The sequence below is a fragment of the Monodelphis domestica genome, chromosome 2 (genome assembly GCF_027887165.1).
Source record: "Monodelphis domestica isolate mMonDom1 chromosome 2, mMonDom1.pri, whole genome shotgun sequence".
Lineage (NCBI taxonomy): Eukaryota > Metazoa > Chordata > Mammalia > Didelphimorphia > Didelphidae > Monodelphis > Monodelphis domestica.
In genome coordinates, this window is record NC_077228.1 from 266,113,621 (window position 1) to 266,257,799 (window position 144,179).

Consider the following 144,179-nt stretch of genomic DNA (forward strand, 5'->3'; position numbering starts at 1 on the left):
TGTGCCTGATATTGCTTCTAGGATGCAAAAAGGAAATTCTTGATGTAAGAGAGCTACTGTTAGTAATCTTTAAGAAATAACATTTAATAGGAAAAGTGCTAAAAAAACTTGATGGGTGTCTGTTTTTTTAGAAAAGGATTTTCTCCAACTATTTGGTGGATTTTTGGAAACTGGATTTTGGAAATAAGGGTAACATCATAAAATTACAAACTATTAGAATTTTTATATAGTTGTAGTTATAGACATTGTTTTCCTGGCTCTGCTTACTCCACTTGACATCTATTCATATAGGTCTATTTTATCTCTTTTGATGTCATTTGCCTCACAGGTAGTGTTGTTGTGAGGATCAATTGAGATAATACATGTAAAATGCTTTGTAAATCTTAAAGTGCTATATATAATTGGTAATTTACTAAACAGATTTCTAGACAAATCGACCTGAGCAATGATGTAGGTACAATGTATCTTGATTTTAGGAAGACATTTGGTAAATTCTATCATGATACCATTGTGGAGAAGATAGAAAAATGTAGGTAGGATGTTAGCATGGAAGGGCACCTAAAGGAAGAAAAGAAGGAAATAAATATTATGCCAGATATTATGCTAAGTGCTTTAAAAATGTTACCTCTGGTTCACTCAACAACCCTTCCAGTTAAGTGCTGTCATTATCCCCTTTTTATAGTTGAAGAGACTAAGGCAGACAAAGGACAATGATTAATTTAATTTTCCCAGTAATGTGCTTCAAGGCAGTGTCCTTGGATCTGTCTGTGTCTGTCTCTCTCCAATAATTTGTTTTTAGTAGAAGACATTTTCATTGAATTTTCATATGGTACAAAGTTGGGAGAAGGGAGCTGACCGATATGATAGATGACACAATCAAAAATTTTAAATTATCCTTTTTCTAGGAGGCAGCTAGGTAGTTCAGTGGATTGAGAGCTAGGCCCAGAGACAGGAGGTCTCAAATCTGGCCTCAGACACTTCCTCACTGTATAACCCTGGGCAGGGCACTTAACCCCCATTGTCTAGCCCTTACCACTTATCTGCCTGGGAACCAATACACAGTATTGATTCCAAGATGGGAGGTAAGGATTTTTTAAAAAATTATCCTTTTTTTTTTTTTAAAGTGAAGGAATGAGCTAGTTTATTTTATTTTATTGTTGTTGTGGAGTATATTAATTTGTTGTTTTTAAAAATTTTTCTTTCTTTTATTTCAGTAACAAATCTATACATATGTTTTCCAAGGTTACATGATTCATGTTGTCTCCCTCCCCTCTCCGGTAGTTGACAAGCAATTCCAAAACCAAAAAATTGGGTTTTACATGTATATTACTCAAATTCTATTTCTATATTTTCATTTTTGTAATTGAGTAATCTTTTAAATCCAAAACTCCAAAACATACACCTAAATAAACAAGTGATTAATTGTATGTTTTCTTTTGCATTTCTATTCTAGATATGGATAGCATTCTTTTCGTAAGTCCCTCAGAATTGTCTTGGATTGTTATATTGCTATTAGTAGCAAAGTCTTATTACATTTGATCATCCCACAATGTTTTAATTACTGTGTACGATGTTCTCCTGGTTCCACTTATTTCACTCCACATCAGTTCATGTAGGTGCTTCCAGTTCTTACAGAAATAAAGCATTTCATCATTTCTTATGGCATAATAGTATCACTGTCATATACCACTGTTCAATTGGAAAAAACACAGAACTATTAAAGTCAGAAAAACCACATCTTTAATTAGGAGAGGAGTGCAACACAATTTTCTTTAGACCTCCACACAGAGTCCCAAAGCTCTGGCTACTTTAAGTACAGAGCCCTGAGAGTGCCACCTGGATAGATGACAGCTTTAAGGAACAAAAGAATTTGGGAAATTTATATACCTCTTGGGGAACTGAGGATTGGAGTATAGCTTTACAATGGCTACAAAGACATGAGGAATCCTAGGCAAGATTATCAGGTTGATGCTGATGCTTCACAAGTGGACACAAAATGAAAAGATCAAGTCAAGGGCTGGACTACCTGAGAAAAGACCTTGAAACAAAGGGGAAAACTACCAGGACAAAAAAGTGGTACTAAACACTGGATTGAGTCTGCTAGCTCCATCTAAAATACTTTTTAAGGTTTGTTGTTAGTTGGAAACTTGTGAAGTTGGGTCTTCCCTCCGGGAGAAATTCTCATGTGGCAAGGTCAATCGTGAGGTCTGACCTCACGCCGCTACAAACTTGGGGTTCTCAAGACTAGGGTTTCTACATTCCAAGTTGACAGGATAAATGTGAATTTAATTTCGATTCCAAAAATCAGTGTCACAAGTACAAGGTAGAGGGGGAATGACCAGCTAAAAAAGTAAAGAAGGATAGTGAATTGCAAACGTAAGTGTGATAAAATAATAAAGAAAGCTTAGGCTATATTGGGATATATTAAAAGAGCTTCCAAGATTAAGGAATCCTGTGTTATATCCCAACAAAGTCAGACCACAGCTGGGGGGGTACTGTATATTCTGAACCCCGTAGCTTACAAAGGCCACAGACAAACTGAAGAGCACCCAATGAAGAACAACTAGGACCGCCAAGGATCTCGAGGTCTTGGGAGGATCTGCTGAAGGAACAGAACGTATTTACCCTGGAGAAGAAAAGAGTGAGGGTTTGGGGAATGGAAACATAATAGCCATTAAGTATTTGAAAGGATTGTTATTTTTGGCTCCAAAATGGTTCGGATCAGGGTGAAAACTATAGAAAAATAGTTTTAATGTTGATATCAGAAAAAACTCCTAAGAATTGGGACAGGACAAAAGTGAAAGCAATCGCATAAGGTTAAACTAAAAAGACAAGGCGAGCTACGGAACCAAAGTAACCATCCTTCGGTGTTCTACCCGGCCCTCCCAAAGTACGGTCACCCTATTGTCCCCACCCTATGCCGCCGCGGGGTCCTCTGGGAGTTATGGTCTGAGACGCCCTCGACTTCCTTTCATGAAGGGGCGGGCAAGACTTGGACTACGCTTCCCAGCTTGCTTTGCGGCCAATTTTCCCTCCCTCTTCCTGACGCTCCTCCTCCCAACATCACCTCCCTGGATGAGCTCTGTAGCCTTTCAGTCAGCGCTGGAATCCTGACTCCCATTTCCTCCTTTACCCTCCTCCAGCCCCTCCAAGCCGGAGCTCCAGGGCGGGCGGCCAGGGTGGGCGTCGGGGGCGACGCAAAGCCGAGGCCGGGGTGAGTGCGCTCAACTAGGATGGCGACAGGAGGGGAGAGAGGGATAGACACGGAGAGACCTGAAGTGTGCGTGTGTGTGAGATAGTGTAGTGATGTGTAATGCATAAATATAATGCATGTATAATGTGTGTAGTTTGTATAATTGTGTTGTGATTTGTCTAATGTGTGTGGTGTGTATAATTGTGTAGTGATATGCCTAATGTGTGTGGTGTATATGTATAGCCATGTATGGTGTGTATGTATGTAGTGTAATGTGTGCTCTCTATCGTGTATAGTGATATAGGGTAATAAATAGTCATGTAGTGATATGTGTAGTGTGTTTTGTGTCATGTTTAATTTGTGAAGTGTGTATAGTGACACGTATATTGTGTAGTTGTCTGGTGATAATGTGTATTGTGTGTATAGTGTAAGTCTGAAGTGCTTTCAGGTTTGTGAAGTGCAAAACTCACTTCATCCCCCTTTTCTGAGTATTAGTGAAAAGGGAAAAAAACTTGGTCAGTCAAACAGCTAGCAAGCATCCAGTCGGTATTTGAAGTCAAGGCTAGTGCTGATTCCACTCTACTCTGATGCTTTTTCACAGAAAAGATATAACTGTCTGTATTTTACAAATGAAACAACTGAGCTTCTGTGAATGAGAAAATTGGAGAAAACCTGCAACAGAGCTGAAGAAGTAAGATTTGCAGAAGCCATAACCCTTAAATCAATTACCTAATACAATTCAGAGAGGATCAAAATTTTGTGGCTAGAATAGGTGAAATGGAATCTGAAACCAAGATTTTAATCCAATTAATGGAGAGTGGGACCCCTTGTGAAGAAGACTAAGAGAAATTTGATTTTTAGGAATGAGGTGAATGGTTCAATAGAATCATAGGTTTTAGACCTGAAAGTAATAGAAATAATTTTGTCTAAACCCCTCATTTATAGTCAATTCTATAATAATCATTTGTTAAGGGCTTATGTACCAGCTAAGTACTAGGCATACCAAAAAAGGCAAAAATCCCATTCCCAAACAGAATCCATTCCCTACTTAAAAAAAAAAAAATTAACCCATACCTTCTGTCTTGGAGTCAATACTGTGCTCCAAGGCAGAAGAGTGGTAAGGGCTAGGCAATGGGGGTTAAGTGATTTACCCAGGGTCACACAGCTAGGAAGTGTCTGAGGCCATATTTGAACTATGGACCTCCCATCTCTAGGCCTGGCTCTTACTCCACTGAGTGACCCAGTTGTGCCCCCCCCCCCATTCCCTACTTTCAAGGAGCTCACTGTGTAATAGGGGAGAGACATGAAAATAATTAGGTATAAACAAGATATACTAGATAAATTTGAGGGAATCCCAGAAAGAATAAAGTTTTATTGACTAGAAGTGATTCCATCAAGGTCACATAGGAAGTAGGTGACAAAACTGGAATTCAAACACAAGTCAAAGGATCAGGATAATTGGTTCAATTTCCTCATGTTAAACATGAGGAAAAAGGTGGAGTAACTTGTCAGATGCCTTACAGAGTGTAACAGAGCTGCGAATTCTGAGTCCTTTGACTTTAAATCTAGCACTCTTCTGCAGGACTTTCTAAAGTAAGACCATAGTGCAGTGGGGAGGTAATGACTTGGAAAAGAAGGAACCTTGATAATATATCTGCCAATAGGTAGCTGGGCAACTTTGGGCAAGTTACTTCCTGGATGTCAGTTTCCTCATCATTGAAATTAAGGGGTTAGACAATGAATGGTCTTTGGGTCTAAGAATTAAAAGGAAAAAAAATTCTCAGATTCTAGTTTGGAAAGTATATACATGAGAAGATAGGTAAGAGTAGGGATAGAATTCTATCATAAAAGTAGCAATGGAATAATAGAAAGTTATAACTAGAAGGGAACCTAGAGGCCTTCTAGTCTAATTTTCTCATTTTTAGATGAGGAAACTCAGATCCAGAGAGGAAATGTATGTTTGTTTTACCTCAATAATAGGGTATTTGATTCTAGAGTAAAGATTATAAAGACTGTTTTACATGTCTGTGGGGGCAGTTAAGTGGTGCAGTGGATAGAGTGCTAGGCCTAGAGTCAGGAGTACTCAACTTCTTGAGTTCAAATCTAGCCTCAAACTCTTACTAGCTCTGTGACCCTAGGCAATTCACTTAACCCTATTTGCTTCAGTTTTCTTATCTGTGAATAAGCTGTGGAAAGAAATGGCAAACCACTCCTTTGTCTTTGCCAAGAAAACCTGAAAATGGGGGTTGTGAAAATTTGGACATGACTGAAACAACTGAACAACAAAAACATGTATGTCCTGTGTTTAACAAATATTTCACATGATCATGAAAACCTTCCTGAGAAATTTATACAGCAGGTGTCCTTGCCCTTATTTTATAGATGATGAAATTAAAGTGGTTTGCCCAAGGTCATAGAGCTAATTTGGCATTTATTCAAACCCATTGTATATCAATTTCTCTTCATGTTACAGTATAGTCTAGCATGCCATTTTAAATTTTTTGTCCCAGAACAGGCAGAATAGTACAGATACAGAAATAAGGGATGTCTGGCAGCTTTCCAGATGAAATTAAAAAAAGGAAGAGTAGAAAAGAAGACAAACTCACAAAGGAAGACAATAGATGCAAATCAGGTTTAGTAGAAATATGGGATGTTATGGAAAAGAAAAATAACAGGATTGAGTTGCTATTTGAATGCTGGGCTGACAAAACTAATCTGTTGGTTATTGAAATTAATGGTGTTTGCAAAGATTAATCACATATCTCTTCTCAGATGATGGAGGGCACCCCACCTCGAACCGGGCTGCACCGGGGTCAGCTTCAGTGCCGTAATCTGCAAGAGTTCTTAGGGGGTTTGAGTCCTGGAGTACTAGACCGACTTTATGGCCACCCAGCCACCTGCCTGGCTGTTTTTAGGTAGGATAGACCTTCTTAGTGGCAGGGACCTAGAAACTACTAATTTCTGAAGGCTCAGAGACTGTTCCTGAACCATCATAAGAGAGATTGAAATGCCAGTCAGCCTTGTTTGATGGGTTAGGTTGGGGGGAAGGGCCTTCTCCAAAGGGCCAGGATATTATCAGAGATGGTGTTTCAGAGGTGGCCAATTGATAGCATGATAGCAGAGAAAGAGTTGGAAGATGAATTCTCATATTAATGCCTCATATTTTCATCCTAGGGAGCTTCCATCTTTGGCTAAGAACTGGGTAATGCGAATGTTGTTTCTGGAGCAGCCATTGCCCCAAGCAGCTGTAGCCCTGTGGGTGAAGAAGGAATTTAGCAAGTGCGTCTCCCTACCCTTTTCTCATTCCTCTAGGGCTTTCCGTGTTCTCTCTTTTCCTTAGAACCCCAAAAGCTCACATGTCTTCCTTGTCCCCTTCGATGCTGCTTTTTTAGAGCCCAAGAGGAAAGCACAGGACTATTGAGTGGTCTCCGTATCTGGCACACCCAGTTGCTCCCTGGTGGCCTCCAGGGCCTTATTCTCAACCCTGTCTTCAGACAGAATCTTCGAGTTGCTCTCCTGGGCGGGTACATCATCTTTCTTTTTATACAATATACTATTCATTGGAATGAAGATAGAGTAAGGACTCCTAAAAGTACTTTTTGTGACTCCCACGGTTTTTGTATATTCTCTTTCCTACTTCAGGGGATAGGTTAGCTTGGAGTATCTTATTCTAGAGTGATGCATGTCATGCTTATGGCTGATGGGAAAGAATGAGGAGGAATGTGGGACAATGTAGGGAAAAGGGGAAGAAGAGGAAGCATATTCTTACTGTAGACCATCTGGCCATAGGGGGAAGGCTTGGTCAGATGACACAAGTCAACTTGGGCCGGACAAACATGCCCGGGATGTTCCATCACTGGACAAGTATGCAGAGGAAAGATGGGAGGTAAGATCCCAAGGGCATAATCCTTTTCTTCATGGACATTCCCCCAAACTGGTTTATCTCAAGGTCTGTATGTTCCCCTTAAATGCTTCTTAGCCTTCTTTAGAAACTCCTCTGTCCCCTGCTCCACCTGGATGAGACTCAGGCTTCCCAATCCCTCAGGTGATCCTGCACTTCATGGTTGGCTCTCCCAGTGCGGCTGTCAGCCAGGACCTGGCCCAGCTACTCAGCCAGGCTGGGCTCATGAAGAGGTAAGAAGGATAGGAGCCTGTGGGACTCTCTACCTTCTCTTCCCTTTGGGTCCTTGCTGATGTGGGGGCAGATAGGAGAGAGGATTTTCAAGGAGAAAACCATCGGAAAAGGGGGAAGCAAGGCTAAAGAAAGTCAGAAGTGTTTGAGGAAGCTGTAAGGAAAAGGCCCAGAGGGGAAAGATAAGTGAGATTGATGCTCTTTTTTTCCTTCTCCCCACCCCATGTTCCCAGTTCTGAGCCTGGAGAGCCACCTTGCATTACCTCTGCTGGCTTCCAGTTCTTGCTGCTAGATACACCTGCCCAGCTTTGGTATTTTATGTTGCAGTATTTGCAGACTGCCCAGGTAAGGAGGCTGATCAGATACTGAGGCCCCTCTTCCAGTATGGGCACTTGCCTCTGACATGGGGAACTTCCTCTGATGATACTTTTGTCTTTATTCCCTGATTTTTTACCCCATGTACTCTTTTGACCTCTACCCTTGGGTCTCTATTTTTCCTTCCTAAGAGCCGGGGTATGGACCTGGTTGAGATCCTGTCCTTCCTCTTCCAGCTCAGCTTCTCTACTCTTGGCAAGGTTAGTAGGAAGCTGGAAGGTGGTACTGTGGATAGAAGGGGTTGAAGGGGCAGTATGGAAGGAGAAGTTGGAGGTTGTAGAGGCAAAACAGGGCATGGAGAGATAAATGATTTGCATAATTAAGTGGAAGAGGGTGAAATTGGGAAGGAGAAAGACATTTAGCATCTTAGTCAGCTCTGGTCACCTCTTTCTCCTAGGATTATTCTGTAGAGGGCATGAGTGATTCCCTTCTTAACTTTCTGCAACATCTACGAGAGTTTGGACTGGTGTTCCAAAGAAAGGTATGAGCTCTCAGATACATTTATTAAGTGCCTACTATGTGCCAAGGCACTATGCTAAATTCTTTATAATAAAGTCTCATTTGGTCCTCACAACAACCTTGGGAGGTAGGTGTTATTATTATCCCCATTTTACAGTTAAAATTGAACCAGAACATAGATTAAGTGACTTGCCCAGAATAGTAAATGTCTGAAGTTGGATTTGACTTGTGTCTTCCTGAATTGATAATTTAATTTATGAAATTGTGAGGTTATGATCTTCAGGCAGGTACACCTGGTTCTTTGGGTGCTCACCAGAAAAGCCCACAATAGCAGTGGGATATGGGATGGCAGTCACCCTTTAATTACCACAAAGGCTGTGAGGGCAAACAGCACAGAAAATAAAGAAATTTACTGAAAAGTGGGGAGAGATAATAGAGACAACAGGTAGTATGGGAGCAGGGGATGGAATGATGAAGTAAGGCAGATAGCTCAGGGAAGAGGATGGGGAGAGGAAGAAACAATACATTTCAGATGACCATGGATTAGCATTTGGGAACCTTCAGGACCATGGACCCAATGGAGATGGAAGAATTGCTAGGGGGTGTACAGGAGTTTGAGGTCTCATTTTAATAGGGTTTTGGGGAGAACAGAACAACTCCTATCTGTGCCATCTTGGAGTTCATTAACATATCCAAATAATTTCAAAGTTAATGGTAAAACTAGCATTAACATGTCCATGTCTTCCCAATCTGAAATTGTGGAAGACTGGAATTTGTTTCTATTTACATATCTTAGGACCACAAGCCTGATAGCAGTGCCTTTCCATGATTCAGCACATATTACCAGATTGTGAATTTTGGTTAACATATGATACAATTTGCAAATTATGCTCCTTTGATCTATGTGATGACTTCCAAGTTCCCCTTTGCAATCAATCTCATTTCCTACTATAGCTTCTTTAGAGTGGCTGCTCTTAAACTTACTATACTGTCTAGAATTGGGAGTGGTGGTCACAGGAATAAGAACAAGGCACAATTTTAACATATTTTCTGACTCCAGTTCTAGCACTCTATCTACTATACCACTTTGGTGCCTCAACTAAAAAGGAATGGGACTTTTTATCAGTGAAGAGCAAGGGACTGAGGCTAGAGTGGGGTACTTACACCCCAGAATGGAAGACGATAAAATACTATCTGATGGCGCTCTCCCAAACTTCCTAGAGAAAGTCTCGACGATACTATCCAACCCGTCTGGCCATCAACTTGTCATCAGGTGTTACTGGTGCTGGAGGGACTGCTCATCAGCCAGGCTTCATTGTTGTAGAAACCAACTACCGGCTCTATGCCTACACTGGTGAGGTTGGAGGGATGAGGATGGGAATAGGTAGTTAGAGAGGGTTTTAGAAGAAGGAAGGAGATATGGGGTAGTAGTGCTGGAGGGAAGGAACTGTGGCTTCTTTGGTATTATTTTGTTTTTTTCTTTGGCAACAGAATCAGAACTTCAGATTGCGCTCATTGCCCTCTTCTCTGAGATGCTCTACCGATTTCCCAATATGGTGGTAGCCCAGATCACTCGGGAGAGTGTGCAGCAAGCAATTGCTAATGGAATCACAGCCCAGCAGGTATTGACAACAGTGGATAAACAGGGAGGACTGCAGGTGGTGGGGGATTGGGGATTATGGAGAGATAGGAGTAATGGATCTGTCAACAAACAGGGTTGTGTTTCATCTGGGTAAGGTGGAGATGGGAACATGGCAGGTGATTCAGTAAGGTAATGGGGAAGGTGAATGGTGAAAATATGGGGGAGCACAGAATAGAATATAAATACTGGAGAATGTAGATAACAGGGAAGAAGTGAAAAATATCATATAGAAGTCAACAGAAGTAGTAGCTCAGCAGCAGCAGTAGGATGGAAACAGTGTGACAGTCAGAAGTGACAATAGGCATGGATATTAAGTTGCCTATAATGTTCAGGGAGAAACAGGACAAATTAATGTTCCAATAGAAGCACATTATAGATTTTAGAGTGGCCAAAATTTTCTTACTCTCCTGCTGTGGCCTTAAAACTATTCTTAATGTCTTTCTCTAGATCATCCACTTCCTGAAGACAAGAGCACATCCAGTGATGCTGAAACAGGTCCTGGGTTAGGGAGGGCATTTAGATAGTGGGAAGGGAGCAGAGGAATGGGAAGAGGGATTTGTCTTGGGCAAAAAAACAAAAGGCAAACTTCAGCCCCAACTGAAGGTTCTCATAGCTACTCCAATCCCTTACAGATCCCTGTACTGCCCCCCACCATTACAGATCAGATCCGACTCTGGGAGTTGGAGAGAGACCGGCTTCGATTCTCTGAGGGTGAGTCAATTGGCAGCTGACCTTTATCATAACAGTTTTGTTCTGTTAGGTTCTACCTCCCCCTCATCTGGGGATGAGGGAGAATAGGCTGGCAAAGCAATTGGGGGCAATTCTTTGGTGCTTATTTCCAAAGTCCTGAAAGTTAGTACAAATCAAGTTGGTCTGAATACCACTATTGAATTATTTGTACCATTAGGAAGAAGTGGCATAGATAACTCACAGACAAGATCACAAGAACATGAAGAGCTGGAAGGGAGTTTTTATTTGACCAGAAATTGTCCCCAAATGGGGCAGAGCCAGGGCTAGAATTCAGGTTCCCTAATTCCAGAGGCCATTGCTCTTTATATTTTGTCAGTGTCCCTTTTATTGGTTTCTTTTTATTGTAGAGATTTTCTTGATTGCATTTGAGTCATACTGGTGTTAAAGTACTTTAGTAGAGAATCAGTAGGGGCTTTGTGAAGAAGGTTTCAAGCATGGTTCTTAGTGATGCTTTTTAAAAAAATTAATTTAGAATATTTTCCCATGGTTACATGATTCATGTTCTTTCACTCCCCTTCCCCCACCCCCTCCCATAGCCAATGTGCAATTCCACTGGGTTTTACATGTGTCTTTGGAGTGATGCTATTTTTTAAATGCTTATCTTCTGTTTTAAGAGTCAATACTAAGTGTTGGTTCCAAGGCAGAAGACCGATAAGGGCTAGACAATGGAGGTTAAGTGACTGGCCCAGGTTCATACTGCTAGATTAATTGGTGAAGAATAATCCTCAATCAAAAACAAGTCTATAAATGTCAAAGGGATTAGAAGACTGCATTTGGAGTCAGGAGGACTGAAATTCCAGGCAACTCAGACACTTAATAATATAGTATTAGAAGGGATCTTAGTGGTAATCTTGTTCAACTGTATCATTTTACAGATGAAAAAACATTCTAAAGAGAAGTGATTTGCCCAAGGTCACATAGGCCGTGGCAGCTGGGACTAGAATTTAGGGCTTTTGGCTCCAAATCCAATGCCATTTCCAAGCTGCCTTCTTGACTCTGGCTAATCACCTATTTGTAGCTCTCTCTGCTTCATTTTTTCTCTTTGTAAAATGAGTATTATAGAGTACTAAATTGTCAAGTAAGTGCTATTAAAACTACCCAGAAGCCAAAGAATAGAAATGAATGGGTCAGTCAACATGCCTTTGTTAAGAATTTACTATGTTCCAGCCTCTGAACTAAATAGCTGGATCATGTAAGGCTTTGGCTGATAATTGTGTGGTTTGCCACATTTCACTTCTCTCTCTCTCTCTCTCTCTCTCTCTCTGCCCCTCTGACATCTCGTGGGCCCAGGCGTCCTCTACAACCAGTTCCTGTCTCAGGTGGACTTTGAACTGCTGCTGTCCCATGCCCGGGAGCTGGGTGTGCTGGTCTTTGAGAACACGGCCAAACGGCTCATGGTGGTGACCCCAGCAGGGCACAGTGACGTCAAGCGCTTTTGGAAGAGGCAGAAGCACAGCTCCTAAGCCAGCGCCGGGGCTGCAGAGAGCACCCCAGAGACTATCGGGGGAAACTGCGCGAGGTGCAGCCCGGCGGGTCACAGAGTGGAGTAGTAGGGCAGGGCACATACACTGTGAGGGGCTGGAATCGGGAGCGCTGTGCCCCGGGACAGCCCGTGGACCGGGTGCTAGCCTCGCTCCCACTACGCTCAGAAGACCTGAGTCGGCTAGCCCTGAGCTATTTTTTTTATCTCCTCAGAACTTTTCATCCCCAATAAATTGTCCCTCCTCCCAGCGTGGGGGCATTTTTCTTCCTCGTGTTCCTCTTTGGGAAGTGGGCGAGGCTTCAGGAAGCGCATGCGCCTCTGCATCAGGAGGCGGCACCGGCGGCCACGGGTTTGCGCATGCGCGTGCTCACTTTCCCAGCTACCTGCTTTTCCCGGTGGTGTTTGAGGTTTACGACAACATCCGCCCTGGACCGGCGCGGGGGTGGGCTGGACTGCTGGGCGGCCCCGCCTGAGATTTCGTGGTACCTCCCTTGGCCTCTGGATTTCCGGGGGGAGGCTGGGCTGGGGCCATGCAGAACCGGCCAAAAAGCGTGAGCAGAGGATTCAGGGATCCCTGGGCAGGCGGGCGGTTTGGAGCAGAGGAGTGTGAGGGTCGTTGGTAGGATGCTTCCCGGACCCGGGGCCAAGTCCGGGATCATTGAGAGAGCACAACCGGGAGTGCCCGGGCTCAGATCCTAGTGTGAGGGAATGCAGATCACTTCATGACTTTTCCTCTTGTCGCTTTTACGATTGCAAAGCACGTTGCACGTGTGAATCACAGGCCTCTCCAAAGCCCTGTGGGCTGATTGCTTTCCTTTCCCTCTTGTCTTCCTAAGGGGAAATTGAGGTTTACAAAGGTCAAGAGACTTGTCCGGGGTCACACATCCTAGTCAGTGTCTGCAGAAGTATTTGAACTCGGGGCTTTCCAACTTCAGACCCAGTACTATATCCACTTAGCTCCCTTAAGTTCCCTGGACAGTTTCAACTTAAAATGGATATAAATGAGGTCGTAGATTTAGATTTAGAAGGACCCTTAGAAGTCATGTAGTTAATCCATCCTTTTTACTTTATAATTGAGGTACTAAAGGGCAAGGCCAAGATTCAAACCCAGAGGAAATGTGGTTCAATGGGAGAAGAAATTCTGGATTTGGATTTGGAAGGCTTTTGAATTTCGGGTTTGAATTCCAGTTTCACTACTTACTTTGTATTTGATCTTAGGTGAGTAACAACTTTGGAACTCAAAAATCCTAGAATTCGAGCTAGAAGGGGTTCCTTTTAGATAGAGCATTTATGAAATATTACACAGAGACAAAAATGAAGCAACTTTTGTTCTTGAGCTTACATTCTACAAGAGCTACAATTCTACAATCAGCATATACAAAATGAAAGGTAATCTATTGTCTGACTCCAAATCAATGCCATATGGTCTCCCTAATAGCATGGGCTAGTTGGGAATGTATAATAAAATCTTTGTAAAGTAGTTTGAAAATCTATTAAGTGTTATGTAAGTATCAACTATATGGATTGGGTTGGTAGAAAGTTGCTTATAGACTTGGGAAGACCTGGGTTAAATCAGTGTTGTCAGTGATATCCAGGTTATCCTTATTCCCCTATTCCTATCTAAATTTCAGTGAATGAATTTTTTTGGGCTATGCTGGTAAGGGAATGACGCCTTTCACCAATTAATTCAAGTCTAGTCCAAAGAAAGTGTGTAACAGTAATGTAGATAAACATTACTGTTTACAAAGCATATAAACACTTCAGTTCAACAAATCTGAGAAGTCTTTGGGCACTTTGGAATTAGAAGAGGTACAAGTTAGATGAGGCAAAAATCCTGCCCTTGGGAGCATATTATAATCCTTGTCATTAATCTTCTCTGCCACCCTGTTGAAGGTTGCTAGAGTTTATATTTTTATCCCCATTTTTCACATGAAGAAACAGACTTGGAAAGCCATTCAATTAACAATTGTTTGTAAAGCACTTTTAAAAAGTACTTGCTCAGAGGCAGCCAGGTAGTACAGTTCATAGAGCACCAGATCTAGAGTCAAGAGGCCTGGATTCAAACCTGACCTTAGACACTAGCTGTGTGACTTCTGGCAAGACATTTAACCCTGGTTGCCTAACTTGCCACTCCTTGTCGTCTTAGAATTGATAATAAGAAAGTAAGGGTTTAAAAAATGTTTTTAATTAATTTAGAATATTTTTTCCATGGTTACATTATTCATGCTCTTTCCCACCTCTCTTCCCCCCCCCCCAGCCAACAAGCAATTCCACTGGGTTTTACATGTATCATTTTTCAAAACCTATTTCCATATAATTATTTGCAATAGAGTAATCATTTAAAGTCAAGAAAGTAAGGGTTTTTAAAAAAAAAGAAACATGGCACCAGTCAGTGGGAAAGCCATGACCAGAACCTGAATCTTTAAATCCAAGACTTTTTTTCATTATGTCACACCTCCTTCAAAAAGTATGGGAGTCCTAGACCTGAGGAGAAAATTATCAAGAAGAGCATAGCAAATAAAGCAGTTGGAATTAAAGAGATGAGTGATTTATCTCTGAGGAAATAGAGGAAAGGGATTATCTAGGCTTCTAGTGAATATCTTTTCTTTCTTCCAGGAAGATACCCTGGTCCCTTGCCCATCCAGCCTCAATGCCCCTCTTATCCTTGGCTCCTCTTCAGCTCAGGCTTTGGGGACTGAAGCCCTGCCAGAGTATCCCCTGGCTGCACCCTTTCTCCACTCAACCTTATCCTCATGGATCCTCTGTTCCCCAAAGGAATCGTGAACAAAAACAGAAGCGGCTTCGAGAAAAGCAGGGGACTTTGGAGGGAGAGACAGCATGGAGGAGCAAGGTATCTGGGAAGGAGGATCTGGATGGAGTTGTAGATGCCTGGAGGCTGATAAGTTTTCCCAAATCTCTCCTGATTTCTTTTTCAGCTACCAACAAAGCCTGGTAAAACTTGGACTGCTAAAGAGATAGTATTGTATGAAATCCCTACAGAACCTGGTGAAAAAAAAGGTAACGGGGAGATATGAAAACCTTTTCTTATGCCTTCTTCCCCTGTATTTTGTCTGCCCATGGAAAACATTTAAATTGAGGGATAATGGAATTCTTTCTTCCATCTATTCTCTTAGATGTCACAGGACCCTTGCCTCCTACATATAGCCCCCAATATGTTGAGGTTGCCTGGTACCCTTGGTGGGTTCGAGAGGGGTTCTTCAAACCAGAATATCAGGTCAGTAACTAGGGTCTATAGCAGCCATATTGGGCCCTGGGTGAACAGGATCCTTGCCTTTGGTAATGCTAAAGCCCAGGCTTTAAGAAAATAGAAAGAGACCATTAGTCCATCCCTTTTGTTTTATAAATGGGGAATCTGAGGCCTGTGGGGTAAAGGTCATACAAGAAGGAAATGGCAGACCTGGAATTTGGACCTGGGGGTCCTTTGCCTTCAGGTCCAGTCTTTTTACTTTCCTGAATTATTTCTGTAGTCAAGGGACACAACACTAGCACAGGTAGAATGTACATTATTACATGAGAAGTACTTTAGAGAACTAAGAAAAAAATGCTACATGAAATAGGAACGGGGGTCAGAGAAGACTTATTGGAGAAAGCAGCTTTTGAGTTTGACTTTAAAGGGTAGGTAGCAAATCAACCAGCTAAGAGGGGAAAATCTTGGGAATAGGAAGCAGTGGAAGCCAGAGCCCAGAGAGAACATGGAACCTGTTTGGGGGTTTGGTGGGAGCACAGAAAATAGAATAAGACTGGAGAAGCATGTGGTGCTACATTATAGTAGAGGGAGGGCCTTTAATGCCCAATAAAAGAGTTTTGGAATTTTCCTTTAAGACAACAAGAAGAACATGTTTGCAAAAGAGTAACACAGCCAAATTTATGCAAGAGAGAGGTCATGGGACCTTTTTTAGAACTGGAAGGAACTTCAGTATCTCTCTGGTCCTATTCCCTCATTCTATAACTGAGGAGACTGAGTCCTAAAGGGATTAACTAATTTGGTTAATTAATTGATCACAGAAATAGGAAGCTTTAGAAGTAGAATTTGAACCTAGGTCTTAGGATAATAGATTTAGAATTGGAAGGGACCTTAGAGGCTAATAAGTCCCCTCATTTTACAAATCAAGAACAGAGGCCCAGAAAGGTCTTTCCCTAGGTCACACCATTACAGTAATCCCTGCGGTTGATAACAAGGGCCTGTATAAAGCTGGTGGCAGTGAGAATAGAAGGAAGATTTGAGAGATTTTGTGGGGATTTGCTTGGACAGGGTGATGAGGAAAAGGGAGGAGCTAGAGAATGCTCCAATGTTTTATTCTTAGGAGACAGTGGATAATGATAATTTTGAGTCATAAATAAAGGAGTCATGGAGGAGCTGGTTTAGGACAAAGAAAATAAGCCTGGTTTTAGGTGGAGAAAAACATCTAAGCCTTGAGATCTGGAACTCTTGGCCTGCTGCCTTGAGGAATGGGAAAACTGCATGACTTCCAGAGCTGCTCTCTGTCTAGGATGTGGAAGCTCTCTTCCTTACAAGTACCTTAGCCCTGGAGACACCAGGGGGCCCTCTCTCCTTGATAAATACCCTGTCTCTACCTTTCTTCTATTCCTAGATCCTCTCTGACTTTCTTTTTCCTCCCCTTTTAGTCCCAGCTGCCTCAGGCCACAGGAAAGATCTTCTCTATGTGTATCCCCCCACCCAATGTCACTGGCTCCCTGCACCTTGGCCATGCTCTCACCGTGGCCATACAGGATACTCTTGTGCGATGGTGAGAGTTAGAGGGGAATATGTCTGACTCCTTAGATGGGGTGATGGGAAGATGGTCTCTGGGATAACAGGGTAGGTAGGGGTGGGCCATGCAGGCACAGAGGGGTCATGGGGATATTGAGATGAAGTTAAGCAGCTGTTATGAGGTTTTGGGTCCTTCTATCACAGGCATCGGATGCGAGGGGACCAGGTACTGTGGATCCCAGGTTCAGATCATGCTGGCATTGCTACTCAGGTATTTCTCCGATCCTTATATCCCTCCATCAAGTTATAGGAAGCTTTCCCCTTTGAAGCCACTTGACCTTCTGTTCATCTTTCCTTGTTCCCTAATCTAGGCTGTGGTGGAGAAGCAGCTGTGGAAGGAGCAGAGAATTAGGAGATATGAGCTAAGCCGAGAAGACTTTCTAAAGGAAGTGTGGAAGTGGAAGGAAGAGTGAGTATAGCTCCCTAATCACCAGCCCTTTCCCCCTCTATATCCTGCTCCTACAGGGACCTAAGCATCTAGCCTCTGTGCCCTCAAAGCAAAGGAAGTCACTGTCCTTTTTTCCTGGGCACAGGAAGGGTGGTGAGATTTGTGAGCAGCTACAAGCCTTGGGGGCCTCTTTGGACTGGGATCGAGAATGTTTTACCATGGATGCTGTGAGTACCAGATGCTTTGGTCTCCAAAAGGGATGGTGGATTAGGTGATGAAAGAATGAAAACTTGGACCTTGAAGAGGCTAGCATGGTTAGGTCCCTGGGAGAGGTGACCCAACATGGTGGGGTGAGGGCATAAGAGAGAGGAAGGAAAACTAGGGACTGTTGATTATGAATATGGACCTTCTTTCAGGGGTCTTCAGTAGCAGTGACAGAGGCTTTTGTTCGTCTGTATGAGGCCGGGCTGTTATACAGGGACAAGCAGATTGTCAATTGGTCGTGTACTTTGAAGTCAGCCATCTCGGATATTGAGGTATATGCGGGGTTGGTGCAGGGAGGTTAGGGGATGGGTTCAGTTTGGTTTACCTCATGCCAAGCTAGGGGGAAAGGGTAGTTGGACCTTTGGTCCTCTCATATGGAATCAGAGGTGGGCCAGGAAAAGGGTAGGCAAGGTTGAATACAGATTGGGAGTCTTAGGAAGCCATGTAAATGGAATAATGATACCAGTCTTTCCTGATGTGCCCAGGTAGAGGGTCGGCCCCTGACTGGCCGAACAGAATTCTGCCCTCCAGGCTGTCCCCAGCCTGTCTCCTTTGGGTTCCTTGTTTCTGTTGCCTTTCCAGTAGATGGGCATCCTGGTGAGTTCCAACTGTTCTGTTGTCTGAGCTGGTGTATCCTTGTCTTTCCTCATTTTGCCTGTCTATAAGTATCATTTCAGACCCATTGGAATCTCCCACTTTCCAGCATGGGGAATAGGAAGGGAATGGTAACCTGTTCTCAATTAGTATCTCCAAGTTATTAATCAACAAGCTTTTATCTGGCTACTAGTTCTGGCTGGCATTGGTCTCTGAGGAGATACACAAATGCCATTTCCCTACTCTTGAGATAGGGAGACAATATTGACACACATGAATCAGAATAATTCAGGTCAAACTTTGGTTTGGACTGTAAGCATTTTATGAATTAAGAAGTGCGATAGGTCATTGTGAGCAAGAGCAGTCATGGTCAGCTCCTTGTTGGAAGGACTCACACTGGGCTCTGAGGGATGAATTAGATTTGTGGTGAGGACAGTATAGAATGTTTTGCCTCATCCGTTTCACCTGCTGAGAATTTCATGGTTTATTTTGGCTTTAAAAATGATTCCCAAACCCAGTCACTCCCACCTGCTTCATCCTCTCAAACTATTGGGGATTTCTGAGCACCTTTAGATGACTGGGTAACCCCATCTCCTGTGGGTACTGATGCCTGTTTTACACCATTATTTTTGAAGAGACTGTTGTTTCCAAGTGGGCACCCATCCCCAATTCTTCCAGGTTCTTTTGGGAAATGTGGAATTGATTCAGAGCTGGTTGTGTATTTCCCTAGACACAGAGATTGTAGTGGAGACCACTCGACCTGAGACTTTACCTGGAGATGTGGCTGTGGCTGTTCATCCTGATGACCCCCGATACACAGTAATAAATGACTGCTTCTACCTATCTAACCTCCTCAGCCTGTCCTTTTCCTTCCTTTCCCAGTTTATTCCAGCCTTCACTAAGATTCCACTCACTTTCTTCTTGGGTTTCCTTCCTTTATCTCAAAACCCCCCTTAAGTTTCTTACTGGTCCTCCCTCACTTTTTAGAAATTGTACAGAGTCCTAGAAGGGGATTTAGAGATTTGATTTCTCTTCTTTTCAAATAATGCTGTCTAAGACTGAAGTTATTTGACTAAAGTCCAGGGCAGGATCAGTATCAAGATTCTGATCTTTTGATTTTGGCTCTGTTCCTTTTGGTTGTCCCCTTTCTCCTTTTTTTCTAATACCCTCATTTTCTCTCATTTCCAACAAATGTGTCTGCATCTGATCCATAGAAAGCACTTAATGAATGCTTATTGACTGACTGATACTTTCTTCCCCTACTCAGCACCTCCATGGGCGCCAGCTCTGTCATCCCCTAAGTGGGAAACTTCTTCCCCTCATCACTGACCCTGCAGTCCAGCCTGACATGGGCACAGGTTCGTGGGGCTAGAGGACAGGAAGGAAGCTCAGGGAACACTGGAGAATGAAGAAAGCTCAAAGGAAACTTGGGAACAGAGAGAAAGCTCAAGGGAGACTAGGGAAGGGTAAGAGAGATGAGAAGAATAAGGAAATCCTCAGGAAAGTCCAGGAGGATAACAAGGAAGAAGAGTACGATACATTTCATGTATATAATTATAGTTTGCATAAACATTACATGTAGATAACTATAGCCACCCTGTGAGATAGGCCAGGTAGATACCCATTTTTCAGATGAGGAAACAGGCTTATGGATGTTAAATAACTTGCCATGGCCACATGGCTAGTAAGTAGCAGAGCCAGGATCTAAGCCTGTCTTCTGGCTCGAAGTTGTGCTTCTGCTACACAGATACAGGGAGAAGGAAGGGCAAATTTGTAGGACTACAGACAGGGTTTAGGAAGGGAAAATTGAGGGTCTGATTGTCTCCCCACTGCTGTTCCCTTAGGTGCAGTGAAAGTGACCCCTGCTCATAGCCTTGTTGATGCCGAGATTGGGGCACGACACAAGCTAAGTCCTGTAAATGTCATTGGAGAGGATGGGACCATGGTCTACCCTTGTGGGGATTGGCTGCAGGTAGACCCCAAACTTTAATCTCTCCCCTTGGTTTCTAGATTCTACTTTGTCCTTGTCTTCCCTCTCCCCCCAAATTCCACAGGCTCCTCCTCTATTTCCCCACAGGGTCTTCACCGATTTGTGGCCCGTGAAAAGATTGTGTCTGCCCTTAAGGAACAAGGGCATTTGCGGGGCATTCGGGACCATCCTATGGTACTCCCTATCTGCAGGTAATTTCCTTCTTCCTTTGTGACCCATGGAATGGGGGTAGGTGCAACTAGGTGACTGGATAGAGAGTCAGGCCTTGAGATAGAAGATCCTGGGTTCAAACCTGGTCTCAGACACTTCCTAGCTGTGTGACTCTGAGCAAATTACTTATCCCTCATTGACTAGCCCTTATTGATCTTCTGCCTTGGAACCAATACTTGGTATCAATCTAAGACAGAAGGTAAGGGTTTATAAAAAATGGCAATGAGGAGTGTAAAGAACCAAATTTTTACTAAAGTAGTAGGAGGGTAGGGTCATATGACTCTGAAGAGGATGGGGTATATAAAGAAAATTGGAGATGAAAGAGAACAGGGCCTCCTTCTTCCTTCTGTAGCCGTTCTGGAGATGTGGTAGAATATCTCCTCAAGAACCAGTGGTTTGTGCGATGCCAGAGAATGGGAGAACGAGCTGCCCAGGTGAGACCCAGATCGAGAGACTTACATAAGGAAAATGGGGCCTCTTGGAAATGGAAATGAGGGGGTGTAGGAGTCCTCTTCCCTGGGGAAGCCTCTTGTTTATGGTAGCTGTGTGAGGAGCTCTCTGGTATGATGGCTTGAAAATGGCAAGGCCCAGGAAGGACAGGTATGTATAGTTATATCCTCTGTGACTCTGACTGTGACTGGAATCCTAGCAAAGGAGGCCCAAGTTGTGAAATTATCTCATCTGAGATTAGTTTAGTAGGACTCAAGAGCTAGGGACATTTCCTGAAGTTCCCCTTTCTTTATAGGCTGTGGAATCAGGGGCCCTGAAGCTCAACCCTCCCTTTCATCAGAAGAATTGGCAACACTGGTTTTCTAACATCAGGCAAGTAGGAGCCCTGGTGAGATTGGGGAGGAAAGAGAGAGAACTAATCATATCATGAAATAAACTTTTTGATGGTGATGGGGTCTTATCTGCAGTGATTGGTGTGTTTCCCGGCAGCTGTGGTGGGGACATCAGATCCCAGCCTATCGGATTGTTGGAGAAGAGGTAAAGGAAGTGGGGTGGTTTGGTTTCCTTAAGGCAGTGGAGAGGGTAGGAAACTGGAAGTTGCTGTTCCAGATGGCAACTTAAGCCCACCCCAGGTTGCTCTTTTCTAGGGAGACGGTGAGGAATGTTGGGTAGTGGGTCGCTCAGAGGAGGAGGCCAGAAAGGTAGCCTTGAAACTCAGAGGGAGACCGGAGAAGGAGCTAATTTTGGAGAGGGGTGAGTCATCAGGCTGGTCTAGAGGCTGATTCCTGGGTTAGAGTGATCTGGGAGCTGGGGGGTGATACCCAGAAGACCGCAATAATGCCTGTTCTCACTCCACCCTCAGACCCTGATGTCTTAGACACCTGGTTCTCTTCTGCACTTTTTCCCTTTGCTGCTTTGGGCTGGCCCCAGAAGGTGAGGTGTGTCAAAGAGAGGCAAAGCTAAGGGCCATGGAAGCATGCTCCAAAGGCAGAGGGTGCACGAGAGATAGGGGAGTAGAGATGAGGGACTTGGAAGAAAGAGATGGGGCTGGTTGTGTGCACCTTTGGCTCTATCTCTTTTGCCTTTCAGACCCCAGATCTGGCTCAGTTCTACCCCTTGTCCCTGCTGGAGACAGGCAGTGACCTCCTGCTGTTCTGGGTGGGCCGTATGGTCATGCTGGGGACCCAGCTCACTGGACAGCTTCCGTTTCCCCAGGTGACCTCTCCCATTTCTTGGTTGCCTTTCCACAACCTCCTAGCTGAAGAGACTGTGTATCTGTAGTTCTCCCATGCCAATTACCACCTCCCTCCTCCCTCTCTTCTCTTGCCTAGGTGCTGCTTCACTCCATGGTTCGGGATGGGCAAGGCCGAAAGATGAGCAAGTCTCTGGGGAACGTGCTAGATCCCAGGGATGTTATCAGAGGGGCCAAACCACAGGTCAGGAGGCAGAACCAAGGGTGGAGAAACAAGTTGCAGGGGCAGAGATGGGTTTTGAATAAGAGTGGATGGATGGGGACAGTGAGGTCTGGAGATGGATGACCCTAGGTTCAAGTCTGGCCTTGGCCACTTCCTAGCTATTTGTCCCTGGGAAGTCACTTGACCCTATGGGTTTTAAAATATTGTGTATGAGTGAACTGCATCCCCAAAGCATGCCCCAGGAGTCCCTCCCCCCTACTTCTTGGTCTTGAATGGACCGATCCTGTGCTGGGAAGGGGCCACTTCAGGGCTCAGGATTGGTCTATATAAGGACTGATCCTGTACCTAGTAGGGAACTTGGAATCTGAGAAGATTCAGAGTTTATTGGGATTAGTTCGTTTCAGCCAGGGGATTCCAGTGGGTTTTTTCTTCTTATAAAGTTTTTAAAAGATCAAAGTCAGTTTTCTTTCACCTCTTTCAAACCCCATTGCCTATCCCTTACTGATCTTCTGCCTTGGAACCAATAGTTAGTATCGATTCTAAGATGGAAGTTAAAGGTTTAAAAAAAAAAGAATGGACTTGTAATGGTGAATTGGGGCTAGAAGAAAGATTCTGTGGAGCAGTGGGTGAATCCTTAGATAAAGGTCATGTATATATTATCTCTGTAGGTGCTACAGGAGAAGCTAAAAGATGGAAATCTGGATCCCAGAGAGCTACAGATTGCTGCTGCTGCACAGGTAGAGATTCAGGTGTTTGCTACTTGCCTTTCTCCAATCTGTATAGCCTCCTGCTGCTACTGTTCTTAAAAACAGTCATTTCCTAGAGCCTCTTCTGCTTCACTGGCTAGTCCCTTAGTCCTCTTTTTCTCTCTTCTTTTTTTCTTTGTTTGCTTCCAGAGGAAGGATTTTCCTCAAGGAATCCCGGAATGTGGTACAGATGCTCTGAGATTCACACTCTGTTCTCATGGAACCAAGGGTAAGACCAGGGTGGGCAGGTTGGGGATGGACTCTGGAGAGAAGAGAAGGGAGATTGCCAAAGCCAACCCTCTCTTCATATAGGGGACAACATAAACCTGTCTGTCTCTGAAGTCCTGAGCTCCCGCCATTTCTGCAATAAGATCTGGAATGCCATGCGATTCATCCTTAATGCCTTAGGAGACAGATTTGTACCCCAACCCATGGAAGAAGTGGGTACTGGTTCTGTCAGAGAATAAGGGTTCAAGGGTCCGATGGTGCTGGGATGGGTGGTTTGATTGTCTTGGGTTGTTGAGAATTCTTTTATCTCAGCTGTCTCCCTCCTCGGTCATGGATGCCTGGATCCTGAGCTGCCTGACCCTCACCATCCGGGAATGTGAGCGAGGCTTCCTGGCACAAGAGCTCTCTCTCATCACCCATGCTCTTCACCACTTTTGGCTCCATAAACTCTGTGATGTCTACTTGGTGAGGCCAAGGACAGGGGTGGCATTGTCCTACTCTTGTCACACTCTTAAGTTCACCTGGGATTTCATGGGACACTGTACATTGGTGAGAGAGAAAGGGCCAAGGCCCAATGAGTGTTGGTTTCCTTTTCCTTTTGTATTGATTCTTGGAAGCCTAACATAGGGGATTTTACACCCAGTCTTCCATCCCAGTGCCTGGGATGGAGAAAAGAGGAACAGTCATTCTAACAGATGGATTTCTGAATCATTGAGGCAAAGGAGCAGGAGGAAGATCTGAACCTGTCCTCCTTTGTTAGTACTCTTCCTGGGGAGAATGACAGAACTGGGGAATAAATTGACTGTGCTCTATGTCCCTTCTTTCCTTTCTTTACTTCTGATCAGTGTGGGCCACTAAAATGACTAAGATAGGTTGCACAGACTATCTAATATCAACTGATTGTGCAAAACAGCATGGCATGAGAGGCAGTTGTGCAGTTAGTGCCACAAGATGGTTTTCATGACCTGTGTGACCTTGATAAAGTGCCTTTTTCTGGGGCTTAGCTACATTAGATGATCTTTAAGGCAGGTTCCTTCCAGCTCTAAACTCAACCTGTGCTTTCATTACTATCTGTCCAATTTGTATTGAGCAATCAGCCACATTTTGAGAACTTAGGTTTGGGGTGAGTTATTGTAGACATGATATTTGTGGGTTATTCTTGGCTGGAGGTGAGGGGGGTATAATAATATGATCCATATCAAAGGACTCAGTAGAAGATAGTCATACTGAGGCTTTTCCTCTTCTAGGATCCCAGGGAATGGCCCTGGAATTATTTTGAGACTGATTCACCCATTGAGGAGGGGGAGGAAGGGAACAAGGGCCATTGTTCCAGGTCCTTTTTTCTTTCAGAGGCTATGGAATCAGGGTAGGGAATAGTGAAGAATTATCAGGGGATCTAGCCAGAGGAGGGAAGTGGCTCTGAAGACCTCTTTACTTGACACTGGCCCAAAATTTCCAGGAGTCAGTGAAACCTGTGTTGTTGAGATTACCTCAAGCCCCAGGACCACTGCAGATCCTGTACTCCTGCGCAGATGTTGGGCTTCGCCTCCTTGCCCCAGTCATGCCCTTTCTGGCTGAAGAACTTTGGCAACGGCTGCCCCGCCAGCCAGATTGTACGCCAGCTCCAAGCATCTGTGTTGCCCCCTACCCCAACCTTCAAAATATGGTGAGCCACATCCACTTCAATGTAGTACAGCCAAGGGGTTTGAGTTCTGAGCCCTATTGTCCCACTGACTTGTCCAAAATAATGTCTTTTAATTTTTGTATAAACCCTTACCTTTAGTCTTAGAATTAATACTAAATCTTGGTTCCAAAGAAGAGCAGTAGGGGCTAGGCTATTGGGATTAAGTGATTTGCCCAGGATCACATAGCTAGGGAATGTAGAAGGCCAGATTTGACCCCAAGACCTCCCATTTCCAGGCCTGGCTCTTAATTGCTGAGTCACCTAGCTGTTCCCTAAATAAATTCTTTTTTTTCCCCTTTAATAATTTCTAACATTCTGTAAATCAGCTTCCTTGGCCTCAGTTTCCTCATCGGTCAGATGGCAGAATAGGATTGAATACAAGGAAGGCAGGTCTTTTTAGAGCCACAGGGTTCTCTGATTCTTTGATTTGGGGAATGTCTGGCTGGGTGATGGGAGTTTTTGGAGGATTTTCTGAGATTATTTATTGATAGCATCTTCTCAAAGCTATTGTAGGGTAATAACCTGCTTTTCTATTTTGAGGATGTTTTATTATAAAATAATCTTGTGGCTTGTTTTTGTGTTGCTTTCCAGAGTTGAATCTTTTAGACACTCATTTGCTGTGGTAGGGTCACCTCCTTGGATCACTGGACAACAGCTATAGTGGGGCCCCAGGGATGGCCACACACGATTGAGTCAGCCTCGGATTGTCTGACAGCGATACTCAAGTGTGGTTGGTCAGAGAACAAGGTTCTCTGTAATGCCTACCCCAGAAGTTAGGGAAACATCTTAGTTTTCCTCATTCATCAGTTATAGATCCATCAATATTTCATTTAATTTCTTGACCTCCGTGTCAGTCTTTTCTGCTTAATAGGGTATGTGTTCTAGGTCAGAACTGTGACCAGATAAGAGAAATGATGGGGTGACAGGCAGTCACCTGCCTCTTAAGTAGGCAGCAGGGGATAGGGACACGAGAGCCTCCCAGAGTGGACTTTCCCCGGAGCCCATAGATAAGTGATCTGTGGTTGGTCTGACTCCCACAGGAGCACTGGTGCCAGCCAGAGCTGGAACAGCGATTTTCTCAGGTTCAAGAAGCTGTGAAAACACTAAGGGGGCTCCGAGCCCTGTACCAGCTCAGCAAGGCCCGGCCCCAAGGTGAGAGGCATCTCTGGTATTGGTATGTGAGAGATGAGAACTAGAGATCCAAGAGGCTACATGGGGAGAGGCCGGGTATCTAATGTTACTGCTTTTGGGTCTCCTCTCTTTCTCCGTCGTCTTGCCCAGTGTTGTTGCAGTGTTCAGAGCCCAGTGAGCAGTATGTCTATGAAGATTTCCTGGAGCCACTGGCTACCCTGGCCCATTGTGGAGCTGTGAGCTTTCTGCCCTACAACGAGGCATCTCCGCAAGGCTGGGCCCAGGCCACGCTCAGTAATACCACCCAGGTCTACATGGAGCTACAGGTGAGGAAGGGACAGGGAGGAAAGAGCTGAGAGCAGGGGCAGTAGGACGAGTGAGGAATTATAAGGAAATACATGTGGGGGGATGGTTGGACTAAGCAGAGAGAAAAGAAGAATGGAAAATATGAATGGGAAAAGGAGAATACACTGGTAGAGAGTGGGTGGGACTGAGACATCTAATTGTCCTCTCTTCAGGGCCTGGTGGACCCCCAAGTCCAGCTCCCTGTCCTGCTTACCAGAAGACAGAAGCTCCAGAGACAACTTGATAGCCTGACCGTCCGGGCCCCAGGCAAGGGAAGTGAGATGCTACAGAGGGAGCATAAGGTGCGTGCTGGAAAGAATGAGGCCAGGCCCCTGTGGCCCTTGGGGGAAGTTGGTCCTGAAGGCCAGATATCCAGAGATCCCCTTTTGTTTTCCCAAGGTCTCCTCCCTCCTCTTGGAGCTCTCAAAGTTGGACCAAGCAACCTCACACCTTCAGCAGCTGATGGACACAACTCCAAAGCCCTGAATTGCATCTGCATAGCCCTTCTCTCTAGCTGAACTATCTCTGGGTATTCCTGGGTCAGGGTGACCCTGGGTAATCCTATGGGACATTCAGAATTATCATGGCCTCCCTCAGCACCCTGACTTTTTTGCAGGCTCAGGAGTAAGATAATTTAAAATGTTTATTTGTTTGTTTTTAAGCCAACACATTTGTTTGATGCCTTTTTTGTTCTTTCCTAGTGTCTTCTTTGTTCCTTTATTCCTTTGAAAAGAATCCTCTAATTCTATTATGTTGGGGCTGCTTTTGATACTGGGGTTGGGAATGAGGATTGGAGTCTGCTTGTTGTGGAAAAAACATACTCAAATTTGTGGCATGGTCTTCCCCCAAAAGAATGGGAGGCTCAAACTCCATTCAGTCTAGAAGAAAAGAATTTTATTTGAAGAAGAGGTTTTTAAGGTAAGATAACAGCCCAATAGCAAATGGAATAGCCATGGGGCTAATAGAGTAGCCTAATGGGTGATGGAGTAGCAGCACCCCCCCCCCCCCAGCTAATGGAATAGCCCAAGGGGTGATATCTCGGGTGTAGATCACAGTTGGCATATTTATTAAGATCTATGCCAGTGCTGGTGAATCTTTTAGAGATTTGAGTGCCCAAATTGCTGCCTATGAGCCCCTTGCATGCAAAAAATGTTCTCAGGCCCAGTGGAGAAGGAATGAGCAGCCCCCTCTGGCATGCTGGGGCATGCCTTCCCCAATGGGGCTAATCATCTCCCATTCCAGGTTAATCTCCACCTTTCTGGAAAACCCTGGAAAATGGGCTTGACCAAATTCAGGTGGAGATGTGGTTTTGAATTTAACAAGTCATAGATGAACTTGGGGACACCAAGAATGGGAAATATGAAGCATGTGCAGGTTTGGGGGATCCTTCTGGATGCCAGAACCCTTAGTGCTAGTGTCCCATGTTTCCCCATTGCCCATGTGCCATCATTTGTCAGTGTGGGATATGTCTCACTACCCTTCTGGAATGGGAACATGGAAGGGGGTGAGACAGAGACAAACACACTGTGGTATAATCGAACGTAATGGACTTCTCCATTAGTGGCAGTGTAATGTCCCTGAACAATCTGCAGGGATCTAGGAGAAAAAACACTATCCATAAGCAGAGGACAAACTGAGGGAGTAGAAACACTGAGGAAAAGCAACTGCCTGACTACAATGGCTGAGGGGACATGACAGAGGAGAGACTCTAAACGAACACTCTAATGCAAATACTAACAACATGGCAATGGGTTCGAATCAAGAACACATGTGATACCCAGTGGAATCACGCGTCGGCTACGGGGGGGGGGAGGGGGGAGGAAAAGAAAATGATCTTTGTCTTTAATGAATAATGCATGGAAATGATCAAATAAAATACTATAAAATTTAAAAAAAAAAGGAAGGGGGTGAGAATATAGCTCAGAAGAAGACCACTACAGGTAATTGATAACATCTTACAGTTCAGATTTAAGGTAAAGAAAAAAATATGAGTAATTAATAATGCATAACAGCACAAAGCTGGGCCTAACAGTTCACAGAGATAGCAGAGTACAGAACCATTATGAGTGATTTATAATATAGATTCTGCTTGACTAATGCTGAAACTAGACTTTGCAGATTGTGCTAACTGGTGAGATCTATCAGATTTCATAGTATGGGGGTCCTGCTCCTATTATTGCCCCTCACCGGTGAGGTGCTGAGAGTGAGTGGCCCAGGCTCCATTTCCTCTAATGAGCCCAGAGGCCTTGTGAAGTGGAGCACTTCATGCAACAATGATCCAGACACCCAGGAGTTCAAATTTAAGGAAATTTTATTATCGGGCCTCTGAGTGAGAGTCACCTTGAACAGAGGTTGTATACAGAATTTGTAGAAGCACAGATTGAAGGGAGCCTTCTGTGGAGGAGCATGCCAAAGGAAGGGAAAACAATTCACATGTCACAGATTTCCTGATAGGGTTTGTGCACAAGCAAGCAAGCAATATCTCACAGAAGCAGATGTTCAGCTATTAGCAGTACTGCAGGATGGGGTACTCCTCCTTACTATTGTGGAGTTACTTTGTATTGACAAATACAAATAGAGTTATTTCCTTCTCCCACAAATTTGACCATGAGGTATATTAAGCTCAAGCCTTTAAGGCTTCCTGGAGGCTTAAGGGTGTCCTGGCTTCCCAGCACTACAGGTCTTTATCTGCTTCACTTGATCCTGTGCTGCCTTCTCCAGGCCTTTTTGCCAGTTTGCCACCTAGGGGCAGATTTGGTGCCATTTGGCTCTTCAAACCAATTCTTAGGAAAAGAGGGGAGACATTTTTCCAGATCAGGACATTACCATGAGGATGGGATTAGGGAACACTTAGCTGGGGGGTGTAGGACAGGGACCTGGAGGGTCAGCTGTCTCCTCTCTCCCTAACCCCATCATGTTGGTGGACTGGTAGTCCTAAGGCTTCTCACACACTGTGAATGAGTAAATTGAAACCCTACAAATAGAAGCAATGGATGAAGGTTTGCAGAAGTTGTCAATCAAGGAGCATTCTGGAAAAGAATGTGACCAGAAGGAGACTGTTAAAAAGGAAACAACCAAACTGTTGGAGGTCTCCTGAGACAGGAAGAAGTAAGAACTGAGAAGATCCTCTTCTTACTGAATTTATCTCTTTTGTATCAAAAAGTGACTCAAAGATCCTGAACCCTATTAGCCATATCCCTCATTCAAGACTACAATATTTTCAATTTAGGATTAAGATCAAGGAAACCCTAAACCCTCTCTCCCATCCAATTTTCTTTTCCTTAAATAAACCCCTTGTTCCAACCATTCAAGGAGTGAGTTATCTATTAGATATATCAGGAAATTTATTCAGATCTGACTTCCATTTGTCACCAACTAAAGAGTAACTGAAGGAGGAGGGTGGCAGATCTGATTCCTCATTATAATCCTTAAAGAACAACCACCTAATACAACACAGAGCCACAAAAATGACCTCTGCCCCAATTTAGTATTTTTCCTGCTTCTAAGTAGTCCCTCAAAGACAGTAAACATTTATCTAGTTCTCACCCAGAGTTAAATGCAGAGACATACATACAAAGAAAGGCTGAGCCAGAGTCCCTGCCCTCAGGGAAATCGCATTCTAAAGAAGGAGGTAGACATGCAAATAATTCTGTACATAGCAGCTGGTGTAGATGGAAAGTAAAGTTTGGAGGGAAGAGGAGGACCTGTGGCCTCTAGAGAAGAGGTGGGATTTGAGCTGAATTTTGAAAACAATGCAAGGACAAAATCAGAAGAGATTTTAAAAATTATCGACCTACTGTACACAGTGGCATGCTAACTAAACAACCCAATAGAGGAATAACTTCAGAAATACAAACTAGAATATAAACTACCCACATTAATAAAATGTGTTGGGACTAGATTTGTTACATAAAAAGAATATGCTAAAGTGTTTTCTTAGTTTTTGAGAATAATTTGCCTAAGCACTAATTGTTTTTTTCAAAGTATTATAGGATTCTCCTGTGATTCTCATGAGGAGCAGACTTTTTTTTTACCTTTGTTCCTTTACAGTTAAAAAGACAAATTCTTTTTCTGAAAAATTATATTGGTTTAAAAAAATGAAGATAAATAGATCAGTGGAACAGACTAGAGAGAGAATCAGAAACAGTGGAACTCAATAATAACCCAGTGTTCATCAAACCAGGAAACATTACTTAGCAAAGATCTCTCTGTTTGGAAACAAAAAACAACCAATTTGGGAAAGCTAGAAAGCAGACAGGCAGAAACTGGGCTTAAATTTATTATATTCCACAATATATTCTACATATATGACTTTAATATTAAAGATCATTGACATCTCACTGAGATGGATAGGAGATTTTTTTTAAAAACAAAGAATAGAGGCAATTACATAACGTGACATGAAACTGAAAAACTTTTGCATAAACAAATGAATGTACCTAGGAAAGGGGAAACCAGTTTTTTAAATTTAATTAGTTAATTTGGAATATTTTCCCATAGTTACAAGATTCATGTTCTTTCCCTCTCCTCCCCCAACCTCCTCCCATAGCTGACACTTGATTTTTTGTACAATTGATTTAGCTCCTTATAAATTTGAGTTATTAGACCTTTGTGTTTTTGTTATGAAGATTTTTTTCCCAGTTGAAGGGAAGCAGTTTAATGGAAGGAAAAGGCTTTGTGTCAGATTGTCTTGGGAAGGAAATAATGACTTCTTTTTTGGATGGGTTAAGTTGGAAAGGAGATGTCTAAACGGCAGTTGATAATGTTTTCTTGGAATTTAGAATAAAATTAAGGTTGGGCATATAGATCTGGCAATCATTGGCATAGAGAAGATTGTGAGCTGAAGAAATTCTCAAGAGAATGAAAGAGGGCCTGTGTGATGTTTACTACTAGTGGCTAGAAGACCAAAAGATCAGTCAAAGGAGAGAACCAGTAGAGAGTTATTGTCAAAAACTGAGAAGGAAGAGGATGATCAATATCAAAGATTTTAGAGATTGAAGAATAGCAGGACTGAGAAAAAATCATTCGATTAGACAATTAAAACAACTGGGTGGGGGGCAGTTAACTTTGGAAAAAGCATTTTCTACTGAATGTTAAGATTGGAAGCCAGATTTCCAAGGGGTCTAGGAGATAGTGGAAAGCAGCTACCAGCTTTCTCAAGGTGGTCTAGTAGAGAAAAGATTTTAGGGGGCCAGCAAGGATAGGGTCAAGTTGGGGTTTTGTGTGGCTGGAAGAGATGGGTGTGTTTGTAGGAAGTAGAGAAGAAGCTAATCTCTGATAGACGGAAAATAACAGACAATAGTAGGAACATTCTTTTGGAAAAAAAGGGGAAAACAAGTATGTAGAGGGGTTTGTTTTGGCAAAGAGAAGGGCCAGTTTTTTTCATATTAAACAGATGAAGGGGAAGATTGGGGAAGATGTTTAAGTATTATAAAGTGAGGAGAAAAGGGAACTTTAGGTTAATGGACTCCATACTTACCTGTAGAGGGAATAGCATAGGAGGCTTAAGGAGAAATCATTTACAATAGTCACTGGTGAATGGAATAATGAATTGATTAGAAACAGGGTTAGGGGTCATAAAGCATAGGGAAAGATGGAATGACAAAAGATTATAATCAGATAAAGGACTTAAACTTCATAAACTTTGGACATTTGTGAATGAAGGTAAGATCATGGACATGACCGTCTTTGGGTAGCTGAGGTGGGATGCACTGAGTGGCTGTTAGAAATGGGAAGTTAGCATTGAAGCGGGACACTTCACAAATGAGTTCAAACACCGAGAATATTGATTATTGGAACCATAATTTATTAATAAAAGAGAAAAATAAAGAAACTACCAGCTGGGGCAGAATTCCCTAATGGAATACTGCGTTAAGGACCAGATCATATACATTGCAGAGTTCTTATCTAACAAACAAACCTTAACACAGGAATGTGGGGTCCAAGATGGGGGGGACAATTCTTAGATTTACTATGGGGCTGTTAACCAAGGAGTGTTTATCTTCACTTAGTCAAGTGTTAGTTCACTGGCCCTTTGATATTCCTAAAATTCCTCTTTTGTCTCTTGCCTCCCAAACTGAGCAGAAAGCATTTTGTTATCTGCCCCAAACATCTTGTCCTTCTGGAGGGATGGAAAAACCACGTCTGTCCCCTAAAAATGCAGACGGGTAATTTTTCCATCTTTGGTCTTTCTGGGGCTACTTCAGCATATGTGAAGGAGCAGTACTTTAAAGGCTTAAGTCTCCTAGTACAAGGGCAGATGTGTGTGTGGGGGCCTGCAAAGGGGGAGAGAGAAATCGGTGAGCTGGACATGAGATATGTTGAAGATTAGAGAATGATTTGTGGGGTTGATAAATGTCACTGGGATCTATTTCAGATGATAAATTTGAATAGAACTCAGAAAGGAGCCGTTGATTTGAGCCATGGTTAAAAGGAAGTGGCCATGGGGTATAAAGAGTATTCTGCCCTCCCAATCATAATTAGTGACTTAGGGGTGGGGGAGCACAAGTAGAGAGGGTGGCCAAGGATGCAGTGTCATCTGGAGGAAGCCAGGACTCAATAACAAGATGGAAGCTGTGAGAAAGGTAAAACTTAAAGGTAAAAAAGACATTTGTGGAACAGACATTTCAGAGAGCTCAAGAGGTGGGTAGATCTGGAGTGGGCCATTGCTGGCGCAGGGTTGAGGATGGACAGCTGGAGATGGGGAATGGGGTTTGGAATCACTGGGATGGGAAGAGTAGGATGTGGGACTATGCTAATCACTGCAGTGTGAATCCAGGCAGAGGACTGGCTGCAGGAGAGGGGTCATTTGAAGGAGACAATGACACCAGCTCAGTATGATCACTGAGTGCTTATACCAAACTGAATTGGAATTTTTTCTTTTTCAAATCTAGCATTGGGAAGGGTCCCAGAGAAAGGTTGAGATCAGTGACCCACCTGGTTGCTCTTACACCGACACTGTGAATGTAGTACAAGGATCCCAGACTGGAGGATGTTGGTCCCCAGGGGGAGATTTGGGAGAAGAGTGGGTGGAGGTGAGGGATAGCAGCTGCCCCTATAAAACCCATAGACACAAATGTGGGAGATATGCATACCTAAAGACTCACAGAAATCAAGAGCAAGTCCTTTACTTGGAGGCAACTTACTGTAGTTGTTGGGATACTGAGCTAGGCTTGGGAATTGTAAAGACCTCATTTCAAATCCTTTGTGTGATCTAGGGGAAATCACATCTGTTTCATCCATAAAATGAGGGCTGACATCATTGGCCTCCCCCAGGTGGTTTAGGCTCAAAGGAGAGGGATATATAAAAGCATTCTTTAAACCTTAAATCACCATATAAATGTTATCAATGATTATTTATGCAACAAACACTTACTGCCCCACTCCATATTTTTTTGTCTCATCTCACTTAGCTAGCTCTCCTCCCAGGCTGTGCCTTTTTCATCAACCCTTGGAAGCTAGCAATTTGGAGGAAATTCTTATTTTTGAGAATGCTGTTGTCACTTGCATGATGATAGCAAGTATGACCCAGAAACCTGGTATTTAGTGTTGACTTTGAAAAACACAGAACTATTAAATAGTCAGAAAAATCACTCTTTAATCAAGGAAAAGGGGTGCAGTGTAATACTAGGCCTCCACACAGAACTGCATGCTAACACCCACGCAGAGTCTGAGGATTGAACTCTGAATGCTTTGGACACTGACCCCTGGGAGAGCCAACCATGATAGATTGACAACTCCCAGGAACCATTAAAGTTGGGAAGCTTAAATACCTTTCTAGGTGAAATATGGGGGCTGAGGATGAGAGGGATAGTTGACTGGCTTTACAATGGTAACAAAGGAAAATGAGGAGTTCCAGACAGGAATAACAGTGAGGGGCTGATACTTTACAATGGACACAAAAGGGAAAGACCCAGCCAAGGGCTGGGCCACACAGTTAAAGGACTTTGGCCTAATGGGAGAAACCATTGGGACAAAAGGGATACTTAACACCTCATGGGATTAGCTATTCCCACTTTAAGGCCTATTGTTAGTCTTGTGAAGTTGGACCTCTAACTTGAGGTCCAAAAAGTTTTCTCTAATTTTCTGCTTTCCTTATGGTAACATTTTTTGATACCTCTTTTTCAGTTAAATGTACTCAGAGTTATCCATTTTACATCTTACATTTTATATCTCTCCATTTATTACTTACTCATAAATTCCTTTATTTTCCATAAATCTGATAGGTGATAGTTTCCTTATTCATTTAATTTTCTTACGATATCTCCTTTTCTGTCTAGATCATGTATCCATTTTGATCTTATCTTAGTGAATGGTATAAGATATTGGTCTATACCTAGTTTTTGCCAAACTGCTTTCTACTTCTCTCAACAATTTTTACTAAATAGTGATTTCTTATCCCTGTGAAGGGGAATTTTTTTTTTATCTCAACTTAATCAATCAAGTACTTGGAGTGCTCCACCCTTTTAACTTAATCAGTTAGGAACTCCAGGATCCTTTTGATAAAAGTTCATATCCTCAGAGGACAAGAGGTGGATCCCACAGGCCCCAGGGGGGCATGCCAGGCAAATTAAGAAACTTAGATTGATTCCTGAGATGTGATGAGGAGAGCTGATGGGTGGAGAAAACTGCATATAAGTGGGAGCCTCTGGGAACTTCAGACTCTTGGCAGCTAGGTCTTTTGGTGGCTCAGTTTGACTAGGTATTCAATTCTGCCTTGTATTCTGTGTTGGTGGCTTGAGGAGGTCAGCTTTGGTGACTTGCTTGGGTTGAGGAGACTCTGGCTCTTTAGCCCTTCTGTCTTCTGTGGGATGCTCTCTTCAGGCTGAAGACACTAGGAGCAGTACTTGGGATATTTAACTAGGCAATATTTTCTACCTTCTTCCTACATTTCCTCCATTATGATCTCTACCTTGCTATAATAAAGCTACTAAACTACTAACCACCTTTTGACTTGAGTTAATTTTTATAAATGGCAACCACAACAATATTTTTTTAAATTCTTATATTTGTCAAACCCATTTTAATTATTATATCCCAATAACCTGGATCTATGTTTTTGTCAAATACAAGGTTACTGTGATCTTTTATTACTATTTTTGTATGTCTGTTCTGTTTCACAGATCTACTTTTCTATTTCATAGCCAGTACAGGTAGTTTTGATAATTACTGCTTTATGATGTACCTTTAAATCTGGTACTTCTAGATCTCCTTCCTTTACATTTTTTCCTCCATTAATTCTTTTGCTCTCCTTGATCTCTTGTTCTTCCAAATGAACTTTGTTATTATTTTTTACTAGCTCAGTAAAATAATTTTTTGGTAATCTGATTGGGATGGCATTGAATAAATAGATTAGTTTAGGTAGGATTGTCACACTTATATTGACTCTGCCCTTCAGTTAATATTTCTCCAATTGTTTAGATTTAACTGTGTAAAAATGCCTAATTTGTAAAAATAACCCTTACCTTCTGTCTTAGAACCAATGTTCAGTCAGTAAGGGCTAGGCAATGGGGTAAGTGACTTGCCCAGGGTCACACAACTAGGAAGTGTCTGAGACAGATTTGAACCCAGGACCTCCCATCTCTGGGCCTGACTCTCAATCCACTGAGCCATCCAGCTGTCCCAAAAATGTTTAACTTTTAAGGAGAGTTGGCTTTCCAGAAAGGGAACTAAATTCCTCATCTATAAAATGGCATGGTTGCATCAGACAAGCTTTCAGGTTCTTTTAACTACCTGAAAACAAGCTCTACTGTTTCTCTTAGAGACTCTGGCAATTCACCTTTGCTTGTGACCGTAACCCCTTACCTTTGTTAGGTGGCTTTTGGGGAAGCAGCAGAAGGAGGAGCAGCCCAGGACAGAATGGAATAGGAAAGTTACCCAAGACTCCTCCCTCCCTCCATCCTCAGCTTGCCCTGGCACATTCTATCCACCCCACAAGTCTGAGTCTTAATAAAATCTGAACCAGACAAAATGAAACAGTTTATCAAAAAAAACCCTGAGACACTGATATATGCCTTATGATTGTTACAGCCAGCCTGATGTATTTAAATTAGTTATTGATTCCCCCAAATGAGGAAATGAAGAAACAGACTTTAGTACTAATTATAACAATTCCTTACTGATATCAGCTAAAATTAATTGCCATTAGTAGATCAAAAGAACCTAGAAAAAGAGAAAAACAAGTTAAAGCTTGGTGAAAGCTCCAACTAAGCAAAATCATGAGGAGTGTGTTTAAAGGTAAAACTGGGGGGGGGGGTGCAGCTAGGTGGCAAAGTGGATAGAGCACCAGGTTTGGAATTGAGAGGTCTTGGATTTGAATTTGACCTCAGACACTTCCTAGCTGTATGGCCCTGGGCAAGTCACTTAACTCTGTTTGCCTTCTGTATGTTCTTCTGTCTTGGAGTTGTTACTAAGACAGAAAGTAAGGGTTTTATGAAAATAAAAAATAATAAGATAAAGATATAACTGGAAAGATGATAAATTAAAAATCCGGGGGAGGAGGAAGGTTTGTAAAGATTTTCCCAACAAACTTCACTGTCAAGAGCAGGGGCAGGTTGGAATCACTATCTGTAGACAACGTAACATTAGATATTTTTTTCTGAGAAAGGAGAAATTGCACTAAAGGAAGCAAAGATGGAAAGTGTAGCAGTACCAAAAAAGGAGGACTACCTGAGGGCACTGAGGAATTGATTCTCAAGGGATGTGAAAGAGAAGAGAAAAAAAACCTGGACCAAATGAGTAATCTACATATACCTCAAGAGCACTGCTGATGTGGATGTTGCAAGAGAACAAGAAATAGATGAATTTTCAAGCAACATATACAGTGACAATAGGAACAACTCAGATTGATTGCATTGACCAATTTTTCTCTTCTATAAAAAGAAAGGGGATGATGGTTGTGGAATAATGGCAGGTGAGATAGGTTTGATAGATTTTACTTAACTTTTTGTTGGAGGAATGGGATGCTTTGGAAAATGCTTTTAGTCCCCCAAATTAGGCAGTTAAAAATGGTGATCAAAGTTTTTTTCCCCCCCAAAATACAGTATAAATACAGTCAAATAATTGAGTGAGATAGAGAGAATAAAGATCTTACTTTGCTTATTGGCTAAAAAAAAAGCATTTGATTGGGTCAAGCAAAGCATTGCCTTAAAAACTCCTACAACAAGATATCTCCTGTGCATATTTGAAAAGTATACAAAAGAAATAACAAAGCCACCTTGTTCAATGGCGCTCTGATTATTAATATCAACTGAAGTGTAAAATAGATGAGATAAGCTTGTCAAATAGTCCAGTCAAATAGGTGGATCATAAGATCATAGGTTTAGAGCTACAAAGAATCCAAGAGGTCCTCTCATGCTACCTCTTCATTTTGCAGAGAAAGAAATTAAGACTTAGAGAAGTTATTACCTTTCCTGGGTCAAGCAGGAAGCAGAGTGAGAATTTGAACTCAGATCCTCTTGAGTCCACATGGAACATTGCTCCCACTGCCTCTGACCTCCAAATACCGGTATCTCTTCTACTTTGTGACTTTCCCCATCTTGGTTTTTTCTATCATTGGTCTGCATAAAAAATTAAAAATAATATTTTCCAGAAAAGTTTTAGAAGTTGCAGGCAATACAAAAAGGCCAATGCAGGAAAAGTTTAGAAACTAAGAAATAAACAAAATATATGTATAGTATTGTATCATATCAACATATTTTATCTCTTAATACCACAAATATATGTAATTTCTTTTTTAAAGTGAAAATAAATAATAAAAAGTTAAAATTTGTAAAAAGAGTATGAAAACCAGCAGATGACACATAAAGGCTAGAAATGGAGAGATATTTTTTAAAAGTTTAGTAACTCATAAATGTACATAAAATACTGGAAACATCCCATTAAATTTTTTTTTCAGACTTCTTTAGTACAAGGCAAAGGCCAAAATATTTTACTTGGATTTTCCATTTTGCAGAGATGCCTTCCTTACCTTTCTCCAGAGATATGGAAGAGATACCTGTACACCTATCTGTAAATTCTTTGTTCTTATTGTATCAAGCTCCATTTCTTAAATGAGATGCATAATCACTCTTGAAAATATAATTTTTTTTTAGTTTTGGATTATCCCTCTCCAATTCTCCTACTTGAGAAGGCAAGAAAAACAATGGGTATTATAAATATTACAATTACATGACAAATTATATTACATTACACTTTTTTTTAAAACCCTTACCTTCCATCTTGGAATCAATACTGTGTATTGGTTTCAAGGCAGAAGAGTGATAAGGGCTGGGCAATGGGGGTTAAGTGACTTATCCAGGGTCACACAACTGGGAAGTGTCTGAGGTCCGATCTGAACCCAGGACCTCCAGGCTCTCAATCCATTGAGCTACCCAGCTGCTCCCCCATTACACATTTTTATAATAATGACAATCTGGTTTCAGAATTGGCCTATCTCCTATTTCCCCTCCCTCTCCAGAAGGAAAGAAAAGGAAGAAAAATGGGGGTGGGGTGGAAAGTCACTTTAGGAAAACCACTTAATGGCCAAATGAAAAATAGATTAGATGGGAAGAAACTTGAGGCAGACAGTCCTACCAGTAGGCAATGGTGTAGAAGCCAGAAGGATGCTGCCATTAAACATGGGCCACTCTTTAAAAAAACAGTATTATATATGCTGGTGGACATTTGATCTCAGTCAAGGGTTTAAATCTTGCCTCTGTCACAGGCTGGTTGTGTGACCCCAAAAGTGCTGCTTAGCCCCCAGCACCCTAGTTTCTAGAGTTCCAGGCTGTTCTCTCAGATATAAATTGTGGAGAAAGTGCTAGCTTACATGGGTGGAGAAAGTTCTTGGTCAGGACCTCCTTCCATTGAAGATCATAATAGTTTTTAAGGTTTACAAAGCCTTAACATACATTGTCTCCTTTGATCCTCACTACAGCCCCCTGGGAAAGGTGCTTTTGTTGTCCTCATTTTACAGAAGGGAGAGAGAGGTGAAGTGATTTGCCTTGGATAATCAATTCAGTTCAATAAGCAGTTATTAAACTCCTGCTGTTTGCTTGACATTGTGATAATACTGGGAATACAAATAAGGAAAATAAATAGTCCATGCCCTTAAGGAGCTTATAACCAAATACAGAAAGACAATACACAAAAGGAGGCTGAAAAGTGGGGAGAAGAGAGAATCAGGGGATGTGTTCTATAGAATTGAAGTCAAGCAGAGCAACTGGTGGAGAATGAAGTTACCAGGAAAGGTGAGTTACTATTCAGTTGTTTTAGTCATATCTGATTCTTCCTTAACCCATTTTGGATTTTCTTGGCAAAGATATTGGAGTGAGGGCAGCTAGATGGTGCCAGGTCTAGAGATGAGAGGTCCCAGGTTCAAATCTGTCCTTAGACACTTCCTAACTGTGTGACCCTGGGCAAGTCACTTAATTCACATTGCCTAATCCTTGCCTTTCTGTTTTAAAGTTATTACTAGGACAGAAGGTAAGGATGTGAAAATAAGAAAAAAGAAAGTAGCATTTGGTTTACCATTTCCTTCTACAGCTCATTTTATGGATGAGGAGACTGAAGCAAATAGGGTTAAGCGACTTGCCCAGGCAGGGTCATGCAGCTAGTGAGTATTTGAGGTCACATTCGAACTCAGGTCTAGGATTTCCAGAGATCTCTATAAAAGAAGGCTTTGGGGAGGAATTTAGAGGCTGCTCTCCAACCCTCCAGTCCAAGGAGAGAAGCAACTGAGACTGAGTTGAGAGAGAGTTGAATATCAAAAATACCAGCTATTAATTTGGAACTATGTCCAAAGGGCGCTAAAAGACTATCTGCCCTTTGATCCAACCATAGCACTGCTGGATTTGTACCCCAAAGAGATAATAAGGAAAAAGATTTGTACAAGAATATTCATAGCTGCGCTCTTTGTGGTGGCAAAAAACTGGAAAATGAGGAGATGCCCTTCAATTGGGGAATGGCTGAACACATTGTGGTATGTGTTGGTGATGGAATACTATTGTGCTAAAAGGAATAATAAAGTGGAGGAATTCCATGGGAACTGGAACAACCTCCAGGAAGTGATGCAGAGTGAGAGGAGCAGAACCAGGAGAACATTGTACACAGAGACTGATACACTGTGGTACAATAGAATGTAATGGATTTCTCCATTAGTGGCAATGAAATGATCTTGAACAAAGGATCTATGAGAAAGAACACTATCCACATCCACAGCAAGAACTGTGGGAGTAGAAACACCGAAGAAAAACAACTGCTTGATCACATGGGTCAATGGGGATATGATTGGGGACGTGAACTCTAAAAGATCACCCTAGTGCAAATATCAACAATATGAAAATAGGTCTTGATCACTAAAACCCAGTGGAGTTTCCGGTTGGCTATAGGAAGGGGATGGAGGGTGGGGGAAGGAAAAGAACATGAACAAGAACTCGAGCTCTATGATAGCTGCTTCATCATACAATAATAGTCTCCAAAATTTTTAAAGCTGAGGATTACTCAAACATCAACAGAAAGATGCATGAAGGAGCTGCTAGTCTCCTGGAAACATCATCAGAGAAATATAGAGGTGATGGTGTGGAGGAAGATGGACTGGTTATGAAATAGAAGCCCATGATAAATAATGAACAGCCTCCTTTGCTGAGTCTATGAGAGGATGTAGAGAAGAGCCTTCACAGGATGGCCGGTGCAGGTGAGCTTTGGTCTGTCCCAGTGGAAGGAAAACTTGCATAAATGAAGTTATGGATGCCTCCGTGTCTGCCATGTAGGTGCCCAGGCTCCCCCTTCAGGGCACCTATTTCCGTTATTCCTATCTGTTCAAGTGACTTGATAAACTTACTCATTTCCAGGTGTGAGTGACTGATAAGACTTTCTATTACTTCTCCCAAGAGTATTTGTATTTCAATAAGATTTAAAACTAGAGTAAATGTCTAATTATAGAATTTCAAGAAGCATTCCTGGCAGAAAAGACATTTTAGAGAAAAAGACATCTTCTAGGGACCCTAAAATCATTCCAGGAAGTAGTGTCCATTTCCATTCATTCATTTAACTAAAACAAAAATTTTAAAATCTCACCTTTTGTCTTAGTATCAATTCTAAAACCAAAAGAGCAGCAAGAATTAGGCAATTGGGGTTAAGTGACTTGCCCAGGCTCAAAATAGCATCTGAGACCATATTTGAACCCAAGTCTTCCTGACGCCAGGCTGAGTGCTCTAACCATTGTGCACCTCAGCTGCCCCCTACCATGTGTCTATAAATCTAACACTGGGTAGAAGCTTATATTTTGGGGAAAATGGGAATCAAGAAGGGGGGAGACTTAATAGTTTCCAGCTTCTGGAAGGAGGGCTTTCCAATTTCTCAAGGAGAAAAATTGAGGAACTTGTTCAAGTTCACACACATAAGAAATAATAGAGGGGCAGCTGAGTAGCTCAGTGGATTGAGAGCCAGGCCTAGAGACGGGAGGTCCTAAGTTCAAATTTGGCCTCAGACACTTCCCAGCTGTGTGACCCTGGGCAAGTCACTTGACCCCCATTGCCTAGCCCTTACCACTCTTTTTTTTTTAAACCCTTACCTTCCGTCTTAGAGTCAATACTGTGTATTGGCTCCAAGGCAGAAGACTGGTAAGGGCTAGGCAATGGGGGTCAAGTGTCTTGCCCAGGGTCACACAGCTAGGAAGTATCTAAGGTCATATTTGAACCCAGGACCTCCCATCTCTAGTCCTAGCTCTCAATCCACTGAGCCACCACGATGTCCTGCTCCTTAACCTTCAAAAAGCTCCTTTTCAATTCTGCCTCAGACTTGGCTCCATTTGACCATATGGCTCCATATGACCCTTTTGGGTCATAGTGACTGTCTTAGAAGGCTGAATGTTATTATTATCCTGGACTTACTCAGCACTCAGCTCCACCCTGGAAGCTCTGGAATGAACAAAAATACATATTTTGTTTTCAATCTAAGATGTATTTGGCATCTTACTTCCTCTGCTCCTCTTGATCCTTGCCTTTTCTGTAAAGGGGGAGAACAGGGAAGGGGTGACTCCTCATCCTTAGGCATCCAGGGATTATTTTGGAGTGAGGAAGTGAGCTCCTGCCTTAGGCAAGGAAACAGGAAGTCACCTAGTTATGGGATGGGGTAGGGTGCCAGTCTAGGTATCCTACCATACAATACACACATGGGCTCCCCATGATCCCAGGAGACCAGAAAGGCAAACAAGTTGCCTTCTTTATATCTTAGCATTCTAGTTCCTGTCCATCTCCCAAAGAATGTGCTAGGAAAGGGGGCAAGGAGAGAGAGACCAGACAGAAGGATAATAATGGGAAATGACATGGAGAGGAAAGCTCCTGAATCCTAGAGAATCAGAGGGTCACTGCCCTTGGGTGTTCCTTATGCCTAGGAGGTTTTATTTGTCTCTGTATCAGCTCCCATGTCCAACAGTCCTGAAACAAGCCACATTGAATGCTAGATCCTCATTTTACAGATGAGGAAACAAGTGGAGAAAACACATAATGTCACCAGAGTCAGTGGCACAATTGGTCCTGGGGCTCAGGTCTTCTGATTCTGGAGTCTGGGCACATTCTACAACACCAGGAGAATCAGGAATTTTCTGGTCCAATGCCAGCTTTCTATCTGCCTTTCCTCCTCCCAGCCCATGGTCCAGAGATAGACACATAGAATCAAGTCAATATCCACATCTTTATTAAGGCTAGTCAAAGCATTAGCCCTCAACTCCATCATTTGGGTGTTTGGACATCTGAGGGGAGGAGAAGTTTAGGGTATGGTTATGGGTATCACTGCTGCCATTATCTGCTTTAGCAGGTGACATGATGAGGTAACCTTGGGCTTCGGAGGGTGATATTGGTCCCTAATGGGCTGTTCAAGAGGTAACAGACCTGGAAGAAAGGAAAGACCATGAAAGGGGGTGGGTATTAGTTCCCCAATTCTTGGCCCTAAGACACAAATGGATAAACACACTCTAAACCTGTTCCATATCCTAAACCCATTTCTTCCTCTAAATTCTTATCCTGTGCCTAATTTTCTTTCTTTTTTTTAAAATTGAAAATTTTTATTTAATTAATTAACTTAGAATATTTTTCCATGGTTACATAATTCATGTTCTTTCCCTCCTCTCCTTCCATCCCCCTCCCGTAGCCAATGAATAATTCCTCTGGGTTTTACATGTGTCACTGATCAAGATCCATTTCCATATTATTAGTATTTGTTCTAGGATGATCATTTAGAGTCTACATCCCCAATCATATCCCCATTGAACCATGTGATCAAGCAAATGTTTTTCTTCTGTTTCTGCTCCCACAGTTCTTTCTCTGGATGCTGTGCCTCATTTTCTAAGCCATACCTTTTCCAAAAACAAACCCATCTCCTCTCTCAGATTTTTGCCCTTTGCCTCATTCTCTAGGCCATACCTTCTCCAGAAACTCCTGGAAATGGGGGACTTGTGAGAGGTTCCCAGGAAAAGAATCCCGCAACTTCAGATTCATGATGATCCTGGGTCCTAGGAGTCCAGAAGCACAGTTCAGTATCTAGGTGTCTAGCCTCAAAGGCTGGCTCTTCTCATTTTCCAGCTTCTGCTTTCCTCAGGGACCCAAATGTTCAACTTTCCAGTATTATTTCAGGGACCACCCTCCAGCTCCATGTAGAGAGCCAGGCATTTGTCCTTCCCACTCCTTTTAGGGCCTCAGGAGTCCTTCCCCCCCAGTTATTTCTCCCTTTCCACCCCTTACCTGTCTCCTGTGGCTTGCTGGGCATGATTAAAAGGAGGGAAAGAAGCATCCAGGGCTCCATCATGGCAACCCAATGACTGGGGTGGGAGTGTATTCCCTGGATTCCAAACCAACTCTTCCCCCCTCCCTTCAACTCTTCCTTCTCCCTCTGCCTGCCCTTCTGTGTCCCCACTTTATCCACAGACCTAAGTAAGCCTACATACTTCTCTTTTGGGGAAAATAGAAGGGGGAGGGCCAGTTAACTGGATTTTCTAGTTTTCCTAGTAGGGCTATGATGGACTGGAGGGTGGGGGATTTGATGCTTGAGACTCGAGTATAAAAAAAGAGGCTGGGAGGAGGTCAGATTTCATCGACTGCAGGCCAGGGACGCCTGGGTCCTTAGAATGGCCTGAGGATTGATTGAGCAAGGGTGGGGATGGAAGTGTAGGTGCTGGGGAAGGAGGCTGAGGTGTTCTTGTTGGTTGTTCCTGGGCCCCACCCCATAGCCTCTTGTTCCTTCTTAGGGGTTAATTATTAACCTCAATTAATTCTTATTATTCACAACACTAATGGTCTTAGGAATGTGGGCCCAAAAGGGAGGGGTGGGGTAGACCAATTTCCTGTGGTCTGGGCAGCTAAGTTCCCTAGCTTGGTGGCTCCTTGAGTGAGAAATCCAGGCAGTAAGGAGAATTCCCCTCTAAGTGTTTGCACCCTGTGTGTCCTAACAATGCACATAGGGATGTATTCACTTGGCCTGGATCACTCTCCAGACTCCTCCCCCCCTTCCATACAAACTCAGCATGGAGGACTCAGCAGATGGATATATTTCTTTTTAAAGCTCATGGGTGACCCAAGGCCATTCCCACACACATGAAGGGGTTTCCCCTTCCTCCCACACCCTGCCGCTTCCTAAAGCCGGATGGGCAGAGCCTCCCCCAAAACATTTACACGTTGGTCTAGAAGAAGAAAAGGATGCGTAGGCACAGTTGGAGATGCAAAAGAAGAGGCCAAAAGAGGCCCAAAGAGAGACATAGCAAGCATCTATCCTAGGGAGCTGGAATGAAGGAGCATCCAGAGAAGCCCCATTCCTGGAATGAATAACAACTTAATATTATTATATAAATACAGGATTATTTATAGATTTATTTTAAATATGTAGTATTATTTCTTATACTTATATATCGTATTATGAGGTGCTCAGGGAGGGGTAGTATCTCTGGTATGGAGGGTTTGTCGTGCCCTCCTAGGGCAGCTCTCCAGCCTCTGACCCCCACCTGACACCCAGCTCTCACTTGTGGCTCCCAGTAGCTGCTAGCATGTGGCAGCGGCCACACCCCGGGCAACGGCTTCGACAGGCCGGCCAAACCTTGTGAGGGTAGCCATCGGGTCATCGACCCATGGTGAACCAGGGCTTTGCTCACCCAGCATGTGAAGACTGCTTCGGCTGAACAGACAGAAGAAACCAATAAGAAGGTTCAACGGCTGAGAGGGCGACGCAGCAAAGGACTGTGGAGTGCTGAGGGCGTGTTGGAGCACAAAAGACAACACGGCCATCCAATGCAGCTGAGGAAGTCTCCAGACGTAACAATTTTTTCGTGCCACTGGACCCAGGCTTCCAATGCCGAGAGAGTGGGACTGTCTCTGTGCATCGACTTTTCCACTTAAATCTCTTTCACGCACAAGTATCTTTGTGCACACTCATCTATCCTAACCCCGTCCACCCTCTTCAAGACCTGCGGCGATGGAGGAGTGACGATGCAACAGGTGGAGGTGACCACTGGCAGTTGTAGTCACGATCCTGCACATAGGCGGCCTACAGACCAGTGGTCGCTTGGTCCTGTGGGCAGCAGGGGTGTTTGGCAGCATCCTGGGCGACTGAGCAGCCCTCTCTAGGACAGCACTGCCCACCCTAATCAAGGAAGGGGACTAGAAAAGGTGTCCCAAACATTACCTGCCCTACAAACACCTGGTCAGCACACCGCGGCTGGCGGGTCATCCCCTTTAAGCGGTCGAAATCAAAGAAAAAATACAAAGAAACTCCTACTAGGAGCATGGAACATCAGGACATTACTTGATAGAGAGAATACCCCAAGACCTGAGAGAAGAACAGCTCTAATCGGTAAAGAACTGGTGCAATATAACATCGACATCGCAGCCTTAAGCGAAACACGCTTACCAGAAGAGGGATCACTTAGCGAACCCACCACTGGATACACCTTCTTCTGGAAAGGTAGAGCTACAAATGAAGACAGAATCCACGGTGTTGGCCTGGCTATCTAGACCAGTTTGCTCAAACAGCTGCCAGACTTGCCTGTGGGCATCAGCGAGAGGCTCATGAAGATCCGTTTGCCTCTCAGCAAAGACCAGTATGCCACAATCATCAGCACATAGGCCCCAACACTGACCAGCACAGAGGAGACCATCGAGCAGTTCTACTCTGACCTGAGTGCCGTCCTGCACTCAGTGCCCACAAATGACAAGCTGATACTACTGGGAGACTTCAACGCCCGCGTTGGCCAGGACCATGAAAGATGGAAAGGAGTGCTCGGCAAACATGGCGTGGGCAAAATGAACAACAACGGCCTACTGCTACTCAGCAAATGCTCAGAGTTCGAACTCACCATCACGAACACTGTGTTCAGAATGGCAAACAAATATAAAACAACGTGGATGCATCCAAGATCAAAACAGTGGCATCTCATTGACTACATCATTGTACGCCGGCGAGACATCCAGGATGTAAAGATCACCAGAGCCATGAGAGGAGCTGAATGCTGGACAGACCACCTATTGGTTAGAGAGACTCTTCAAATGCGCATTGTGCCTCGCCATCCAAAACACCCAGACAGTTTGCGCATTTTACAATGTGAGTCTCTTAGAGATCCATCTTATTTGCAAACATTCCAGTCCTGCCTGGACAACAAGCTGTCTGCCAAGGGACCACTCACTGGAAGCTCAACCGAGAAATGGAACCAGTTTAGAGACGCAGTGAAGGAAACATCAAAGGCAGTCCTAGGCCCAAAACAACGCAACCACCAGGACTGGTTCGACGAGAACAACACTGCTATTGAAGACCTATTGAGCAAGAAGAACAAAGCCTTTATGGAGTGGCAAAATAACCCAAACTCTGCTCCTAAAAAGGACAGATTCAAGTCTCTCCAAGCCACAGCGCAGCGTGAGATCAGGAAGATGCAAGACCGATGGTAGGAAAAAAAGGCAGAAGAAATCCAGCGGTTTGCTGATATGAAAAACTACAAACAATTTTTCAGTGCCCTCAAGACTGTCTATGGGCCATCAAAACCCACCACCACTCCCTTGCTATCCTCTGATGGTGACACTCTTATAAAAGATAAAAAAGGCATCAGCAACAGGTGGAAAGAACACTTCAGTCAACTTCTCAACCGACCCTCTTCAGTCGACCAAAGTGCCCTTGACCAGATCCCCCAAAACCACTCCATTGAATAACTTGATGTCCCTCCTTCAATAGAGGAAGTCCAAAAAGCCATTAAACAAATGAGTGCAGGCAAGGCACCTGGTAAAGATGGGATCCCAACCGAGGTGTACAAGGCCTTAAATGGAAAGGCGCTCCAGGCATTCCACATAGTGCTGACCAGCATATGGGAAGAGGAAGACATGCCCCCAGAACTCAGAGATGCCTCCATCGTAGCCCTATACAAGAACAAAGGCTCACGAGCAGCCTGTGACAACTACAGAGGCATCTCACTACTCTCCACTGCCGGAAAGATCCTCGCCTGTGTTATACTCAACAGATTCCTGTCATCTGTTTCAGAGCAGAACCAACCATGCGGCTTCTGACCAGATCGCAGCACCATCAACATGGTCTTCATGGTGAGGCAAATGCAGAAAAAATGCCTTGAGCAGAACCTGAGTCTTTACATTGTCTTCATAGACCTGACAAAGGCATTTGACACAGTGAACAGGGACGCATTGTGGGTGATCCTCAGCAAGCTCGGTTGCCCAGCAAAATTCGTCAAACTGATCCAGCTCTTTCATGTCGACATGATAGGGGAAGTCCTATCTGGTAGAGATACTTCCGATCGCTTCATCATCTCCAATGGCGTGAAACAAGGCTGTGTCCTCGCTCCGGTACTATTCAACCTATTTTTCACCCAAGTATTATGACATGCTGTGATGGATCTAGACCTGGGCATCTACATCAAATACCGACTGGATGGCTCACTATTCGACCTTCGCTGCCTGACTGCAAAAACAAAGACAACAGAGAGACTCATCCTGGAAGCTCTCTTTGCAGATGACTGTGCTCTCATGGCCCACCAAGAAAATCATCTCCAAACCATTGTGGACAGGTTCTCCACCGCAACAAAACTGTTTGGCCTGCCTATCAGCCTCAGCAAAACAGAGGTGCTGTTCCAACCTGCACCAGGGAGGCCAACGAACCAGCCGTGCATTACAATCGACGGCTCGAAGCTTTCTAACGTCAACACTTTCAAGTACCTGGGCAGCACCATCGCCAACGACGGGTCCCTAGACCATGAGATCAATGCCAGGATCCAGCTAGGCACTCAGGCAGCTGCGCTCCAAAGTCCTCCAACACAGAGGTGTAAGCACTGCGACGAAGCTCAAAGTGTACAATGCAGTGGTCCTCAGCTCACTCCTGTACGGTTGTGAGACATGGACACTGTACCGGAAGCACATGAAACAGCTGGAGCAATTCCACCAACGCTCTCTCCGGTCAATCACGAGGATCCGATGGCAGGACCGAATCACCAATCAGGAAGTCCTCGACAGAGCCAACTCCACCATCATCTAAGTCATGGTCCTCAAAACCCAGCTACGATGGTCTGGACACGTCATCTGCATGGACCCACAGCGAATACCAAGACAGGTATTCTATGGTGAACTGTCAGCTGGACTCAGGAAACAAGGCCGACCAAAGAAAAGATTCAAGGATCAGCTAAAGTCCAACTTGAAGTGGGCTGGCATTACACCAAAGCAACTAGAACTCGCTGCCTCTGACAGAAGCAGCTGGAGAACCCACATTAACCATGCTGCCACCTCCTTTGAAGATGAGCGACGTCGACGTCTTGCCGCTGCACGTGAACGCCGACACCAGGCCACAACCGCACCTCCCATAACAACTGGCGTCCCATGACCCATGTGCCACAAACTGTGCGCCTCAGCCTTTGGACTCCAAAGCCACACGAGGGTACACCGTAGATGAAACTGCACAAAGACAATAGTCATTCTTGATCACCGAGAGACTACTATATATATGTATATATATTTTGTAAAATATTATATAATAACTCTATTTGTCTTCTATGTGCCAGGTCTTTGAGCTGAGTGCTTTACACATATTTTATCTCATTTGAAACTCAACAACAATTTTGGGAAGCAAATGCTGTCATTATACCCATTTTACAAATTAGGAAATGGAGGCAAACAGAGGTTCAAGCGATGTGCCCCAGGGTCACCCAGCTAGGAAGTGTCTGAGACTGGCTTTGTATCTGGGTCTTCCTAACTTCCGCACCAACACTTCCACTGTGCTCCCCAGCTGCCCTGCAGGACTGAACCTTACTTTTCAGTAAGGCTCAGCAGGCCCCCTCTGTCTTTGCTGTCATCCCTCCCTTTATGGCCTTGGGGGTTCCTGAATTTCCTACTCTCTCTTGGCCTAGGCATCATGGGTTGAAAAAATCTTTCTATCCCATCCCCTAGAGATAAGTTCAATGAAGTTTAATGAAAGAATAATGCTTATCCTTTGTAAATGAGCAGTCTTAGCCTTACACCTTCTTTTACTTGGAATTACCTTCTCAGGGGTAGGTGGCTCAGTGAGTAGAGCACCTGGGCTGGAGTTGGGAGGTCCTGGGTTCAAATGTGACCTCAGACACTTCCTCGCCCTGTCACCCTGGGCCAGGTCATTTAACTCTGATAGCCTAGCCCTTACTGATCTTTTGTCTTAGAATTAATACTAAGACAGAAAGTAAGGGTTTAAAAAAAAGAAGAAGAAAAGAAATTGCTTTCCCTCTTAACTATATAAGCTCCTTGAGAGTAGGGGCTATTTCATCCTTTGTCCTTTTTTTTTAATCTCTATCACTACATGGTACCCACTGCATAGTAGTATTAGTCATCTTAAGAAAAATAATAGTAGCTAACATTTACATAGTGATAACGTTTGCAAAATGCTTTACAATATATCTTATCCTCACATCAATTCTGGGAGGTAGGTGCTATTATTATTTTTAAAACTTTTAAATTAATTAATTTGGGGGGGTAGGTGCTATTCTCACCCCTATTTTACAGATGAGGAAACTGAGGCAGACAGTGGCAAAGTGGCAAATCCAGAGTGAAATAACTTTAAACTTTTTTATTTTTATTATTACACAAAACACACTTTCCTATTGGTCATTGTTGTAAGAGTAAAGTCATACCTAACCAAAACTCCAAAATAAAATAATAAATATGCTGACATGAAAGACGACTCCAACAGTTCTTCCTCTGGAGGTAGATAGTATTCCCCGTCATAAGTCCTTCAGGATTGTCCCAAATCAGTACATTGCTGAGAGTAGCCCAGTGAGTGAAATAATTTTTAATAAATTCTTATTGATTGCTAAATTTTATTTTATTTTGTTTTGTTTTACCAATTGGATATAATAAATTTCTACATAAGTTTTTGGAAGTTATATGGTCCAAATTACCTCCCTTCTTCCAGAGCTGCCAAGCAATACAATCTGGGTTATTAACTGGTTACAAGCTAGTATTATCATGCAAATTATATTTCCATATTGTTCATTTTTGTAAACAAAATCATATAAAACCAAAACCCCCAATAAATTAAAGTGAAAAATATTATACTTTGCTCTGCCTTCTGACTCCAACAGTTCTTTCTCTGGAGGTGGGTAGAATTCTTTGTCATCAGTCCCTTAGAATTGTCCTGGATTATAGTATTGCTGAGAGTAGCCAAATTTATCACAATTGATCATCCCACAATATTGCTGTTACTGTGTTTGTGTTTTAGCTTTATTCTGCTTTGGCAAGATTAAGGGAAGAAGGGGAAATGAGGTAGGGGAGCTGGAGGAATATAGATATATATCCCAGAGGGTCAAGGAAAGTCTAGAGACAGCAAAGACCGAGAGGCTTCAGAACTGATTTTTCAGACTATTATTTAGGGTTAGAAATGAATTTAGAGTTAGAATTTAGGGTTAAGGTTAGAAGTGAATTTAATATTGGGAGAGTAAGAAAAACTTTATGGAATGCTTCTGAGGCTGTTATACTTACCCTCTCTCATTTTACTGAAACATTTCTATAGAGACAGAAAAACTGGGAATATAGAAGCATAGGCAGAGGTAGGGTAGTTTCATGGAAAGGGCATTAGCCCTGGTGGTTGTCATTTCAGTCATCTCATTTGTGATTTTCTTAGCAAAGATACTGTAGTGATTTGCCATTTTTTCATCCAAGTCATTTTACAGATGAAACTGAGGCCAACAGGGTTAAGTGACTTGCCCAGGGTCATGTAGCTAGTGAGGGTCTGAAGCCATATTTGAACTCAGGAAGATGAATCTTCCTGACTCTAGGTCTGGCACTCTAACCACTTGGCCACCTAGCTGCCCCATTAGCTCTTTAGTTCAGAGTTTAAATTCTACCTCTGATGAAAGGTCATTCATGACACTTCAACCTCCCTGGACCTCAGTTTCCTCATTTATAAAAATGAGGGGTGTTGGAACAGATGGCCTCTGAGGTTCCTGTAGCTCTAGGTCCTATATAAAAAGAAGTAACCAGAGACTAAGCTAGAGAAACACCAAAGGGCATCCCACCAGAAAGGAAGGGAAACACAAAACAAGAAGAATCTCTCCCCTACCCCTCTGCCACAAAAAGTGATCAAGTTAGAAAACATAGCAAGAAACCTCTTGATGAAATGGGACACCCTTACTTCTTTGTCTCTCTCCGAGAGGGTGAAATTCCTTCTTTCCTCCAAGATGGTGCCTTGAGTGACTCACATTGCATCTCAGTTTCCCCACAAAGGTCTAATATCTTCTGTTTCTGCTTTCCCAACCTATCACTGTTCTTATTTGCACCATTTGCTTGGTTTACCAAGCTTCCTGAGCTCTGGCTATAGGCAGAAGAGATAAATCCTCAACTGGGACCACTGGCCCATCATTGTGTCAGTCCTCAGAGTTTTTCCTCAAGTCCCATGATCTCTTCAGTAGCAGGGGTTCACATTTATCATGTCCTGTCTCATCTACCTTGCTCCTCCAAGGGACCTAGATGTATTCTCAATCAGTCACTCAACAAAGAAACAGTTATTAAATATCTATTTTGTGTACATGGTCCCCAACTGCTACACTGTCTAGAAGCCAGAGAAGGTAGATGGGACAACTGGGTCTGGGGAATGGACATTTGGGTTCTAGGAGAAACTGCAGGGCCCGGAAAAGGGAAGCTTCCAAACTCTTACTCATCTTCTTGCCTGACCTATGTTTCTTAGGAACTGGGATAACTTATGCTGGGGATAAGTTAATCCTCTGGGGACAGAATGGTGACCTCTCCCTGGGAATGGAAAGCCTAGTGTTGATGGAGTTCTTGGCACACCTGAATTCCCCTGGAATCCTTCATAACATTCAAAGCTTTATAAAGGGTCCAGCTGGAGCTAGAGAGATATTGCCATCAAAGAACCTTGAACTCATCACCATGGAGGTTGTTTTTGCCTTGTTTGCTAGCTTGCTCATCTTGTCTGGAAATGGTGAGTGCTTAAGGGGGCCTGAATGCCCATGTTCTGGGGCTGGTGGGGTGGGAAACAGATTCCTGGGTCCCAAGGAAGCAATGAATTCTTGTATTTCTGTTCTTTCCAACAGCTCAATTGATTCAACCAAATGTCCCAGGGGGTATCTCTGGAAATCTCCCTGGTATCTCTGGAAATCTCCCTGATGCCTCTGGAAATCTCCCCACCGCCTCTGGAAATCTTCCCACTGCCTCTGGAAATCTTCCTGGAGGTATCGCCATCAATCCTGGAGGTCTCCCCTCTGCCTCTGGAGGTCTCCCCACTGTTTCTGGAGGTCTCCCCACTGCCTCTGGAAGTCTCCCCACTGTCTCTGGAAGTCTCCCTGGAGGTCTCCCCACTGCCTCTGGAAGTCTCCCCACTGCCTCTGGAAGTCTCCCTGGAGGTCTCCCCACTGCCTCTGGAAGTCTCCCCACTGTCTCTGGAAGTCTTCCTGGAGGTCTTCCCACTGTCTCTGGAAGTCTTCCTGGTGGACTCCCCACTGTCTCTGGAAGTCTCCCCACTGTCTCTGGAAGTCTCCCTGGAGGTCTCCCCACTGCCTCTGGAAGTCTCCCCACTGTCTCTGGAAGTCTCCCCACTGTCTCTGGAAGTCTTCCTGGAGGTCTCCCCACTGCCTCTGGAAGTCTCCCCACTGTCTCTGGAAGTCTTCCTGGTGGACTCCCCACTGCCTCTGGAAGTCTCCCCACTGTCTCTGGAAGTCTTCCTGGAGGTCTCCCCACTGTCTCTGGAGGTCTCCCCACTGTCTCTGGAGGTCTCCCCACTGTCTCTGGAAGTCTTCCTGGAGGTCTCCCCACTGCCTCTGGAAGTCTCCCCACTGTCTCTGGAAGTCTCCCCACTGCCTCTGGAAGTCTCCCCACTGTCTCTGGAAGCCTCCCTACTGTTTCTGGAAGTCTCCCCACTGTTTCTGGAAGTCTCCCCACTGCCTCTGGAAGTCTCCCCACTGCCTCTGGAAGTCTCCCCACTGTCTCTGGAGGTCTCCCCACTGTCTCTGGAGGTCTCCCCACTGTCTCTGGAGGTCTCCCCACTGTCTCTGGAGGTCTCCCTACTGACTCTGGAAGTCTTCCTGGAGGTATCTCTACTATCTCTGGAAGTTTCCTCACTGTCTCTAGAAGTCTCCCCACTGTTTGTAGAAGCTTCCCCTCTGTCTCTGGAGGCCTCCCCACTTTCTCAGGAAGTCTTTCTGGAGGTATCTTCAATGTCTCCGGAAGTCTTCTCACCCCTGTGAGAGTATCCCCATTATCTCTGGAAGCATTTCCATCATCTCTGCAGATTTCCCTACTGGATTGACTGCAAGCATTCCAATCATATCTTAAGGTCTTTCTGGAAATCTTCCAATGATCTTTGGGGATCTCGACATAAATCTCCCTACTGTCTCTACAGGTCTCCCGACTGGCTCTGTAAACATCCCCACTGCCACTGCCCCAGCCATCTCTGGAAGCATTCCTACTCTAAGTTTACCGACTACCCTTCCAAGTATTCCAACTGGATCTGCAAGTGTAGCAACCATCCCTGCAGGTATTCCTGGAAGTCTTCTAGCTTTTCTGGGGGATTTATCTGGATATTTTTCTCTGTAGGTCTCCTATCTGCCTTTGACTGTCTCTCAGGTGGTTTTCTGACTGTCTACGGGGATTTTCCTGGAAGTCTCCTAGTCACCTCTGCAGATCTGTCAATAAGCCTCCCTCGATTCTATAGTTTGTGGGTACCTTCCATTTGGGGAGCTATTTTTGCATTTCAGAATTTTGCCCTTAGTCTCTGAGGAATGGAGGTCTTCCAGATGTAAGTTCTCAGAGTGCTTCAAGAATCCTTAGGATTCTCTCTGGAGGGCTCCAACATTATAAGGTGATCTTTTTTTTCGAATGTCTCTGCAGATGTCTGAGGCTGTGTTTTTGAGGGCCTCTCCAGTGACTTTCCAATTGGAAGTCTGACTGTTCCTGAGGGTATCACTGGAGCCTCACCCATAGTCTGACTGTCTCTGGAGGGATAAAAAAACAAGTCCCCTCTGCTCACTGCCCCAGGGGACTGGGGGCTGGGAGCCTGATGTGCTGGCAAGCCCAGAGAAGGGGATATTCCCATTGGCCCTTCTGAGGGTCTCGTTACATATACCTCATCCCTGTTACACTTTTCTTTCTAGTTCTTGATCTCCTGTCTGTTTCTCTACCAACCATCACATTCACTTTTCTACAATCTGTCCTTCTCCTTCAGTATCCTCTGCAACCACAGTGACTACTCCTGTTGGGACCACCACTGTGACTTCTGCAACTGTTTCCACCGGAGGTGCTTCTTCGACAACAGGTAGAACTCTGGGTGTCCCCTTGACTTGTAAGAAACTGTCCTCAGGATCAGAGTCATTTCCAAGGATGGTGATGGTGGGAGTGCCTAGTCTGTTTTTATCTTAACCTCCAGAGTGCATTCCTGAAGAAGGGAAAGGACGGTGTCTCACCTGAAGTGAATCCTGTCATCTCATTGTATTTCTAGGTGTTACGCACATAGTTCTTTCTTGACTCTCCTCCTTGTTCCCTCTTCTCAAGCACATAGTCAAGCCAGGAAGCCAATTTGGGGCAGATTGTCCATTCCAAAATTGCTCCTGCTCTGCCTTTCATTCTTCTGTCCTTCTTTTGGCTACAAAAGTCTCATCTAATCCTCTCCTTTCCATTCTTCTCTATCTTCTTACCACATAAACTCAAATAATTGTTACCTTGAAGTAGCCAGATGGCCCAGTGGATGAACAGAGTGCTAGATTTGGAGGCAAGAAGACCTGAGTTCAAGTCCCACTTCAGATACTTAAGTGTCTGCCATCCTTAGAAAGTCACTTAACTTTTGTTTGTTTTGGTTTCTTCATCTATAAAATGGGATAATATTAGCCCACATCCTCAAAAAGTTGTCCTAAGGATCAAATAAGATAATATAGACTAAAATGCTAGGCAGCAACAGCCATCTCCATCATCTAATGAAAACCTGAAGGAACTCCAGAGATAATAATTCAGTCCAGGCCCTAGCTAAAGTGTAAGTTCCCATTAAGCTCATTCCATTTTTTGTTCAGATATTTCAGTCATATCTGACTCTTCATGACCCCGTTCAGGGTTTTCTTGGCAAAGATACTGAAGTGATTTGCTATTTCCTTCTCTAGCTCATGTATAGATGAGGAAACTGAGGCAAACAGGGTGAAGTGACTTGTCTGAGCTCACAGCTAGAAAATGTCTGAGATTGGATGTGAATTCAAGAAGATGGGCCTTCCTGACTCCAGAACTAGCACTCTATCTAATGAACCACATAGCTTGGATAACTCTAATTATTGAATTAAGCTGGAATCTGCCTTCCCGTAATTTATAGCTGTTGGTCTGAGTTCTCTTCTCTGAAGTCACCCAGAAGAAATCTAATCCATCATCCACATGACAGCCTTTCAAATATTTGAATAAAGTACAAGGATCATGTCCTTCCCCTTAGTATTTCTAGCTGGGAGAGGTAGGGAGATCCTTCTCTCTAACAAGGAAGGTGGGTAGGGAGGGGGACATTATTTTGGTCCTTTGTTTTTCCCCCTTAAGCCCAACTTTGTCCTAGGAACAACTCTAAGACAAAATGGGAAGAGCTAGGCAAATGGAGTTGCCCAGAGCCACAAAACTAGGAAGTGTCTGAGGCCAGATTTGAACCAAGGTCCTTCTGACTGCAGGTCTGGCACTCTAATCACTGTGCAACTCAGCAGTCCCTTTGCTCCTTCTTTTTGACAGGAATCCTGGAGGAGATAATAGTGGAAGAGCATTTACTTCTAGGCCTTTTGGCCAAGACTAACTTCAAGAAGAGAACAATAAGGTTTAGCTAGCACAGAGCTTCATACATAGTAGGTGCCAAATAAATGTGTGTTGAGGGCGGCTAGGTGACTCAGTGGATAGACATCCAGGCCCAGAGATGGGAGGTTCCTGGGTTCAAATATGGCCTCAGACACTTTTCATCTGTGTAACCCTGGGCAAGTCACTTAACCCCCATTGCCTAGCCCTTCCTGCTCTTCTGCCTTGGAAACAATACTTTTTAATATTGATTCTAAGACAGAAAATAAAGATTACAAAAAAGAATTGATGATTCTTGTCTTTCCAATCCCCAGCCCAGAGCACAACTGTCAAGCCCACTGAGAAAGTTTTTCCAGCCTGGGCCATTGTCCTCATCACTCTAGTGGCAGTAGTAGTTGTCATCCTCTTGGTATTTGTCTTTTGCAAGGTGAGCAAGCCAGGTGGGCCAGTCACTTGGTCACTGAAGGAAGGAGGGAGGAGGGAGGTGAAAGCTAAGGGAGGCTGAATACCTGGGTCCTGGAGAGGGGAAGAAAGGGGAGAACTGGATGTTGGACAACTAAGTCCTTGAGGAAAATGACCCTTGAGGGACAGTTAGAGATTTGGGGACCAGTTTGGGTTGTTGATGGGAGTCCTGATTCCAAGAGGAGAGTTGGGGGGCGAGACTCCCGGCTTAACTCTTTATACTCCCTTGTTTTCCAGGTTTTCCTCCACCTTCGGCAGAATGTGGACATGGTTTCTTACTGTGGCCACACACAGAGAACCAACCAGTGCTACAATGCCAGTTAGAGGCGTTGGGGCCAGGAACCATCAGTCCTTTGCCCCAAGACTTCAGAAATAATCTAAATTCCCCACTCTTTTGCCTCTGCCCCAAACCTTCCTGTGTTTTGACTCCTTCAAGGAGAACCACTGCCTGCTTTTCCACTTTTGCCCCACTGAGGACTGTCATGCCACTGGTTGGGGGGTTGAGGAGGAAGGGAATTATTGGTGGCCCCTGAATTGAGGAGACTTCAGATGCCTGTTTCTTTCTGACCTGAGAGGAGGAGAACCTCCTCAGCTGTCTCTTCCCTCTTCCACCCACAAGCACTTTTACTTCCCTCCATTCCAATCTCTAAGGTGTGAGGAAGCTTCCTCCCTGGAAGCCCCAGTCACTTAGGGCCTTGGGGCACAAGCCAGCTGCATCACTTATTAGGGAATCCTCTCTGGCCGGCTTCAGCCTGCCCTCCTCTCCCTCCACCCTCCTCCTTCTGAATTCTGGGCCCAAGTGGCCGGTTAGACCACTTTGGGTGGGAAGGGAAGGAGAAGCCAACTGAGAGCCCAGAGGGAACAAATGCATCAGCAGTGACTGGCCTCTCTTCCTTATTCCTTTCTCTCCCAGCTCCATTAAATAAAACACAAGCTTCCAAGGCTTTCTTGTCTCTGTTGTTTTTCCTTCTATCTCCTGAGAGCTCAACCTTGGTTCCCCTCAAGAACAGCCATCCGTTTTCTGCCCTCCTACTCCTGTGTAATAAGAGGGTTGTGTATGCCAAGGATCCTTGGAAACCATGGAAGGCTTAGAGGGGCAGAGTCATCAGCCGAGTGATCCTTTATTTATTCATTCAACAAATATTTATTAAACTCATTATGGGCAAAGAATCAGAGCCCAGGCTCTCTAGAGGCGATGGGGGCCAAGGAGAGGAGAACTAGACATGTGAATCGAAGGCTCGTAGGGCTGAGATTAAGTCCACTTTTCTGCCTCAGTTTCCCTGTCTCCCAAGGGTTCACTGGGAGACAGAATGCCTGGATTCTGGGTGAGTTCAGCCTTGGCCTGCCTCTTAGGAGCCTCATTAATCTCTTGTTAATCATTCTAATGAGCTGTTCACCTACTCACTGTCTTCCCACCCAACCTGGCCCTACCCAGGGCTTAGGGGCTGGTCACGCTAAGCAAGAAGAGAAATGCATGTGTCTAGGTCCCAGGACCCATTCTCCACTATTTGCTTCTCTACGTCCAGGCCCTCAGGTGCCTGGTGAATGTTTTTTCTCCCCCTACCAGTTGCAAGTTTGACTTAGAGGTTGTCGTATTTCCTTTCGGTTTCTAATTCTCCTCACCTCAAACTTCAACCTCATCAGAAACCCAGGTTCACACTTTGCCCACTTCCATTTTCCTCAGGAACTCGGGTGTCTAGTTCCTCAAATTTCCCTCAAAGATTCAGCCACCCAGATCCATGCCTTTCCTTTCTCCTGGGAAAAACCATGATGATTTCCCTACCTGGGGGAGATAATGGGAGGAGGTGAGGTCCTGAGGGATCCTGGAGCTAAACTTGGTGGAGGGCACAGTGAGGAGGGAAAGGAAAAATGGGGCTACAAGAAGGCAGTTCAGTGGTACAGTGGATAGAGCGACAGGTCTGGAGTTCAGAGGTCTTGGGTTCAAATTTGACCTCAGACACTTCCTAGCTGCTTGACCCTGGTCAAGTCACTTAACTAACTTAATTGCCTAGCCCTTACCACTCTTCTGCCTTGGAACTGATACTTGTATTAATTTTAAGACAGAAGATATGGGGGCAGCTGGGTAGCTCAGTGGATTGAGAGCCAGCCCTAGAGATGGGAGATTCTGGGTTCAAATCTGGCCTCAGACACTTCCCAGTTGTGTGACCCTGGGCAAGTCACTTGACCCCCATTGCCTAGCCCTTACCACTCTTCTGCCTTGGAGCCAATCCACAGTATTGACTCCAAGATGGAAGGTAAGAGTTTAAAAAAAAATCATTATTACTTCCCTTGTTCACTGGCCTACTCCCTATAGAAGAATTGTTCTTTGTGACAAAAAAAAAAATGTAAGCAAATCAAAATATTAACTAGATCTGACAACCCAGGACAACTAGGTAGCTGGTGGGTAGAGTGCCAGGTCTGGAGCCAGAAGATTCCTCTTCCTGAGTTTGAATCTGGCCTCAGATACTTACTATCTGTGTGATCCTGGGCAAGTCATTTCACTCTATTTGCCTCAGTTTCCTCATCTGTCAAATGAACTGGAGGAGGAAATGGCAAATTAGTCTAGTACCTTTGCCAAGAAAACCCCAAATGGAGTCACAAAGAGTCAAGGGTGATGGAAATGACTGAACAAATGACAACCCATATCTCATTCCATACCTAAAGTTTACTACTTCTCTGCCAAGAGGAGAGTCATGAATCCTGAAAATAAAATGGGTCTTTCTACTGATCACTCTCCATGTCCTTAAGTGTATCTCCTTTTCCATTATTGTGATTCTTGACCATTTGTTTTCTTGGTTCTTCTGAATGTTCTGCATTAGTTCAAATAAATCTCAAGTTTCCTGGAATTTTCTATATTCATCATTTTTTTAAAAATTAAATTAAATTAGGAATTTAAAATCCCTTATCTTTTGTCTTAGAATTAATTCTAAGTATAGGTTCCAAGGCAAAAGAGCAGTAAGGGCTAGGTAATTGGTATTAAGTGACTTGCCCAGGGTCACACAGATTTTAATTCAGGTCCTCCCTACTTTAGGTTTGGCTGAAGTATTCTTCATTCTTATTCTATATTCATCATTTCTTATGGTTATATTCAGTTGTATTTCATGGCATTCATTTATAATAATTTGTTCAGCCAGTTCACTTTATTTCAAGTTTTTCGCTACCAAAAATTATCTTTTTTAAAAAAATAAAATTTTAAATCAATATCTTTTGTTTTTAGCCTAGCAGAGTGGATAAAGAGGTAGCTTTAGAGCCTTGGAAAACCTGGGGCTCAAGTCTGTGTGAACCTGGCAAGTTACTTAATCTCTCACTTCTCTAGGTGACTCTTTAAAGCTATAAATCTCAGAGGAGATACAGCCCTGCATTGGCAGAGGTTTTCTCATCTGGGAATTCCCTATATCAATGAAATCACAGTTCCAGTCTCCATGCCAATCACCTATATTTCCCAATATGCCCCCTCAGTGTTACCTTGTATAACAAAGAATTTAAAAAGAGGAACAAAATAGAGATTAGCAAAATTAAATAACGCTGAAAAAGTCTGACAATATTGGTGTCCCAACAGTCCCAGAGGCGCCTTCTCATGCGGTGTCTTAGGGGTCAAACTTGGTTATTCTTGTTTCAGAGCCTTTGGTTTACACAGTTTTGTTGTCTCAGGAAATGCTATTACAAACTTTTTTGCACACATGGGACCTTTCCTTCATCTGGCTTTGACCTTGTTGGGTTATTTGCCCAGGAGCAGTATCCCCAGAGCCTGGGAGCACGGACCTACAAGGGACTGCTTTCTCCCCTAGATAAAAGCATCCCTGAGACTTATCTCTGTGATTCTCAGCAGGGCTCAGCCAACCTGCAGGGAGGGCTAGAATCTCTTTCCTGGTACCAGGAAAGTCTTCTGCCTTAGCCAACCTGTGTCACTTTCTTGCCTAAGGGTCCTTGCCTCAGAAAGCCTTTGTATTAGTTAGGTTCCTTCCCTTTATAGTTTTTAAATTTAATTTTTAAAAGTTTTATATTATTTTATATAAATATATACACATGTATATATTTATATGGATATTTTAATATTTATGTAATATATTTATATAGTATACTATATTATATTATTTTATTATTATATATTATTTAAACCCTTGCCTTCCATCTTAGAATCAATTCTGTGTATTGGTTATTACAGTTCTAAGGCAGAAGAGTGATAAGGGCTGGGCAATGGGGGTTAAGTGACTTGCCCAGAGTCACATAGCTAGGAAGTATCTGAGGTCAAATTTGAATTCAGGACCTCCCATCTCTAGACCTGGTTCTCAATCCACTGAGTTCCCAGTTGTCTCCTATATTTTATATTTAAAATTTAAAATTTTTAAATATTTATTTATTTATTTGAATTTTTTTTTTCATGGTTACATCCTTTCCTTTAATTCTTTCTCTCCTTGAGGGTCAGTCTGTGAGGGTTTCCATATATTTTATCTCTTTCTGGACATCTACCAGTGCCTTTTCTCTAAAGTCCAGAATTTTAAATAATTTGGAAGATCTTTCTCTGAATGTCTGTCTGTATAAAGGTGGCTTTCTCCCCTCCCTCCTTCCCTCCCCTCCTGGGCTCCCTACACTGATCCATCTGGGCAACTCCACCCAGGACAGAAATAATGACCATGTGTGAGCAAAGGGTGTGGAGCACTTCTAGGTGGGGGACAGAAAGGGGGGAAGTAGAACATTATCATTGAAAAAGGATTAGAATATCAATCTCCACCCAGAAACTAGACATCCAGTCTCCCAGTCATGTTCTCCTCTTTCTCTGAGCTCTGTTCTCCCTTCTCCCCAAGACTTGACTGTCTAACCTCCCTGCCCCCCAAGACCATGGTCTGTCCGATGCATACCACCACTCCATCAAGGACCAGGTTTCCTCTGGCCTTGTGACGCAGTGCCAGGTGAGGTGTGGTTTCTCCTTATCAGTGGCCCCCCTCCCTCCCTGGGTGCTCCTTCTTGGGGGTGGAGCAAGAGCGTTTGTATAAGACTTTAGGCTTGGAGAGAGGGGCTCTGGTCAGCTGATGTCAGTCCTGGCCTCATATAAGGACCAATCCGCCCTGGGGTCCCATACTTGGTTCTGAGTTCAACATGGTCCCGATGCCCCACCAAGTTCTCCTTACCTTTGGCCTCTTCCTCCTAGCTTCTTGGACAGTAGGTAAGGAATTCTAGAAGGCTGCATGGGAAGGGGCTGGGGGTTCTCCACATTATTAAGAAGGTGTTGATGCCAGGGTTCCGACACTGAGCAAGGCTAGGAGGCATTCTTAGTCTCTCTGCTCACAGATGAATGGGGATCAGTGGGTGAACATTTCCTGGAATCTCATTAAAAACAGATGATTGAAAATTTAATGGTGGAGGGTAGTGATCTGTCCTTTGAGAATCCTGCTTTCTCTGCCCCCGCCCCCCCCCCCCAAGTCGTTTTCATTTAGGAGACCCAGGCAACTTTCACAGATCTTTTCCCCTCCCTTTCCCTCAAATTTCTATTCTCCCCAGTGATCCAGGGATCAAGCACCCCATCCTTGCTGGGGCAAGTTTTCTATGTGACTCTAGGGATGTTAATCCCTGTGCTGCTCCTTGCAAGGTGTGATGTTCAAAGGAGATAATGAGAATGAAGGTTTTGGAATGAGGAAGAAGTCCTCTCTGAATGGAAAGCCTTATTTCAATTCATTCATCTGGGAAGGAAGAAATGCATAGTACAGGTCAATGGAGAAGTGATGGGATGTAGGGATGTAGAAGGTGTCCTCCAAAGAGGAGCTGGGTATCATAGTGGATAGAGCACCAGACCTAGAGTTGGGTTCAAATTTGCCCTGAGACACTTTCTAGTTGTGTGACCCTTGGCAAATCACTTTACCCCAACTGCCTAGTCTTTGCCTCTCTTCTGTCTAAGAACTGATACTAAGACAGAAGGGTTTAAACAACAAAAAAAGAGATGTCCTCCACAATGAAGACACAAATTGGGGATTGTGGGGAAGGGAAAGGGTAGGAGAATTGGGACTAGATCTGGGATTTCCTTCCTCATGCTTGCTCAGGATCTCACAGGTAATGCCGGAGGTGGGATATAAATATTTTCCTGACTCCAAGATCTGGGTTCTTCTAGTTTTAAGGTCATAGATTCTCATTTCTGACACTGGGCAAGTCACTTCATCTCTCTATGCCTCAGTTTCTTCATATGTAACATGCAAATAATTAGACTTTAATATAATTTTGCAGTAGCATCATTAAAACTTGATAAGCAAGCTTATTAGAACCCCGGTATACTATAATTCAACTGTTTGCCCCCTTACATTTGGGGGGCATAAATTTCTTTTACATGGAATTAAGTACCTCTCTTGCAATGGTGTTTCATCTAAGTTATTTTAAAAGAAACATTTTTTTTTAATATTTTATTTGATCATTTCCAAGCATTATTCGTTAAAGACATAGATCATTTTCTTTTCCTCCCCCCCACCCCCCATAGCCGACAAGTAAGTCCACTGGGCATTAGATGTTTTCTTGATTTGAACCCATTGCTTTGTTGATAGTATTTGCATTAGAGTGTTCATTTAAAGTCTATCCTCTGTCATGTCCCCTCAACCTCTGTATTCAGGCAGTTGCTTTTTCTCGGTGTTTCCACTCCCATAGTTTATCCTTTGCTTATGAATGGTGTTTTTTTTCTCCTGGATCCCTGAAAGTTGTTCAGGGACATTACACCGCCCCTAATGGAGAAGTCCATTACGTTCGATTATACCACAGTGTATTAGTCTCTGTGTACAATGTTCTCCTGGTTCTGCTCCTCTCGCTCTGCATCACTTCCTGGAGGTTGTTCCAGTCTCCATGGAACTTCTCCACTTTATTATTCCTTTGAGCACAATAGTATTCCATCACCAACATATACCACAGTTTGTTCAGCCATTCCCCAATTGATGGGCATCCCCTCGTTTTCCAGTTTTGGGCCACCATAAAAGAAACATTTTTAAAGAAACATTTATTTCATCTATATACAATGTAATATTACAAATTACATATATTACATGCATTACAAACATTACATAGTGATTCTATAAATGATTCAAGAAACCATATTGTCCAACTTTATTGATGAGAAAACTGAGACTCAGAGAGGTAAGTGACTTGCTTAAGATCACACAGGTAGTGAGCATTAGAAGCTTAAATGTGAACTGTTATTATCTACAATAGTGTTACAAAATTCTGTCAGCTCCCCACAGGAATATTAGCCTCTGAATGGTACCAATGGAGACATTTTGCTCTCATATCAAAAATGGGTACTAACCCACATCTTAATTAGAATAATCTCAAGGATTATTATTAGTGATATAAAGAGGGACTGACTGAATATTAAAAGCTACCAATCCGTACATGGACTTTTCAATCTCAAAACCCCCCCACATTTTTCTGGGAAGATTGTACCTGTACTGACAGCATCCTTGAAGAAGGTAAGAGAAACAAATGACATGTCACAAAGAACATTCTATGGAAAACCATGTTGTCAAAGTCACGCAAGTGACTTTTTTGGTTATAGTTATTTTTCTTATAGTCAAAAAAGTATTTGATTGATCAAGATATTTTCCATGAATGTGCCAAAATTGTTCAAGATTCCTTTGAGAGAGGTAGCAACAGAGATAAGCTTTTTTCAATAACTCTTTGACTGTTAACCATACAAAGGAGAGAAATGCTTGATGGAGGTGGGGATTGCTACTATTATGGAAATTCAAAGCATAGTCCAGAAAGAAAAAGGATTCCCCAAAAAGGTTAAGACCCTTCAGGATTTCTTGGTCCAACAATTAATGTCATTTAATATTGGAATTAGTCCAATAATTCTATAGCTTGTCGATCCAACTGTACAGAATTTTCTTGGAAAATACACATTCTTTATCTGTGTGTGTGTGTGTGTGTGTGTGTGTGTGTGAGAGAGAGAGAGAGAGAGAGAGAGAGAGAGAGAGAGAGAGAGAGAGAGAGAATGTATATGTATGAGGGACTAGATAAATATTATGAGCAACAAGCTGGATCTGGAACTATACAAGCTGTGGGAGAACTTTTGGAAATTTGCATATTTCTTTTAATGGCCCTGAGTGTCTTACTGAGGCAAATGCCCATTTTTTAAAATTTAAAAGTTTTTTATTACCCTTACCTTACATCTTAAAATCAATAATAAATATTGATCTCAAGGCCAAAGAACAGTATGAGCTAGGCAGTTGGGTTAAATGGCCTGCCCAGAGTCACAATGACTAGTAAGTGTCTGAGGCTGGGGTTGAAATGAAGGTGATGAGTCTTTCTGACATCAGGGCTGGCACTCTATCCACAGTGCCACCTAGATGACCCGTGTTCATATATTTTTTTAAAGCAATAATATTCTTTTAGTAATATTGTATGGTTTTGGGTCTTATAGCCTTCAAGGAATTAAAGTTGAGATCAACTAAAGAGCAATGGTGCTGTGCATGGTGAGTGGGAGTAAGCTAAAACATATTACTAGCCAAGAATGGTGGTGAAAAAGTTGTATAGAGAATGTCATCAGGGAGATGCATGAATGGAAAAGAAAGTGGCTTTGTCAAGAGGGAACGATAATTGATGCGTCCATTAACTAGCTCACAAGCTAAACTGGTATGCAGTGTCAGAAGAATTAGAGGAAGGACTTCAGTTATGCATAAAACTTGAATAAAATAAGTCATGGCTGGGGGTAAACACGTCTTTATTAAGCACCTACTATGTCAGGCACCATGTGAAGCACTTTACAAATATTATCTCCATTCTCCCCATGACTCTGGGAGGAAGATACTATTTTTATCCCCATTTTACAGTTCAACCAGGAAGTTTCTGAAGTTGGATTTGAACTTAGGTCATGGATGGATTGAGATTTGTCAACAATGAAATCATAGCTCCATCAAAGTATAATATATGGGAAGAAGGATCTCTGTATATGTAGCTCACATTTCCTCTCACACTTTCCAACAACTAAGGCATTTCTCCTTCTTGTCTGTCTTATGTTCTGCCATTTTGGTAAATTTCCCTAGGGAAGGTCCAAGAGCAAGGAACCTACAAAGGGAACTAGGAGGTGATGAGTGATGTTTGTTGTAGATAGACAGATGGAAAAAACATCAGAATTGGAGTTTGAAAGTCTTAAAAAAAATCTGACACTAATTGTTCAAAACCCCATTTGCTCATTTATAGAATCTACTTCACAGGTCATAGAGACCAAATGAGAATATCTGAGTGGATGGTTATTTTCTTCTCCAGCTCATTTTATAGATGAGGAAACTGAAGCAAACGAAGTGAAGTGACTAGGGTCAGACAGCTAAGAGATGTTGAGGCCAGATTTGAACTCAGGAAGATGAATTTTCCTGACTCCAGATCTGGCACTCTATCCAAAGGTGCCATCTAGATTCCCTTTTACATTCTGGAGAGTTTGTTAATCAATTAATTAATCCTCCTTTTCTACCTACTCTTTCCCTAAACACACACACACACACACACACACACACACACACACACACACACACACACACACAGGACTAGTGCAAGAGAAAGGAGAGAATGAAATAGAGAATCTAAATTTATTAATCAGGTATTATGCCATAGTTCATGTGTGGTACATTTGTGGTTTGGAGCACCAACATCATTATGGGAGTAGTTGGTTTGGGGGGATATATAGAGGGGAAAAGGTTTCTTAATGGACAAGGAATAGTGGGAAGTAGGTAGGAGTATTGCTCAGAACTGAAGTGGGTTAGAGGCTATGGAGCTGTATGATTAGCTCATTTGGGGAATGGGAATTGGATTAGGAGAGAAGAAATCTCAGGACTGAAGGCTTAGATGCTCAAATTCTTTTGGGAAAAAAGAGACTAGGGTAGGGGGTGAAAAGAGCAATAGGTGTTAAGTGACTTGCCTTTCCTCCCTATCCCTCATAGGTGGGGCTGAATGTTTGTTCCTAAGGGAAATAAATGAGGGATGGGATGAGATATAGGGGGCTGGATATATGGATATCAAAGGGAAATAGAAATTTAAGTGGGGGAGAGAACCAGATATCCAGAAAGTAGAGTTTGGAGCTCTGGGTGGTAGTGGTTATGTTGAGTAATGTCAGGTCTGTAGGGTTGAATATCTGTGGCACTCATAAGAACTGTTGATTTGAAAAGTACATAAGAGCAGATGATAAAGAGCCTATCTCACATTCAAGGTGAACCTGGGTTCAAGTCCTTTTTCTGATACATATTGGCTGTGGAAACCTTGGCAAGTCTCAGTGTTCCCAGCAACCATCTAAGGCTAAAAGTTGAAGAGTAGTTGTTGTGAGGGAGTTTCCTAATCTAGAATCTCCCTACAATGCAGAAATCAAAGGAAAAAGAGAGAAAAAGAAAGAAAGAAAGAAAAAGGAAAGGAGGGAGGGAGAATAGGTGAGAAAGGAAGAGGAAGAGAGGAAAGGAAGGAGGACTGAGGGATAGAATGAGAAAGAGAAAGGAGGGGGATTGCTATGTGGTTCAGAGGACCAGTCCTGGGTTCAAATTTGACCTCAGACACTTCCCAGTTGTGGCAAGTCACGTGGACAAGTTATTTAACCCTTATTGCCTAGCTTTTACTATTCTTCTGCCATGGAACTGATGGTACCAATTCTAAGCCAGAAGGTAAGAGTTTATTTTTTAAAAAGAGGAAGGAAGGAAGGAAGGAAAGAAATAAGGAAGGATGGATGAAAGAAAGTAAGGAGGGAAGGAAGGAGGAAGAAAGGAAGGAAGAAAGGAAGGGAAAAAAGAAAACAAAATAAGAACACTAGAAATTCCATTGTATATTAACCCTGACTCTTACACAGGCATCGCAGAACAATTTATAAGTGATCATAGGATTTGTCTTCTGAAATGTCAACCTTCTTAAACAAATAAATGAAGCAAATGGGAAACTCTTTTGATAGTTAAAGTGGCATTGGTGATTCATAATTAGCTTACATATCTTCCTTATCTTACTGGCCCCTAGAACTCTAAGTTTCCTTTATCCTTTTATAGACCTAATCCTCCTCTTCCTTCCTCAATCTTCCTCCACCTCCAGTTATCACATTGGCATTTATCTTTGAGAACTGGTTGAAACATATCTGTTTTTGTTTCATCAGAGGTGATTCTTACATTTGTTGGGACCTGGGATTTCCTAACTGTTAGGAACTCTGGTGAGGAACTCTCTCTGCCAGCGCTAATCTGCTTTGCAATTTAGAGACTTGGAGGGTTGCCTGGGAGCACTGTTAAGTTAAGCAATGTTGACTTAAATTACTTCTTCATAGTTACATCATCATCACCATTACCATCCTAGCCAGCATTTGTGTAGTAGCCCTTTAAGATTTACGAAGTGCTTTATGAATATCTCATATTCTGTTTTACATTTCTGTCTTACAACAACTCTGTGAGTTAAGTGCTATTATTGTCCTCATTTCACAGATAAGGAAACTGAGGCAGAGAAAGGTTAAATTATTTCTGGAGTCAACAGCTAGGAAGTGCTTAAGGCTAGATTTCAACTCATGTCTTTCTGACTCCAGGTCCAGTATTCTAGTCAGCGCATCAGCTTGTTGGCACCAGATAAATCAGAAACAAGACTTGAATCTAGGTTTTCCTTCTTAGAAAGCTGGTTCTGTGTCCATTACTTCATGTTGACTTTTACATAACAAGCATTTAATGAATGCTAATTAGTTGAATTAGCATGGCACATTCCTATTGCCATTCATATTTCACAATGATTTACTCATGGGAAAATTAAATTGCTGTCAATGGCAAATCTCTTGAATAGGATGAATAACCATCTGCCCTATCTATCAATAAAGCATTTATTAAGCGCCTACTATATGCCAAGCACAGTACTTGAACTGAGTATACAAAGACAAAGTAAAAGTCTGTGCCCTTCAGGAGATTACCTCTATCTAGGGGAGAAACATGTAATAGACAGATAGGTATATAGAATATAGAGAGAAAAGAAACATTAAATCATTGGAGAGGGGAAGGCACTAGTAGTTGGGAGTGAGGGTGGGAATCAGGAAGAGCTCCAGGGTGTGAGCTGGGTCTAAGTAGTTTAGGTACTCATGTGTCTGAAGGTGTAGAGCTAGAAGCTAGACCAGCTTCTTTCTATCTTCCTTTCTTTCTCTCTCCTTTCTTTCTTTCCCTTACCTTCTGTCTCAGAATCAATACTAAGTATTGGTTTCAAGACAGAAGAGTGGTAAGGTCTTGGCAATTGCCTTTTAACTAGTATCTCAGCCTCAAGTCTCTCAGGCACACAAATCCACCTGTCATCAGCTGCCAAGATCATTTTTCCAAAGGTAGGGCTGTCTGTGTTATATGCCTCCAGCTTGATAAGCTCCAGTGGCTTCTTGTCACCTCTGGGATCTAATTTTAAAACCTCCACTTGGTATTTATTTAAAGCTCTTCATACTCTGACCCCTTTCTACCTTTCCAGTCTTCTGACCCTTGACTCCCTGTATGACCCACTTACTCTGGACCACTTATTGTTCCTTGACCATGCAAATCTATCTCTCATCTTCCTCCCAGTGCACTGGTTGTCTACTATTTCTGGAATGCTCTGCCCCCCTCACCTCCCCTTCTTAATTTCTTTTGACCCATCCATTTGTCAGCTAAAAGTCCACCTTCTGCTGGAGACTTTTCTTGATCTCTAGGAGGGAGAGGATGGGGAAGAGCATCTAAATTTGTTAATCAGGCACTAGGACATAGCTCGTGCTTGGCACATTTGTGGGTTGGAGCACCAATATCATTATGGGAGTTGTGGTTTGGATGTAAATGGTCTCCCCAAGGCTAATGCCTTCCCCTTTCAAATGGTTTTCCATCTACTCTCTATCTTGTATGTACCTAGTAATTTACATGTTGTCTTTACCATTATATATTCCAAGGTCAGGGATTGCTTTTTGCCTTTCTTTGTAACTTCAAAGCTTGGCACAGTGTCTGGCACACAGTAAATACTTAATAAATGCTTGCTGACTGGTAGTGAGGGTTCATGTTTCAGCAGACATAGAGAGGAATGTATAAATTCCAGAGATGTTTTGGCAGCAAAACCAGTAGTACTTGATTATTTGGAAATGAGAAAAGATGGGAGATTCAAAAATAACTCCAATGCTTCAAACATGGGAGATAGAGGAATGATGGTGCCACTAACAGAAACAGGGAAGTCAGCTATCAGGGAAAGTTCCAGGGGGAAAAATAACAAGCTTAGCTTTGTATATGTTGAATTTCAGATGCTGATGGTATATACACTAGAGGTCTGGATCCGGAACTCAGCAGAGAGGTCAGCACCAGAGCTATAGTTTTGGGGGTCATATAGATAGAAGTGGTCATTACAATCATGAGAGTGTTAGGAAGAGAAGATGGAAAAAGATGAACAAGCAAATGAAATAGAAGGATTAGTAGAGACTTAGAAAAATGAGATTGTTGTAAACTGGTAGTCTAAGAAAGAGATTATTCAGAAGAAGGGGAATAGTCAACAATATGAAATACTGCAGAGACAGAAAGGAGAGTGAGGTTGTTCTGTTTGGTGAAATGGAGGTCACTGGGGACCTGAAGAGAGAGAGAGAGAGAGAGAGAGAGAGAGAGAGAGAGAGAGAGAGAGAGAGAGAGAGAGAGAGGAATTTCAGTAACTTGGTAGGGCAGGAGCTAGATTACAAAAAGTGCTGAACGGATGGGGAGGAAATATGGGAACTGTGTATACTTTTTCTAGAAGTATATGTACCCATTCATGGACAGCTAGATGGTAAAGTGGATAGAACTCTAAGCCTGGAGTCAGAAAGACCAAAATCTTTTGAAAGTTCAAATCTAGCCTCAGATACTAGCTGTGTGATCCTGGGTAAGTCACTCAACCTGGTTTGCCTAAATTTCCTCATCAAAACAAAACCAATAGTATATATATATATATATATATAATTTTAAATGTTATTTCAAAATAATCTTCAATAGAGGGAAGCTTTTTTTTAAATCTGAGAATATTAGTAGTTACAGAGGAAGTGGCTAGAAGATATATGAAAGAGAGGGGATGTTTGATGGAGTAAAGTGCTGGAAAAGATGGGAGAGAAAAGGATCAAAGGTACAAGATATGAGACTAGCTTGGATAAGGAACACAGTTACAAAATGATCCCATGTCTATGATTTTTAAATTTCATACCATAACTACCCCTACTCACCTCACCCCAAACTAGACATTTTCCTACTGTCAATTGTCTCTAAATGAACCAATCTCATAGCAAGATCTGAAGGGACAAAAGTAGCACCTCTAGAAATATATATGTTTTCACAATGTAGGGGAGCTCCCCACCCCAAAGCACTTCCAGAGATATTATTCCTGTTTCTAGATGGCCATAATAGAATCACAGCATTTATAATTGTTAGAGAGCTGAAAGATACTCTACTCCAAATCCTTCATTTTGCAGATGAGGAAAACTGAGGCCTGAAGTTTAGTTAGTTGTCGAAAGTTACACAGGGAGTAAGTAGAAGAACCCAAGTCCTTTCCCTCCAAATCCTTGCTCTTGTCACTAAAGGAAATCTGCTTCCTTTTTCTTAATCGGTTTGTAATGATTGGAAAATCGTTTTTTATATATATATTTTAAACCCTTACTTTCTATCTTAGTAACAACTCTAAGACATAAGGGCAAGGGGGATGTAAACAGGGTTAATTGACCTGCCCAAGGTCATGCAGCTAAGAAAGTTTTGAAGCTAAATTTGAACCCAAGTCCTCCTGACTCCAGGACTAGCACTCTATAGACTGTGTAACCTAGCTGCCCCTGGTGATCATACTTTGTTAGAGAGCCAATATAGTTCAGACAATAATCCAGAAAGCTGCTCAGAGTGGGGAAGGAGGACTAAGGATGGAGAAAAGAAATCTGGAGAGTGAAACAAGCCATGGAATGGATTTGTTTCTGGCTATTTATGATTCCCTGTTTGAATCTGGGCACATTCCTTCTGCTCTCTGGATCTCAGTTTCTTCCTTGGAAAAATGAGGGAGTTGGATTAGAAGATTGAACACAGACCCAGAAGATCATCAAAATGCCCACCAGGTAATTTAGTGAAAGGAGTCAGGTAGGTGGCTCAATGAATCAAGCACTAAGTTTGGAGTCAAGAAGATCTGAGTCCAAATCTGGCCTCAGACCCTTCTTAGCTATATGACTAGGCAATTTGCTTAACCTTTGATTGCCTGACAAAAAGATCCATTGGAGAAGAAAATGCCAAACTACCCCATATTGTGTGGATAGAATTTGCTCCCCAACTCTCTCTTACCCAGCATCCCATTTTGTGTGTTTACACTTTGTGCACGATGAGTGAAGGTACTGAAAATGGGATGCTGGGTAAGAGAGTCTTGGGGAGCAAATTCTATCCACACAGTACCCTATGGATAGCTATGGTACATGGGGTCATGAAGAGTTGGACATGACTGAATGACTGAATAACAACAATTTAATGAAAGAAATGCAAAATAGTTCCTATTTACAAAAAATGATGAACTCTCCTAATTTTGAATATCTCAGTCTTACTCCCAAAAAAGGATATGATGCACATATACAAGGTTTCCTAGTTCTAATATTCTAGGACTCTGTGCCAAGAAGAATGGAGAGCAGAAGGTAACCAGGAGGGTTTGAGAAGAAGGTCCAGAGAGAAATGGTTTGACAATGTAGTTTGAGGGCTTGGGGAAGGAGCTAGGAAAGCAAGAAAAATTCTTCCCCATACCTCTGTCCAAGGCCCCTCAGAGATCCAGGGATCCAGCCCCTGTCTCTGCTGACCCAAGGCATCTGTCTTCTCTATTTTAGATTTCCATCTACAACTTTTCCCCAGGATCCTATTCCTCTAAAGGAGTCGAGTGTCTGAACTCCCCACCTTCCCCTATTCCTTTCAAGGACCCAGGCATCTGCTTTTGAATTCAGGCTCCTTTTCGCCCTTTTAGGTGGGAAGAGGGGAAGGTTGAGGTTTTCTGAGACTTGGAATAGAGCCAGGCACTGGCCCCCGCCCTGAGCTAACATGGATTGGAAATCTCACTTGCAGATAATTAATAACTCTCCAGCTCTCACTTACTGTTTTTCTCCCAGAGAGCAGAAACAGCTCTACAGCCACCATTGGCTGTTTTCTCTTGGGATTAAAGTTTATATCTAGCTCAGTATAGTTATGTTTTCCCTGACGCCCTATCTGTAAACACATTCAGATTCCCTTGAAGTACACACTTATCTCAACTCCCAGTCTAGCTCCCTTCCTACCCTTACTTTTCTCTTTCCCACAACCAAGGAGATCCTCATTTCCAGAGTCAGATTTCCAGCTATTGGCAAGTATAACAGAGATGGAACTATAGTCAAGGTTCAGGTATTCGTTTATCCAGCCCCCAGCCTTCCCACCGAACGACCGAATAGTCGTTCTACTTATTCCTTTTGGGGATTTTTGCTCTAGGTCTAACCTCAATGCTACATATTATAACAACTGAGATGATGTTAGAAGGGGATTAGATTATAGGAAAAGAATTAAGGAGGGCCTTTCCTTTCCTTCTGCTTTAGAGTATTATTTACAAGGAGAGAAATGGGACAGGCACAAGATACAAGAGGTACTCAATGGAGAAACCTAGGGAATGTGAACTGGAGGAATGTGAGAAGTATGGGGATAAACACTGTTGTTTCTCTAATTTATAGGTATTGCCTCATCTGAGGAGCTCCTGACAACTCTTGAGTCTACAACATTCAACGATTTAATCCATCTCACTCCAGATATCATTTATACCACTACTTCTGACCCCCCAAATCTTGATACGAAATCCAGCCCTACACTCCTCCCCAAGCTAAAAGGGAATGGAAGATGTATTCCTCGGTCTCGGTCTGGAGATCGCCGAAGTTCTGTGACTAAACTCTCTCCAAGACATCAAGCTAAGAATGAAGCCCAAGACCCAGTTATTCGGAATGGACGATCTATCTCTTCTTCTGGCAAGATAAAAAGCACCACCTTTACACCCAGGACCTGTACAACCTCACACATGACCAGAAGCCCATCTCCCTCCCAAAAGAGCCCTAGCACCTCACACACGACCAGAAGCCCATCTCCCTCCCAAAAGAGCCCAAGCACCTCACACATGACCAGAAGCCCATCTCCCTCCCAAGAGGGACCTAGCACCTCACACATGACCAGAAGCCCATCTCCCTCCCAAGAGGGACCTAGCACCTCACACATGACCAGAAGCCCATCTCCCTCCCAAAAGAGCCCAAGCACCTCACACATGACCAGAAGCCCATCTCCCTCCCAAGAGGGACCTAGCACCTCACACATGACCAGAAGCCCATCTCCCTCCCAAAAGAGCCCTAGCACCTCACACACGACCAGAAGCCCATCTCCCTCCCAAAAGAGCCCAAGCACCTCACACATGACCAGAAGCCCATCTCCCTCCCAAGAGGGACCTAGCACCTCACACATGACCAGAAGCCCATCTCCCTCCCAAAAGAGCCCTAGCACCTCACACACGACCAGAAGCCCATCTCCCTCCCAAAAGAGCCCTAGCACCTCACACACGACCAGAAGCCCATCTCCCTCCCAAAAGAGCCCTAGCACCTCACACACGACCAGAAGCCCATCTCCCTCCCAAAAGAGCCCAAGCACCTCACACACGACCAGAAGCCCATCTCCCTCCCAAGAGGGACCTAGCACCTCACACATGACCAGAAGCCCATCTCCCTCCCAAGAGGGACCTAGCACCTCACACACGACCAGAAGCCCATCTCCCTCCCAAAAGAGCCCAAGCACCTCACACATGACCAGAAGCCCATCTCCCTCCCAAGAGGGACCTAGCACCTCACACATGACCAGAAGCCCATCTCCCTCCCAAAAGAGCCCTAGCACCTCACACACGACCAGAAGCCCATCTCCCTCCCAAGAGAGCCCCAGTACCTCACACAGGACCAGAACTGTGCCATCTAGGAGCACCCCTCCCTCCCAAGAGGGCCTCAGCACTTCACACAGGACCAGAACTGTGCCATCCAGGAGCACCCCTCCCTCCCAAGAGAGCCTCAGTACCTCACACAGGACCAGAACTGTGCCATCCAAGAGCACCCCTCCCTCCCAAGAGAGCCTCAGTACCTCACACAGGACCAGAACTGTGCCATCCAGGAGCACCCTTCCCTCCCAAGAGAGCCCCAGTACCTCACACAGGACCAGAACTGTGCCATCCAGGAGCACCCTTCCCTCCCAAGAGAGCCTCAGTACCTCACACAGGACCAGAACTGTGCCATCCAGGAGCACCCCTCCCTCCCAAGAGAGCCTCAGTACCTCACACAGGACCAGAACTGTGCCATCCAGGAGCACCCCTCCCTCCCAAGAGAGCCTCAGTACCTCACACAGGACCAGAACTGTGCCATCCAGGAGCACCCTTCCCTCCCAAGAGAGCCCCAGTACCTCACACAGGACCAGAACTGTGCCATCCAGGAGCACCCCTCCCTCCCAAGAGAGCCTCAGCACTTCACACAGGACCAGAACTGTGCCATCCAGGAGCACCCCTCCCTCCCAAGAGAGCCTCAGTACCTCACACAGGACCAGAACTGTGCCATCCAGGAGCACCCCTCCCTCCCAAGAGAGCCTCAGTACCTCACACAGGACCAGAACTGTGCCATCCAGGAGCACCCTTCCCTCCCAAGAGAGCCCCAGTACCTCACACAGGACCAGAACTGTGCCATCCAGGAGCACCCTTCCCTCCCAAGAGAGCCTCAGTACCTCACACAGGACCAGAACTGTGCCATCCTGGAGCACCCCTCCCTCCCAAGAGGGCCTCAGCACTTCACACAGGACCAGAACTGTGCCATCCAGGAGCACCCCTCCCTCCCAAGAGAGCCTCAGTACCTCACACAGGACCAGAACTGTGCCATCCAGGAGCACCCTTCCCTCCCAAGAGAGCCCCAGTACCTCACACAGGACCAGAACTGTGCCATCCAGGAGCACCCTTCCCTCCCAAGAGAGCCTCAGTACCTCACACAGGACCAGAACTGTGCCATCTAGGAGCACCCCTCCCTCCCAAGAGGGCCTCAGCACTTCACACAGGACCAGAACTGTGCCATCCAGGAGCACCCCTCCCTCCCAAGAGAGCCTCAGTACCTCACACAGGACCAGAACTGTGCCATCCAGGAGCACCCCTCCCTCCCAAGAGAGCCTCAGTACCTCACACAGGACCAGAACTGTGCCATCTAGGAGCACCCCTCCCTCCCAAGAGGGCCTCAGCACTTCACACAGGACCAGAACTGTGCCATCCAGGAGCACCCCTCCCTCCCAAGAGAGCCTCAGTACCTCACACAGGACCAGAACTGTGCCATCCAGGAGCACCCCTCCCTCCCAAGAGGGCCCCAGTACCTCACACAGGACCAAAACTGTGTCATCCAGGAGCACCCCTCCCTCCCAAGAGAGCCCCAGTACCTCACACATGACTGGAACCCCCTCTCCCTCCCAAGAGGGCCCCAGCACCTCACACAGGACCAGAACTGTGCCATCTGGGACCACCTCTTCCTCCCAAGAGGGCCTCAGTACCTCACATAGGACCAGAACTGTGCCATCCAGGAGCACCCCTCCCTCCCAAGAGAGCCCCAGTACCTCACACACAATGGAAACCACTTCTCCCTCCCATGAGGGCCCTAGCACTTCACACAGGACCAGAACTGTGCCATCCAGGAGCACCCCTCCCTCCCAAGAGAGCCCCAGTACCTCACACAGGACCAGAACTGTGCCATCCAGGAGCACCCCTCCCTCCCAAGAGAGCCCCAATACCTCACACATGACTGGAACCCCCTCTCCCTCCCAAGAGGGCCCTAGCACCTCACACAGAACCAGAACTGTGCCATCCAGGAGCATCCCTCCCTCCCAAGAGGGCCTCAACACCTCACAGAGGACCAGCACTGTGCCATCCATAACCATCAATCCCTCCTATGGGGGCACAGGAGTCTTGATCAGAACCACTTCCAAGTCACCCAAGACCATTACTTCTTCCCATGGGGACAAGGGAACCTCAAGTAGAACCATCATTCCCTTCTTTGAGAGTACTAGAACCTCAGACACAATCACATCCATGCCATCCAAAATAACAAGTACTTCCCATAAAGGAATGGAAACCTCCATTACTGGAGATTTGAACAAACCCACAGACTGGACTATAGCTGTTTCAGACAAAGTACCTGAATCCTTAGGAACCTCATATAAGTCTACATCTGCCACTGACAAAACCATAGGAGCCACAGAACCAACCACTGCTAAGGGAAGTTCAGATAAAACCATAATTTTTTGGGGAACATCAGAAAAGATGACCAAATCCTTGGAAAGAACCACAAACATCTACAAGACTGCATCTTCTTCACATCAAATGATGGGAACTTCAGATAAAACTCCCCAAACTTCAGATAATACCACAAAAATTTCAGGAGACATTGGAACCTTAGAGAAGACCACACAATCTTTGGACAAGACTATACACAAATCTACATCAACTGCCCCTTATCTACCACTTCAAGTTACTAGTGAGAAAACTTTTGCACCTTTCACACCCACTCTACACCCATCTTTCACAACTCCCAAACAAAGCCAGGAATTGAATTCCACAAAATCAGCCAATAATAGCTGGCCAGACCAGGAAACAGATAATTCAAGAGGAGGGTCCCAGAATGGAGCAACTCAGGGGCTGCTGGAGGGGAATTCATTTCCCACTTGGGCCATTGTCATTGTAGTCCTGGTGGCTGTGATCCTCCTCTTGCTACTCTTTGGCCTACTCATCATGGTGAGAATCAGAAGGAAATAAGGGAGTAACATATTATGGAAACAATGTTAGCCTTGGGGTTTGTGGTGGATCCAAGAGAAAAAATGGAACTAGAGGAAGGAACATGGAAGGGGGGGAAATGGGAGCAAATTTCAAATATGGAAAATGGAGACAAGAAAGAAGAGTGGGATTGGGATAAAGAGCATGGGAAAATGAAAGGGCTGAAGGACATCCAGGGGCTAAGCTATGAATTTGGGTATTGAAAAAGGATGGAATGAATGGTAGAATATGAGAGAGTGAGTTCAGAATTCAGGGAAAAATGTGTTGGGAGTCACAGCTAAGGGGAAGGTACAAGACACAGATGAAGAAATGTATAGTTCAGATGGGGTTGAAGTAGAGTCACTGCCTGAACCAAAAGCCAAGACAAGAGAAAGGTGAATTCTTAGAGTAAATATGTTTTGTATGTATAGTAAAGGTGAGAGAAGGATGATGAGAGAAAACAACATTCAACCTTTCTTACCACTCTTCAACCATCTTCTAGGCTGTCTACATGATCAAAACACGGTATCATCAGACGATTACAGACAATGAAGAAAATGATGCAGAGGATGAGATTGGCCCCAATTCTTATCCTGTGTACCTGATGGAGCAGCAAGCACTGGGTCGGAGTCAGCTCCCATTACCTTAGTGATCTCTCTACAGGGTCCCAAGTTCAAATCCTTAATGACTTATTCCTTGTCTTAGTCAGGAATAAGAATTCCTTCCCTGTTTCCTAGACTCTAGGAAGAGCTAAGACTCCTGGCATTATCAACTTCAATCCTTAAGCCAAGGTACTGGAAGGAGGGGTCTACCACCACTGGGTCAGAGTAAAGGAAAACAGCTGGAGTCTTCAAAGAGACTTGAGAACTTGGTGGACAAGGAACTGTGTCACATATTTGAATTCCAAGATTATAGTAGTACTTTTCCTCTCCCTTGAACAGGGAAAGGGGACTCTACATATAGAATCCCTGTGGATTGATCCTAAGATTATATTCATTTCTCTTCTCCCAAGACTGAACTCCCACCACAGATCACACCCTTCTACCTCTCTCCACCAAAGGTCCATCTAGGTCTTTTCCTCTCCTCATCTGTTAAATTATTCTGATCTAGGGCTGCTAGGTGGCACAGTGGATAGAGCACCAGACCTAGAGTATAGAGGACCTGGGTTTAAATGTGGCCACAGATACCTCCTAGCAGCTGATCTTGGGCAAGTCATTTAACCCCAATTGCCTAGCCCTTGATGCTATTTTGTCTTAGAGTTGTTATGTCAGAAAATAAGGACTAAAAAAAAGTTACTCTGAACCCCATCAGAGCTCCTACCAATTCCCTCCCCCCTACCTGATACAACTCTCCCTTCCTTTCACTCATGTATTTCCAGGACTTCTCTCTGTGCTGGATTCTTCTCTCTAGATTTAGGGGAGACTAGTGCTACAGAATGGACAGGGGTTCCATGTCAGGGAAGCTGAGGAGGAGTTGTCTAAAGAAACAAAAGATCACTGGCTTCCTCTTATTTATCTTTGTACAATAAAAGGTCAATATTTTAAATTAAAGAAATGGGAACTGAGAAGAACCTTATATTCATGCCCTTCACATCTTGGTCTTAGAATTAAAGATGGTCTTAAATATGAGAAGGCTGAAGGATGAGGACAAGGCTTTTTATGAGGAATCACCAAGAATTTCTACTGTTTGTGCATGTCCAATATTGAAATGTTCATTTGAGTCTTACTTCCTTTCAGTGACGGCCTTGACTTGACAAACACGTATTGAGTGGCTGGTGTGTGCATGACACTCTTTTGAACATGGAGATTTGGGTAATGGGGGGTGGGGGGTGGTGGCAGGGTAGGCAAAACAAAGGAATATAATACATAGTCCCTGCCCTTGAATAGATTACAACCTTGTTCGGAAACATACACACATGAAAATTAAATAGAGATATGAGATAGCAGGAATCAGAAATATGGAAAGCACCAAATAAGAGGTAAAGATAGTAAGTTTTATAGGTGTGGGTGTGAATGCAAACATGCCTGTGCTCAGCTTTGTCCTGAGACCAGCTTGAGGCTCAACTTCAAAACTTAACAGGCACTTACTCTGTGCCAGGCACTGGGGATATGAAGACAAAAAAAAAGATATTTGTTGTCTTTAAAGAGTTTACATTTTATAGATGGAGATAACATGTGCAAGGGAGTCAATTAGTAGTTGTGGCTATACCTTCAATACAGAAAAAAATGGGAAGAAGGGCATTGACACTGAGCCCAAATCTCTGGTCCTCCAGTAGACTCCATGGAAACTCCATCATTAGACCTATTCACCATCTAAATGATTTTATGAGAATTCCTGCAATTTACCACTTTTTAACTTTATCCCTGACCATGACATCAACTATCTTCTTAACCTTAAATCCTAAATATAACCTAAATAAACTTTAATACATTAACTCAAATGGTTTCCCTTAATCCAACATCATACTCTATTTTAGCCTGAAAACTAATCATAACTCTGTGTGAACCATTCCTTTCCTTTCAGTGAGCCTAAAGCACATTAGTAAAAGCCGCTTTAAAACCACACTAAGAGGGGTGTCTAGGTGGTTTAGTGGATAAAGAGCCAGACCCTTACTCGTCTCAGACATCTCTTAGCTGTGTGACCCTGGTGAAGTTACTTACTCCAATTATATAGCCCTTACTGACCTTCTGCCTTAGAACCAAAACACATTATTAATTCTAAGATGGAAGGTATGGGTTTGAGAAGAAAAAGAAGGAAAAAAGAAAGGAAGGAAGGAAGAAAGAATACATACTAAGACTCTTAGGATACTCTGTACTTTATAGAAATTTTCTCATTTGACTCTCAACAATTGCATGAGGTAGGAAGGGATTATTGCTCATATAGGGAATTTTACAATTATGAAAACTAAGGCTCAGTACTTCAAAGATCCATGATTGTACCCATGTGCTTCCTTCTTCCTTTTACTTAGGCAGATCAGAAAATGTCCATATTTTAGGCAGCTAGTTTGTGCAATGGATAGAGATCTGGACAGAGTCAGGAAGAGATTTGAGTTCATATTCAGTCTCAGACACATACTGAAAAGCTGTGTGACTTTAGGCAAGTCACCTAACCTGCCTCAGTTTCTTTATCTGTAATATGGAGATAACATCACCTATCTCTCAAGGTTGTTGTAAGCATAAAGTGAAATATTTATAGTCATATAAATGGTAGCTCTTATTTAGTGGTTGATTAGTGAGTAATTCCTATAGCCCAAAGAATAATAATTACCCAATTTCTTGGTTGTGAGTCTCTATACATTTAGGTAGGCTGATCTTTGGACAAGACATTCTTAGGAGAGAGGGAGAGAAGAAGAAAGGGAAGAATAAGGCAGAAAAAGAAGGAAGGAATCAGATGGAAGGAAGGAAAAAAAGAGAGGAAGAGAGGGAGGGAGGAAAAACAGGTTGATATAACTATTTTAGACACTTTAGATTGGTATCTACCAGAGGGATTTTGGAATATACATTAGCATAATCAATAACCTATTCCTCTATTGCTATGGGAATAGCTCAGTTTAGATGGAAAACAAATTAGCCTATAGGGAAAGATGAGGCTAGAGAGGTAGTATCACCTTTAAAAGTAGAACCTTAAAAAACTTCTAGTCCTTTGTTGTCATTTTACAGAAGAGAAAGCTGAGACTAGAGAGATTAAATTCACTCCTCTAGTAAATTAAAAAAAATCAGAGCATGATTTGAATCCATAGTCCCTGATTTTAAGTCCAGGGCTTTTAATTTTACACAACACTGCAGGTTGGGGCCAGATCATGGAAGACCTTAAATGCTAGTCAGAAAAGTTTGTATTTTATTTCATTGGAAATGAAGAACTATGAAAAATTGTTATGCAAGAGAGTGTTGTGTTTGGAGTTGTGTGAGAGGAAGATTCATTACTAGATGTGTAAGGTATATTGTCAACCTGTACTTCCAGAAGTTCAAGAAAATCATTCTCATGGGGAGAGAATTTGAACAGTAAATCATCATCCTTAGAAGAGGGAAAAGGCAACAGGGCTCACAAATAAAATTCACCAGATGTCAGATTCTCCTTGGACCTGGAGATATCATTGTCTCCAGTCTTTCAAACAGGTCTAGATTACTAATCCCAAATCTAGGATGTATCTTCCAATTTAAGTGTACCTCCCCGCTCCCCACTCTCACTCCCAAGACAGAAGGGGATAGGAAGCTGGGGAAGGAATACACCCCAGGTAAGAGAACTGATGACGTTAAGGGCCCGCTGGAGTGGGAAGAAGATACTCAGGTCTGTGAAATGGGAGTTCCCTAGAGAGAGGACTAGGATGGTATATCTGGGTCCCTGGAGGGGAGTGAGGCTGATGGGTGGAGAATGGCACTCTTGGGCTCCAGATGGGTGAGGAGAAATGAGGCCTGGGTGAGGAGGGGTTGGACACCTGGATCTGGAAGAGAAGCAGGAGCTAGGAGGCATGGAACAAAGGCTTTTCAAACCTTGTTAATTGTTTTTTAATTGCTCGGCAGGGGATCAATATATGGGCTGCAGTTGCCACCTGCTTGTCTTTGAGTGAATCCTAGTGCCCTCAGGGAAAGGAGTGACAGGTCACACCCCAGGGATTCTAAGATAGTGCCGCAGACAGGCAAAAATTCAGAAAGCTGGCCTGATGCCAGGAATCCTCCCTGAAGCTCCTCCTCCGGGATGCTTGGGTGGTTTCCTCTTTTATGGGCTCCATCCTGTGCTGAGTATCAGATTCACCAGTGCTTCCCACAACATAGATTCAGCCTAGTCCTGGGCACCTCTCTAAGTTCAAGTTCCAGGCACGGGACCAATGAATCTTTCCCCATTTTTCATCCTTCTGAATTCAGGCTATAGGCTGCAGGGTCTGAGCTCCAGGAGCTCACCCCAGAGACTGGTGTCCTCAAGTACTTAAGCCAGGATATTCTGTCCATACTCCAAATGCCACAGACCCTTGCTTAATTTCTCCAAATCAATCTCTTCTTCACTTTCAGCTCCATCTCCTCTTGAGTATCAGAGAAAGAATACTGGAACCATAGCATGCCTGCTTAGAATATCCTTCTCCCTCTTTTTCTGTTGAATTGCTACCCATTCTTTGAAATTTACCTCAGAGGATCACAAATTTGGAACTAGAAGAGATACTAGGGATCTGCATGCCCAGCTTCATTTTAAAGAAAGGAGCTGAGTGCCAGAGGAGTTGTGACTGCCCAGATCCACACAGTGAATCAGGATCAGGCAGAGATAAACCCTAGACCATGATGGCAAACCATTTAGAGGGGCAAGTCCCTCTTGTGACCTAGACACTGGGTCCTTCTCAGGCATCCTTCTGCCCTAACCCACACCTTTTAGGAGCATAGACCTACAAACTTTTAAACCCCAAACACACTCTTTCCTCCCTTATTTCCTCCCCCAACACACACACACACAAGGGCCTCTCTAGAGAAATGAAACATCCCCAGAGAAAACTGGTTTCTAGCCCAGAGTCTGGCTCAAGGGTGGGTCTCTTAACCCTGTCAACTTTGATCCTCGAGTTCTTTTCCCCTCCCTGATCTTCCTCAGAGACAGCACCCTGTCATTGTGTAATTTCTCCCTCTCCTCTTGACCCCTTTCAAATTTTTCTCCTCAAACAGACATTTACATCCCAACCTCCCTCTCTGTTCTATAGTGATAAAGCAGAGGTCTGGAGCTGCCCCTCCCTAGGGGAGGGAGGACCCAAAAACCTAGGCCTCCCCTCCCCAAATTGACTATAAATGCCACAGATGATGAGGTGAGAAAAGAAGAAAAACTGTGTTGAGATCTTGTGGAATTCAGGCATCCAGGTGATATCCAGCCTCTAGTTCTATTTTCCCCTTGGGGAAAGAGAGGCTAATTCTCCAGCAGCTTAGTGCCTGCAAACTGACATCGCCACCAAGAAAGAACCCACACATTGGAATCCTGGCCCCACTCTTCCTTGGTTAATGTCCATTCCGTGGGCCCCAGACACCTGTTATCTTGAGATGAAGAAAGGAAAACTCTCTTCTACTTCCTGGACTCTGCTATTGATTCTTCTTGGGCTCTTGGGTCTTGGTGAGTTAATCAATCTTAAGGAACAGGGCTTGGAGGGAAGATGAGGATATCAGCTGAGAGAGGGAGCAATATAACCTTCCTGGTCCTCAGTTCTTATCTTTGGTAACTAAAGACTCTTCTGACTAATTTGATGATTGTATTGTCCAAATATCTAATGCATCTAGAGAAGTTCCCACAAGGAACTCCTTCACAATATCATCTCCCTCTGGGCTTTCTCCCCCAAAGCCAATCACACTGGCACTAGAAGACTGGATCCCCAAAGAGATGCCTCTTTCTTCAGGTAGGCAACCAGTCAGAGTATTAAAACAAATCCTCTTTAGTTCAAGTCAGCAGATTGGGCATGATAGAAGAGTACTAGGCTTAGACTAAAGAGATGTCAGGGAGTTTTCTTTGCCAGTCAATTAATTGGGTTGATAGTTTGACCAAGCCATTTGCTATTTTCCCTTGGCCCAGAAAAAACGATCTCAAATGAGAAGAAAGTAGGTCTGAATTCTATTCTAAGGCTTCAGAGAGAGACCTTGGACTCATTTCCTTTATTAAATCAGAGTTTCTTTATCTAAAGTATGAACTGGGAGGGGATCAATCTTTTATGTTACTCTCCTTGGCACCTCAGGGCCTGACACAAGATCATGGCACCTAACCAGTGACCTGCCTTTCTACAGTAAAGAAAGAGAGGCCCTTTAATAGTCCAACAAGAGGGTCTGGACCTGGTCAGTTTGTTGTTGTGGCTATGCCCCTATACCTTAAATAAAATTATCCCTCTGCCCAAGCTGACTCCAATACCTCAATATAAGCAAAAATTCCAAAGTCAACTCATTTCTCAAAATGGACAGAAGATTTAACCTTTATGGTAATCCCAATAACTTCCTTTTGAAAAAAAAATCAGCTCTTAGAGCATATCCAAGAGGTGATTTGAAATATCAATGTGGATGAGTGCAGAGATATTGGGATAGTAAAAGCAGTGTGTCTAGGACATGAAATTATGGCAAGGATTGGCAGGGACAGGAAGGATTAGAGAAAAGGAGATTTAAGAGTAGGATAAAGCCAAATGCCTAAATTCTGAGAAAGGAATGAGAAGAAGTAGAGTCAAGAAAAGGGGAAATGAGGGTACAAAAAGTGCTATCAAATTTTCTATTGTAAAATTTCCTTTTGAACTTCTTCATCTTTGAAGAAAGAACAGGAGTAAAGTATTTGTGAAATACCATTCTATGTGTCAGACACTGTGCAAAGAACTTTAACAATATTATCTTCTTTGATCCTCACAACAATCCTGGGAAATAGATAGCATTATTGTCCCCATTTAACAGGTGAGGCAACTGAGGCAAACAGAAGTTGTATGACTTGTCTGTAGTCACACAGCAAATTAATGTCTGAGGCCTGATCTGAATTCAGGTCTCCCTGACATTGAACCCAGGGCTCTTTCTCTAAGGTCACTGGAAATTCTGGGATTTTGTAATCCCAAAGATTCATAAGACTGAGCTTCTACTCAAAATGAGTTTGGGGAAGAATCCTTTATATGGATTTTGTCTTACTGAGAAAGGGAAGTGAAATAGCAAGAATATGGCATTTAGTTCACTTGAAGGAATAATTTTCCCGGGCTATTACTACAACAGAAGAGACCAACAAAGGCACTAATCTTAAAAGTTCTGCAGCATAACACCTACTAGTTGGGCAAAGATTCATTTGCAAAAATAACCCATCATAGAATTGGTTTACAGGGTCTCATCACACTCTACAAGAAAAACAAGAATATTTTGAGGCTTTTAAAGTTTTTTTGATATTAGTTTCCCAATATTTTCCTTCCACTAGCCCTAAAGAGGCATGTTCCACATACAAAATAAAATAAGAGGAAAAAAATGAGCAAAATTAGTGATCACACACATCAAATTAGATTTGCAGTTTTGAGAATAATTTGACTGCTACCCTATTTGAACATACCCTTCCCATCCTAAATCAATTATTTACACCTATGCTAATTCCTGAACATAATTCCTATTATCTAGTTAAATATGATTCTGTAGGGATAGTGATTATTTCTTTTGTATTAATAGATGTTAACATACATCAAGTCTGTTAAGGATAAACAACTAATCCTAATATATAATATAATTAGGATTTAGTTAGATTAGATTAAATAGATTCTCATTTACATTAGTCTTTTTTCTTTAAACTCTTACCTTATATCTTAGAATCAATACTGTGTATTGGTTCCAAGGAAGAAGAGTGATAAGGGTCAGGCAATGGGATTTAAGTGACTTGCCTAGGGTCACACAGCTAGGAAGTGTCTGAGGTTAGATTTGAATCCAGGACCTCCCATCTCTAGGCCTGACTCTCAATCCACTTAGCCACCCAGTTGCCTCCTTTACATCAATCTTTAAATTTATAGTTTCTTTCTTATCTTAGATTTTAAAGTTGTCAAAATATAATTACCTAACTACAAAAATGCCCTAACTAGAGGGCCTCTTCCCATGTGGCATGATGAGTGTCACCATGGGCAAGGAAGGCTTCCAGACTTCTATCTTAAGTCATCTGAGAATTCGGTGATAGAGATGTTCTAATGGGGTGCAAAGTCCCTACAAAAAAATGTCCCCTAGCTATTTTTAGAGCTCTTTGCCCACATCTTGAGTAGGATTCTGCCTGCCCTGTACTTAAAATAGGGGGAACAACTGTAACCCAACAATCAGGGTGGGGCTCCACTTGGGAATTTACCAGCTCTTTACTCTGTGAACTCCAATGTGACCACAAGATCACCAATGACATTTTATATTTTGCCCATGGAGGGATCTTACATCGTGAGGAAATTCTGGGATCCGAATTTTTGAAGGGGCCCAGATTCTTTTAAAAAATAGCTATTGGCTTGGAACTCTTCCTCAGTTGTTTTATTGCTAATTGGACAAATTTCTAGCTATCTGCACCAATACTCATCACTGGAAAAAAAAAACAGAGAAAAGAGAAGTCCTTTATCTCCTTATATCTTAAAATTGCATTGCATTCAGTTATAAAATGTTGTTAACTTTTAAATTTCATTTCAAATACATTGTGGAAGGGAACATATATATGCTAAGAAAATGAAAGATTTAATATTTTCTATTTAATTCCATTTGGTAATTGATTTTAGTAACTTCCTGAGATATGTTTCTTTTTCTCTGAGTAAAGATCAGAAGTTTTCAAGTTTTCCTCTCTGAGTTAAGTTTAAAATTCAATTGTCCTATAAATGACCTTAATTCAAAGAAACCATGTTACCTCTATACAACCTTGCAAACCTATGTACAAGTAAGAGATCTGATATTTTACTGACAAGCCTTACATAATACAGGTGGGTGCCAAGAAGTCTGTTAGATCTATTCAGCTAACAAGTAGGTAGATCCTATTTCAATCAACCTTTCCTGACAGCAAGGTGGATATAGAGATATCTTGGTAGCTCCCAAAGTCCAGGAAATCATATTATTTTTGCCACCTCTGATGCTTCAAAATTTGTAAATGATCATTTTGTTTTCCATCTGTATTGCTCCCTATCTTTGTTCTTTGTATTTCCCCAAACTATAAGGAGGCTATTAAGCTCTAGATTCAGGACTTTTGGCTGAGAAGTTGAGAGCAAATTTATTGATAAATTGTAGCCTTACCATTAAATTGGATGTAGTAGAAACTTGGTACCTCAATTTATCTTAATTTATAACTGTAACAATCCTTAAATATTCTAACAGTTTAGAGAGTCCAAAGCAATAGTAAGGATAAGTAAAGGTTAAAAAAAAAGGGGGGGGGAATAGCCAATTCTACTAGGTAATACTCAAAAATCAAAATCAAATGACCTCCAGAGAATAAACTAAGAGGTGAAAACATAAAAGATTTAATCTGTATGAATATATCTGTCACCCAGATAATACCTTCTATGATGTGAGGAGCTTGACAAGGGGCTGGGACACTGGTAGATAAATTCAATAAATAAATAATTATTTTTAAAATAAAAAAAATCAAATTCAAAATAAATTGTAGTACCCTAACTAGAAATGAAGATTAAAAAAAATTTTAATCACATAAAAAACACATCAAGAGTTATTAAAGTAAAAAACAGGTTTCTTTTCAGGAACAAAAAGTCACTTCAAGTGACTATCAACATCACGAACAACACATTTATCAATAAGCCCTACAAAAGGATCTTCCAATGTCCATCCTTAGACAGTGTGATATAATGATAACATCTCAGCTAAATCAGTTCCTAACAACTTCCACTGAGAAAAAGCAAGAACTACCCCCAGTCCAAACTACTTCATCAAGTAAAAAACATTTAATAAAAACTCCACAGAAAGAAATACAGTTAAACAAACCTCAGCTAGAGTTGCAGCAATAGTTATGGCTAAACTCCCAAACAAGGCCCAAGTCTCTTCAGAAAAAACCCCCAAACTATATCATTGCTAACATCCTCAATATTACATACAATACATTTACCAACCAGCCCTATACATAAATTTACCACTCTACCATGCTTAACAAAAACAACAACTATAAAATCAGATATAAGGGAAGTCCCATCAACCATCTTTTCAAGAATAACAGCAGCTACAACAGTGACCAAGTCTTTAACATCAGGAAAAACACATGCAAATACAATAACCACACAGGGATTGACTACTCAGAAAACAATATCTGTTTTGAAATCTCACTGCCATCTGATGTTCCCACAACAATCTCTTCAGGAGCATTAACAGCCACCTTTGGGCCCATTACTTCTACCTTAGGCACCATACATTTGTCAACAAGCCCAACTCAGAGCTCTAAGCTCAACCAGGGCAATAACAACAAAGATAACTGAAGTCTTTTATACATTATATATATATATATATATATATATTTTTTTTTTTTTTAATCTTTAGGAACAACTGCCACTTCAAGGCTCACTTCTTCAATTGCAAGTACAGTGCATTCAGCAACGACCCCCATACAGGAATCTCCAGTTACCCCAGCATCAACATCCGGTACCACATTAAATAGGACTCAAACCCCAAGGGCGTTTGCTTCAGAAATAACCACAACTACAACCACTTTGGCACCTACCTCTTTAACATTAGGTACAAGACATCTGTTAATCAGTCCCATGAAGACATCTTCCACTTCACCTCCTTTAGCCAGTGCTACAGCTATAAGATCAGAGAAAACTGAATTCTCAACAACTTTCTCTTCCACAACAACCACTTCAGAGCCCAGTGCTACAACCTGGAGCACAACACGTTCAACAATCCCTTCCACACATGGATCTAGCACTCTTTCAGACCCAGCCAGTAGGACAATGGCTCAGGTGTCTGAAGTTCCAAACACTCGCTCCTCAGGAAAAGCAAGGGGCACCTTTTCCACATTAGGAGAAACACATTCATCCTTAGTCTCCACACAAACATCTATCACTCTCTCAACCCCAGTCAGGGATGCCACATCACAGATGCCTGAAGGCATAAGCACCTTCTCTTCAGGAACAACAGTAACCCCTTCCTTCTCCACCTCTTCAACATCTGGAACAAAGCATTTGTCAAGAAGCCACACAGAGGCATCGACCTCCCTTCTATCTCCAGCAAGCAATGGAATGGAAACATCACAGATAACTCAGTTCCTGACAACTACTCCATCAGGAGCATCAACAGTCACCTTCTTGCCTACCACTTCTACCTCAAGTACAATACATTTGTCAACAAACCCCAAACAGGGATCCACTAATGCCCTAAGCTCATCCAGAACCACCACAACAAAGATAACCAAAGTCTCAACTCTTTTGTCTTTAGGAACAACAGCCACTTCAGGGCCCATTTCTTCAATAGCAAGTACAATGCATTCAGCAATGACCCCCCCACAAGAATTTACAGTTAACCCAGCATCAATCATTGATACAACATTAGTTGTTTCTCAAACCCCAAGAACATTGTCTTCAAAAATATTCACAACCCCAGCCACTTTGGTGTCTACCTTTTCAACATCAGACACAGCACATCTGTCAATAAGCCCCATGAAGGTATCTACCATATTACTACCTTCAGTCAGTGCTACAGCTAAAAGATCAGAGATAACTGAATTCTCAAAAACATTCTCTGCCACAACAACTACTTCAGTACCCAATGCTACAACTTCAAACACAACACATTCATCCACCATCCCTTCCATTCATGGATCAACTACTCTTTTAGGGTCAGCCGGTACGACAATAACTCATTCATCTGAAGTCCAGAGTACTCCCTACACAGGAAAAGCAAAAGACACTTCAGTCACCACCTCTTCCACATCAAACACAACACATTCATCCTCAACATCCCTACAAGAATCTATCACTCTCTCGATCTCAACTAGTGCTGCTTCATCACAAATGCCTAAAGGTACAAACACCTTCTCTTCAGAAACAACAACAGCCCTTTCCTTCTTGACCTCTTCAACATCAGGAACAACACATTTGTCAGGAAGTCACACAAAGGCATCTATTTCCTTTCAATCTCCAGCCAGTGCTGGAAAGACAACATCGCAGGGAACTCAATTTCCAAAAACCATGCCATCAGGAACATCAACATTTACCTTTTTGCCCACCACTTCTACACCAAGCACAATACATTTGTCTTCAAAACCCACACAGGGATCTACCACAGCCATAAGTTCAGCCAGTGCCACAACAACAATGGTAACTGAAGTCACAACTCCTTTATCTTTAGGAACAACAGTCACTTCAGGGTCCACTTCTTCAATAGCAAGTACAGCAACGACCCCCCCACAGGAATCTACAGTTAACCCAGCATTAACCATTGGTCCAACATTAATTGTTTCTCAAGCTGCAAGAACTTTGTCTTCAGAAACATCCACAGCCACTTTGGTGTCTAGTTCTTCAACATCAGGCACAGCACATCTGTCAACAAGCCCCATGAATGTATCCACCACATTATCACCTTCAGTCAGTGTTACAGCTATAAGATCAGATCCAACTGAATTTCCTACACCCTTTTCTTCCACAACAATCATTTTGGTGCCCAAAGCTACAACTTCAGACACAACACATTCATCAACTCCTTCCACTCATAGATCTATCCCTCCCTCAGCCTCAGTCAATAATAAAATAGCTCAGGTTTCTGAAGGCCCAACCACTCTTTCATCAGGAACACCATTAGCCAAATCTGAGTTCACATCTACATCAAGTACAGTACACTCAGCAACAACCCAGGCTCTCCAATCTTCATTTATACCAGTCTCAAACACTGGTATCACATTAATTATGCCTCAAGTGCCAACAACATTCTCTTCTGAAACAACCACAACCACAGCCACTTTGGTGCCTACCTCTCCAGCATCGGGCACAGCACACCTGTCAACCAGTACCAAGAAAGCATCTTCCACATTATCACCTTCAGTCAGTGATATAGCTACAAGGCCAGAGAAAAGTGAATTCCCAACAACCTTTTCTTCTACAACAACCACCTCAAGGGTCAGTGCTGTAGCCTCAAGCACAACACATTCAACAATCCCTTCCACACATGGATCTACCATTCTCTCAGGTTCGGTCAGCACTGTAATGGCTCAAGTATCTGAAGTCCCAACCACTCTATCCTTATGGAAAGCCACAGACACTTCAGTCTCCACCTCTTCCACATCAGCCATAACACATTCATCAAATACTTTCTTACATGAATATACCACTCCCTCCACCTCTACCAGGGATGCCAAATCACAGACATCTAAAGACACAAGCACCTTCTCCTCAGGAACAACAGCCCCTTCCTTTCCCACCTCTTCACCATCAGGAATAGCCCACTTATCAAGAAACAACACAGAAGAAACAATGACATCTGAGGGAACTCATTTCTCAAAAGCTATCCCTTCAGAAGCATCAACACCTACCTTTGTACCCACCACCTCCACCTCAGGGACAATACATTTGCCAGCAAGCCCCACACAGGGATCTACCACTGCCCTAAGCTCATCCAGGGCCACAACAACAAAGATAACTAAAGTCACAGCTCCTTTGTCTTCAGGAACAACAGCCACTTTGGGGCTCACCTCTTCACCATCAAGTTCAGTGCATCCAACAAGAATTCAAACACAGGGATCTTCATTTATCCCAGCCTCAACCACTGGTACCACATTAGCTATATCTCAAGCCTCAAGGACATTCTCTTCAGAAACATCCACAACTATAACCACATTGGCACCTATCTCATCAACATCAGGCCCAGCACATCTATCAACCAGCCACAAGAAGGCATCTTCCATTTTACCTCCTTTAGTCAGTGCTACTGCTACAAGACCAGAGAAAACTGAATTCCCAACAACCTTCTCTTCCATAATACCCACTTCAGTACCTAACGCTACAACCTCAAGCACAATACATTCAACAATCCCTTCCACACATGGATCTCCCCCTCTTTTAGGCCCAGCCAATAATACAATGGCTCAGGTATCTGAAGTCCTAAAGAGTCTTTCCACATGGAAAGCAACAGACACAGTCAGTACCTCTTCAACATCAGGAACAATACATTCATCCTCAATCCACACACAAAAATCTATCACTCCTTTCAACTCCACCAGGGATGCCACCTCACAGATATCTGAAGGCACAAGTACCTTTTCTTCAGGAACAACAAAAATCCCTTCCTTCTCCACATCTTCAACCTCAGGAACAACCCATTTGTCAAGAAGTCCCATAGAGGTATCTACCTCTGTTCCATTCCTAGCCAGTGCTAGAATGACAACATCGGAAGTAACTCAGTCTCCAACAATCATTTTTTGGGGAGCATCAAGAACTACCTTCTTGCCTATCACTTCCACCTCAACAAGTTCCACACAGGGACTTAACACTTCCCTAAGCTCATCCAGGGCCACAATAACAAAAGTAACTGAAGTCCCAACCCCTTTCTCTTTAGGAACAATAACAGCCACTTCAAGCTCAGCAAGTACACTGCACTCAGCAACAAATGTCACACAAGAATCTACAGTAACCCAAGCCTCAAGCACTAGTACATCATTAATTTTTTCTCAAGCTCGGAGAACATTGTCTTCAGAAACATCCACATCCACAGCCACTTTGATGACTCCTTCTTCAACATCAGGCACAACACATCTGTCAACAATTCCCATAAAAGTATCTTACACTTTCTCTCCTTCAGTCAGTGCTACAGCTAAAAGATCAGAGATAACAGAATTCTCAAAAACTTTCTCTTCCAAAAAAAATACTTCAGGGTCCGATGCTATAACCTCAAGCACAACACATTCATCCATCCCTTCCATGCATGGATCTACCACTCTTTTGGGGTCAGCCAGTATGACAATAACTCATATGTCTGAAGTCCCAAACACTGTCTCCTCAGGAAAAGCAATAGACACTTCCATCCCCACCTCTTTCATATCAGGCATAACACATTCATCCTCAACCAGTGCTGCCACATCACAGGTGCCTGAAGGTACAAGCACTTTCTCTTTAGGAACAACCAAAATCCCTTCTTTCTTCACCTCTTCAACATCAAGAACAACCCATTTTCCAAGAAGACATACAGAGGCACCTATGTCTCTTTCATCCCCAGTGAGTACTGGAATGGAAGCAGTTGAGGCAACACACTTCCAGGTGATCATCCCATCAGGAGTACCAACAACCAGCTTTGTACCCACCACTTTTACCTCAGGTACAATACATTTGTCAACAAGCCCCTCAAAGGGATCTACCATTGCCCTAAGCTCATCCAGGGCCACAACAACAATGGTAACTGAAGGCCCAACCCCTTTCTCTTCAGGAACATCAGCCACTTCAGGCTCTATCTCTTCACCACCAAGTATATTACATTTAGCAACAACTGCCACACAAGGATCTACAGTTACCCCAGCCTCAACCACTGGTAGCATATTAATGGTTTCCAAAGCCCAAAGAACATTGTCTTCAGGCACAACACATCTGTTAACCAGCACCAGGAAGGCACCTTCCACATTACCACCTTCAGTCAATGTTACAGCTACAACATCAGAGAAAATTGAATTCCCAACAACATTTTCTTCTACAACAACCACTTCAAGGTTCAATACTACAATTTCAAATACAACCCATTCATCAAACACTTCCTTAAATGGATCTACTCCTCTCTCAGCTTCAGCCACTTCTACAATAACTCAGGTATCTGAAGCCCCAAACACTCTTTCCTCATGGAAAGCAACAGACACGTCAGTCACCACCTCTTCAACATCAGGCATAACACATTCATCAACTCTTTCCATACATGGATTTACCTCTTCCTTCATCTCAGCCACTGTTGCAGCACCACAGACTTCTAATGGCACAAGCACCTTCTATTCATCAATGACAAAAGCCCCTTCCTTCTTCACCTCTTCAACATCAGGAACAACCCATTTGTCAAGAAGCCCCACACAGGCATCTACTGCCCTTCCATCTCTAGTTAATGCTAGAATGACAACATCTGAGGCAACTCAGTTCTCAACAACCGTCCTTTCAGGAGCATCAACAACCACCTTTTTGCCCACCACTTCCACCTCAAGCACAATACATTTGTCCACAAGCCCTATACAGGGATATACCAGCTTAATAAGCTCAGATAGTACTAGTACAATCAAGGCAACTGAAGTCACAGCCCCTATCTTTTCAGAAACAATAGACACTTCAGAGCACATCTCTTCCACGCCAATATCAGCCCATTTAACAAAGACTTCAACACAAGGAGCTTTATTTAACCCATTCTCAACCACTGGTAGAACATTAATGTATTCTCAAGCCCCAAGGACATTGTCTTCAGAAATAACTACTTCTAATTTGGTGCCTACCTCTTCAATATCAGGCACAGTACATCTGTCAACAAACTTCATGACTTTGCTACCTTTAGACAGTGCTAAAGCTACAAGATCAGAGAAAACTGAATTCCCAACAATCTTCTCTACCACAACAACCACTTCAGTACCCAGTGCTACCACCTCAAGCATAGCACATTCCACAATCCCCTCTGTACACGGTTCCATCACTCTTTCAGGCTCAGCCAGTACTACAATGGCTCAGGTGTCTGAAGTCCCAAACACTCTCTCCTCAGGAAAAACAACAGATATTTTTGTCCCCACCTCTTCCACATCAGGTACAGCACATTTATCTTCAATCCCCACACAAGCATCTACCACTCTCTCAACCTCAAGCAGTGCTGCCACATCTCAGATGTTTGAAGGCATAAGCACCTTCTCTTCAAAAACACCAATAATTCCTTCCTTCTCTACCTATTCAACATCAGAAACAACCTGTTTGTCAAGAAGCTCCATAGAGGCAGCTACCTTCCTTTCATCACCAGCCAGTGTTAGAATAGAAACATCTGAGGCAACTCAGTTTCCACCAACCATCACTTCAGAAACTCCTACAGCCACCTTCCCCACCACCACTTCAACCTCAGGCACAACACACTTTCCAAGAATCCTCACACAGAAAGCTACTACTTCCCTAACCTCTTCTAGTGCCACAACAACAAAGATAACTGAAGTCATGACTCCTTTATCTTCAATAGCCCCTTCAGGGTCTACCTCTTCAACATCAACGACAGTGCATTTAGTAACAACTCCCAAACATAGATCTACTGTTACCTCAACCTCAACCATTGGAACCACATTAATTGTTTCTCAAGACCCAAGGACATTGTCTTCAGAAACAACCACAACCACTTTGGTGCCAACCTATTCAACATCAGACAAAATAAATCTATCCACTAACTCCAGGCAGACATCAATCTCTTCACTGCCTTCAGTCAGTGGAATGTCTACAAGATCAGAGACAACTGAATTCTCAACAACTTTCTCTTCTACAACAAACAATTCAGTGCCCAAAGCTACAATTTCAAGCACAACACATTCATTGATTCTTTCCACACAAGGACCAACCCCTCTCTCAGCCTCAGCCACTACTACAATGGCTCAGTTTTCTGAAATCCCAACCATTCTCTCCTTGGAAACAACAACTCCTTCCTTCTCTATGTCTTCCACACCAGGGACAACTCATTTGTCAACAAACTCCACAGAAGCATTTACCTCTTTTCCATCCCCAGTCAGTGATCAAACAACATCTGAAATAACTCAGTTCTCAACAACCCTCCCTTCAGGAGCACCAATAGCCAGCTTTTTGCCCATCACTTCAATTTCAGGCACAATACAAATGTCAACAAGCTCTACACAGGGGTCTAACACTTCCCTAAGCACAACCAGTGCCACAGCAAAAAAAATAACTGAAGTTATGACTCCTTTATCTTCAATAACAATAGCTACTTCAGGGCCCACCTCTTCAACATCAAGAACAGTGCATTCTGCAACAACCCCCAAATGGGGATCTTTAGTTACCCCAACCTCTTCCAATGTTACCACTTTAAGTATTTCTCAAGTCCCAAGAACATTATCTTCAGAAACAAGCATAACCACAGCCACTTTAGAGCCTTCAACATCAGGGACAACACATATGTCAACCAACTTCATGAAGGCATCTTCCACTTTCCCTCCTTTAGCCAGTGCTACAACCACAAGATCAGAGAAAACTGAATTCCCAACAACCTTCTCCTCCACAACAACCACTTCAGTACTCAATGGTACAACCTCAAACACAACACATTTATCAATCCCTTCCATACATGAATCTAGCACTCTTTCAGGCCTAGCCAGTAGTACAATGGCTCAGGTTTCTAAAGTCCTAACCACTCTCTCCTCATGGAAAGCTGCAGACACTTCAGTCTCTACCTTTTCCACATCAGCCATAACACATTCATCAAACAGTTTCTTACATGAATATACCACTCCCTCCACCTCCACCAGGGATGCCACCTCACAGATGTCTGAAGGCACAAGCACCTTCTCTTCAGAAACAACAATAGCCCCTTTCTTCTCTACCTCTTCAATATCAGGAATAACCCATTTGTCAAGAAGTACCATAGAGGCATCTGCCTCCCTTCCATCTCCAGCAAGCACTGGAATGGAAACATCTGAGGCAACTAAGTTCCGGACAACCTTCACTTCAGGAATACCCATAGACCCCTTCCTGCCTACCACTTCAACCTCTGGCACAACACACTTGTTAACAATCCCCACTCAGGGTTCTACCATTGCTCTAAGCTCTTCCAGGGTCACAAAAACAAACAAAACTAAAGTCATGACTCTTTTATCTTCAGTAACAACAGTCATTTCTGGAAGCACTTCTTTACCACCAAGTCCCACAAATTCAGCAACGGCCCCCATACAGGGATCTTCCGCTGTGCTAAGTTCAGCCACTTCTACAACAACAAAGATAACTGAAGCCCGAATCCCTTCTTCTTCAAGAACAACAAATGCCACATCAGGGCCCACCAATTCAGCATTAAGGACAATACATTCAGCAATAACTCCCACAAGAGGATCTACAGTTACCTCAGCCTCAACCATTGGTAACACATTAGTTATTTCTCAAGCCTCAAGAACATTGTCTTCAGAGACCAACATGACCAGAACCCCTTTAGTACCTATCTATTCAACTTCAGGCAAAATATATCTGTCAACTAACCCAATAAAGGCATCTACCTCTTTATCCACTTCAATTAGTGCTAAGGCTACAAGATCAGACACAACTGAATACTCAACAACTTTCTCTTCAGCAACAACCATTTCTAGGCCCAATGCTACAACCGCAGGCACAACACATTCATCAACCTCTTCCATACATGGATCTGTCCCTGTTTCGATCTCAGCCACTACTATAATGACTCAGGTGTCTGAAGTTCCAACCACTCTCTTCTTAGGAGAAGCAACAGAAACTTCATTCCCCACATCTTCCACATTAGGAACAACGCATTCAGTCTCAATTCCTACACAAGGCTCTCCCACTCTGTCAACCTCAGCTAGTGATGCCACATCACAGAAGTCTGAAGGCACCTTCTCTTCAGGAACAATAGGAGCCCCCTCCTTCTCCACCTCTTCAGCATCAGGAACAACTCATTTGTCAAGCAGTCCCATAGAGGCATCTACCTCCCTTCCATTCACAGACAGCAATAGAATGACAGCATCTGAGGCAATCCATTTCTCACCAACTATCCCTTCAAGTGCACCAACAGCCACCTTTTTGCCAACCACTTCAACCTCAGGCACATCGCCTTTGTCCACACACCTCACAGTAGAACCTGATCTTCCATCTTCCTCAGCTACACCTAAAAATACAGTATGGAAGGCATCTGAAATCCCAAACACGCTGTCTTTTAGAACTTCAATCACCACCTCTCTTACTAGCTCTTCAACATCAGACTCAGTTCACTTTTTATCCAAACCCACTGAGGCACCTACCTTTGTCACAGGCTCAACCAGTGCTATTGTTAGAACTCCTGTGGTACCTCAAGTCCCAACACCCTTCTCTTCAGGTACCTCTTCAGGTACCTCAGTGCCCAAGCTTTCAGCAAGTTCAACACATTTAACAACACAGGTAAGAACAATTCCCCCAGAAATATCTATGTTAACCCTTGGATCAACAAATATTACCTCAAAAGCAAGTGATACCCCAATAACTTCTTTTGAAACAACAACAATCCCTTTGGTGCTTACCTCTTTAATACCTGTCACTTCAACCATGGTCCTCACACAGGCATCTGCTACTCTTCCAACCTCCGCTACAATGTCACCAACAATTAAAATCCCAATTATGTTTTCTTCAGGAACATCAACAACTACTTCAGCATTCAGTTCTTTAATATCAGGCCCAACACATTCATCCATAATCCCCACACAACAATCTTTCACTCTACCAGTCTCACCCAGTGCTCCAATGATAATACCAGAAGTAACTGAAGTTCTTACTTCTTCTGGAATAACAACAGCCACTCTAATAAACACGTCTTCAACACTGGAGACAACACATTTATCCACAAGCCCCATGTATGCATCTACCACTCTCCCAGGCTTTGCCAGTGCTACAACACCAAAGGTGTCTGAAGTCCCCAAATTCTTCTCTTTCGGAACAACAGTCACTTTAGTGCCTGCCTCTTCAGTTTCAGTTTCTACATTTTCTAAAATAAGTGGCACAAAACAACCTGCAATTTCCTCTTCTTCACCTAGTAAGCAGCATGTAACTTCAGGGGTCTTGAAAATCACAACAGATTCATCTTCAGAAATATCAGCTTCTAGTCCTTTTATGTCTTCTATTGGAGCAGCATTTTCCACCCTTTCTATAGCATCCCCCATGGAAGTAGGAACAACAGGCTTTACTTCTGTTTCCCCGATAAAGCCCTCCAACTTCTGGAAACCCTGGGTCATCATCCTCATCTCTCTTGCCATAACTGCAATGGCTTTGGGATTCTTCATTGGACTCAATTTCTGTCTGGTGAGTGGCCAGTTTTCACAGTTCAGGAGATAGCATATACTGTATGTACATATATATGTGTAAATATATATATATATATGAATATATATTCATGAAGAACAGAGTATATGTGTCTGATGAGAGGAAAGACTTTTCTGGAGTGAAAGCAAAAGACACAGAGGAAAAGGTTTGTAAGGTCATAAAGTTTAAAGAGACTCTAGATATATAGTCCAACCCCCATATATTATAGGTTGGTGAAGTGAAACCTCAAGAGATCAAACACTCTCCCAAAGTTCCTTGGGTTGTAAGTTGGCACTTGAACCTTCTTATTCCAAGTTTTCTTGGTTTCCAATTCACTACACTGTTTTCTTACACAGAATTAGGAATGAGGAGGAAAAGGGAGGATCAGAAGATTAAGAAAGAATAGCAAAGAATGATAAAAATAGGAAAGTTGGCAGATAAAGAGAAAATGAGAATGTCATGGAAAACAAAAGAAAATAATGGTAGAGAGATTCTTATTTTAAGCCAATTACTTATTTGTGAGAGGATGTTTCCTGTGATTTTGAAGGTACTCACTCTTTGGTATCCTGGGAGTTGATTGTTAAGTTTTTAGTAAGAGCATTGACACTTGATAAATCAGCAATCATTTCCAAATAGGACTTGATTTTTTTGTTTAATTGTCTATACTAAGGAAAGTGTTAATTATGTAGATTTAACTTAAAAGTATGCATGTATACACTCCCCTCAACTCTCCTCAGAGTTACAAGCACCTTGCATTTCTCTTTAAATATTGCTTAGCAGAAATGCAGTAGAAAGCTCAGGGAATAAAGTCATCCCCAGACTGGAGATAATAATAGTAATAACAATAATAATGGGCATTAATATGGTTCTTCAAAGTGCTTTACATCCATTATCCCATTTGAGTATAACAATACTCCACTTCTCAGATCATCTTACTCCACTATTTAACATATATATGTATGCCAGTGGTCACAGAGGATGCAAGACTGTGGATGGCCAATCTTATTTCATCCTTCTATTGTAAACACAAATGAGAATAAATGTCCTACTGATGGTCAATCAGAATCTTTCCTTAAGAAAAAGAAAAAGAAAAAGAAAAAGAAAAAGAAAAATCAAACATATTAAGAGAGGAAGATGCATGAGGATAGGGAGATATCCCTATAAATAAAGATACAAAATTAGATGAAAAAACTTAAAATAGGGAAAGGGAGATGGAGAGTGAAATAAAAGACTATGATAATTTTTGGTCTCACTGACTATCAATAATCATGGAGTGATATAGCCAGAAAGTGAAATCATAGGAATCATTAGAATGTAGAATTTGAAGTAACTAGATATTATTTAGTATAATCCTCTCCTTTAATGAGTAAGGAAACTGATCCCGGGGAAAAGTCAATTTCTGATTTTGAGTTTGTTAGGTATAATAAATCTGAGATTCAAACTTGATTTGGGTATGTATGGAAAGAATTGGGGACAAAAATAAATGATAATAGTGAGAGGGAAAAGTCTGTGAGGTAGATAAATGTGTAAGTTTTGAAATCTAAAGAAGAATTCAGGATCAAAGTCTGGGAGAGTATTCATCTCTTTTTAAAAATCCACTTTTTTTCTCTTCTAGAGAGACCACATTCTGCCTTTGGGAAATCCTTTCAACAGAAACATCTATTATTTCCATAGCCATGACTTTGATCTGGAATCTACAGTAGTCCATGGCCTACATCATGGATTTAGCCAGGGAGAGAGAAATGTAATGAATATTGGAGATAAACATGAGACAAACATCAGAAAGGGACACTGGATGGGCCATGGAGATAGTCATGGGTTTGGGCATTGTGAATATCACAGTGAGAGTCAAGGACTAGTCTATGAAGGTATTAAGTGTAGTCTTGGAGAGAACCAAGGGAGAAATAATGAAGACTGTCATAAAGGACATCATGGGAAAAGCTACAAAGGTCAGCATGGAATGAATCTTAGAAGAGGCCACAAAGGAGAAGAAGGTCTTGAAGAATGGGATGTTGGCCAAGGAATAGGCCATGCAAATGGGCATAGCTTTGGTCAAGGACATGGTTGTGGAAACGTTCAAAGAGAGGATGGTCATCAGAAAGGCCTTGAGGGTAAGGATTGGTTATGGAGGAGACCCACAGCTTCAAAAGCTGTAGAGATGACTTTAATTAAAAGCATCCCTTGAGATTTTCCCACCCAATTCAGAGCCAAGTCAGCAGCAAAATGGTCAATATCAAGAGTAAGCAGGATGTAGGAAAAAGTCACTAAGTCTGATCTGAAAAAAATGTTAAAAATCAAGTAGAACCAAACTCCTTGCTTGTGCTCTATCTTTATAGTCTTGTATTTCTTCTGCTGTTTGTGTTTTTGACTGTGTGATTGTGTTTATCTTGTTGCATAATTGTAATATATAGAATAAATGGAAATTCCTCTGGCAGGAACAGTACTCACAGTCAAACCTTGGATCATTCTGCTAGAGACTTTCCTTTCTTTCCAAAAAATTATCCCTATTCTTGCTTCTGAAAATGTCTCATGACTAATCTCTGAAGACATTCACTTCCTGCCCCCGACAAAGGTAGAACCATAGTGTCTGAGTCTCCTGAAATGAAAGCCCTAGTACACTTTGGGGTTTCCTGCTTATCTGATTCATCTCCTCAATCCAAGTGGAACATGACAACTTTAGTATCTGATTCTCTCACAGGGATAGCCACCAACTCCCCCTAAGAAGCACTTAGACTCATAATATTTTAAAACAGTGAAAAATTCTTTTATTTTCAGTAATCTCAGTCACAATTGAGTCCTTAAACTGTTAAGGAAACCCTCCTTCTCTGAGGGACCCCCAGGGATCTGCACAGTTCCCTTAAATGATAGCATTGCTCTGATCAATGTGAATCTTAAAATTTCTCAGACTTGTGAATCTTAAAAATTCTCAGATCCTACTTCAGAAGATTTGGTTAAGACCATTCCCCATTTTAAACAAGGAAGATACTTGATCAGGAATGTGAGAACTCTACTCCACCCATACTTAAGCATACTTTAGGGGAAGATAAAGTTGTAAGCTTCTTAGTGAACAATGAAGGTACTTAACTCATACTTATAGTGAGGCAAAAGCCTTATGCTAAGTCTATTTTTAGATCTAATACAAAAGGGTGCTAAGTACCTATGAAGGTCAAATTAATCACTAAAAGGTCAGGCAACTTGCAAACTTGCAAGGGGCAAAGAGGTGTGAATTTACTCAGAGGTTTTAGTCTACTCAGGTGTGAATTAAGAATGGTCAGTCCTGTGAAAACGTCTACTGTGATTGGTAGATGTGAGAATTTAGGGGAGGTGACATAGGAGAAAATTCTCTTTAAAAGGAGGTCAGAAAAGGCCTCTGAAAATTCAGTTTGCCAAAGCTATCTGTAACAGTTTATGTCAAACACTACTTTTAATTGTAACAGTTTATGGCTGACCACGAAGTTGGTGGAAAAACCCTCAAAAATTTCTGTGAAATCTCTTTCCTTTCTCTCTTTATTACTTGCTCTATCAGTCAGTCTTTTAAAACGTGCTAACTTGGCTTCAAAAACACAGCTGCAAGAGCGAGTGAGTAAAAAAACATTTTGATTCTCCTTAAACTAAATAGAATACAGCTGTTTTAAATCTTAGCAACAGGGCCCTAAGGTCCTAGCTAGGAGAGCTGTTTCTAAATATCCTTTCCTTTAGGGAACAACTGCCTAAATTAGGATTAAGGGAAACCTGGGGAAAGTTTTGGCCTTGTCCTGCTCCCCACGTGTTTACTTTAGAAATATGGAGTTACAGCCAGTTCAGAACTTAGTTAACAACTGGTTTTTCAGTAAATACTTTGTTCTTTTTTTTTAGTACAAGCATTGGTCTGCAATTTACTTAACAGCTGGCTCATCAGCTCCATGACCAAACTTGTAAATAGAGAATTCCTTGTCTCTCTGAAAGGGCTCATCCCATGGAACTTATGGCAAAATCTAATCCACATACTATTTTCCCTTGAGTTTTTGATTGCTGTAATTGTAATATTGGATCTCCTTGAAGAACTCATTTCTCAATCAAACCAACCAATTGCTCCCTCTAATAGTCAACAAATTGTAGAATTAAATACTCAGCAGGAGCTCATAGAGGAAAGTCATGGGGAAATCGTAACTTTTATGAGAAGCATTAAAAGAGAGTTAAGAACATTATCAGAATCTCTTTCCCACCCTGCTCTGGACACTAACCCCCCTAACCAACCCACCCCTCAATGCAACCAAGATTAGAAGGAAAACAGAAAACTGAAAAAAAAAAAACCTTTTGCAGCAAGTGTCTCTGACAAAGACATAATTTCTCAAATATATAAAGAACTAAGTCAAAATTAAAAGAATATGACTCATTCCCCAATTGATAAATGGTAAAAGGATATCAATAGGCAGTTTTCAAAAGAAGAAATCAAAGCTATCTATAGTCATATGAAAAAAATATTTCAAATCACTATTGATTAGGAAAATTCAAATTAAAACACTGAGATATTATCTCAAAAATTATCATATTAGCTAATATGACAGAAAAGAAAAATGATAAATGTTGGAGGGGATGTGGGGAAAATGAGACACAAATGCAGTTTGGTGGTATCATGAACTGATCCAACCATTCTGCAGAGCCTTATATACCCTTAATCCACCTATACAAATACTAGATCTATACCCCCAAAGAGATCAAAGAAAAATGAAAAGGACCTATATGTACAAGAGTATTTATAGTACTCTTTTTGTGATGGCAAAGAATTGAAAATTGAGGGGATGTCCATCTACTAGAGAATGGCTTAACAAGTTGTGCTATATGATTGTAATGGAATACTATTGGGCTATAAGAAATGATTAACAGAATAATTTCAGAAAAACCTGGAAAGAAATATAAAGTGATGCAAAGTAAAGTGAACAGAACCAAGAGAACATTGTATTCAGTATCAGCAATATTGTATGATGATCAACTATGAATGCCTTTATTACTCTTGGCAAGGCAATGATCCAAAACAACTCCAAGAAATTCATGATGAAAAATGCTATCAAATTCCAGAGAAAAAACTGATGAAATCTGAATGCAGATCAGGGTGTATCATTTTTTACTTTATTCTTTTCATGGTATTTAAAATGTATCTTCTTCCACAACATGATGAATATGAAAATATGCTTTGCATGATAGCACATGATTAAGCTATATCGAATCGCTTATCATTTCAGGGAAGGGGAAGAGAGGGAGGGAAGGAGAGGATTTGGAGGTCGAAATATTAGAAAATAAGTGTTTAAGTTGCTTTTGTGTGTAATTGGAAAAAATAAAACATTACTGAATGAAAAAAGGAACATCTTTTCTTGACAATAAAACTGATTTAAAAAGAGAGAATCATTGTAATTTAGAAAGAGAAAAGAAAAACACAGAAAAATACAAAAGACTTGTCCATTAAAGTCTTATTATGATGCCTCCTTGTGGTATAGAGGTGGCCCTGGGTTTTTTAAGATTATGTCTGCAGAATTCAAGATTTAATAGTTATTACTAACATGGAAAAGAGACACGAATGCAGTTTGGTGGTATCATGAACTGATCCAAACATTCTGGAGAGCTTTATATACCCTTAATCCACCTATACAAATACTAGATCTACACCCCCAAAGAGATCAAAGAAAAATTAAAAGAATCTATATGTACAAGAGTACATAACTGAGGTGGGATAGCCCAGCTAAGCAGGTAGAAGTTGATCACTGGGATGAACCTTTTTTGACTACAAAAATTCATGAGGATTATAAATCATGAAAGCCTAAAAAAGTTTGAGATCTGTATTGGTAAGGGAAGGACCCATATTAATGAAATCACAAATCTTTTAAAGTGTTCAAGTATATACATGAAAGATATTTTGAGGGCCTTTAAATTTCTCTGGTTCATTTGTCTCCATCCAGTTGGATCCTAATAATGTCAGTGTGTGATAGTCCCAGTCCCAAAGAGGGATATCAGCTCTCCTGATAAATATCAAGACTCCCAAGTCATCAAATGTAGTTCGGTTTTGTTTTCGTAGTAAAAGACACAGAACTGATTCCATTTCAAGTCTATAAAGAGTCAAGAGCCCTGTTTCCCTCATCTCAGAGAGCTATATAATTCCTGTGACTCAGTATCACCCTGAGTAAGGACCCCAGAAGGGGAGGAGGTCCTGAAACCCTGGTTTCTCCTATTGCTTATTGAGGTAGCTCTACTTTCTGAAGGCATTTAGTCTGGCTTTTAGCCAGAGTTGAATGGTCATCTTTGCATCCCTGTCGCTGTCCTTAGTCCTGCTTTACTGTTTCCTACTATTCACCTTTCTTCCCAGACATTCTATCACTTGAGCTGCTGTTGCTCTCCTTTCTGGCTGACATTGTAGGTCCTTCACCCTGCTCTTTTGACTCTTTCCAAAGATGTTCTCTACAGTTTCTCTTTCTCACCAGAAGATGGTACCAGTTTTCTTGTCACTGCTCTTTAATCAGTTGACTAGCATTAATTAATGACTGTCGTGCCAAGGTATTGTGCTAATTGTTGGGGAATTCAATCCCTGTCTTTAAGGAGTTCACATGCAAATATATATATTCTGTACAAGTGCACATATTTACAGTGCAAATGGAAGGTAATTTCAGAGGAAAAGCACTAGCAGCAGGTGGAAGTAGGACAGGCCTCCTGTAGAAGGTAGGATCTGAGCAGAATCTTGAAGAAAACCAGAGAAACCGAGGAAGGCAGAGGTGAAGAGGGAGACCATTTCAGGGGTGGGGGGACAGCTAGCCTGTGCTCTTTTAAGACCAGCGCCAGAATGGCTTCTGCTCTGCTTTTCACGGAGTCCTAGCGCCCCACCCTGTAAACAAAGGGTCCCTTCAGGCATTCTGGGAACCACCTTCTCTCCTCCCTCTAGTGAGTTTTAATTTTTCCACCTTCTTTCCTAATCAAGTTAAGGTAATCTATCCTGTTTATCTTTTTCCTGCCCAAGGCCAGGAACTCTATGTCAAAATCGCGCATTAATTCTTGGCGAAGTCAGAGAAATACTAGCTCTTTAGGACAGTTGAAACCCCTCAAAAATTAGCTAGTGACTGTTTCAAGAAAGCACTGAATCATCACCCCTTCCCTGACCTATCTTATGGGGACTCCACCTACTTTTACAGGTTTTTAATTCTGATGATTCACTTCTCCGGTGCCCTTCCCGTACTCAGGAGAGTAACTTTTTTTTTTTTTAATAATCCCATCTAACAATGTAATAATATCACAAACATTTTGGTCATTTGTCTAAGTGGTGATCAGAGAAAATCCATTTCTTCACAAAGCTCTCTATCCTGTAGGACTTCATTTTCTTACCTGTAAAGTGAAGGGTTTAGACCAGATGAGCCTTAAGAGTCCTTTTAGCACTTAATTTTTGGTAGATTCCATTCTCTCTCCTATTCAAGCCCAGCATCTCATGTTCTACTTACTAATGTTATTGGGGTATTATGCCTAAAGCAAGATACTAGAGTCCCAGGGACTCAGCCAGAAACTCTAACCATACCTCTGGTGTCTCTCCAATTGAGAACTGTTCATCTCTGCCATCTGGCAGATCAGTATCCAGGTGTTTCCTTGGGCTATCTCTCTCTTGAGCCCACCTTCCCTCTTTGATGATTATCAATCTCATCTGTTTCTCTCTCTCTGACACCATAATAACTATATATGTTGTAAGATGTGCAAAATGTTTTTATATCTTATCAAATTTAAGTCTTGGAACAATTCTGTAAAGTAAATACTAATTGGCATTATCGTTCACATTTTACAGATAAGGAAAATGAATGACCACAGATATTTAGTAAATCTTGGAAGTAGAATTTGAAACCAGGTTTTCCTGAATTCATGTCCAGAACTTTAGGCTCCACAATCTCTATTATAGATTCTACCACTCCTAATTTGAGATCCATAATTTTTATCATGGACTCTATAACCCACATTCCAAGCTCCACAACCATTATTTCAGAGTCCACCATCTCTGCAACATGGCATAATCTGTGCTACCTCTCACTATATATCTGGGATAGTGTCTCTTCCAGTTCCCTAAATCATCCTCCAGAAAGCCTCTTCTGACAGATGGGAGGAGCACAAGCATGCCTTAGCAGTGCAAAAATCTGGAATGAAGGTTGGCTTTCCTGTCTCTTCTTTCTTGCTCCCTGCCTTAAATGTGTCCTCATGTATGACCTTTAACTCCTAAATCTTGATGTCTAGTCCTGGCTCTCCCCACCCCAATGATATTTATTAAACTCTTTAGGTCCAGTTGTATACATATGGCTAAAATGGAACAGTTTCCTTGCCCCATTTGACTGAATTGTAAACCCATACCAGTCCAGATTCAATGTTACAAACATTTAGGTCATTGAACTCAATAATCAACTGGCCTTTAAAAAAAATTCTCTTTTATTCCTATGAAGTTGACAAGCATTATCAAAGATGAACATTTCCACTTTCAAAGAACAGAAAAAAGAGGACCACATATGAAATTATGAATCTATTATATGCAGCTTTTAAAACATACATATTTCAAAATTTAAAACTGGCCTTTTCTGTTGATATTTCCATATTATAGAGAGGTAGCCCAAGGACATATTAGGGTCCATGAACATAATTTTTCCTATTGATAGTGCACCACCAAAATACTATTGTAATGTATGACAATATTTATATTCCCCCAATAACAACTTGTCTTAAAAAAAAAAAAACAACACTTCCTGGGGCTCAGTGAATTGAGAGCCAGGCCTAGAGATAGGAGAAACTAGGTTTGAATCTGGCCTCAGACAATTCCCAGCAAGTCATTTAACCCCCATTGCCTAGCCCTTATCACTCTTCTGCACAGTATTAATTCTAAGACAGAAGGGAAGGGTTTTTTAAAATACCTAACACATACTCCTAGAGCATTTTTCCCTATTTATATTAATGCTGAAGGAGACTCTCATATCTCTTCATTGATTCTTGTGCTGTTTGTCTCTATGTATTATCTTAAAAAAAATTTTTTTTAAAGCCCTTACCTTCCATCTTGGAATCAATACTGTGTATTGGTTCCAAGGCAGAAGAGTGGTAAGGGCTAGGCAATGGGGGTCAAGTGACTTGCCCAGGGTTACACAGCTGGGAAGTGTCTGAGGTCAGAGTTGAACCCAGGACCTTCCATCTCTTGGTCTGGCTCTCAATCCATTGAACCACCCAGCTGCCCCCTCTATGTATTATCTTTTGAGAGGTTTTCTGAACCTTCTTGCCTGGTACCAAGGTAAGATACACACTAGGGCTGTGGTGTCTGAGTTTCAAGACAAGCTCAGATAATAGAAGTAGTAGCAATAATATTTCAAGGATCTGTGATTTTCTTAGCATTATATATTCACATCACCAATGCATATGGCAGCCCCTTATAACACTAGACTTGGTGATGAGCCTTTCTAAACTTAGCTCAATGGCTTTGCATTACCAAACCATTACTCAAGGTCTAGCTTGGTAGAGAGTGCCTCATTAGCATAGCCCAGTAGAATCCAGGATCAACACAAGAGATCCATGACAACATAGGAGTAGACTCCAATGGAGGATACCTAGAATAACTTTAACTCACATTTTCGTATCACTTTCTAGTTCTAAAATCCTGTCCTTCTAATAATACTGTGAGGTACCATTTGTTGCCTATGATATATCAAACTGGGATCTTTCTGAGGGCAGTGGAATATCTCTGTGTCATCTAATGTACATCACAATTAAGTCTAGTTAAATTAATGACTATTAATGATCTAATTTGTTGCACTGCAATCAGCTTTGGAAAATATATGAAATTTAGATAAGGTATGTCTGTTCAACAATTCTAGTAGGAGCTTGAGAAAGAAACTTCAGTAATGATAGTGTATAATATTGCTGTTCTGTAATTTCTAAAAGAGAGTGTCACTATCAACAGGAAGGATGAGGGAAGGCTTTAAGAAAGAAGTGGTATTAACCAACAAAATAGAGAAAACATTGATCAATTTGATTTTTAAAAAGGAGAGAACAAAATTACCAGCATCAAAAGTAAAAAAGGGTCAATTTGCTACCAATGATGATGAAATTAAATCAATTCTTAGGTGCTAATTTGCCCAATTATATGCCAATAAATCTGACAATCTAAGTTAAATGGATGAATATTTACAAAAATATAAATTGCCTAGATTAACAGAAGAAGAAATAGAACATTTAAATAACCCTATCTTGGATCTGAGAAAAAGAAATTGAATAAGCTATAAATTAATTCCCTAAGAAAAAATCCCCAGGGCTAGATAGATTCACAGGTGAATTCTACCAAACATTTAAAGAACAATTCTTTAATAATAATATTCTTTAATAAATTCTTTAATAAATAATAAATAAATAAAACAAATAAAAACTCTTTAATAAAGAATAAAAGAATTCCAAGACAATAAACTATCTGGAAAAATAGACAAAGAAGGAGTCCTACCAAATTTATTTTGGGGGCACCAATTCGGTACTGATTCCTAAACCAAGAAGAGCAAAAACAGAAAAAAATAAAATAAAGACCAAGTTCCCTAGTAAATACCGATGCAAAAAGTGTTAAATAAAGTACTAGTAAGGAGATTACAGCAATATGTCACAAAGATCATACATTGTGACCAGATGGGAATTATATCTGCAATGCAGGGCTGATTCAAATATTAAGAAAACTATAGCATAACTAACCATATAGATAACAAAATCAACAAAAATAATATGATTTCCTCAACAGATTACAAAAAATCTTTTTACAAAATACAGTACTCAGTCCTATTAAAAACATTAGCAATCATAGGAATTAATGGGGTTTTCCTTAAAATGGGTGTCATACCTACCAGCAAGCATTATCTGTAATGGGGAATAATAAACTAGAAGTCTTTCCAATCCCGTTCAGGATTGAAGCAAGGATATTCATTATCAACACTATTATTCAGTATTGCTCTAGAAATGCTAGCTATAGCAAAAAGAGAAGAAAAAGAAATTGAATAGGCAACAAGGAAACAAAACTATCATTCTTTGAAGATGATAGAGTAGTATATTTAAAGAGTCCTTTGGAATCAGCTAAAAAACTAGTTGAAATAATTAACAAATTCAGCAAACTTGCAGTATATAAAAAAATAAACACAAATCATCAGCATTTCTAGATATTACCAATAAAGTCCAGCAATAAGAGATAGAAAGAGAAATTCCACTCAAAATAACTATAGACAACCTAAAATCCTTGGGAGTCTACCTAACAAGACAAATCCAGAAAATGTATGGATACAATTACAAAATGTTTTTCACACAAGCCAGATCTAAACAATTGGAGAAATGATAATTGTTCATAGGTAGACTAAACCAATATAACAAAAATGACAATTCTACATAAATTAATTTACTTATTCAGTGCCATAGCAATAAAATTACCAAAAAATTATTTTATAGAGCTAGAAAAAATAATAAAATTCACCTAGAAGAACAAAAGTTCAAGAATATCAAGGGAATCAATGGAAAAAATGTAAAGGAAGTTAGCTTAGTATTACTATATCTCAAATTGTATTACAAAATGATAATCTGGTATTATTTAAGAACAATCTGGTCTTATTTAAGAAATAGAGTGGTAGTGCCATAACACTCCTACCATTGGACCCCAGGAACTCCATGAAATGTAGTCCCATTCCCTACTGCAGCCACAAATATTACATTAAACTAATATAGTTGCATATATTTAGATTCTCAGAACTAGAAAGGACCTCAGTGGTCCAATTGAGTCCCTTTCTAAAACAAAAATCTTCTCCAAAACTTTCCTCACAGGCAGTTAACTAGTAGTTTAAATCACTACTGACAAGGAGAAATTGAAAGTAGAGGGCCTCAGAATTCACTTACTTCCATAGATTTTTATTTTATTTTAATATGATTTTCAGGTCTCTTTATTAATTATTTCCACTTTACAGTATTTTTAAAATATAAACAACTTAATTCTTTAGGTATAAGTGATAACATTTATATAATCCAGTGGAAGTGCTTATTGGATCCAGAAGGGAGGAAGGAAGAGGGGAGGGAAAGAAAATGAAATATTTAAACATGGAAAAATATTTTTAAAATAAAAAGGTTTTGTAAAAATCTAAAAAGAAAGAGAGTGATAGATCAATGGAATAGATTAGGAATTAGACCATAGTAATCTAGTATTTGACAAATTTAAATATCCAAGATTTTGAGACAAGAAATCTCTCTTCAACAACAATTACTGGGAAAACTGGAAAGCAGTTTGGCAGAAATTAGATGTAGACCAGCACATCACACCATATACTAAGATAAGATCAAAATAGGTGCATGATTTAAATGTAAAGGGTGATGTCAAAAGCAAATTAGGGGAGCATGGAATATTTTACCTGTCAGATCTATGAATAAATGGAGAATTTGTGACCAAACAAGTGATAGAGAGCGTTATGAGATATGAAGTGAATCATTTTGATTATATCAAACTAAAAAGATTTTGAACAAACAAAACTAATGCAACCAAGATTAGAAGAAAAACAGAAAACTGGGAGGGAAATTTTATAGCAAATTTCTCTGATAAAGGTCTCATTTCTCAAACATAGGGAACTGAGTCAAATTTATAAGTATATGAATCATTCCCTGATTGATAAATGGTCAAAGGATAAGAATAGGCAGTTTTCAGAAGAAGGAATCAAAGCTATCCATAGTCATATAAAAGATACTCTAAATCACTATTGATTAGAGGAATGCAAATGAAAACTCTGAAGTACCACTTCACACCTATCAGATAGGCTAATATGACAAAAGAAAAATGATAAATGTCGCAGGGTATGGAAAATAGGGACACTAATGCACTTCTGTTGGAGTTGTGAACTGATCCAACCATTCTGGAAAGCAGTTTATAACTATGCTCAAAGGGCTAGGCAGCTGTATATACCACTTAATCAGGCAATACCACTACTAGGACCGTACCCCAAAGAGATCAAAGGAAAAGAAAAAGACCCTATAAGTACAAAAATACTTATAGTAGCTTTTTTGTGATGGCAGAGAATTGGAAATTGAGGGAATATCAATTTATTGGGCTATGTCAGAACAAGTTGGGGAATATAATTGTTATGGAATCATATTGCATTATAAGAAATGATGAGCAGGATACTTTCAGAAAATTTTATATAACTTATATGAAGTGATGTAAAATGAAGTGAACAGAACCAGGAGAACATTGTCCATAGTATCAGTAAATGTATGATGATCAACTGTGAATGACTTAACTATTCTTAGCATTACAATGATCCAAAACTATTCCAGAGAAAAAACTGATGGAGTCTAAATGTAGACTGAAGCATACTTTTAAAGAAACTTTATTATCATTGGTGACTTTTTGGTCTGTGTTTTCTTTTTTTTTTAAATCAGGAATAATTATCATAATTTTTTGCTACCATTTTAATGTGTAGTATTATATATTAATGACTATATTTTATATATTTATTTTATGATGTAAAAAATATAAATAATATATTAATATTATATAACATAATACATAATAATATAATCACATATATGATTTGTTTTAAATATGTAATAAATTATAATAAATAAACTTATTCAAGAGAAACAAATTCTCATTTTAGCTATGTCCAAAGATCTATGTCTCATTCTTTTGCAACATGGCTAATAGTGAAATGTTTTGCATGACTGCACATGTATAATCTATATTAAATTGCTTGCCTTCTCAAGGAGTAAGGAGGGATGGAAGGGAAGGAGAGAAATCAGATGTCAAGTTTTTGAAAATGAAAGTTAAAAATTTTTGTTTACATTTAATTGAGAAAAAAATAAAATTAAATGAAAAAAAGAGGTGGTATTTAATTGAGCTCTAAAGGACATGTCTGAATTCAATAAATGAAAAGGGAGAGGGAACAGCAAAAAAACAAAGTTTCTTTAGAGCTGTTGGATGATGCTGATTCAGAGGAGGCTAAGAATTGACTAAAGATTATTATAGAGAGATAAATATCCCAACTCACTCTGACCAAGCAAAAAGAGAGATGCTCCCATGACCACTGTTTGAAGAATGTTCTTTTCCATCCACCACTGTCATGATCTTTATGAGGACAGAGGTGTCCTCATAGGATCAGGAGTTTCAGACTCTTTGTGACCCACTTGGCCAGACCCAGAGTCAAGAAGTCTCATGTTCTGAAATCAAATTTAGCCTCAGACCCTAGTAATGTGACCCTGGGTGATTTGCTTAATCTTTTTTTGCCTCAGTTTCCTCATCTGGGAAATGAGCCAGAAAAGGAAATGACAAACCATTCCAATGTCTTTGTCAAGAAAACTCCAAATGGAGTCAGAGTCTGATACAACTGAAAAACTGAAAAAAGACTGAACAGCACCTTCCTGACTCTAAGCCAAATATTCTATACACTTCACCACCTTGGATGACTTAGTCATAGACAAATATTTCCTTGAGCTATATTTCCTGAGGGCATCAAAGGTCCAGCCCATTAACTTCTAGCTGGCCTCTTCGCTTGATCATTTTCCCCTTAATGACCTAAGAAGCTACTCTCTGCCTCACCATTATGTCAACCAAATTGATTGAATTCCATTCCTACTGTAAAAGTGGCATGGTGCTCATCCCCTGCTTGGTAGACTAACCTCACAAGTTTAGTTTCTCAACATCTGGCTGGCTTTGTCCCTAACCCTCTTAGTTCCATTCTCTCGAGGGACCCAGATGTTTTAGACCCAGACTCCAGTCAATCAGCATCTCTTCCTCCTTTCTCTTGGTGTTGTAGGCACCTCAGCCCTCCCTAATCAGGAATTCGAAGATCGCTCTTGAGAGCAGGTTTCTAGCCTGTTATGACAACTTTGATCTCTTTGTCTTGTTCGGCTTCCTGCTCCTCCCCAGAATCAGTAGGCTGACTATGGTTATCATGTCATTCTCCTCTTACCTTCCCCTTCACCCCTAACTACTCCTCCTTTGCCCCAAGCTCAGATTTGTCCCAACTGTGCCCTGGTTGGCAAATGACAGTGGGTCAGAAGCCCAGCCCATTCCCTGTCCAGTTGAAGCTATAAATGCTCCAGTAGCTATGAGGTGAAAGAGAAGTCATAAAAGAGAACATTCTGTGGAGGAAACCCAAGGAACCCAGGCATCCAGGTTCATAGACACTGCCCTCCCTTCTTCCCTTTTCATCCCTCTATGCTTCGAGGGACCCAGTATCCAGCTCTGTAGCCTCAACTCTGCCTGAAAGCTCTCAGCTCTCCAAGAGTTCTCCTTTTCCCTCCTACCCAGAAGCCTCAGAGGATTATCTTGAGATGAAGCCTGGAAAGCTTCTCCTCACACACTGGCTGCTAGTGTTGCTTCTTTTTGGAATCTTGGCAGATGGTGAGTGAATTTACTTTTGGTGGAGGGTTCTAGTGGACCACTGAAGCTCTCAGACATTGTAGAAATCAGAGCCACAGGGGAGAGACCTTCCCTACTTTAGGCATTATCCATTTCTTCCAGGAATTTTCATCTAATACCTCTTTCTCAAACCCACAATGATCAGTGTCATCCAATAATCCTGCAATCTACATAACATAATCCTCCTATATATATATATGGTTACAGATAACTACACATTATATATTATAGCTATGCATGTAATATATATAACTATAATTCTCAAAATATCTCTGTTCTAATACACCAAAACTGACCTAACATCAGTCTTTTTTTTAAATTAAAGTTTACTTATTTATTTAATTAATTTAGAATATTTTTCCATGGTTACATGATTCATGTTCTTTCCCTCCCCTCTTCCCCCCTATAGCCAATGTGCAATTCCACCAGGTTTTACATGTGTCAAGAAATAGGTCAAGACCTATTTCCATATTATTGATAATTGCACTAGGGTGATCGCTTAGAGTCTATATCTCCAATCATATCCCCATTGACCCATGTGATTAAGCGTTTATTTTTCTTCTGTGTTTCTGCTCCCACAGTTCTTTCTCTGGATATCATCAGTCTTTTTTTAAAGCCCTTCCCTTCTGTCTTAGAATTGATAGTTAGGATGGATTCTAAAGTAGAAGAGCAGTCAGGATTTAAGTGACTTTGGCAAGGTCACCCAGCTAGGAAGCATCGGAGGCTAGATTTGAGCCCAGGTCCTCCTGGCTCCAGCCTTGGTACTCTACCACTGGGTGACTGAGCTGGCCAGTCTTTTAGTTCATTTTCATTCTGGCCTGATGCCCAAACCTGTCTGAAGCTCAGTCCGAATGTCTGACTCCTGCTCTTTCACAGAACAGAGGAGGGTCAGTCCTAATTCTCCCCAAGGGAACTTTATCCTGTAGGAGTGAGGCACCCTGGCCCTAGAGCGGATAAGAGATGATGGGAAAATAGAGACTATATCGAGAGAATGGAAGTTAGGGTGGAAATACAGAGACTTTGGGCTTATGTGTGGGTCTTTGAGAGAAGTGAGAAGTAGAGGACAAGCTGGTTGGGCAAAGTGATTGCTCTGTACCTCAATTTCCTCATCTGTAGTAAAATTTATAACTTGCTGTTATTATTAGGAAAGACCTTAAAAAAAAAAAAACCAACCCTCACCTTCCATCGTAGAATCAATATTGTGTCTTGGTTCCATGGCAGAACAGTCAGGGCTAGGCAATGGGGGTGAAGTGACTTGCCCAGGGTCATCCAGCTAGGGAGTGTCTGAGGTCAAATTTGAACTCAGGACCTGGGTCTGGCTCGAAATCTACTGAACCACCCAGCTGCTTGCAGAGGAGGAAAGGCTTTTAAGGCTTCTGATATGATTGATGACATTGATGATGGAGGTGGTAGTGATGACCACATGGTGATGACTCCCAGTTAAGACATAAGGATAGTCCAAAATGGACCTCGCTTTCCAGGGCCCTTGATGATTGGATATCCTAGGATCATAGATCTAGACGAAGAAGAGACCTCAGGAGCCTGCTGAAACAACACTCATTTCACAGATAAGAAAACTGAGGTTCAGGGAAGTTAAGTGACTGACTTGAGGTTATACAGGAAAAGTTAGTGTTTTGATAGCAGTCCTTCAGTCCGAGCTCCAGCATTCAATCTGATGAAGACCTGGGCGAGGGGTGCCAAGGGGAAGTGCATTGTGGGAGCCCCAGAAGCTCCTTTCTAACCCTCATCTTCTTACAGAAAACTCAACTTTGGTTACTGCAGCGAATACTGCAGCGTCAGAGACTAGCACAAGCCCTACCATAGCCTCTTCAACCACTTCCGAAGACTCTACAACTACCATGGGATCCATACCTACTCTCAGCTCCACTGCCCCTACAATAGACTCTACAGCCTCTACCACTGCCTCCACACGCACTTCAGGCTCCACAGCCTCTACTTCAGACTCTACAGCTTCTCCCACTGCCTCCACACTCATTTCTAGTTCTACAGCCTCTCCCACTGTCTCCACACTCACTTCAGGCTCCACAGCCTCTCCCACTGTCTCCACACTCACTTCAGGCTCCACAGCCTCAACTTCTGACTCCACATCTTCTCCCACTGCCTCCACATCCTCTCCCACTGCCTCCACACTCACTTCAGGCTCCACAGCCTCTACTTCTGGCTCCACAGCCCCTCCCACTGCCTCCACACTCACTTCAGGCTCCACAGCCTCTCCCACTGCCTCCACACTCACTTCAGGCTCCACAGCCTCTCCCACTGCCTCCACACTCACTTCAGGCTCCACAGCCTCTCCTACTGCCTCGACACTCACTTCAGGCTCCACAGCCTCTCCCACTAGCTCCACACTCACTTCAGGCTCCACAGCCTCTCCCACTGCCTCCACACTCACTTCAGGCTCCACAGCCTCTCCCACTGCCTCCACACTCACTTCAGGCTCCACAGCCTCAACTTCCGGCTCCACACTCACATCAGGCTCCACAGCCTCTCCCACTGCCTCCACACTCACTTCAGGCTCCACAGCCTCAACTTCTGACTCCACAGTCACTCCTACTGCCTCCACACTCACTTCAGGCTCCACAGCCTCAACTTCTGGCTCCACAGCCTCTCCCACTGCCTCCATACTCACTTCAGGCTCCACAGCCTCTACTACTGTCTCCACACTCACTTCAGGCTCCACAGCCTCTACTTCTGATTCCACACTCACTTCAGGCTCCACAGCCTCAACTTCTGACTCCACAGCCTCTCCCACTGCTTCCACACTCACTTCAGGATCCACAGCCTCAACTTCTGACTCCACAGTCACTCCCACTGCCTCCACACTCACTTCAGGATCCACAGCCTCAACTTCTGGCTCCACAGCCTCTCCCACTGCCTCCACACTCACATCAGGCTCCACAGCCTCAACTTCTGGATCCACAGCCTCTCCCACTGCCTCCACACTCACTTCAGGCTCCACAGCCTCAACTTCTGGCTCCACAGCCTCTCCCACTGCCTCCACACTCACTTCAGGCTCCACAGCCTCTACTTCTGATTCCACACTCACTTCAGGCTCCACAGCCTCAACTTCTGACTCCACAGCCTCTCCCACTGCCTCCACACTCACTTCAGGCTCCACAGCCTATACTTCTGGCTCCACAGTCTCTCCCACTGCCTCCACACTCACTTCAGGCTCCACAGCCTCTACCACTGTCTCCACACTCACTTCAGGCTCTACAGCCTCAACTTCTGACTCCACAGCCTCTCCCACTGTCTCCACACTCACTTCAGGCTCCACAGCCTCTACTTCTGATTCCACACTCACTTCAGGCTCCACAGCCTCAACTTCTGACTCCACAGCCTCTCCCACTGCCTCCACACTCACTTCAGGCTCCACAGCCTATACTTCTGGCTCCACAGCCTCTACTACTGCCTCCACACTCACTTCAGGCTCCACAGCCTCTCCCACTGCCTCCACACTCACTTCAGGCTCCACAGCCTCTCCCACTGTCTCCACACTCACTTCAGGCTCCACAGCCTCTCCCACTGCCTCCACACTCACTTCAGGCTCCACAGCCTCTCCCACTGTCTCCACAGCCTCTCCCACTGCCTCCACACTCACATCAGGCTCCACTGTCTCAACTTCCGGCTCCACTGCCTCTCCCACTGCCTCCACACTCACATCAGGCTCCACAGCCTCAACTTCTGGCTCCACAGCCTCTCCCACTGCCTCCACACTCACTTCAGGCTCCACAGCCTCAACTTCTGGCTCCACACTCACATCAGGCTCCACAGCCTCTCCCACTGCCTCCACACTCACTTCAGGCTCCATAGCCTCAACTTCTGACTCCACAGCCTCTCCCACTGCCTCCACACTCACTTCAGGCTCCACAGCCTCTCCCACTGCCTCCACACTCACTTCAGGCTCCACAGCCTCAACTTCTGGCTCCACACTCACATCAGGCTCCACAGCCTCTCCCACTGCCTCCACACTCACTTCAGGCTCCACAGCCTCTCCCACTGCCTCCACACTCACTTCAGGCTCCATAGCCTCAACTTCTGGCTCCACAGCCTCTCCCACTGCCTCCACACTCACTTCAGGCTCCACTTCCTCTCCCACTGCCTCCACACTCACATCAGGCTCCACAGCCTCAACTTCTGACTCCACAGCCTCTCCCAATGCCTCCACACTCACTTCAGGCTCCACAGCCTCAACTTCTGGCTCCACAGCCTCTCCCACTGCCTTCACACTCACTTCAGGCTCCACAGCCTCTACGTCTGGCTCCACAGCCTCTCCCACTGCCTCCACACTCACTTCAGGCTCCACAGCCTCTACTTCTGATTCCACACTCACTTCAGGCTCCACAGCCTCTCCCACTGTCTCCACAGCCTCTCCCACTGCCTCCACACTCACATCAGGCTCCACTGTCTCAACTTCCGGCTCCACTGCCTCTCCCACTGCCTCCACACTCACATCAGGCTCCACAGCCTCAACTTCTGGCTCCACAGCCTCTCCCACTGCCTCCACACTCACTTCAGGCTCCACAGCCTCTCCCACTGTCTCCACACTCACTTCAGGCTCCACAGCCTCTACCACTGCCTCCACACTCACTTCAGGCTCCACAGCCTCTCCCACTGTCTCCACAGCCTCTCCCACTGCCTCCACACTCACATCAGGCTCCACTGTCTCAACTTCCGGCTCCACTGCCTCTCCCACTGCCTCCACACTCACATCAGGCTCCACAGCCTCAACTTCTGGCTCCACAGCCTCTCCCACTGCCTCCACACTCACTTCAGGCTCCACAGCCTCAACTTCTGGCTCCACACTCACATCAGGCTCCACAGCCTCTCCCACTGCCTCCACACTCACTTCAGGCTCCACAGCCTCTCCCACTGCCTCCACACTCACTTCAGGCTCCATAGCCTCAACTTCTGGCTCCACAGCCTCTCCCACTGCCTCCACACTCACTTCAGGCTCCACAGCCTCTCCCACTGCCTCCACACTCACTTCAGGCTCCATAGCCTCAACTTCTGGCTCCACAGCCTCTCCCACTGCCTCCACACTCACTTCAGGCTCCACAGCCTCTCCCATTGCCTCCACACTCACTTCAGGCTCCACAGCCTCTCCCACTGCCTCCACACTCACTTCAGGCTCCACAGCCTCTACTTCTGATTCCACACTCACTTCAGGCTCCACAGCCTCAACTTCTGACTCCACAGCCTCTCCCACTGCCTCCACACTCACTTCAGGCTCCACAGCCTCTCCCACTGTCTCCACACTCACATCAGGCTCCACAGCCTCTACCACTGCCTCCACACTCACTTCAGGCTCCACAGCCTCTCCCACTGTCTCCACAGCCTCTCCCACTGCCTCCACACTCACATCAGGCTCCACTGTCTCAACTTCCGGCTCCACTGCCTCTCCCACTGCCTCCACACTCACATCAGGCTCCACAGCCTCAACTTCTGGCTCCACAGCCTCTCCCACTGCCTCCACACTCACTTCAGGCTCCACAGCCTCAACTTCTGGCTCCACACTCACATCAGGCTCCACAGCCTCTCCCACTGCCTCCACACTCACTTCAGGCTCCACAGCCTCTCCCACTGCCTCCACACTCACTTCAGGCTCCATAGCCTCAACTTCTGGCTCCACAGCCTCTCCCACTGCCTCCACACTCACTTCAGGCTCCACAGCCTCTCCCACTGCCTCCACACTCACTTCAGGCTCCATAGCCTCAACTTCTGGCTCCACAGCCTCTCCCACTGCCTCCACACTCACTTCAGGCTCCACAGCCTCTCCCATTGCCTCCACACTCACTTCAGGCTCCACAGCCTCTCCCACTGCCTCCACACTCACTTCAGGCTCCACAGCCTCTCCCATTGCCTCCACACTCACTTCAGGCTCCACAGCCTCTCCCACTGCCTCCACACTCACTTCAGGCTCCATAGCCTCAACTTCCGGCTCCACAGCCTCTCCCACTGCCTCCACACTCACTTCAGGCTCCACAGCCTCTCCCACTGCCTCCACACTCACTTCGGTCTCCCGGCCCAGTAGCAGCAGCAGTGCTCCACCAGGGAGACCTGCTCGCCCCCTGAAGCCCTGGGCTATCGGTCTCATCTCCGTGGCCGCAGTTCTCGGCGCTGTGGGTCTCGGTGTCGGAGTCTTCTTCTGCTTTGTGAGTGCTCAGGGGCTGGGGAAGGTGTGGGGGATGGGGTGGGCTGGGGGATGGGAGGGGCCTTGAGGGGGCGTGTCCAGGGGAGTAAAGAGTCTGAGGGGAGCAGAAGGGGGGCGGGAGAGCGAGAGGTGAGAAAACCTTTTAGAAATGCAGCCGCATTTGGCCAGGGAGCTGCGACAGTCCCCCTCCCACCCAACCCCGTCCCCGCGTCCATCCATCCCTTTCACGCTCTTGTCATTCTACGAACACGTAAAAGAACACCAGAGAGTCAAAGGGATACAGAACAGCACAAAGGATGAGAGAAATTGGGGTCAGCGGTTCGGAAGGCACGGTGTGATGGAAGCTGATTCCTTCCAGAGAAGACTAGGAGCGAGGAGACAGAGGGGGGCACAACCAGTCTGAGCGTTCACACGTGGATTCCACTTTTGGTTCAGTTATCTGTCGACTGTGTGACCTTAGAGCAGTCACTTCTCTTCTCTTGTCTAACTCCCTTAGTCATTCCAGGAGGAAGCTAGACTATGTGCCTAAGACTCTCTGGTCCCTTCCAGCCCTGCCTTCGCTGAGTTTGGGATTCTGTTCCGTCTCCTAAGGATGGGAAGAGAGGAGAAGAGGTTTAGCAGTTACGGGGATGGCTGGGAGGGAGCATCCTCGGAGGATTCGACTCTGAAACCAATTTTTCCCCCCTGTTTTAGAAAAGTATTCTACTCCTGAGAAATCCCATGCCCACCATTGTTTATCGTCCTCACGGCCTCCCCTTTGGCCATGGAGCTAATGGCTGGAACCATGGATTTCGACCCAGACGGATCCACAAGTGGTTCTGGAGAAGACCAGCAGCCCCATCCGCCATGGAGATGACTGGGAGATATACAATGGGCCGTCATCCCAGCCCTCATGGGCACATTAGAGCAGGAGAGTTTCCTTCTCCCCACCTGCAGCCCTTCAGAGCCCCAGAAGACCGTGTTTAAACTCTGTGAGGGGATCTGATCTTAGCAATAAAATAAAAATATGATCATCCGTGGGAGTCAGACTCTGTCGGTGTCTGTATAGTTCTGTCCAGTAATCTGATCCATCGATCAGCTGTTCAGCCAATTAAACACCTTCTAGAGTCAAATCCTGAGGATAGGAGGACCCCAAAATGAAAAGCGCCTGTCTTCAAAGTGCTTATATACAGTGAAATTAAACACGAAGCAGTTTTTCGGAGGTCACTAGTTGTGAGGGGAATCCAGATATGCAGAAATAGCATTTTGGGCAAGCCTTGAAGGAAATGAAAGATTTTTTAAATTTTAGCTTAATTTTTTTCAATGAACAAAAATCTACCTTCTCTCTCCCATTATCCCGATGCCCACTGAAAAGAAAGAAAAACAAAATCCTTGAATCCTAAATCAAGGATATTCTCATGTTGACCATGTCAAAAAAAAAATCAATGGCTCATTCCACACCTTGGGTCTGTCATTAAACTTGTACCTTCCATCTTAGAATCAAAACTGTGTATTGGTTCCAAGGCAGAAGAGAGGTAAGGGCTAGGCAATGGGGATTAAGGGACTTGCCCAGGGTCACACAGCTAGGAAGTGTCTGAAGCCAGATTTGAACCTAGGACCTCCCATTTCTGGGTCTGGTTCTCAAACCACTGAGCTACCCCAGTTGTCCCCCAGATATGGTCTTAAATAGCAGGAATATCACTCCCTCATTCTGGACACACTATGACTCTCCTAACACAAACTAAATTCAGATGAGTTTTGGGAGCTGAGTCATGCTATTGACACTGCTGTGTTTATTATTATTGTCTCTTGAAACCTCTAAGTCCTTTCCACATGAACTATTCCCTAGCCCTGCTTCTCTCATTTTGTGCTCGTGAAGTTGATTTTTGAAACTCAACTATAGTGTTATTTTGCATGTGTTTCTAAAGCATTTACTTCCTTTCTCTGAAAATTTAAATCTCAGAAATTATGAAAGAGAACCAAATGAGCGCAACACTGGGAAATGGCCGAACCTGTGGCTCCTTGTCCCTTTCCTTTGTCCTGGAGAGAGATTTCCTACCTGCTATTGAGGGAGTGGACAACCTGCAGAAAGATTGAAGCTCCCTGCACACGGAGGCACATGTCAGCAACCTTTGGAGGACGGATGCTCTGTGCTGCCAGCAGTCACAGCTCATGCATCTATATGTTGTGACTGAATTTGATAGGGCAGGAAAGTTGAGGTCAGACTTTAGAAACAGGAAAAGAGAAGGAGAATGGGTTCGGAAGTTCAGAACCTGGCATCCATCACCAAAGCGGTGAGCCAAAGGCAGGAGACTGACCATCTCCATTGACCTTGCCTTACTGTTTAATCCCCAGAGTCCAAAATGGGCACTCCGGACACGTGAATCATTCTCCTCTTGTTCCTTCTTTACAAAATATGGGAATGCATATTTGGGGATTTCTTCCTAGGCATCAGAAAGAAAAGGAGCTTACTTGGGAAGAGTTGAGGGAGATGGGTAAGTAGAGGCGGCATATTTTACACTTTTGCTTTGTTTATTAAACAATGGGGCCGCAGCCAATTGAGTGACTATCTAGAGAGTGGAGTTGGGATGCTGATTAAGAGAGGAAAGTCCAAAGAAAGGTCATGAGTGAAAGTCATGGAAGAAACTTTGAAAGCGATGTTTCATCATTCCTTGGTCTAAATTCAGAACTTGGCCAAGATTGCTTTGGGAAATCCTTGGCTCACTAGTGGTGAGAGGAGGAGCAAGCTGAGCATTTGCAGGCTGAGTGCCATATAGTGGCCAATGCGGATACCACAGCTTTTTAGAGGCTGCTCCACTCTAGCACCCTGGTGACAAGGAGGGGACCATTTAACAGCATGTCTGAGTTTGGTCCACTTGTTGAACAACTAGATATTGCCTTCCATTTTGAGTGACATTCTACTTTTTCTTTTTTAAAAACCTTTACCTTCTGTCTTAGAATGAATATTGGCTATTGGTTCTAAGGCAGAAGAGTGGTCAGAGCTAGGCAATGGGGGTCAAGTGACTTACCCAGGGTCACACAGCTGTAAAATGTCTGACGCCATATTTGAACCCAGGACCTCCCATCTCTAGGCCTGACTCTCAATCCACTGAGCCACCCAGTTGCCTCCTCTACTTTTTTTTTTTAACCGTTACCTTCTGTCTTAGAATCAATACTAATTATTGGTTTTAAGGCAGAAGACTGTTAAGGAGTTAAATGATTTGCCCAGGGTCACACAGCTAGGAAGTGTCTGAGGCTAGATTTGAACCCAGGACCTGGCTCCCTATCCACTGGGTCACCTATTCTTATAGTAGGCTTAAGGAAAACCACATGAGAGCTCATGTGGACTTTTTACACAAGTATTTCCTAAATATCAGATAGGGTATATTTTTATTATATTTACATTAATCCATACTTGGTTTTATCTTATTTGTTTAAGTCCAGGGCCCTAATTTACTTACATCTTTTAGGATTCTGCCTTTGTCATTCAACATATTAATAACTGTTACAATATGGGGTCAGAGGAATATCTTCCTCCTGGATCTATTCAATATTTCGCAGTTAGGAAACTTTCTAAGAGCAAGAACTGTATCTTCTCATAGGAAATAAAATAATTGGTTGAAAGTTATTGCTTCCAGGCTGTCTTTTCTTTAATTAATCCACCACAATGATATAACTAAAACACAGATCTGACATCTTACTATGAAAAAAAATCTTCAGTGAATCCATTGCTTCTAGGAGAGAATGCAATACAAAACAGACTGACATTTAAAGACCTTGCTAATCTGGCATGCTCTCCTTTTCCAGTCTGGTCTGTCTCTGTTCCCCATACATGATGTTCTTTTACACAGACAGTCTCCGATGCCTAGAATGCTTTCCCTTCTCACTGTGATTACCTCTTGGTAATGATTTGCCTTGGAATCTTGGAATCCCTAACTTCCTTCAGAGTCCAGTTTAGGTACAATCTCCTACATGAGACATTTCCTGATTCTCCATTATTTTCCACTCTATTCCTTTTGAAATCACTATATTACTTTGTATATAATTTATATTTGTGTATGTATGTATATGTATACACTGTATCTTCCTGGACTTCAAGGCAAGGAATATTTCTTTTCTCTCTCTGTATTCCCAGGGCCCACATTCAATTCCACAAACATTTATTATTCAACTATTGTGTTCCAAGTTCAATGCAAAAGGCAAAAATTAAAAGTTCTTCCTCTCAAGGAATGCACATTCTACTAGAAAAAAAGAGCATGTGCACAGATAAGTAAATATACACACAGTAAATACAAAGTAATTTTGAACAGAAAGAAACACTATAACTTGAGACAATCAAAGCCGTCATGGTGGTTATGGCAGATGAGGCGAGAACCTTAAAGGGAGTTAAGGATTCTGGAAGGAAGAAAGGAGAGCATTCCAAGCGTGCAGATCAGCACAAAGGGAGATGGGATGCCACGTACAGGACTAGCCTACAGACCAAGTTGTCTGGAATGCTGGGGGCATCAGGGACATAGCAATGTGAAATCAGTGTGGAATGAGAGGTCGGGCCAGATTGCAAAGGGTATTAAATTTCAGAGACATCTATATTTCATCCTAGAGGCAATAAGGAACCACTGAAGCTTGAAGGAATGATGTGATCAGAACTAAGCTTTAAGAATCTTGCTTTGGCAGCTGAGCAGTAGATGGATTAGGGAGAACCTGAAGGCAGGAGGTCAATTAGAAGGTAATTAGAATCAGTAGCCCACTGGAAATATATATGATGAGAGCCTGAACTAGGTTGGCCTTGGAGGTCCTTGCCACTGCTGAATTTCTATAAATTCTAAAGAAAAATACTGATAGGTCGACAAGCTGGTGTGGGACTGAATTAAGGAAACAGCCAATTGGGACCTGGAGTAAAGGGGAGAGCCCCTTTTTCTAAGTCAAGAAAGATGGACTCTGCTTTGTTCACTAGCCTAGGCATGGGTTTGATGAGGACATCCCCTAGACACATTTCACTGCCCCCTGTATCTCTGTGTGTGTGTGTGTGTGTTGTAGTGTGTGTGTGATGCCATGCTTGTTTGTTGAGTGAAATTATACAGTAATTTCCCCGTAATGTCCTGGAGGGCAGTAGCCCAAACAATACTCAACATTCTCTTCTATATGTCAAATAACTTTGATTTCTTTTACATTTCCTTTAATTCTCTTCCATCATAATAACATAGTCATCAAAGAGCCTTCATTTGGTTGATCTGTTAACTTCAGGCAATTCCTGGTCCAAGAAGAAGACACAATCCCTGGTCTCAAAAAGCTACCCAGAAGCACCATCTAGATGTGTGGAACACACAGAGATCTAAATAAAAACTATTTTACAAAGATAAAAAGGAACAGTAAGGCTAGGTAGTTAGACCATTCATAGGTGATGAGAACATTTTGGGGGCTGAGAATGGGAGCAGTTCTTATTCTAAATTAGACAAGCTTGAAGTTTTAAAACCACTCTTTCTTACCTGAGAAATCCAGGAAGACTTCCTGTAAGATGTGACATCATGAGCTATTCATAAGATGGCATAGAGACAGTTGAAGGGTTTATTTAGCTAGAGGAGATTTCCCTAGAGGGGAAGTCCTTGTGAGTCTCTCCCCTCTGGATCCTTTGTTAGGGCTGCCCAAGCCCAGCTGAATACCAGACTGCCCAATTTCTACCAAGTCCTAGGAGCTGGGGGAATCCTAATTTGTTCTTTTACATATAAATGGAATGTTGTGGAGACACCTTTCCCACACAAGTAGCTGGCTCTCCTCCCTACCTCTGGTCAGTATAAAATGACCCCAAAAGAGTCCCAAAGAGTCAGATACAACTGAAAGCAAATAAACAATAACAGAGGAGATTGGTGGGTGGGACAGGGTGTTATTCCAGGGACATGAGATGGTTTGGGAATGAATCTTTATGAAAAAAATTTGAAAGGGTTTTTATGAGAAAATTTAGGATGGGAATGGTTTTTAAAGATACTTTGTCCCCTGTATCAAATTCCTGTCTCCCTCCTTTCTGCAACTAGGATGCTCATCCTTTCAACAGTAAACTTTCTTTTCTCTATTTCCTGAGATAGGAAAAAAGGTAAAGGAGATAAAATCTTAGGGGTTAGGGCTGACCCAATCCAATCCTAGCCAATAAACATTTATTTATTAACTTTCTTATCACATTTTGTTTTTATTTTTATATTTCCCAATATTCTACCCAGTTCATTCCTGATTTTTCACCTCCTCTCTCCTTGAAATTCATCTCTTATTAAAAAAAAAAAACAATTTAAAAGGGAGCAACTAGATAGTTCAATGGATAGAAAGCCAGTTCTGGAGTTAGGAGGACCTGGATTTAAATCTGGCCTCAGCTACTTCCTTGCTGTGTGATCCTGGGCAAGTCATTTAACCTGAATTGCCTAGCCCTTTTTCTCTTCTGACTTAGAACTAATACTTACTTTCAATTCAAAGATAGAAGGTAAGGGTATAAAAAAGAAATAATTTTTTAAAAATCCAACAAAACTAACCAAGATCTCAACAGAATCTGACATTATACGCTATGTTCCATGTCTGTAGACTCCTGCATCTACCAAAAAAATAAAAAGAAAGAGAAGTACATGCTTATAGCTCTCTTTGGGGCCAAGCTTGATGGTTATAATTTCATAGCATTCAAATTCAATTGTTTTCTTCTTGTTTCTTGTCACACTGGTGAGGTTATATTCTCAGGTTCTTTTCCTCTGGTTGCCTGCTTCACTTTGGATCAGTTCATGCCAATAAAAACGTATTTTTCTATATAAAACTTATTTTTCATATAAGTGATATGTGTCTTCTTACACAACATGATGAATATAGGAAAATATATTGTTTTATAACACATTTATAACCTGTATCATATTACCTGCCATCTTGGTGAAGTGGGGAGGAGTGAGAAGGAGAGGGAGAACATGGATCACAAAATGTTAAAAAAAAAAAAAAAGCTTATTAGATACCTAAGGCACCATACTAGGTGTTAGGGAAACAAAAACAAGATTAAAAGTGTCCCTTCCTTCAACTGACTTATCTTCATCCCGAGGAAGAGAGATCCAGGTCACTGGCTCACTGAAAAGGAACAGGGACTGAAAAGGATAGAAAAGGGACATTTGGGAATTGAGAAGGGGTAGGGAAAGGCTAGACTCCTAAATTCGTGGCACCGTTACAGGGCTGTGCTGGAGTCAGCTCCATTCTCCATTTCTCTCTTCCTCTCTCTTTGAAAGTCATCCCTTATTTAAAAAAAAAAAATATATATATATATATACAACTCTCACCCTTATCTTCCATCTTGGAATCAATACTGTGTATTGGTTCCAAGGCAGAAGAGTGGTAAGGCCCTTTTGAACCTAGGATCTCCTGACTCCAAGACTGGTTCTCAATCTACCGAGCTACCCAGCTGCTCCCCAAAAAATAATTTTAAAGGGAACAACTAGATGGCTCAGTGATAGAAAGTCAGTTCTGGAGTCAGGAGGACCTGGGTTTAAATCTGGCCTTAGAAACTTCTTAGCTGTGTGACTCTGGGCTATCCATTGTTAAGTTTTCAGTGTGAGTATCCAAAATTAGCAAAGGCTACAAATTATAGTTTGACTTATTGGGGGTTTTAAAAATTATAATTGTCTAGTCTTAAGAAAGCAATGGATAGGGGTAGCTGAGTGGCTCTGTGGATTGAGAGTCAGACCCAGATATGGGAGGTCCTGGGTTCAAATTTGACCTCAAATACTTCCTAGTTGTGTGACCCTGGGCAAGTCACTTGACCCCCATTGCCCAGCCCTTATCACTCATAACCAATAGCCAATATTGATTCTAAGACAGAAAGTAAGGGTTTTTTTTTAAAAAGCAATGGATAAAATGTTAATAACAGAATAAACTTAAAAGTGTGGCATGCATACTTTTTTTTCCCTTCTGGAGAGCCAATTGTTAAACACTCACCTGGACACTCCTGATTTTGGATGACTTCAGGGACTTGGTCCTTAGAACCCCTAACTCTGCAAGAATCCAGAACCTCCCATCTTGAGAAGTGAGTCACTTATATCAAGAACAGGTTTCTGGTCCAATTTGGCTCAGATGATAATTCCTCTGCACTCTGACAGTTTTGATCCCTAATAAGTATTCACCTCTGTTCCTCCCTAGAACTTGCGTCCTACCTCTCTCATCTATATCTCACCTCTACTTCCCTGACCTGCCACACCCCTTGTTTTGGTCCCTTCAGCTTTTGACTGATAGAGAGCAATGGTCTGGGACTGCCCCTCCTTAGGAAAGGAAGGACCCAGGAATACTAGACTCTATTGGCCCAGCAATAACTATAAATGATGTGGGTAAAAGGCAAGAAGGGAATAAAGATAAAAGCCTGATTATGTCAGCTCTCAGGACCCAGATTTCCTGTCTGTTGGGCCCAGTGGACTTTATTGAGATGAGAAGAAAATTCTTCTCCCTATCCTTCCTGCTGCTACTCCTTCTCAGCTTCTTGAGAGAGGGTGAGTGGATTTATTTCAGAATAAAATGTATAGAAAGGTGTGAATGACTCCCTGTAACTCCCCTTTATGACTCTCTCCCCTCCATGAAGCACCTGACCCTCCTTCCAGGTTTTCTATGTTCCTAAACTTTCTTCTCTCTTCCCTTTGCAAATCCTACTTGCAGGAAAACATCTGATCACTGTTACCTCTCCCTGTCAGGGGGACATACTTTTTGAGTATGATCTTTCCTTGTGGAATCAAAGTATTTCTGTCATCTTAGAAGAACCTGAGGCATTAGGAAAAGGGCAGGGGTGGACATAAGGGAACATGTTCTGGGGCAATGAAGCCTTTTGTGGCTTTGCAATTAGTCAGAATGGGCAGCCCCCTATTATACCTTTGCCAGAGCTGGCCCTGAATATAGACATTCTGTCTCTCCAGTTCTCACTTTCCTCTTTGCTAGGAAAATTATTATTTTTTCCCTAGGAATATTAGTAATGGTCTCTCTTCATCTTTTCTTACTCAGTACTCCCTCGATCTTGACTCCCAACCCAACCAGCTCAATATTCATTCTACCCCAATACTTATTCCACTGGTACCCTGAATCAAATGCCTCTTTTCTCATTCTCACCTCCACCCTAAATTTGATGGTAGGACTCGTTTTGTTGTTTAGTCATTTCAGTCCTGTCTGACTATGCATGACCCCATTTTTTGTTCTTGTTTTTGTTAGTTTGAAAAAGATGCTAGAGTGGTTTGCCATTTCCTTCTCTAGCCCATTTTACAGATGAGGAAACCAAGGCAAACAGGATTAAGTGACTTGCCAGGATCTGGCCCAACATTCTTTCACCAATGAGAGTGGGCCATACCAACCCCTCTTGAGAATACAGATCTAAAGATTTGGAGTTGAGTGATTGGATCTCTGGTGTGTGATAAAGGAGCAGGGCAGAAGGAGAAGAAAGCTTTGGAAAGAGATCTCTTGTCAGGTGTTTAAAAGGTTAGAATGAGGTCCTGAGGTGTCCTTCTCTCAGGAACTAGTCTTTAAAAATGTATAAAGTAATACAATGTTAACATCAACTTCCCAGGGTTGTTGTGAAGACCTAATGAGATAATAGCTAAAATGCCTGGTACAGAGTATTATTATGAGAATGTTAAATGACAAGAAGGAAACACAAATATTTTAAATTTATTGATGGGAAAGGGAGAGGAAGGAGGGTAAAGGGAGAAGGAACACTTCGTAGAAATCTTATCTCATAATTATATATAATAATAATTATCACATAATGAAAATAGTGATACATAAATGCTAAATCTTTTTATTCAAGCAAGTCATTTATTGCATCTTTAATGCCAAGAGGAAACTTCAAGTCCATCCAGTGGGGCAAAGTAAGTAGGGGACAATAAGAGAAAAGGGGGTCAGGACAAAGAATACTACAGGGCCTGGGAGGGAGTTGGAGAGTGCATCCTGGAACCTGGATTCCATAGAGGTTCCTATTTCTCTTCCTTGCCACATGTTACAAACATTAATATTTGGGGCATTTGTGTCCTTATCTCTTTCACAACAAGGTAGCTCATTGCTTCATAGGGGTCATGGCTTTCTGTAGAGATGGGAAACATATCTACACCACTATCTACCACCACTACTATCCCTTCTTCCCCACTTTGTGGCAGTCTTTACAAGGTAGAAAGTTAATTAGAAGCCAATAATTATTTTGTTCCTACTTCATGTCTTCATAATCAGGGAAACAGATTGCAGTGGATTAATACAAATAATTGATTTTAAGAGTGTGGACTTCAAGGCTCAGGAACAGAAATGTCAAGAATATGGATAGGGAAAAGAAACTTACAGTCTGTCAACATTCTGTCACCAGGCAATTTGGGGCTGCTTCATGAGGAAACAGGATTTCTGTGTCTTCTAGTTCTCATTGTTTGGTGTCAGAAGATTCCCCCTGGACAAGTATTCTCTGAAGTAAATCCTAAGGATCTGGTCATTCTTGTCTCAAAGAAATCAAAGCTGTATCAGGAAAGGATGGGATTATAGAAATAGGTGTTAAACTGAGCAGGCAAAGGGATTTTAAAAATGTTTCACAATTAAAAATATTTCTTCCAAGTAGAAAATAGTCAAATAGTGACAGCTCTTTAAGTACCAGTGAAAAATACATGACAACACCTGGCATTTATATAGCACTTATGATGTTGCAGGCATTGTGCTAAACCAAGCTGTGTTAGAAATACTAAATTATAAATAATATTCTCATTAAAATATTCCACATTTAAAGATTTTTTTTTCTGAGTAGGAACTAGTCAAAATAGTGAGATCCCAGGAACCACCATCGTTACTGAGGACTCAGAAACCAGCACTGGAGAATACACTTCTGAAGTCCCAGGAACCATCATCGAAGAATACACTACTGAGGACCTAGAGACCATCACTGAGGGCCCAGTGATCTCTACTGAAGAATACACCACTAAGGTCCCAGTGACCTCCACTGAAGAATACATCACTGAAGTCCCAGGAACCACCATTGAAGAATATACTACTGAGGACCTAGAGACCACCACTAAGGTCCCAGTGACCTCCACTGAAGATTACACCACTGAAGTCCTAGGAACCACCATTGAAGAATACATTACTGAGGACCTAGAGACCACCACTGAGGGCCCAGTGACCTCCACTGAAGAATACATCACTAAGGTCCCAGTGACCTCCACTAAAGTCCCAGGAACCACCATCGAAAAATATACTACTGAGGACTCAGAGACCAGCACTGGAGAATATACCTCTGAAGTCCCAGGAACCACCATCAAAGAATACACTACTGAGGACCTAGAGACCACTACTGAGGACCTAGAGACCACCACTGAGGGCCCAGTGACCTCTACTGAAGAATACACCACTGAGGTCCCAATGACCACCCCTGAAGTTCCAGTGACTGCCACTGAAAAACATATTACTAAAGATTCAGGGACTACCATGGAAGATTATACCACTGATCACCTAAATACCACCATCAAAGACAATACCTCTGAGAACCCAAAGACCATAGTGAAACCTGTTGGTTTTCTGAAACCTTGGGCAATCATCCTTATTTCTCTAGCTGCTGCTACAGTTCTTATTGCACTCTGTGTTGGACTTGGCTTTTTTCTGGTGAGTACTTAGGGCCCTGGGATGGGAGAGGAATAAAGGGAGATAAAGGGGCAATTGAGGAATATGGAGGGTATGAATAGTTATTATCAAGGATTTGAGGTGCTAGTGAGGAAAGAAACTAGACACAAAGGGGATTTTACAGAGAAAGAGGGAAACCAAAACAAAGAAATGGAGGAAGAGAGGAAAAGAGCTAACTAAAGATAGAAAGGGGGGGGAGGGGAAAGATGCCCTAGAAAAAGAGGAATATACAAACAGAATAGAAAACATGCGAATGAGAATGAGAAATTGAACTTAAAACGAATAGCTACAAATCAGAGTTGTAAAGGATCAGAGAAAAAACTTTCATGTGAAATTGGAGTAGGGGTTCAGTAAGTGAATTAGTAAACTAATTTAGAAAACTAATTTTAAATATATATTTAAAATATTTATAAATAATCCAAAGATTCCATTTTCCCATAAGAAAAAATAGTTGAACTGTTAAGGATAAGGTATCTATTTTTATTTGGCTTTTATCTCTTCCAAATGCTTTTTTTTAGGCATACAGGATTAAATGACTTCCCAGGGTTACATGACTAGTAAGTGACTGAGGTCAGATTTGAACTCAGGAAGATGAGTCTGTTGAACTTCAAATTTGGTGCTATATCCACTACACCATCAGTCCCTTAAAAATTATTTCTAAGAACTATGCAATATGAAGATTTCTATTGAAAGTTATTTATAGCAGCTACTTGCTAGCTTTATGTTCTTCTGAAAAGGATTACATGTGGTTCTCTAAGAAACTATGCCCAAGCCTCAGTCCAATCACAAAGTTCCCCTAATGTTTTCCAAAGGCAAAAGCGTCTCTTCCCCAAAACCATTCAATTTGGTGTCAGAAGACGTGAGTTTGAATCCCAGTTCTTTGATCTTAGACTCCATTACTCTGGGCTTCACTTTTGTCTTCTGCAAAAAAGAGGAAAGGAGATAGGACTGGACATAAGAGTTAGATGGGGATTTATGAAGGATGAGGAATTTCTGTTCAAATGTGAAGTGAACTCATGCTTCTGAGTTCCACACAGAAAACAGATAAGACCTATGGTTCAGTGGAAAGTGACCTTAGTGTCACTGAATCTTCATTTGAACTTCAGTTCTGCCATTTGCTCCTGGTGTGACCTTTGGTAAGTCACTTAACCACTCTAGAGCTCCACTTCCTCATGTGAAAAATGAGGCAGTTGGATTAGTGAGTTCTGAGGTCCCTTCCAGCTCTATATTTTTGATCCTATGATCTTTGAGATCCCTTTCCACCATGAGATTCTATAACTCTAAAAGAATGAATGGATGGAACATTTTCTACTTGTCAATCACTGTGAAGGTAGGTCTCCCTAAGGCAAGTTTAGTTCTCTTTTAGGAAAGGATGTTTCGCTTTTCTAGGCAAAGTTGGAAAGACTATTTGGCTGAGTGAAGGCATAGGTCACCTGGAGTGGAGAGTCAAAGTCAATAGCCAAGAGTGGGACAAGAGAGGATCTAGAGGAGAAGAGTACCTCTTCTTCCCTTCCTGGGAATTGCATTATTAGCTAGTTGTTAACCTTTATGTCACAAATGGGTCCTAATGCAAGGGCTATATTATTTGCATGTTTGTGTGATCCATTCTTGAATTTAAAGTTACTTTGTTAGTTTAAGAATGCAAATATGTATCATATGGGACATGATTTTCTCAAAAAATGAAAAAAATCCTACTGTCCAACTTCCTTCTCATTCTTTCCCCATAACTAGTGATTAATCATAGACCCTAGCTGAATTAATCAGTAGTATCTTTGGTGAATTAAAAAATTATTTACATCTCTGATAACCAGTGATAATCTATCTCTCTTGAGGTATCCTGATGTAACTTCTAGAAACTTTATTGACCAGAGACATGTGTTAGAATGAACTATGATCCCACAGTGGGAGTTGTGAGCATAGCTGTCTTCCAGATAAGTAATCTTTATTCATTTCAGTCAGTATAGTAACAGAATTCAGATGGGTCCAGTATGGAAAGAGAGGACAGTGGGCCATCTTAGAGAATTAGCAATGAGGAGGAAGGGAGATTAACTAAGAATGAAGAAAGGATGATGAGTCAGGTCTTAGAATCCATGAGCCTTAGAAAAGAAATAAAGAAAAAACATATGACATCGATAGGTGGGGCAAAGGTCAAAGGATCTCTGTTGGCCACTAGCAAAACAACTATGGTCACCAGAATTCCTATCATTCTTCAAAAATCTCTGGTTTAAGTCACAGAAATACTCCTTTCACCAATTCAAATCACAATTCTCTCAATGCCTTAATAAAAGGTACTTATAAGTGCATATGTCAGATCATAAATTTAGAGCTGGAAAGGATCTGAGAACATCATCTGGTGCAACCTCCTCATTTTACAAAGAAGGGGACTGATGCTCAGAGACATTTTTTCTAGATTTCCAAGTCCTATAAGTAGTACCAGAAGACCAGTACATGAACCTAGACCATCTTATTCCAAATTCAGCATTTGTTCCACCACGCTACATAAACCCTAAATTACTGTGGCCAAAAAGTATTCATTGCCTGGTGATGTGGCTCTTCAAACTAAACTAGGTTAGCCATCACAACAGAACCAAATCCTTCCCCAGGTCTCCTCTCAGTCTTCCTGTTCAGTGGAACCTGCCAAAATTTGTGTTCTCCAATCCCAGCCTTGAGGACTGAGCATTTCCTGTGCCCCACAAAGAAACATTGAAGCATAACATTTATGGAGAAATAGCATTCACATAGACGTTACTGAAGTTGGCAACCATGGTTTGAGTAGATACTATTAGATACTATAAGGAAAAATGGCCACAGATATCATGGGTTTGTTTCCAACCACAGTGCAGAATGATAGTATGAATAGGATGATGGTATAAACTTGAAGGAGTTAGATGAGAAACCATAAGTCTTGATCAGTGATCCTTTCCTTTTCACTGAGAATAATTAAAAAAAAAAACAGGTGGAATTTTTATAGCTCTGTTAAGGTTTGCAAAGAGCAATTATTTTCAAATATTATCCCATTTTTATCCTTACAAGAACCCTAGGAGGTAGGTACTCTGATTATCTCTATTTTACAAGTGAGGAAACTGAGGCAGGCAGAATCGACAGATAGAGGCTAAGTGATTTACCCAGGGTCACCCAGCTTAAATAATATTTCATTTCCCCCATTACATGTAAAAACAATTTTAACACATTTTTTTGAGTTTTCAATTCCGAATTATCTTTTTTCTTTTGACCCTCCCTTTCTCACTCACTCCCTACCCTCTTCCCCACCCCTACCCCCTCTGCCCCAGACAGTCAACAATCTAATAAAGATTTTATATGGGTCATCCAGTTTAATAAGTGTCTGAGGCAGGATTTGAACTGAAGTCTTTCTGATTCTGAGTTCAGTGCTCTATCTACTGTTGTATGTGCAGTGTCTATCAAAAGCAGCTTCTCAGGACACCGAGCAGGTTTTCGTTGACTAACAAAAGTCTAATAACTGGACAAGTCATCCCACTTTCCCCCCACCCCCACCCTCAATAGTCCCTTCTAAATCAGACTCTGGATGGATTCTATTACAGCCACAGATTCTAGCCATGGACATAAGTGGGAAATACAATGTGCCCGGATTCTAGTCTATGTTCTAGGTGGGGTTAGGAGTGGTAAAGAGATATAGGGAGGATCTAGCTCTGATATTTTATACATTATTCTGTTCTAGAGGAAAATTCTGCACCTGAGAAACCCCTTATCTACAGCTATTTATCACCCTCATGGCTCCAACTTTGACCTAAGCCATGGACTGAGTGGACTTCATCGAAGATGGGGCTTTAGCTGGTTGTGGAGGAAACTGAGGCTTCCTTCAGCCATGAAAATGAGTGGGAGACACAACATGCCCTAAGCCCCTGAAAGCCCATGGCCTGGCCCAATGAACCCCGGGGTCAATGGATCAGCTGACTTAGGGGAGAATTGGTAACTGGGGGCTTTATCTCTCCCCCTGTTCCCCCAGTTTGGGAATTCTTCTTCCAAGAATTGCCTCAGAAAGACCACCATTCTTTTTCTTGGAAGATATCAGTGTGACCAGTCTAAGAAATAAACATAACCATCATATGTGTGGGCCAGTCTCCATGATCACATCTCTTTCCTGTGAGTAGCCACTTCCAGTCTCCTTCCTTTTCAGGTAAAAATGGTCTGTACCTCAGATTTCTCACAACACTTTGCCTGCCCCCTATCCTATGGCCGTAGTTCATTCTTCCTTGAATCATCACCGCTGCAACATTTCTGACAGGTGAAAATCTGGTGTCCACTTGAAGACCTCTAGGGAAAAGCAGGCCACTACCTCCTGAGGCAATCCTGGCCACTTTAAAATAGTTTTCCATGTCAGGAAGTTTTTTCTTACATCAGAATTCAATTGGCTTCTCTAGAATGTCATGTGTTATTCCTAGTTCTGCCATCTGGGACCAAGGAGAACAATTTGAATCCCTTGGTGAGAAATGGGGCAGAATATTGTCTACTTTGTCAGATGTACTTACTGTATCAGATGTTTTTATTTGCTTGTTTTTCTTCATTCCAAGATAGAATTCAGTTTAGAGAGAGAAGGGGATGTTTCCATAAATTACTATGCTGTTAAAAACAGAAGAAACCAATAAGGCCTATTTTAAAATTAAAAACAACAATAGCTAGCATTTATATAGTACTTTAAGCTTTGCAAAGCACTTCACAAATATCTCATTTCATCCTCACAACTCTGGGAAAGAAATGCTATTAGCATCCCCTCCCTATTTACAGCTGAGGAAACTGAGGCAGATAGAGGTTTCATGACTTGCCCTGGGTAACCTAGCTAGTGTCTGAAGCTGGATTTGAACATAGGGCTTCCTTCCTCCATGTCTAGCAATCTATCTACTCTACAACCTAACTGACTAATAAATAATAATAAATAAAAATAAAATGAAAGGATTAGACTAGATGGTTTCTAAAGTCCCTTCCAGTTTGAATATACCATGGTTCTAGAACTCTAGGATTGCCCTCAGTATTCCAGGTCCTGTCCAAAAAAGATTACATTAATTGTTTCTAATTTCCTTCCTATGAAGCTCTGGGGTACTTTATATAATTTGAAAATGAGCACAGATGCAGGCACATGTGTGTAAGCCTGAAGACATTCACATACACGCATACACATTCATAGTTTGACACAACATCGGTGGTACTATAAATTGAGAATGGCCAAATATGTCGTGGATTGTCTCTACTCTTAGGTATATGCTCTTTCTGCATTTTTGTCTTGTTAAATGAAAACTGTTTTGCATTTACTGCCATTGTTATCTTGACACTCTTATAAAGGAGCAAGAGAAGCCATATTTAAAACCCCCTGGATTTCTCCTGGGTAAGAACCTTCCAAATTGTACTTTTTGTGCACCAGGCTCTCTTGTTCAGGGTCAAGTCACGCCAACCTTTTTTTTTTAAACACTTACTTTCTCAGAATTGATACTGATTATCGGTTCCAAGGCAGAAAAGAAGTAAAGGTTAAGCAATTGGGTTAAGTGACTTGCCCAGGGTCACACAGATAGAAAGTGTCTGTGTCCAGATCCACTGACTCACTTACCTGTCCCAAGTCACCTGTTGTTATGCACCAATTAAAACTATGTTAAACCTTTCTGAACTAGGCAAAAACTGGTCCCCTTTAGTTAAGGAGCTCATTGTCTAATGGAAGAAACAATATGTAAACTATGTATGAATTATACCAGGGACAAGCATCGAAAGCTCCCAGAATTTGTAGATGAAACACAAGAAACCGGAAGGAGGTCAGTGTCAGAATATGTGGATAGGAGTAATGTGTAAAGAATTTGAAAAGATGGGAGAGGGCAGATAATGAGCAAATTTAAAAACCAAAGGGTTTTATGTTTGATGGGGGAAGTAACCAGGAGGCAGTTCTTTTGGCCAGTTTATATTTTCTCCATCTGAATCCCTTTCTCATATATTTATTCTCAGGCATCTAACTATTATTGGCAACGTATATATATTTCAGTTTTTTTTCTTAAGTAGAAAAAATCTCATCATAGGAAATTTACGTTTTTCACACAGTTTCTCTCACTACTAGAAAGTGGAGGTGAGGGTGATGGGGATGGGTATATATTCTGGAAAGGTGAAATAGAAAAATCCCATGTCAAAAACCTACCAGGACAGATTAAGAAAGATGGAGCCTCCTAACTGTTTTGCATCTAATGCCTGGAAACATCCCCTTCTCCCTCTAAACTTCCTCCTTTATGAAAGCTTCTCCTGACCCCTGATAAATCACTTTAGTAATGGTTTGCATTACCTGCCATCAGCACAGGCTCCAACAGAGAAGGGACCACACAGTGCCTCACAGTAGATTATCAGAGCTGATTCAGTAGAAGATTAGCAGCTGCACCAGTACAAGGACTGACCGTGACATATCTTCAGTGTCCATCTCTTATTTTCCAAATCTAGGGTCCCTGGAGCCCTGAGATTAATATAGAAGCCAGTAGGAGGAAATGAACTAAAGAACAGTCATCAGGGGGCAGCTAGGTGGTTCAGTGGATTGAGAGTCAGGCCCAGAGGCAGGACTTGGGTTCAAATCTAGTCCCAAACATTTCATAGCTGTGTGGCCTTGGGCAAGTCACTTAACCTCCATTGCCTAGAATTCACTGCTCATCTGCCTTGGAATCAATACACAATACTGATTCTAAGATGGAAGGTAAGGGTTAAAAAAAAAAAGAACAGTCATCAAACAGTCATTCTGCCAGAACTCTTCCAGAACTCTTCCTAATTCTCTCTGGAGCTGGTTCCCCCTTTCAGAAAAATCCAGGAATAAGCACATAAACTGCTTGCCTTGGAAAGAGAAATTCATTGGGGATATATGGCAAATCCTGCTCAAAATCCTACTCTAAAATCTAACATCAGCTGCTTCCTAGCTATGTGACTCTGGGCAAGTCATTTAACCCCCATTGTCTAACCTGTATACAATACGCAATATTTATTCTGAGATGGAAGTTAAGGGTTTAGAAACAAACTAACCAATCCTTCTCTGTTCCTCTCATTATGGTATGGAAATGACTCCATGACTTTAGTATAAGATCTAGCATGTCTTGAGATCTGACAGGTTCTACTGAGCTGGAAAGATTTCTAGGACAGACCTGGTAACGGATTGAATATCTGTTGTCCTAAGATCAACCTAGCTAAATCTGAAGAGTCATCACCAATGTGGTCCTGCGGTGATGAATATTTGAGCAATAGCAACTCTGTGACCACCTACTGAGTGGTAGAAGAGTTGTAATCTGTTCTAGTGGAGGGAATACCCACACCAACAAAATCACAGATCCTCAAAGTATTTTCCATCCCAAATAAAAGCTTCCATGTGTTTCTGTTTGTTGACTCATTCTGGGTCTGTCTCTCTCTAGCACCATGGTTAAATAAGTCTGGCTCAGCTGGAGCCATAGGGGCTGGCTACCCATACCGACCCCATCCTTTATTTACCATTGCAATTTACTCTACATCCAATGACTTCAGATGACCCAACTATATATAATAGATCAACAATCCTCACATTCATTGGCTCTTCACCCTTAACCTGGCTACTTAGAAGGAATATGCCACGTATCCATTTGCTAATTATAGACATAGTTATGGCCTTGAAGTGTAGAGTTTTCCTTGAGAGAGAAGGGGGTTAGGAGTAAAAAAAAAAGTAATGTACAGAAATGAATCACATTTAAAATCTAAAATCTAAAAAAATGTGTCAGGGAAGGAGGGAAAGAATTTAGGACTCAAAAAAAAAAACCCCAAATGTCAAAAGTTGCTTTTAGATATAATTGGGGGAAATTTTAAATTTAAATTAAAAAAAATGTTTAAATATGAATCAGATTTGGAACAAGTAGTTTATTCCCACACAGTAAAGGGAATGCTAGGCATTATGCAATGATCCATGGGATCATGAAGAGTTGGGCAAAATTGAGCACCTGAACAAGGGACATTACAAAACCATAGGAGAATTAGAATCAAATCCAGTTAACTTCTCACCAAGTCATTTTGGGGGACACATTGTTTGCAAGGCTACTCATTTCACCTCTGCATTGTTATTGTCCAGGCAAACACCAACTGTGGCATTCCTCCTTCTCTAATATCACCTCTTTCCTTTGCTAGAAAAGTGGACAAAAATTACCCTTCTCCAAATAAGTCAAGAAAATTAATTTCCCCAAGTTCAAATCTGGTCTTAGACTCTGTGTGATCCTGGGCAAGTCACTTATCCTTGTTTGTCTCAGTTTCCTCATCTGTAAAATGATCTGGAGAAAGAAATGGCAAACCACTCCAGTATCTTTGCCAAGAAAACCCCAAATGGGGTCACAAAGAATCTGACACAACTGAACATTAACAACAAATTTTGTTCTAAATGACCCCTACTGAAATGAACACCAGCTGCAGCAGCTAGAATCTTTCAGTGTCTCCTTCCTACCTCTTGTCAGTACAAAAAGACTTGGCTGCTGAAGATTCCAGCATCCTGGGGAAGTTGTCCTTCCTGTCTGGCATGAACAGCAGATTTCTTTGATTTACTGAGAACAACTTTATTCAGATAATTCCTGATTTATCTGTCTCTGGTAATTAGGAATATATTCTTTTCTCCAACAAGTGTATTGTTCTTTTCTTATTACAACTTATTTTATGAATGGTCATCTTTCTTTTCTTTGTTTCACACAATATTACTTTGAATAAGATTCAATTTATGTATGCTGCCCTAAAAAATTGTATATAAGAAAACTCATGTAAGGTTCAGGGTAGATGCTGTCCATCTTGATTCCTACCATCAGCATAAATGGCTACTAACTTCACTCTTTCTCTTTTTCTTTTTTTAAACCCTTACGTTCCATCTTACAATTAATACAGTGTATTGGTTCTAAGGCAGAAGAGTGGTAAGGGCTAGGCAATAGGGTTAGACAACTAGGAGGTATCTGAGTTTATATTTGAACCCAGGACATCCCATCTAGTTCTAAATCTACTGAGCTACCTTGGCTGCCCCTTGGCTTCATTCTCGGTTGACTCATTACTGCTATTATCCAATCTTTCCCTCAAGAACTCATATTGGTGAGTAATAATCCTCTTGAGTTCCCTTACAAATTCCACTCCACTTGTCCTAAGACCTTCCAGCTACTGTTACTACAGTTGTAACTGATCTGAAACATGCCTTGTTACTAGCACCCAAAGGCATTTGGAAATCTTTTAAAGTTTACAAAGTTAACTAGAGAAAGAGAAAATTCCAGAAGTGAAGCAAGGCAGCTAAGGGCCTCTGTTACAAGCCGGGCTAGTTGAATCCACATTACACATGGGGTGTGGGGCCCAAATAGCCCTGCCCAAGCCATTATGCTGAAGGTATGGAAGGAGCTGTATTCTTCCACCTTTTGACTACAGTCATAGCTTGTCTTCTCTTTTGAAGAGTTTTTGCCACCTCTTCTACTAGGTGTGACGTTCATCAGTTCTTCTGGCTCAGCCATCTCTGGGGAAATTCAACCCCAGAGTTGGTTGCAAACAGGCAAAGGATACTTGTAGGCATTCAAGATCCTGCCTGGGGATAGGCAGAATGGGAAAGGGAGAGAGGGAAGAAATGGCATTTATTAAATACCTACTATGTGCCAGCTAGATGATGAAATGAAGTTCAAATCTGGCCACAGATACTTTCTAGCTGTGTGAGTCTGGGCAAGTCACTTTACCCCATTTGCCTCAGTTTCCTCATCTGTAAAATAAACTGGAGAAGGAAATAGTAAACCTTACCAATATCTTTGCCAAGAAAATCCCCTAAAATGTGCCAGGCATTGTGCTAAGTACTTTACAATGATCATCTCACTTGATTCTTACAATAACCATGGGAGGTAGATGGCTATTATTATCTCATTAAATATTTATTTGAGGAAACTGAAGCTAACTAAAGACAAATGATCAGGAGGAAATGGGAGTCAAAGACTCACTTGGATCATCTCAACCTGACCAAATTTTCTCACAGATTCAAAGTAAGGAACTTCTTTATTTATTAAAAGTTTGCTAGAAACACAGAATAAAAACAACTGCTTAATCACATGGGTTGATGGGGATATGACTGGGGATGTAGACTCTAATCAATCCCCTAGTGCAAATATCAATAAGATGGAAAACCCCGTGGAATTGCTCATTGGCTACAGGAGGGGGGCGGGGAGAAGGGAGGGAAAGAACATAAATCATGTAACCAAAGAAAAAATATCCTAAATTAATTTACTAAATAAACATTTTCAAATTAAAAAAAAAAAAGCTTGCCTGCCTTATTTGTGGGGGGTTGGGGTGGGGAGGAAATTTACCTCAATTAGCAATAACTAAAAATTTACATTTTATTTTCCCAACTTTGTTTTACATTTTTCTCAATGCTCCTAGGAAGGACACAGTTGGCTTCCTTATTCCCAGGATTCTGTTATTTAGTGAAAATATCAGGCTACATGTTTCCAGGGGCCAGGCAATGGAAATTGATTGGATCCCTCCTCTGTGCTCCCTTTCTATTTCTAGGGTATTGAGCATCAGATCTATCCTCTGGGAGGTTCTCCTCAGACCTGTCTTCATTATTTTCCTTTTTCTGCCAGGGACTAGGAATATTAGATCCAGACACCGGTTAGTGTCCCACTCCCCTTCATAAAATTCCATAAGGAATTCCTGGCACTAAAAGCTTGCATAGCCTGTCTGCAGCTTATCCAGTGTTTCCCTGGCAGGCAGGCTACCTTCCATCTTGAAACTGATTATGCCTTAGACCTTGAGATCTAATGATTCAGACATAAAATTCTCCTCCATGCAGTTAGAATTTACTGCATGTCCTAACCAAAAAGGTCCCTCCCTAGTCTTGGTTTCTAACAAGATCTCAAAAACATTTAGATAAGTACAAGGCTGTTACTAAGGCAAAAATCCCAGCTCAATAGCATCCCAATGATTTCATTACAGAGTTGATGAAGTTTTTCTCTTCTTAGGGACAGTGCCTCTCCCCTAGCAGAAGTGATACTCTGGAGGCAGATTCCCTCAGACAGAAGCTAGCTAGAAAGGCAGAGATCCAGACCTTGTTTTCTAGATCCTGAGATCATTAGTTCACACATTGCCTGGTAAAGTTTATCAGTGGAACATATTATTAAAAGGTTTTGATTGATCTTGTATTATTTATTGATTGATCTTATTTACAATTAATTGATTTTGTCCTGTAATTTGCTTAAGTCGTGGTTCTTTTGTCTCTGAACTTACTTCAGAATTCAGCTGGCTCTTCTTACATTCTAGTCATTTAACTGACCTTGGAGAATGTGTGTGAAAGCAAGGGAGTGGAGCTTGTTATCTTTGTATGACCAAGCTATCTTTCAAGGATGTCTGATTTGCTGTCTGAAAGGACTAGTCTATTTGTTGTTATCTTTTGACCTTGCACTTGGACACCAATAATGAGCACTTCTTAGTCTCATGAGAGAAAAGGAGGGGGGGGAGGGTATTGCTAGTTCCCATTACCAAACTTGCAGCCAACCATGTTGTTCCCTGAGTTTCTTTGTAACCAGCCATGTTGCCCTCAATCCCAATTCTACCCTGTTCTGTTCTTTACTCTATACTTCCCAAAACCAACAAAAGGGGAACTGTCCTTTTGCTCAGGGTCCTTAGCATTAATGGAGTCAAATCATTTATTGGCCTATTTATTGATAGGCGGTATGCCCCTGCTAATAAATATTATCTCAGAGAAGGGTCCCAGTTTGTCTTTTTCTTAAATTTCATGCAGGACATTATGAACATAAGTTTCAGAAATATAATGTCTAATAAGTGCCATAAATCCCGATCCTGGGACAAGGACTCACTATTCAATAAAAACTTCTGGGAACACTGGAAAGCAGTCTGGCAGAAATTAAGTTTGGACAAACATCTCATATTATATACCACAAG

At 42.4% G+C, this 144,179-nt stretch overlaps 5 protein-coding genes across 16 annotated transcripts; 3 read left to right on the forward strand and 2 right to left on the reverse strand.

The window, feature by feature from the left end:
• The first annotated feature begins 2,940 nt into the window (after positions 1–2,940).
• GTF2H4 (general transcription factor IIH subunit 4) lies at positions 2,941–12,292 on the forward strand. Of its 2 annotated transcripts, XM_007483506.3 has the most exons (15): positions 2,941–3,214; positions 3,795–3,884; positions 5,966–6,108; positions 6,368–6,472; positions 6,586–6,717; positions 6,983–7,079; positions 7,239–7,327; positions 7,559–7,670; positions 7,832–7,900; positions 8,098–8,181; positions 9,381–9,513; positions 9,651–9,781; positions 10,249–10,296; positions 10,434–10,512; positions 11,842–12,292. In XM_007483506.3, the coding sequence occupies exons 2-15, from the start codon at positions 3,846–3,848 to the stop codon at positions 12,012–12,014; spliced, it is 1,434 nt and encodes a 477-aa protein (XP_007483568.1). In that variant the 5' UTR covers positions 2,941–3,214; positions 3,795–3,845; the 3' UTR covers positions 12,015–12,292. The 2 variants fall into 2 exon arrangements, with proteins under 2 accessions (XP_007483568.1, XP_007483569.1); XM_007483507.3 differs by lacking the exon at positions 3,795–3,884 and having other exon boundaries at positions 2,942–3,214.
• An 87-nt stretch (positions 12,293–12,379) lies between these two features.
• VARS2 (valyl-tRNA synthetase 2, mitochondrial) lies at positions 12,380–26,937 on the forward strand. 10 transcript variants are annotated; one of them, XM_056817859.1, is made up of 31 exons: positions 12,380–12,516; positions 13,113–13,252; positions 14,655–14,885; positions 14,971–15,052; positions 15,169–15,269; positions 16,682–16,803; positions 16,971–17,037; positions 17,138–17,235; positions 17,360–17,441; positions 17,631–17,750; positions 17,964–18,075; positions 18,803–18,891; positions 19,340–19,430; positions 19,917–20,044; positions 20,150–20,253; positions 20,625–20,706; positions 21,018–21,094; positions 21,190–21,259; positions 21,370–21,475; positions 21,585–21,655; positions 21,812–21,937; positions 22,054–22,158; positions 22,806–22,874; positions 23,034–23,112; positions 23,196–23,323; positions 23,424–23,576; positions 24,571–24,777; positions 25,836–25,947; positions 26,077–26,252; positions 26,445–26,573; positions 26,671–26,937. In XM_056817859.1, the coding sequence occupies exons 3-31, from the start codon at positions 14,685–14,687 to the stop codon at positions 26,755–26,757; spliced, it is 3,174 nt and encodes a 1,057-aa protein (XP_056673837.1). In that variant the 5' UTR covers positions 12,380–12,516; positions 13,113–13,252; positions 14,655–14,684; the 3' UTR covers positions 26,758–26,937. The 10 variants fall into 10 exon arrangements, with proteins under 10 accessions (XP_056673837.1, XP_056673833.1, XP_056673835.1 ...); XM_056817855.1 differs by having other exon boundaries at positions 12,381–12,516; positions 14,651–14,885; XM_056817857.1 differs by having other exon boundaries at positions 12,393–12,516; positions 13,122–13,252; positions 14,651–14,885.
• Positions 26,938–42,926: 15,989 nt separating this feature from the next.
• On the reverse strand, positions 42,927–117,134 carry LOC103094962 (cytadherence high molecular weight protein 1). 2 transcript variants are annotated; one of them, XM_056817865.1, is made up of 4 exons: positions 115,673–117,134; positions 62,096–62,284; positions 43,674–43,762; positions 42,927–43,142 (listed from the first exon to the last, which is right to left on the reverse strand). In XM_056817865.1, exon 1 carries the CDS (start codon positions 117,132–117,134, stop codon positions 116,238–116,240), a length of 897 nt encoding a protein of 298 aa, XP_056673843.1. In that variant the 3' UTR covers positions 42,927–43,142; positions 43,674–43,762; positions 62,096–62,284; positions 115,673–116,237. The 2 variants fall into 2 exon arrangements, with proteins under 2 accessions (XP_056673843.1, XP_056673842.1); XM_056817864.1 differs by having other exon boundaries at positions 62,096–62,291.
• MUCL3 (mucin like 3) lies at positions 74,187–78,544 on the forward strand. The gene is made up of 4 exons (XM_056814701.1): positions 74,187–74,658; positions 74,886–75,900; positions 76,661–77,693; positions 78,214–78,544. Exons 1-4 carry the CDS (start codon positions 74,217–74,219, stop codon positions 78,358–78,360), a joined length of 2,637 nt encoding a protein of 878 aa, XP_056670679.1. The 5' UTR covers positions 74,187–74,216; the 3' UTR covers positions 78,361–78,544.
• A 705-nt stretch (positions 117,135–117,839) lies between the features above and the next one.
• Positions 117,840–120,656, reverse strand: LOC130457314 (cytadherence high molecular weight protein 1-like). The gene has a single exon (XM_056817863.1). The coding sequence runs from the start codon at positions 120,606–120,608 to the stop codon at positions 117,891–117,893; it is 2,718 nt and encodes a 905-aa protein (XP_056673841.1). The 5' UTR covers positions 120,609–120,656; the 3' UTR covers positions 117,840–117,890.
• Positions 120,657–144,179: the final 23,523 nt, after the last annotated feature.

Coding starts and splice junctions, on each gene's coding strand:
- GTF2H4 (XM_007483506.3), top strand. CDS start 3,846: ATGAGAAAATTGGAGAAAACCTGCAACAGAGCTGAAGAA. Junction 7,328..7,558: donor CAGGCTGGGCTCATGAAGAG/GTAAGAAGGATA, acceptor CCATGTTCCCAG/TTCTGAGCCTGGAGAGCCAC. Junction 10,297..10,433: donor ATCCAGTGATGCTGAAACAG/GTCCTGGGTTAG, acceptor AATCCCTTACAG/ATCCCTGTACTGCCCCCCAC.
- VARS2 (XM_056817859.1), top strand. CDS start 14,685: ATGCCCCTCTTATCCTTGGCTCCTCTTCAGCTCAGGCTTTGGGGACTG. Junction 17,442..17,630: donor AATGTTTTACCATGGATGCT/GTGAGTACCAGA, acceptor ACCTTCTTTCAG/GGGTCTTCAGTAGCAGTGAC. Junction 20,707..21,017: donor TGGGAGAACGAGCTGCCCAG/GTGAGACCCAGA, acceptor CTTTCTTTATAG/GCTGTGGAATCAGGGGCCCT.
- MUCL3 (XM_056814701.1), top strand. CDS start 74,217: ATGACCAGAAGCCCATCTCCCTCCCAAAAGAGCCCTAGCACCTCACAC. Junction 74,659..74,885: donor CACCTCACACACGACCAGAA/GCCCATCTCCCT, acceptor CCCTCCCAAGAG/GGCCTCAGCACTTCACACAG. Junction 75,901..76,660: donor TCCCTCCCAAGAGAGCCTCA/GTACCTCACACA, acceptor TGTGCCATCCAG/GAGCACCCCTCCCTCCCAAG.
- LOC103094962 (XM_056817865.1), bottom strand. CDS start 117,134: ATGGAGGCAGTGGGAGAGGCTGTGGAGCCAGAAGTTGAGGCTGTGGAG.
- LOC130457314 (XM_056817863.1), bottom strand. CDS start 120,608: ATGAGACCGATAGCCCAGGGCTTCAGGGGGCGAGCAGGTCTCCCTGGT.